The sequence below is a fragment of the Battus philenor genome, unplaced genomic scaffold (genome assembly GCF_028537555.1).
Source record: "Battus philenor isolate CCGP_79_NKW_IND1 unplaced genomic scaffold, ilBatPhil1.0.hap1 SCAF_9, whole genome shotgun sequence".
Taxonomy (NCBI): Eukaryota; Metazoa; Arthropoda; class Insecta; order Lepidoptera; family Papilionidae; genus Battus; species Battus philenor.
In genome coordinates, this window is record NW_027181759.1 from 13,262,111 (window position 1) to 13,406,289 (window position 144,179).

Consider the following 144,179-nt stretch of genomic DNA (forward strand, 5'->3'; position numbering starts at 1 on the left):
GACGCTGTTGATAATTTCTATGTTGTGTTATAAAGAAACCCTTATGAATAGTAAGCACAACTACCACTGCATGTGCGGAAGCGGCTAAATATTGGTCCTTTTCTTACTCAGGATGGACTTCCGCAAGGTAACGCCTGATTCCATTAAATACCTTATAAATAGGCTCTTTTTAATTACCCTTTAATTTCTAATGATGAGTAGCTCCTTTCAGCGGCAGTTTTAAGCTGCGTTTAGGTCCTCAAAAACTTTTTCGCCTATTGTGATGAAGATTTGGACTGTTTACCGTAATAGGTTTATCCTCATAGACTTTCCCTTAGATTTTGCCTGGCACAAAAACTTCTTAAAGGCGTCGTCGTTGTTTCAAACCATGGACGCTCACTACAAGTCATAGGCCTTATCCAAAGATATTTATGGGGGATATACCATAATCGGCGATCGCAGTACACAGAGGTCGCTGCTGCACGTTCCTTTAGTTGTGGGCTGTGATAATCATATATATTAACGTACAAAATGTGAACTATTTCGGCCTATATCGCAAGTCTCACTCCTCTACCGATGTTCAAAGATCTGCTAAAAGTAGCCCCCTCCATCATTAGGTGATCCAGCGATTAGTCGTATAAACATAATATCAGGTTTGCATTTGACAAGTACTGCTAGCGCCATCTTTTCACATCGCACGGCACTACAGCATTCTGAACATGTTCTTCCATGTATTCGTATATAAATGTCTTCATGAATGATCTGGCAGCAGGAACATAAGCCGCCTATAAGAGAAACGGTACGGCATACAGGCCCAGTAACGTCGGGCAAAGCGATTGATCGATGTCACCTATCTGTCTAAAGTGTTATGTTTAAAGTTTAAAACGACGTCTTACATAGCCAAAAGTAATTTTTACATCAAATAGCTATAAGCGGAACTTCAACACGTGCATGTACATGTTTGTTTGTTTTGTACATGTTGGTCAATCAAATGAAATAGTTTTGAAATATTTCCTTTCTTCATTGGTGAGCACTGTCTGTGAGCCAACTTTACCTCCAAGTTTTTCTTCAAGGAATCGAATCCGCGATCAAAATTTGGCAACCACTGCGCTACTTGCTCACTTTAAAATAACACAGATAACAGTGGTGCATAGAAAACTTACCCGTTGATTATTCCAGTGAACTATTGTTTATTGCTACTGCCTCTAATATTATTTTAAACAAACCGATGTGAGATCGTCCGTTACAGCGAGCAGATGCGATTGCAAGGGCTGTCCCATCTTATTACCACTACCACGAGTTCGTATTCTCGACTTAACATCACATCAAGTTCGATGTTTGAATCTTATTTTATACATTCCATTTTGTTAGACAAACTAATAATATAACAGTACCAATTTAATCATAACGTATACTATACAGACTTTAATTTAAAAATAATGTACAGTAAACTTAAAACAATAACGAAAGTAAATTTCTACGTTATTTAGACGAAAAAAAAATAATGAAAGACAAAATGAATTAAAGTAATATCGAACTGTTATATCATCATCGTCATTTCAGCGATAACAAATCCACTGCTAAACATATGGTCGCTCCAATATGTTTCCAATTACTCTGATTTCGATAGAAGCGGCTCACATTACATTGAACATCCTACGCTATGCTTGTCGGTGCGTGGTGTCCACTTCGGTATTTTATAACTTACATAATACTAAAACGAAGTTTTAATGTGAATTATATACAGATCATTGTCACATAGAAGAGGATAAAATATTTTTTCGAAGGTCGCTATCATCATTATATCTAAGTAAGAAAAGTATCAATATTTAGCCACTTCTGCACATGCAGTGGTAGTCGTGCAAAAAAGTGCACCGCTCGCCAGCCCGCTGATAAATGCGCATGCGGCAAAAAATGCTAATTACACAAGTTCCACCGTTAATTCACTCAACTCGTGTTTCACCCCTCCACAGGGCATCTTCAGGAGTTATGTTACACCGAATAGTGCCAAACACAGAGTAGCTCTTTGTTATCGCATTTATCAGCGGGTTGGCGGGCGGTGCACTTTGTTGCACGACTACCACTGCATGTGCGGAAGTAGTTAAATATTGGTCCTTTTCTTACCTAGGATGGACTTCCGCTAGGTAACGCCTGATTCCATTAAATCATCATATATTATCAACAGTAAGTCCATGGATAGACAAAGACCTGCCCCCCTATATAGCCAAAAGAACCGGCAGGAAACGGTCTGTATCCAACGTTTTCCAATGACCTTGTTCTTTGCTGCGTTTGCCGCACGATCCAAGTTCGCTATAATATAATAAATAAAATCGAGAACCGCTAGTAAAGGGTCCTTGGACGATATCCAACCACAAGCCTTTGATCAGATAACGCCTGTTTACATTCAGCCCCCAGGGAATTTAAATGTAGCGATGTTGTCTAACTCAACCCGCGGTATGACCCGGACAGATGCTCGATACCCGGGATGGAGAGATTCAGATATTATTCATACGGAGCACACCGGCTGACAGTTGGCAGCATTGGCTGACAAACTGCTAGATTGCAATCGTGAAAACATGATTCAACGACTAAGGAAACACCCCTAAAGTCAGGAATGCATTACGTCACAGAATTATTGTCTAAATATTAACATAACCTAGTGGAGGATTGGTAATCTTTAGAATTAGACACTCCCTATTATTATTAGTTTGTGCGGTTTATACTATAGTGTAATAGTTCGAGGATTAAACATAGTAAACCATCGTTGACAGTGAGTTTAGCCACGCCTATTGAGTGCACACTGTTTTGTTTTTTTCGTTCGATGTTTAAAAAAGTCAACATCGCCCATAGACAACCAGTTTCGACAAGCTAATAGTTGTAGAGAAAGTAGACACTGAAACACGTGGCCAATCACGCTGGCCTGATAAAGTCAAATCAATAACTGGACTCTCCATTACTATAGTCCTTTGAAAAGCAGAGGAAAAGATAGTATGGAAAGAAGTTTATATTGATTCCGTTAAGGCATTTTATGATGAAAAAGAAATTTAAACATGAACAGACGAGTGTGAAGAAGGTGAAAATTTCAATCAAATCAGAACAGAGAAAATGACCTCTATAAAAAAATAGGTAGTATCTTTCACATCTGGCTTCCGAGATGTATAAACCTCTAGTGAAATGACTACATGGTGACCGAAAAAGAGACAACCTATTATTCGAGTGCGAGGCAATTTCTTTAAGTAAAGAAATCGATTTAAAACTAAATTACCAGAGGAAAGTTCGTGTCTGTCAGACTACGAAAGATAATGTTTATAGCTTTTATGAATTCCTAGTAACTTTGACAGGTTTTGGGAGATTTATTTTTGCGTTCTATTCTGTTCTGCGTCTCTGTTCATCCCACAAATAAGTAACAACTCCTGAATCTTGTTCCGATTTAGTTTTACCAACTGGAGCTAAACATAGGCGTCTTTGATTCAAAAATAGGGTCAAGGTAAAAGAAAATAAGATTCATTTTAATACACGAATCTAATTAAAAATTTAAATTTCCCTAATTCATTAGGAGCTCGGGGCATTGAAAAGCTTTTTAGTATGCGCACATTATAAGCGAGATGGGTGGAGGATAACACTAATTAATTGTATTTAGCTGCTTTGCCATTTTAGACGTTATTTATTGGCCATAAAGCCATAAACGTAACACAAAGCTCTGCTCTGCGTCTACCAAGTAAACAAAGCTTTTATAAGATGTCGTGTCACCATGATCACTTACTTTTTTTCGGGATATGTAACCTTTCATCATCATTGGCACCATCGTCTCCCTAATCGGAAACAAAAAGTGCCACGTCTTTTTGAGGCTATTCCGAAAAATTATAAAGGAGATAATAAATAAAAATTCAACGCAGGTCGTGTAAAAATAAGGACCAGTTAACAAATTGTAATTAGAATAAAGAAAATAGAAATAATAAAACAAAAATGAAAGAGTCCTAAAATTAAACAAAATTGTACAAACTCAAAATGTGATAAGAAAAAATAAATAAATATAAATCAAAATTAGAACTGTACGAAAAGAATGTGACGAAGGAAGAGACGCGAAATATGAATGGAATGTGAATAAATGGCAAGAGAATGAAAGAAGATTAATAGAGATTGTGAAGAACGAAAGAGGAGAGTGATAAGAAAACACACATATGATAGGGAGTACGAGACGTTCACTGCCTGACATTGGTGTTTCCTCATAGATTTCCAATAGGACTGATGTGAAACTAGCTGTCTTCCGGCAATCTAAATAAGGTCATCTGACCACCTTGTGAACAACAAATATATTACTTTCTTTTTATAATAAAATCCAATATTATTATACAAAATGCAGGCAGTATCTAGCCCACAACTTTATCTTGTAAAATAAAATTGTGTTATTGTAATTTGAAATTGCTGAAAAGATGAACTAAAACCTATAAAACTATTTTAGGACATGTCCTTGTTTTACTATGGACATGCTGGTAAGATCCCGGCAACTGTTTCCAATCGATAGAGAGAAGGAAGCACGAATACAGCTGGTCTAATGTCTTTTTATCACCGCGAATATCTCGATTAGCCTACTAGAATACGCTCGCTGCGTATCAACGAAGAGATCTCAAAAACTGTTAATATTTATGCATTCTTAATGCGGACAGGGTTAAATTCTAATGAAAACATTTTTTTAAAACAAATATTTATTTATTATTATAACTAAGCAACAACTGTTTACACTTATTGGATAGTCTATTTTGTAAATAAGCGATATACATTTACATAAGCGAAATATTCTCTTATAGGCTATTTCTACATCTACAGAATATATATTAAAAGCAATAACAGAATAACACTAATTCATAATATTAATAAAAAATAAGTAAAAAAGAAAAAGAAGGCGAATCATGTCGTCGTTTTAGCCCATAGACGCCCACTGCAAGGCAAAAGCCTCCTTCAAAGATACGAGTATCTATGGGCGTCGGCTATATCTATATACCATAATCACCACGCTTGGCAGGCGGGTTGGCAATCACTGTGTGGTATTGTCGTACGCAAGGGACGTTGCTGTCGATCCTTTGGAAATTTGTTTATGAGCAGTGGTAATTCTATGTAGTTAATACACAAAGTATGATTAATATAAGATTAAGAAAAGGACCAATATTTTGCCACTTCCGCACATACAGTGGTAGTCGTGCTGCAAAGTGCACCACCCGCGAGCCCGCTGTTAAATGCGCATGCGGCAAACAATACGAATTACACAACTACTACCGTTAAATCACTCAACACGCATTTCACCTCTCCACGGGGCATCTTCAGGAGTTGTGTTATACCGATTAGTGCCAAACACAGAGTGCCACTCTGTTTGCCGTATGCGCATTTATCAGCGGGCTGGCGGGCGGTGCACTTTGTTCCACGACTACGACTGTTTATGCGGACGTGGCTAAATATTGGTCCTTTTCTTACTTAGGATGGACTTACGCAAAATAACGCCTGATTCCATTTAATTATATAAGATTGTATCCTAAGAATTGAACCAGCGACCTACAATCACAAAATTCAATGCTACCGGCTACCAATGCTCTCAAAATAGCTAATCGTGTAGACTAACTTATTCAATTTAAATCTAAATGATGACAATGCCGTCACAATGAACAGCAACTACCACTGCACCTGCTATACATCGCACTCTACACCGTGTTCGACACAATAGAACCAAACACTACACACCACATCGCACGTTCCAGTTACAGGGGCGGCCTCCCGCCCCCTAATCTCGAACAGCGTTGGCAATCCTAGGAAGGATCCGGATCCTCCCTGGGATTGCCGCGTGGTCAACGCTATCGTCCCAAGCCGCATACTCATCAATCACACTCCAGCTGTTTCCTAGGTTCGTACCTAAAAATCACCCCTAAAGTGAGGAATCCATTACGTCACAGAATTATTGTCTAAACAGTACCATGACCTAGTAGGGGATTGGTAATCTTTAGATTTAGACACTCCCTATTAGTTTGTGTAAATTAACAACTGTTACCTATTTATACTATAGTGCATTCGCGTTTTAAAAATAGTAAACCATCGTTATCAGTCAGTTTAAACTCGCCTATTAAGTACATACTCTAACGACAGCATGCTAATGGAATACAAGTGCCCATTATTTATTTTTTTAAATTCACGTATCCTTCTGTTATGTGAACTCAGTTCCGATGAAGTTGTAAAATCTCCTGACCTAACAGCAACTATACTTCTACGGAATCAATAAATATCATTGTCATACATACAGACATTACAGATAATCATAAACTAATGCTAAGTATAAGTTTATTATTGTATGATTGATACACGTATCATACAATCAATGGTTTCAGAAATAATAAATAATGCAATGATTACATAAGAAAAAGTGTTTTCAAAATTCAAATTACTACAATAAAAAAAATAATTATTGTTTATTATCTGTCATTGCAGACTTTGTAATGACAAAACTTATTGGCCTGTCACATTCGAAAAGAAAAAAAAAATAATGTAATGTTTATCAGATCGATCACTTTATAGCAATACTTAATAGGCCAGTATTCTTATCTAACTTAAGCTGTAAACTACTATGGTAATGAAAAAAAAATTGCTTATGTCCATTTTGATAGACTGAGAATTTTTTCGTACTTTTATAAGTATTTTTTTATCATCAGGGAAAGGTATTTGCCTGTTGGTAGCTTACAGGTTCATCGGGATTGAGGTGTGAGAGCGGTGAAGTCATTTCGACCTTTTCAACCTAAGACAAATTCTCCCGTCGAGAACCCTTGCATCATGTCACTTCATGGAGCTTTCGCCTATGCTAAATATAAAATCAAATATTGCATGTAATATAACAGACCGTACGAAGTTTCCAAGGTTACCTCGAGTTAAGTTACAAGGCTTAAACTAAAAACCTTCCGCGCTCTACCATTCTCGAACAGTAGTAGCTCATGGTCGTGGGTCATGGGTTTAAATCCCGAAATACATTCTTAAATAATTCATTCTTTACAGGATCACCTCTGCTCACAAATAAGTTATCCCAAACATAGCAGCAACATCCTCTGTTTACCATAATACCACATTGCGATCGCCAACCCACCTATCAAGCGTGACGATTATGGTACATCCACACAAAGATTTCTTTAAAAGAGGCATATTCCTTGCAGTAGTGATATAAACTGAAACGATAACAGCGACTTTCTGTAATTTTTTTTTTTATATTGCACCAAAAAGTTTCCTATACTTTCGGGACAAGTCTTAATATTCCAAATAAACATTTTGGTTAAGAACATACGGTTCAATACTATAAAGTAGTATACCATTCGCACCAAGCGATTAACATTTGTAAAGGCAAAGTAACGGCGGCGATTGGTGCATACAAGTCTACGGGGCGCTTGTATCTTCTATTAGCTACACAATGGGGCTGATAACCGTCTCACCCCATTACGCCGCGCACGAAACTGCGTCGCCAGTAATTGTACTATTGCCTTGTAAGGTATTTAATATTGTTTGCATACGTAATTCCATTCAAATATCTATTTCTATCTATTATTAGTCTTTTTAGTATTTTATATTCAATTAGTCATAACACGCATACGAGAATAGAATAAAAATATTTTTTACTAACCACGTATATTCTTTTTTATAAACTTCCTTCAAGAGATAAGTTATGCGACAGCATAACCTTCCTGTCTGATCTTTTCTGTGTTCTTCATACTTCATTCACACAGTATAATCACCTTTTTTCCTTCGAATTTCTTCATCACCATCGTCATTTAAGCCGTAGGGTTTATAGCCAGAGGCTTGGTTGAATTCGACTTGCAGCGTTCTCCGACAGTCTTAACAAGGTCACCTTAAGCGCTTGCCGAACTATGATCTCTAATTCAGAATTTTAAGGCCACTGCATTTATAAGTTCTGACTTCTAGGTGGTCTGCCTGCTGTTACTTCAATTTGCTTTCGTCTGTTTCTGTTAAATTTTATTTTGATCGCAACTTAAACTTATATTAGCTACCTCCGTGCTTTGTTCAGTGACTGTTAACTTGTCAATGAGAATTGAAATGAGAAACTAAGTTGTTTTTTTTTTTTGCATACTCGTTCCTCCTGCCTTGTTTGGAGCAGGGACGTTACAAGGCGGTTATAATTTTATTCTCTTTTTTATATCTTTCGCTCTTTCTCCTTTCTTTCCTTACAAATACTTTATCTCTTCTCCTCACGTCCTTCACAAAATCTTTCATTCTTCAAATTCTTAATTACATTGGTTTTTATTTCGCAGCGAATATACATTAGTTCTCTTTATATACACTTTTTTACTTGTACTTTTTATTTATTTATTCAATAAAGCGGATAATTGATTTACGTTTTGTATTCATATAGTTGGGCTTTACCAGGCATTTTATTTTAATCTTTGCTTTTGTTCCTAGTGGTCTGTTGCACCACTTCTGTGCAAAACCAGAAAGACTGCGTTATAGTTATTAGTTAATATAGGACACTTGATTCTATATACCCTTTTAGCCTTGAAGCTTTTACAATTTCGTCAGTCACAAGGCTCGAAGATCAAAAACTGGCTAGCTAAAAATAAAACTAACTCCACTGACTTTCTTGCGAAACTTGAATGTATTAAAGCGCCTCTATGCGATACACTGTCGTTCCGGATCGCAGTAGATCTCTGTGAGTGGCTTTTGTCGTCGTTCGACCCTTCTTAATAAATGCTATATCTATATCAATGGACTATTCCCCTGCTTGCGTTGTACCCCTCACTACTGAACGTCGTGACCCTTTTTGGAAAAAAAAATAGATCTTTTGTGGCGCATTATGTTACGCCATCGGTGTCGGCCATCGGCGGTATCATTTACTTCGCCTACTATAGTTCGGATCTGATCGAATCATTTGTCATCGTCTTTGCTGTACCTTCTTCCGTCTGCTCTTCCGTCTAGCCTTTCCTTGTGCATATAGTGGAGAGACAAGAGGACTCTATCAGTTCCATCACCATCGATTCGTTGGTTCAACGAGCATTCAACGTATTTTGTAACATTTAATACATCTCAAAGGCATCGACACGTAATCGGTCCATTTTTTCCTAAAGTCCAAGACTCGACACCATATAAGAATATAGAATAGACCAGTGTAGTTACAAACCTTTTTGTTGTCTTGAAGATGTTCCCAGCAATCCATATATCCAAAATTTATACTAGATTCCCATTCGTCCACGAAGACAAAGTCGATAAATGAAAAGAGGAGTTTAATGTACGAACAAGATAAAATTACTAATGTCATCTATCTCGAAGACGTGTTAAAGATTATGTACGACTTTATTCCAATGGTAAATTCATAATATCTATGAAACTAATTAAAACTTCATTCCCAGTGATATTTACAACGTATCACTCGGTGAAGACACCGGTTCGGTACGGCGTATATCATTCAGCGCCTTATCATACACATAACTTGTTAACGACTTTCAACGCTCAATTCTCTAATACAAATTACCGTATGTACGTTAGATTACAATTAAGTACGTACGTCTATCGCATTAACAAACTTTTTAATTTTACCTATTTTCATAAAAATAAAATATATAACATAAATGTATATTTATATTATACACACAAAATAAAAATATAGAGGCTTATTATTCGAGTTACTGTTCTTTACTTTATCTATCACTATGCGCGTAAAGAATGCATGAGTTTACACGCTACGAACTGCATTACCGATACATAGATACAAGGTTTGATACTTAGATATATACATATTATTCTTTCACATATAATCACATATAGCAACGTCCTCCAAAGCGATACAAAAGAACAATGCCCTACTATCATATATAATAAACAGCATATCATTCGACGCCATATATATAAATTATCCAAATAAATATTTTATGGCGAACCTTTTTCACTATAAACGGTTAATATCTGCCTCTTTAAATATTATACTTTTAATTACCAATAAATAAAATTCTTTTATTAAAAACACATGCGATAACTTTAAAGCTCGTCTTAATAATAATCTTTGGTAATGAAATTAATAATTTTATTTTTACATTGTGACTTATTGTCTTTTATCCTTTAGATTCTAAAAAAAAATTAAAATTTGAAAATAATTATATCACCATTCTAATTTTAAAATTTAAATTTGACAGAAGTGAATTACATTCATTTTTCTAATATTTCTTCTCATAAGTGATCTCCGTTTTACTGTTTCTTTCTTCTCTTGCGTTATATATTTCTATTTTCATACCTGTAAACATAAAAATCATCATGTATAAAATCGTCACTCTGAAATATTTTTTTTCTGTCCGAATGCGACAAGCCAATGACTTCTGGCTTTACAAAGTCTGCGGGGACAGGTAGAAAAATTAATTAATTTTAATGTCTAGTAATTTAACTTAACTATCTATATTTATTTTTTTCTTTTTATTTCTGAAAATATTAATTTATTGGATAGAGTTTACTTTTTTAGTGAATGTGCTATATTTTCACTCTTTTAAAGTAACTTCTTTAAAATGAAAATGAAAGCTAATTATTTTTAAAGATTGGTTTTGGGAGTAGCTCTGTAACTCTTTTGCAACTAAGACCTTTTTGATCCATTACCCATTTAAAATATTGTTTTATTGTTAAATATTCAATAACACTGCTTTATAGATATATTAATTCTCTCGGCGGGCAAAGTCAGGGGCAGCGCTAGTATTTAATATAATCACATTAAGACACGGCCCCCATACAGTCACCAATGTAATTGCAAAGTAATAAATGAGAAACAGAAGTATATAATTACACGTTTATCACTGCGTCATAAGAATCAAATTTGCTAGCCATATATGTTACGGAGCCGCAAATGAGAATTGCTAAGATTTAACATGAGGTAACAAGTTTAATAGATATCCAAGCTATAAATCCACCTGCAACAACCGCAGTACGTCTGGTTGTCCATCCATCAAACGCTAAAAGACACCCACTGAGATTACGGGCCGTTTCGAATAATCTTAAACTGAGTATTGAATAAAATATCACTGTAAGTTGCGGGTTCATATTAATTCTATATATGGCAACACCAACAACATTGATTACATTTAATTATCTATAATGTTATTTATTAGAGGAAAATGTACCTAAGGATATATCAATCGTCGAATCCACGGCTGGAGAACGTTCGGAAATCTACGAAACATCGTTTCGTTCAATACCCGTTTGTGTTTTAAAACGAAAGTTTACGACCAATGTCTGATGACATACGGGTCAGAAACATGGCCCCTCACTCTGAGCCTCATTCGCAAGCTCATGGTCGCTTGATGGACCATGGAGAGGATAGTTCCCGAAATTTCTCTACAATCAGGAGATCTAAATAGTTAATAGCTCAAAATTTATGTTATCTATAAGTTTTAAATCCATCGGAAAACTATGAAACCTCTTCTATTCAAATATCCAGTGCCTAAAGATGAGTCTTAAATCAGTGCATGTTTTTTCATATGGCCCCCGTTATTGAAGAACTTTCGTACAATCCTGTCTCGGGTACGCATGGACAAAATTTTTTTCAAATAATTTGTTCTCCTTCTAATTTGATTTGCTCGCTCTTCTTTCGTCTTTCTCAATTTCTTTCATTCGTTCCACCTTTTTCCGTTCACATTATCTTTCATTCCTTTTCATTCTATTACCATACATAATTTCTTTTGATTAACCATATCCTCTTGGACTGATTTTTTACAATCTTTATTTATTTTTTTGTTTATCCGTACTATTTTAATATTTATGGTTTATAATTTTATTTCTTTTTATCATTATAAGTTATATCTACATCACAACTTTCACTGCTTATTCTTTATCAGAGGTATTTCTTTAACTTTTCCGACTATTGTTGCGTTTCGTTGCCTTTTATCACTCTACTTATTATCTTTCTGCAATATTCCAGGAAGGCGTCTGGCGTTCTGGCTTCTTTCCTCTTGTTCCAGGTTTCCGGAGGCAACTTTGACTTCCTTTATTCTCTCCTGCAACTGAAACTGGCATTCAACTCGTGCGCCGTAAGGGGGTCAGCCAATGATCAGGTGCGTGGTTCACTGCCGGGTCACAGATACACGAGAGGTTCTACTTGAGTTTACAACTAGGCTAGCGGTGTTGAGTAAATTCACAATCACTCAACGGCCCATGGAAATGACTAGATTTGGGAATTCTCTAAAAACTCTAATCGGGAATGAGGAGATCCGTAGACAAACGAAAGTAACCCACATAGCTCAGCAGATTGGCTAGTTGAACTGGCAGGAAACAAGTTAGAATAGATAGGCGCTAAGGCTGCGTGCGAAGTAACATACTAACATGCTGGCAGTGAAGCTTACTTCGCGATGCCGGCGCCGTACTGGCTCCTAAAAGTTGATGGGCAAGCATCCCGCGCCTGCGCAAAACCGGCCCGTCACGATACAACCGACCAGCAGATAAGTAGTCAAGGTTCTAGAGTAGTATCCCAACTTTTTTTTGCAATAGCCCGCCTTAGACTTTCTAAATTATTATGCCCCCATATATAACATACAAAATTTTTATATTAAAGCAAAAAGATTAAACTGGTGTTGAGCCCACTTTTAAATTGCTCTTTAACAATCAAATTGCGCCGCCGTGGGGCGTGGACCACACATTAGGAAACGCTGTTCTATGGTGAAGACCGCGGACCTGTAAGCGCAGCATAGGACATCCGCTTACCGGTTTATGGTCTTCACGTCTTGGCGTAGTCAGTAATGGTGGACACAGACCGCTTTCATTCGATCCTATTAGAAATATATTGGTAGACTTAAGTCCAATAGTGGACATCCCATGTCTGCTGCTTACTATAACCATCTGTACCTTTTACTAGTAACAAATGTTAGATTAATAGGGAGTTATATTAATGTCACGACTTCGAGCACCTGGACTTCCGCACCCATGTCATTTCCACAATAATGCATTGCCGCTGCTTTTTTACTTCTAAATTCACTGTATGGAATATTAACCACGTAAATATACTATTACGTATGTAATGATATGTAATAGGGTCATAATAAAAGTGTAGCGTATTCTTTTTTCAAAGATCTCGATTAAAAACTTTATATTAAAAATTATAAACCGGATCTATTTGCTACCAAGCATTGGTCTTAACACACCTGAGCACATACCTCTGTTCCTATTAAAATATACCCGAATACATTCAATGTAATTGTTTATACAGAGATGCAAAAGCTTTAAAGTAGTTGATGTATTGCTCATTTATCGGCAAGAAACTTTCAAGCATTGATATCGATTTCCAATCAGCCTGTATGAAATGATTACTCCGAAATTTGTTACATTATTTTTTTTATTTAAATGTGACAATTCAAAGACTTCTGGCAGTACAAAATGTACAGGAACAGATAATAACAATAATTAATAATTGAAACATGTGGTAATCTGAATTTTGACAACGATTTTTCTGACTATATTATCATTACGTTATTTATTTATTGGGAGTGTTTTATATATTAGTTGACCGCAAATGAGCTATACATTCACCCCTTAACTTATTGGAGTCCATAAAAAGTTAACCACTTTGTAGGTAACAGTTTAGGATTTGACAATAAACACCTTTATAATCGTCCAGGATTTTCCTAGAATTAATTCAAAAAGTTCATTAATTAGGATTTCTTCGATGTAGAGAATCTTTTAATGGTGATAGAAGTTGTGAAAATAAAAAAACATTTTTGGGCGTATTTCAATTCGTCATCCATAAAAACATTTTACAAAGTATTTTCAAACTTAAGATGAATGAAATCAGTAGTTCTATTCAAGTTATTGTGTGAACGATTGAAATATGGAATAAATCTTGTTACATTTTTTTACTTGATGGAAATATAGATAAAAAGATATTGCGTTTCTGAAAAACAAAAGTTTATGATGTGCCATTACATTTAATTATTAACAATATCTTGTTAGGCAGGATAATTATGACTTTAAAATTAAAATAAAAACATTTAAAACAAAAAGGATCTCAGGATTTTATTTTAATTTTTAATTAACTATCAAAACTTCTCAGTTTAACCTTCTTCGGACTATATAACAGTGTCTATCATACAGTGACAGAAATATCATTTCACACGAACTCGTGCATGTATTATGGCGTACAACCTGAAGATGTGGGATGAGGAAGTTGTCGCACGAACTTTAATGTTAAAAATTGGACATTGCTAGGACGCTGTGAAAAAACAAAATACTATTAAATATTACAAAAAATATAAACAAAAATTTCAAAACACAAATAAAATACGATTTTATTAAATAATAAAGAAATATTAACATTTTAGAAACAAAAAGCACAGACGATAATGTCTGTGGCCTATATGCCATTCAATAAATGAAAAAAACAACTAAATGTCACAACTGTCAGCTAATGAAGTTTAGAAATTTCGACGATAAAGCGGCAAATTCAAGAAAAAGAAAAACGACAATGTCTGCAGTGATTTTTATATATTTATAGATGTTTTATCATTATTTTTGTTTAAATAAATTATTCTTTAATTTATCAAGGTCATTACTCCTATATATTTATTTAATTCATGAGGTATATGAAGCAATATTTTAGTCGTTTAAATACAAATTTCCTTCAGTGATGGTATCGTGGTTTAAGTTATATAATAATAATATAAATCGATTACGATTTATTGAAAATATGCTGTCGGCATGAAAGTAAATCATTATTATCCCATGAAATCTGACAACAACGCACCGGCGTGGCTCGGCCCCACAAAAGCCACAATGCACCGCAATCGGTTGTTTGTAATTGGCGCCACAATATCTTAGCGATTTCGAGTCGCTCGATAAGCCGATGATGTATTATTTCAACTTACAATTAGTGCGTGAGATGTAGAAACGTGTGCAATTTGTTGCAGTGTCATTCCGGTCATATATATCCATATAACCTAATCTTTGTAGATATTTAATATTAGATGTACCGGAAAGTAATGTGGTATCTGTCGACATATTGTATAAAAAACCGATTGGTTTTTACCGCTCCGGCATTGAAAATTTGTATAATAGATAGCAAAAGGTTGTTGATAACGAAAGTGAATATATTGTTGATAAGAAATAAAAACTTGTTAAAAATGTAGTCGTGTGAATTTAGCTTACGAAAGCAACATTACTTTCCGGTCTCTCTAATACAGTTATGTATACATATAACTATATGTGTATACGCAGATAACTTATCTTATATACGTGTCTTTAAAAATTCCAGAAAAGACAAATTTGTTTGCAACTAACTTTCACTTAGTTACGAAAATTCCAAAAGCACTCCAGTCTGAAAAGAGCTTTTTGGAAAAGAGTTCTTTTTGTGGCTACTTTTACAATGTATGTTACTTCAAACGGTAGTAAGAGTAATTAATTCCCAAGATCTATTATCGCTAAAAATTAGACTAAAATGGATATATTTATCCTTGTTCAAAGAACTTTTTTAAATTTATTGCACACTAACTCTGATATTACGTGTGAATTTATAATATTACCTTACACAGGTGGAAACAAAAAATGTTACAATTTTATGTAGCCCTGAGAGAAAGATATAACAAGCTCTTATTTCAGGTACTAGTTATTACATTAAGTAGTATATATAATAATACAAATAGTAAAATAATAAGTAGGAAAAGGACCAATATTTAGTCACTTCCGCACATGCAGTGATAGTCGTGCAACAAAGTGCACCACCCACCACCCCGCTGACAAATGCGTATGCGGCAAACAATGCGATTCACACATCTGCCACCGCCAAATCACTCAACACGTGTTTCACCCCTCCTCGGGGCATCTTCAGGAGTTATGTTACACCGATTAGTGCGAAACACTTGTGTGTGTGGTGTCTTGTCTGTCTTTTCTTACTTAGGATGGACTTCTGCAAGGTAACGCCTGATTCCATTAAATAAATAAAATATTTGATTCTAAAGAGAAAGTCTATACATTCAGAACACATATAGGAAATAAATAAAAATTTTGCCCGAATTAGTAAAACTTTTTCCGAGTTTTGACTTTAGCAATACATTTGGCGACAGGTTTTTATTTATTTAGAATTACGAGTAATAAAAAAATATTTCTATTATATCATTTTCATTCTTTTTCCTCTTTTGAGCCGATGCCCACTACATGGTACAGGCCTTCCTCAAAGATCGCCACGAAGACTGGTTTAGCGATGTCTGCATCCGGCTACTTCTTGCGAACCTATGTTGTTAGTTCACCTAGTGGACATCATATTCTTTACTAGAGCTGATACAATCTTTTCGAATTAAAAAATTTAAAAAAAAAATAATGCTGCCAACAATTTCACCATTATGTATTGTTTATAAAAATTGTAATAATTTATAAATATAACCTTAATATACTTATTAAAGAGACAATAAATGAAAGATCAGTTGTGTAGATAGTGTGTAATCTTAAATCAGATTGTGGGGAACATTATGGTATTCGACCAGTTAGTTACGTTGCCTCTGTAGTGCATGATATTTACAGAACTACCACTATTATTAAAAAAAAATACTTGCATTATATTTGTAACATATTGTATCTAAAATTTAAATTATAAATATCGTGCGAAAATTTTGTGTTATAACTTTTTTTTGTATTTTTATTCCTAAACTTCTAAGTCATAGTTACCAAAAAAAAATTTTCGTTTATTTTCGATTCGTTTGACTAATGTTTTTAATAGTGATTTTATAACACATGCTATTAAATATCATAATTTATCTGTGTTGAATTTTTCTATTATATCACAAAACAGAATATAAAATATCTTTAGACAACTACAAATTATTTCTACTATTTTTACACGTAGAGAATACGTACCATGATATCTGTACTGCTATGTTCCAAGTGCTACCGAAACCGCTGTACCGGGCATTAGAAAGAGTGTCGAGGTGAAGGCCGAGGAAATACGAGCGTTGAAGAACTAATGGAATAGAGTGGCCGATACTCCCCTCGTCTCGCCGCGTGCATACCTAAGGCGCAGTACACAGGTTTCGGTAACACTATAGTTATCATAGGCTGTTTCGCGATGGCATCTTTAACTAACCGGGTTTTCAACTTGAAGTCGCTAAATCTGGAACTCGTTTACTATGCCAGAGGAGTCCTTCAAGAATCTTTTGCTTGAATCGTTGCATTATTTGTTTCACCTGGAGGCTGCCAAGTTTTAACTTCACTTACGCTCATTGAAATTCTGGTTTCGACTGTCGATTGAAACATGTTTACTATTCTGATATCAAAGTACCTGTCCTGTCTGAGAATTATTTGACTCTTCAACAAAATCCCTGTCACCATAAAAGGCGCCTCGCCTGATTACTGCTGAAGCGTGAAATGTGCGCACAATGCTTATCTACCGACAACCGGGAGTGGGTCCTAATTAAATGATCCAAGTAGCCCGTAGCGCAGCTGTCAAGTTATGAATCACCCGCGGCGGAATCTCTACAATTGTTTTAAACTATATATTACCTTCTTAGCTAAGTTGCTTTAACTTAGTGTTGACTTTTAGACAGAAGTTAAGTAAAAAAAAAATATTATGACGGTATATAGTCCACATTACATGACACAGACATAGCGATGTACATAAAATTACATACAGAATATAGAAATAAATTTAGACTTGTATTACCTTTCTCTTGGTTTCATAAAATTAGTAAACATTTTATTGGGCAACTTTAAATTATATTGTTATATATATACGAAGTTCATTAAACAAATTATTTTTAAAAAAATCTTTTAGTAGTGATTTTAATAATTAATCTTGTTATTCATAAAATTACTCTACTGTATTAAGAATATTATAAAAGTGATGACATAAAAAACTCCGAATTTGTTTTGAGCTCTTCTCAAATCTGATCGCGTTTCGCCCACAAGGAACACAACCGTGGTCAGTGCAAATGATCCTTTGTAGATTAGATATGGGGTTTTACTATATCTTCTTCTCATTCGTGTACTCTTGTCTGATTGGTCGTGGTCATTTTCCGGTGAGTTATGGTGCTAATGTTTAATGAGTAATTTCATGAATGAGTTTTTGTGCAATACGGTTTGACAAATGGCTGATATTCTTTTTACATATTCCATAAAATTCTTTCCTAAACTATGCGAAATTTATATCTTAATTCACATAGCTTTTATATTTTTAAATAATATCAAGCTATTTTAGTATTTGTGATTTACCACAATAAGGTATATTATAGCTGCTGTAGTATTAATTTAAAAAAAAAAAGTTGTTTTCTCTCTTCCCACCAGCGGTTTTTATTAGAGAGTAATCAAAACGGTGAGAAATACGCTAGAATCATTTTATACCCAATTTATTCACAATTAATTGCGTCGTAAAATTGTGAAACGGCAGTCATTGTTAGTATTTTCATTTCAGTTAAAATCTCACAGAGGTTAACATGAAATTTATGGTTTTGGTGTACGTTTTAATAAAATTACAAAGTCATGTGAATTTAGTTGGAGGTTATTTAGTCGGGGCCGGACGTAAGTTTTTTTTTCACCAGATTTACACTGCTTCCCAAGTGGCGTTTGCATATTCTATCAGTTTCAAGTGGCAGGGCGCAGAGGGCGCGCCCTTCCTTGAAGGTAGCGAAGCTCGATGGCTTCTGGAGTAGCCATAGTTCTTTCCGCCGACCTCCTATTTCCCTTCGTCGAGTGACTAACTTCAAAGGAACCCTTTGAAGAAACCACGGCTTGGAATATCACTCATCTATAATACCCATTTAACATTCCGACACAAGGACGCGTAACGGAACCAAATCTTGACTTGGTCGGTAGCTATTTTTTTTATTTTGTTCCCCCTATCATTGTTAAAATAGAGATTTTGATTTCTTTAATAATTTATTTTATTCTGGTTTTAAACTTTTGCTGAATTTTCTTCACTTTTATAATTTACATTTCATCCCAAACTTTTAAACTTGGTTATTATTACATGACAAAGGATGTGTATTCCGTCTATTGGGTTTTCCGACGAAATAAGTCATAGGTTAAGATCTAGTACGGTCAGCCCAAGACCTGCCATCGTGGCGGTTTTAAAGCCTTTGCCTTGCCATGGGCGTCTAGCGGCCTAAAAGAAAAAGAAAAACCATTAATTGACACCAAATAAACTGATCATCCATTTAAGACTTTTGCACCTATAACCAATCAATCTGTAGATAAATCATAGCTCCGTTTTAGTTTAGTAGTTAAGAACTTATTGTCATCTTGGTTTCTATACCTAAGGCGCAGTTACTTTTAACAATAAATAAATTTTCAATGACAGTAAATGTCCGGTTCGCTCAACTACTCCACACCGACACCAAATATCAAGTGCTGAGGGAGGAGATGATTAAGATCAACACTCGAAACTTAGTGTACCACTGCAGAGCTGATAAGAGCGACTGCGACAGCGCTCTAGCCAAAATGCGCTATAAGGCCAGCAAACACTTTTACGCTCTGTCCAAAGCTGTGGTCGACTACGTGAAGAACAAGAGACAAGCTCGCCCCACTGGATACGTTGGTGAGTGCATACCAAAGACTATATACTATGATATGTATTTATACTTAGTCTGGCCATAAATACTGTTATAATTAAAAATAAACAAAATATTACTTTTGAATTAAGAATCTGTCATTTTTATGTGGTAGTTCACTTTAATTCTGGAAATTATAATTGTATGTGCCACTGACTGGATCGAATTCGAATACATTATAGGAGATACCAAAACATACTAAAGATTTATTAAAACAATATAATTTAAACCGTAAAACAATTATCTCATTTTAAAACTGGTTAGAATTTTTTCAAAAAATTCGCATGCATTTAGAGAATTGGTGTAAAATAAATACAAAAACAACACAGATTGCAGATCTTATTAGAACAATTATAACTGAATCATAGTTGATAGTCACTGTTCGGGAATATTCTAGATGTGAAAACAAAAAACTTCTCTATAAACAACATATAGCAAAAAACCTGACCGTGGGATAATTTGTTACTTCATATTATTTTTGAAAAAAGAACATTTATAGTGGCCATTTGTATGCGTTATTAGAAGATTGCCAGACAAACCCTGGCCACCTTCAACTTCAAGAAAAATTTTATTCGAAACATTATTTTTGTGTGGCCTAGATAATTAATATTAAGGCGCATTTTTCTTTTCTATTTTAATTACAATAATAAGGTATGGAATTATGTAATATTTTTTAGCAATGTTCAAGATTTTTGTGCTCATTTTTATCCTAAAACTAATCAAACAATAATAAATATTTATTAAAGATCATGTTCAATTTTGAGCAAGAAAAACGTAGAAATTAACAACAATAAATAGGCTTTTAATTTGACGAGTCGAAGTTAATGCTTCTGTAACTGTGTGTAAAGATTTTAAATATAGGATGTCTGTATGAATTATTGGAGCCTTTCAAATATTTCATATTTTAACTATATTTACAAACTTACCGTTACCTTTATTTAAAAAATATACAGTTAGTCATAAACATTATATCTAAGAAAAAAATACTGTGTGCATTTGAATTTTTTAGACGTTATAAAGGAAAGTTTTTATTTATATATGTTTAAGCTACATTTTAATACAATGTCACATTGGTTACAGGAGTAAAATCTTTATAATTGTTTTGTATGGTTCATTTGTTAGCAAAATCCTTAAAAACTTTTATATATATATTAAATCATTCTGTGATCACTTTGAAATAAGAAAAAATGTTGCTGTTGGAATTTGATAGGCCAACAACTTCTGGCAATACAAAGTCTGTAGGAACGTTTTTTGTTACTATATAGTCAATGTGTTATGTATTATTTTTGAAATTATTGTTTTTTTGGATAGGGTAACCCTGTATATTAACAGAAAACAAGCCATATATTTAAGCTTTTACATTTATAATTAATCACCCTGTATATAGGTTTAACAAAGACTATGTCACACATGTACAGCTGAATAATACATATTTATGTAGGCACACTTAAAGCCGCACGGGAAAATATTTCATTAATACCGACATGTTCCCAGGCACGGCGACTTTCTGCCAGGACAACATATGCGTGCCTGACACGGACCCGCCTATCGTGTACGGTGGCTGTTTCACACTGATATCCTGCGGCGGCAACCAGACCTGGCACCTCGATCCAGTTGTCTACAAAAAGAAAAAGAGCAGATTCTTTTAATTTAAATCCTTGTTTGTTTATACAATTTAACTACGCATACGTCTTTCATTTAACCTTTTCATAACTGTATTCAAATGCACATGCACTTTTGAATCGTCAATTATTTTAACATTATAAGTGGTAAGCTTACTACGCATGCGCTGGGAATAACCGGTAATAAACTAGACAATTGCTCTTTTAAATGAAATTTGAGTAGCGGTAGAGGACTGAACTTGCAATCGTAGGTCGCGGTTTCGATTCCCATAGTAAAATATTATATAATTTACACTTTTAGCAATAATTATATAAGATTGCCACTGTTCACAAACAAGTTCTAGAGGATGGGCAGCAGTGGGCATTTATGGGCTGGAAAAATAAAGACGAAACGAAATTTTACAATGTTTTATGTGAAGTTTATGTTAAACCAAGTTCCACACATCTCGAACTATCTTCACCGATATAGGAAGTGCTCATTTTGGAGTTCAGGTAAAAAAAATCAGATGACGAGCTGTCAAACCTTTTGTGTATGTGTGTATATATATATATATATACATACAGACACAAAGATCCTACGTAACCGAAGACAATTATGATTCAATACACGACAACTCAACAAAACAGCTTTCAATTATGAGCTGAACAATAATTTTCAGTATAAGCTTTTAATATATTATTTTTAGTTAGAAAAAAATTTTATTATTGACTATTGTATTTAATAAAATCCTGAAAGTACATATTAGCTCACAGAAAACGCAGATATGAATTAACAAATACGTTTCGATTCCTTCGACTACTTAATATGTTTTTGATTATTGACATAACAAAATGAAAATTCAATGATGATAGAATTACCGCTTCATCATAATAATTATTCCAACTGTAAGACGTCATTTGCTGGACAAAGACTTCCCCACGGGTTTACAAAGGTACCGGTTTTATTTTATGACCCTCGTTTCTAGGGACCTCTTGTACCCCTATTATGTTTTGGGACAGGGACTTGATTTCACTTTCACTTTCAGTATAGTTTTATTTATTTTTCTTCTTTCGTTCGTCACAATATCTGGCATTTGATTTCCTTCCTTCCTTCATATTTTGGTTTATTCTTGTGCGTCTTCATCTTCACATTTGATTTTTCTTTTAAAGCATTTATTTACAATTCTAATTATTGAATATGTCTTCCTTCTGTATCATAGTTACTTTTATATACCTGTTACATCTTTGGCCATGTTTTTAACAGTATAATCTTTCATTATAATTTTTTGATATTGCAAGAAAGTCTGGCGGTATTATACATCCCTCATCGGGGAGACGATGCTACCTCTGTCGATTTTGACTCCCAATTTAATTACCAGATCTGTTCTCATGCCACAAATATGGGTCTGTAAGCGATTGCGTGTACCACGGTCTGTCAATAGGACTAGTTGGAAGTGGTCTGCAGCCAGCGACTTGACCGATAAAGTTCATGGAAGGTCTGTACAATTTGTGGATGGACATCCTTCGGCGCGCTTGTAGTCCGTGACAACGAAGACACTGCAAAACTTTCCAATCCCATACGTGTTACTTTACTATAATTTAAAAAATAAATCTGAATCGAGATTAAATTTTAATTCTAAAAATATACCAAGATCGGCTGTTCATTACAGTCGATAAAATAATTAAATTATTTAGGTTTTAATTGCAATTTATTTGGTAAAATATTATATTATTTTGGCAACACAGAAATTAGCATCATCACTGACAGCTGTCACTTCTCTTAATTTTTTAACGCAACACGTGTCTTATTTTAATAAATCTATATTTATTAATAAAAGTTAATGGCAGTTTTATTGAACAGCGATGGTAAAATAAGTGAAACGACTGTCTTTAGGCGAGGGCAGACAACAATCTGCTTCACCGGCTCGTCGTGACGTTTCTCGATCTAAAACAAAAAGATCACGGAGCACCTGTTTCATTGTGCTAATAACAATGAACTTCTCCGGCATTGTTGCCAATCCGGATAAACGTTGATAAGTTCACGAGTTAGCTTTAAAAGATCATTCTCTACCATTACTCCTATTTAGTACGTTGAGATATGTTGAATTGTTTAGAAAAATGAGAGTAATTGTATATTTAGTCAGTTCTTTGCTATATAGATATGTGACTGCTGAGATAAGAGGCAGTGTGATCGTAAACAAGTGAGTGAAATTTATAACACATTTATGGTTGAATTTGTTCTAACATTTAACATAATCTCTATTGAACAATATGTTATACTACATATTGTTATCAATTTCAACGACCATGTTTCAATACCTTAATAGAATACTGAAAAAAAATACGCAACCCCATTCACGGTATTTTTTACAATCTATTTTATATTAATATAACTTACGTATATTACAATTCTAAAAATATCAAGTATAAATAACAAGACGACTTTTATATTACCTTTTTAAATAGCTTAGTTAGTTACTCTTAATAAAAATAAGGTATGTAAATTAAGTACAGTAGTAGTGTTAGTAGCCAGGCGATAGCAACCGACCAAGTCATAAAGCTAAACGGGTGTTATTGGCGAGTGACCGCCCAAGCCGTGGTCCTCTGGGGGGAGCCCTTGAACCTAGTCACCCTTGAGCGTTAGCCGAAGCGATCTTCTTATATTCCCCCAAAAGAGGTCTAACTTAGACTAGAGGATCCTTCTTCGACCTGTGCCTCGAACTAAAGCAAATCCTATTTGGGTAGCAGTGAAAGTCCAGTCCAAAGAAAAAAATTCTCATAAATCAATTTTATTATATCTTTAGAAAGTCTGTAACATTAGGAAACTACAATCAAATTAGGTTAGGGAAACTGATGCTATGTCAAGGTTTGAAATGCGCCATAATTTCTACGGCCAGAAGCAACGAGTACCTAACAAAGTCAATTTTTTTTTTATCACATTTGTACCATTCTTACCGTTTGTATGCATGATATTAAATTACTGTCGCGTTGAATAGACAATTTTTGAAGCTTAGAACTTATAATCTTCTTGTATATACAATCAATCGAGACAATTCCAGTGCTAATCACGAACAAATTATTTCCTATGACAATACCCAACTAGATGGCGAGTTAAAATAGCAGTGTGCAGGTCATATAGCGTGCAGAACAACCACTGGAATTTTAAGGTTCTATAGTTGACACTACGGACCGGCAAGCGTAGCGTAAGATGTCCATACAAAAAGACAGATGACCTTATTAGGGTTGAGGAAGGAGAATGATGTCCAACAGGTGTCGTGTTATAGCGGCAATAATGATAATGATATCTTATTACGTTAAATGATAGTATTTATTTCTCAGGCTAATAAATGTTAAGCCAGTCGGGAGCTATGTGAAGAAGAGTTTCATTCCTCTAACTGAAATACCTCCGCCGCGTATACGAATGCCACACGGACGTAGGCACATGGAGGATGAATGTACTCAGAAACCGCAATGGAAAGAAGTTAATGATGGACCACGTGTTGATATAGTTGGAGATTATTACGATGACGGTCAGGCGAAGACCGTAGCAACGGTCAGAATACCTGACCATATCGATTGTAAGTTACATCTTTAAGTTTGTTTTTATAGTGATACTTACAAGGTCTACAAAGTAGAAGTCTGATGATAAGGACTATCGTCGTTTTATCTACGAGATCGAAATAGTAATGAAGAGATCCGTAGACCAACAAAAATAACAGTCAGCCCAACGGATTGGCTTTTAATGGTAGTTGGAGAGCCATAACGTGCAGAATTGATGACTGCTGGGACTTTGTGGTTCAGAAGTGAAGGCTATAAGACCTACAAAGTATACAGACCACTTTGCTAGGGTTGCCGAAAGACGCTAAATGGAGACCGCATGATGCTTTTGGAAATGTATGAGAAGACTTAGTACAACAATCATCACAAATGTCCCACGGCTGAAATGATAATGATAATAACTGTATTTCCTTTAATACCCTACGTTCGTGATGAGATGATTTGACAACCTCGTTAAAGTCGTCGGAAGGATCGCTGGATCCAAGCCGCCTCCAAGTGTTCCTGTCTAAAACTTTTGGGATAGGCCTTACATCTTTTTAGTCGCTGGTGTTTAGGGTAAGGGCCCTAAATTTCCACTAGCTTCAGTGATTCTAAAGTGGACGATGGGTCGATGTGGTCTTGAACCGTCGTGATAGCACCACGAGTTTTCGGGCGTAGCATGAACCACGCATACCTCGGGACGGACTATCTAAAATAACACTAGGAGAGATCGCGTGTTGTTCCATGACAGGGAGATACCAAGGTCCCCCGCATAGCAGAGGGCGACCACCGGGGTGTCTTAGTTGGTAGTAACCCTACATAACTCTGTCATCCCCCCAGAGGCAGGGTATCTTAAACATCCGGAAGAATTCTATCCCGAAACCAAAAAAAAGCTTTATATCCAATATTGGAGGTCCTACGGTTGAAATGATGATGATACTAAATAATGTTTAATTTCAGATAAACATTTTCAAATAACAACACAAGTTCCATACTTAACGGTTGGACACATTGAGGCGATTGGCTACCACCCAAGCACGATAAAAAGCGAATTTCCAAGTGAATGTGAGAAGATTTATCAAGACCATCTGGAAGACCAGTATTCAGAGGAGTCCACAGACTATTCAGAAGAGTCCCTAGAGATGGCAAGGATACCATTGTTACCGGGAGGGTCGCCCGCCGACGAGAAACGCCTCGAACATATATACAGCGACTTGGAATGATTTCGATGTTTTTGTACTTTTATAAATAGAAGCTTTATTTACTTTTTTAATAAATTCTTAAAGTTAATTCTTAAAGAGTTTTAAAAGTGTCATATTTTCTTTTATTTTCAGGAACATCTTTTCTAAAATTCATCTTAACTAGAAATTTATATGTTAAAGTTTTAGCTGGGAAATTTCTCGGAAGGTTATTTAAAATTTTACATTAAATACTACATTAAAGAACTATTTTCTAAAATGGTACCGTGGGAAGGGAATATCAGCTGTTACATCCAGTCAGTTTGCCGTAAACGCTCGCTTATCCTCTTTTTTTCTGACCCCCTCCTCGCCGCGCATTCCTAAGGCACGGTACAGCAGTTTCGGTAGGTTTCCAAACATTCATTAGATCGGCCAGGGCAATAAAGGATAATAGAACAGACAGTCATCAATTGATAGAAGAGGTTCGAAATGACATACATATTACAGATTCTCTTCTTGTATTCAGCCGATAGACGCCCATTTCAAGGTATACACCTCCCCCACAGATATAGATTACATATCTAAAATTAAGTGACTACATTTTATTATAATACTTTGAGCGCACAAATAAAAAAGTGTGTCTAGTGAAAAGCAGAAGTAAATATCTCCTCTTGACATTATATATCTAATGAATTCAAATTTTGAATTCTTACGAAAAGTTGCCTTATTTTAAAACTAATTCCACAGTATATTTGGACTCCGTTTTAAAAATTACAATTAAAATTAATTAGTTTCAATTAGACATATACGTGTAGTTTTAAAACATTTTATTTTTCATAAATTATATTACGTTAAAACTAGATTCTTGAAATACTAAACAGGACCTTGAAGGTTAAATTTGTTAGGCAATTTAATGTCTTTGTCTTTTTCGTCAAAAGTCTCTTCCGTTTCATCGTCGTCAAAGTCGTCCATATCCAGGGGGGTGCTAAAATATGAAAGTTTATCATAAATGTTTTTTAAAAATCCAACACTAGTGATGTATACTTTAAAAATAATTATAATTAAAATGCTTACTTATTCCAATCCATCTTGTGACGTCTCCTGAAATTAAATCGATATTGAATATTAATTTGGGAGGAAATACAGTACCCGACGATAAATATTGCACATCGACCTTTGGAAATCGGCTAATTTGGGCTTCGTAGAGCACTATCTCTGTCCCACATTACCTATGTAACTTTTGTCAGTCGTATTTCGTGCGACAGATATAACGCGATTGTCTCTTTCCAAAGGTAGATGTGCAATATTCATCACCGGGTACTGAACAAATATGTTTAGGATATAATATTAAAAAAAAATATATATAATAAAAAATATATTATATACACGTTGTACACAACATGATAGGAAATAGGTGCGAAAGCTTCAGTGAATGTATTGGTGAATGTATGTCTTATTTACAGTCGATTAATGTATAGTTCACCCTATCCAAAAACCTATGGTTTCAGAAATAATAGACAATGTAATGATAACATAATAATAGAAACGTTTTTAAAATTCCGGTTCCGGAAAAAATAGACTAATCCATTTCTGAAGAATTTCTACTTTTAGAAACTTTTGACCTGTCACATTCCAATAAAGAAAATGTATTAATGTTACATATTTCAGTGTGCATATTTTTGCTAACAAATGTGCTATACATTCACCCCTTTGAAACTTTTAAGCGTACTTTATTCCAATTACCCTGTATTATATATACAACACAAAGAGAGTCTGGCAGACACAGTTTATTGACTTATCTAACCTAACCTTCCACAAATATTTAACATAAAGGTAAAATTTGTTTAACCAAATATAAAACTTTTGACAGAACTCTTATGGATCGTCAATTTATTATCTATTAATTTTTTTGATCTGTTTTATTTTTGACTCAAAAGAATACCTGTTAGTCGCGATATAATCTTGGTCCATGTACTCTTCCGATATTTCGACGGAGAGCGGCTGTCCTCTGTGATCTTGTAGAATTCCGAAATACCTAGGAGCGCGAGTGACTGTAAAAAGTGGACCTGAAATGCATTTTAAGCATAATTACTTAACTTTCAATATGAGATGACCGCGGACATTTGACGAGATGCGATTGCCGTAGACCCCATTTTTGTTTCTCGCGCTTAAAAAAAAAAAGTTCCTGTCTTCACTATGATAGGGGACATCAGAGGCTAAACAACAAGGCCTTATAAAACAGAAATATTAACGAGGTAGACCTATACCCAACAGTGGAGGTCCTAAAATAATGATAATACGTCGGTCATTAATTATCCCTCACTTACCCCAAGATGGAGGTATCCAAGCAAAATGTTTTACCGGTGAAAACTATCACTTCGGACTTCATTATTGGTTAATGTACCAATGAGGTCCGAAGTGATGAATTGGCAAGTTTGAATGGAAGTAGCCAGGCCTTTAGTTTCTAAAATCGAGACCAGAGACTGGCATAGGCAGCGCAGGTTGTGCATACGATAAGGTGGACAGACAACCTTGTTTTAGTCTGGATGCAGGCCGCTTCGAACCTATTGTAAATCAACGGGGCAGGCCTATGTACGCTGTACGGTTGAAATAATGATAATTGTAAAAAACATCCCATTCATGTGTTAAAGATTTTGAAGTAATAATATATTTTGGGAATTAATATCTCTACTATTGTACTCATATTAAGAATATTGTGTGAATTGTATTATTAATATTTACATTAGATCGCATTTGTACTACATTAACATTTATGTTTTGGTCGTATTTTTCTAAATTAATACGAAGTCTCAATTTTATAAACAACGAAGAAGACATTCTATCGCCTAGCTAAATATTTAATTATTACAAAATTAGATTTATGCAAGTCATGGAAGATTAATATTTTAAAAAATTTACTGTGTAGTTACATCGCTTCCTAAGACAAATCACAAGCACAATTTATGTGCTTTACGCATGAACAAAACATTCGCGTGTTATCGTTACTAGTGGGCCCTTGCTAGCTCCGGGGCAAACACGTTCATTTTCCTGAACTATATGCACGAATGACTTAGTGTAGCCATACCATAAAAAGCCAATAACTACCGTAATATTTATAACCTCCTTATCAAATACCATATACATTTCATTTTTTACACTGAATATTTTTAATTTAAATTTGGAATATTTTTTTCTTGTGGTTTTCAATACTTACATTTATAGAAAAATGATACATTAAACTTTATAACATTCTTTAAGAATCAAAGAATGAAAGCCGTTATTTAAATGTGTAAAATATTTAAAAATAGATGCGTACAGGATTAACGCTAGAAATCAATTGTTATTTCTTTCTCTAGGCTTCATAAAACTCCGTTGTTACGCTATTGTTACCTTATTTAATAAAGTCTCTTGTAATTTTACATCATATAAATCGACTCTCATCAAATTTAAGGAGCGTATTATTATTAATAAAAAAATACTATAGTGAAAATCGGTATTTTCCAACCTTTTTTTGTACCATGCAACATACATAATTTTTTAGGGTTAAACTCGTCTCGAGTCCACTTTCAAATTGCCACCCTTAACAATAAAATTGCCCTTCTGTGGGACGTGAGTCCCACGTTGAGAAACACTGGTGTAAACTATATTTTCATGATAAAAAAGTTAGGAAATAAATAGATCTAACTATATCACATATATAACGACGACATTTGTGACAGCAGTCACAAAAAAACCGAATGCGTTTTTGCAAGCTATTCCCTCGTAAACCCTCGTAGCTTTCAAATTGAGATATTTCATTATAAAAGAGACTAATAAGTTTAATTAATCATACATTCTTCTCACAGTGTACACATCTGTTTTGTTTTAAGTGGAAAATACACCCGACGTCATTACAGAGGACAAAAAAAACTAATGTAACAGCATACTTACTGTCGTCAACTGCTCGAAATCCTTTTAAAGATATACATATTATTATTATCACTACCTGTAGTTTCAATTGATTTTCACACATTGTATAATAGTTAAAAGAGAAGACTGATTAAAAACGTTCTTATATCAATTGTCAATATTTTAATTTTATTATTAATGTTTTTATATATAAATCTATTTTATGTCATAATTGCGGAAGCATTTTTAAGTACAGGCAACCTTTACTGATATTTTGCAATTTAAGAATTAAAACTTCCTTTTCATTTGACGCTCGAAAACTACTGTTATTGTTTTTGAAAGCACACCCATTATTCGTTTAAGAACAATCTTGTTGTGTAACTACGAAACACGTGACTTCAAAATTACAATTTTAATTCAACAACGCATAGATTGTCGAAATTAATTAAGTAATAATGACAGGAAAATATTGAAAATTGAAATAATAATAATTATAACGAATTTTAGGAGAGTTTTAATATTCATAACTTATATACATGATTGGTTATCATTATTGAAATGTACAATAATTTGAATTTGGAAAACGCTTTTTCTTACTATATTATTACTACGTTATTTATTATTTCTGACGCTTCTTATCTTTTTGAATATTGTATACCATACTTGGATTGACAGCAAATGAACGACATTCTCGCCGTTAAAGTTTTAACAAATATAACAAGCACACAACTAAGTACAGCTAACAACTAAGTTATAACTTAGGAGTCTTCAAGACAAAACTGAATAGGTTTCTTCTAGGCAAGCAAGTACCATCGTAGAAGATCTCATGACCGTCTAAGATTAGGCGACAGAGGTCAAATTCTTCGACAAAAAAGATGCAAAAAAGGAACCAAAATTCTAAAAGAATAGTTTTATGGTATTGTAATTAAAACAACATTAATTAAAAAATATTTGTTTGAGCAATGGTAGGTAGCCCAGCGGTAGAGTTCTGAGACTTGCAATCATATATTACGGATTCGATTCCCGGGATCCTATATAATTTACACTTTGTGAAATTTTATAGGATTGCCATTACTCACAAACAAGTTTCCACAGGATGGACAGCAGCGTCCTTTGCGTTCTAAAATATTACACTGCAATCGCCAACCCGCCTGCCAAGCGTGGCGATTATGGTATATCCCCCATAGACGTATTTGGGGGAGGCTTATGCCTTGCAGTGGGCGTCTATCGGCTGAATCGACGAGATTTTTTTTCAATATTTTTCTAGAACGAAAGCTTCCAGTTCGAGCTAATACGTAAAGGTCACTAATTATACTAATAATATACAGAAAGCTGAACCAGATATAATAGAACAAATGAATTTAATGATAATATGCAGATTGAATAATGGTTATAGCTATATAATACGGTGAGTTGCCCATTTGACAGCAAGGAGGTTTTAAGTTTTTTCACCTTTTTAAAATCTCTGTATAAAGTGATCACTGTAAAATATGTCACATTAATTTATTATAACGCACGCGATTGGCCAAAAACTTTTGGCAGTACAAATTCAACAGGAACAGATAAGCAGTAATAATTATTGAATTTAATAAGCGAAATTTTAAAAACATTATATTATAATTACATTATTTATTATTTCTGAAACCATTAATTTTAGGTAGTGTGTACTATACATTAATTGACAGTAAAAACTTTTATACCTATAACTAGTCATCCTGTAATGATTTTCTTCCCAGCTATAGATTATTTCATACAAGTAAGTTTTAAAAAACCGTTCGTGTGTTTTATTCGATTTACGATTATAGACTAATAATAGTTGACTATATATTACAGAATTCGACAGATTGACAAATTTTTATTACTTATGATAATAACCTTCAAAGAAATTCGTAAAAACAAAAAGTTTTATCTAGACAAACGGAGGAGTTTAGACTAAAAGGGCAATGCCTACCAGAAAAGGTTAACGACATGGCAGTTGGCGGGAAATAACATTATGGCCATCAAGCGCACGAGATAATATCTTAAATGAATTAGTTATAAAATATTTGTTTCAAATTTGTTTATTTGCTTGACTATATTGTTAACAGCTTCATTATTAAGAATACTCATAAATTTTTATATGTACTTACTAATTAGTAAGCCGCCATCTTTTTTTAAGACAAATTTTGTATATAACGCCTTCTATGTTCAAATAGCAAAATAGCTTGTGGTGGCAAAAGTTTCAACGCTATCAATAACCAATCTACTGTTGGAAAAATAACGTAATAAATACAGTTTTTCTCAGGTTTAAAAAATTGGTATTTGAATTTTTTTAACATTATCTATAATACACCACTAATTAGTAATGGAAATGTATCTATAGACACAGTTTCGCTCTCATTAAAATAAATAGTGTACAAGTTTTTTATATTCAATATCAGTAACAAGAAAATTCAGTTTATTTTATCTAAAACAACATTTCAAAGCTATAAGTGTGTTATTTTAAAATAGCATTTATGTATTAATGCTATTTCAGACATGTTTTTCACGGATATTCGAAGATATAAAAAAAAGATAAAATAGGCTTTGTAAATTTTATTTTTATCCTTATTAACATGTATTTCGCCGTAATTTATCGTTTATAGAACAAATTCCCTTCTCCTCCCCATAATCGTCGTCCACCATATCCTATAAGCTCCTGTCGCATTGCGTTATATTTTTTGAAGAATAACTTTTTCAGAATCCTCTTGCGTCGTTTGTCTTCTTTTAGGCAAGACTCTAATTTGTCCATGCACACGTCTTCTCTGAAAATAAGTTATTTTATATAGACTAAATAGAATACAAAGATTATGTCTACGTTTTTTACATTTTTGAATAATTTAAATTTTATGTCTCTATGCACCTTATTTATGGTAAACTAAATTTTTTATACTTAAAATTTTTATACATAAAAATTAAAAATAGGTTAAAACATAAACGTAAACGATTATAAACAAAGAAAAACACTTTCAAGACATTATTTATCAATAAAATCACCTGTATTTACAAAAATTTTTATACATGCTAAAAAATTAAAAACAAAAATAACAAAAAACAAAAGAATAACATATATTCTGCTGTTTTTTGACGAAATATTGTAAGCATTGTCGACAACAATAAAAATAACCCTTAAATTGATTTAAGCTATTAATAACAAAATCATACTTATAATTTTGGTCCAACAACAGCTTTATCGGTTCAGTCTTTGTATATTTGTCTGGCAAACGCGCGCCTGGGGGCATTTTCGCTAACTCCTTCATTATACCCATTATTGTGTTCTCAAGCTGTGCTAGTTTCGGAACCATGAGCCTTTTTATAACCTGTTATTTAATAATATTGTTTTATTCAATATAAATCTATTTTACGTTTAACAAAATTTATTATTAGCATTTTTATTTGCAGAATTATAAAATACAGAATACGCATAAAATTTTCTAATGAATTAATTTCACCTTTCCACATTTATTGCCTGTCTTACACGGTGTTCTAAATTTCCGTCCCAATTCCATCGTCGGTAGATTTTGTATCTGTGTTATTACATTCGTAAATGTTCCTATGGCAGTTTTTTCACCTAGAAACATAAATAGGTTATTAAAAAAAATATTTTATATAATTTTAAATTTTTATTTATTTGTTGCCCAAAATATACCATATAAGAAATAATTACGAATTATCTGTATATCATTGAAAAAATATTACAGAATAATGCCTATATTAAATCTAAGAAGACATGTACATTACGTAAGAAAATTACTAAGAAGATATACCCTGAAATATTGAAGTATACAATTGTTTAAAAACGAAACTTGGAAAACACTATTTCTTCTTCTTTTTCAACCAATGAACGCCCACTGTAAGGCATATGGCTCCACCGAATATCGCCACGATGACTGATCCTGCGCTGCATCTAGCGAATACCCACACCCCGTCTACCAAGTCGTGGTCGCCGAGAAGTGCTCACTGCCATTTCAGACGAGCAATTCTTCAAGCTACGTCATTGATGTTGGTTCTACTACGAATTATCTTATTTCTGTTTTGCCCCGCAACGAAACTCCGTGCATAGCCCTCTCCATTGCTCTCTGAGTGATATTGACCCTTTTTATAAGACCCACCGTAAGCGACTACGTCTCGGATCCGTATATCATCACCAGCAATACACATTGATCAAAGACCTCCTTTTTAAACATTGCGGTATTTTGATAACGGCTACCTTACTATATTTACGTTCCGACATTTTTCGTAACGAAATGTGTTAATTTTCATAAGGTTATTATACACGAAAACCATGAATGACACCCATTTAAGAACATGTTTAAATAGAACACTTACCCATTTTTGCTTTTTTGGTTTTTCCAATTCGTGCCACCTCTGGTTTGTATTCATCAGAATTTTTGCCTATTGCCAACATAATAAACACTGTTAAACAATAAAATAGATGAAAGTACTTTGCAGCGATCATATTATAAACGTTAATATTACAATAGAATTCATCTACGACTAGAGGGGACTTGTACAAGTTACATACATCTCTACCAAGTTTACAAAACATTTATATCGCTTAATTATCGCTCGTATTAGTGAACAGTACGGTCACGTTTTCTTATGTTTATAAATTTGGTAAGGCGACTTAGATTTGCAATGGTAACAGTGGCAATGGTTCTCACGGTTGTTTACCATCCGGATATATATATAAAACTATTGTTCAAAAGAACAACTGCACAGTTTCCCACTAACTTTTCTCTCCTATCTTTAAATATTTAACAACAAGAAGAATATTTGAAATTATCTATGCAAAGACGTTCGTTGAAAAATAAGGCATACAATACAAAATCATTAAAGGCATCATACGCGGTATACAACAAGAAAACAAGATAGGAATTTAAAAAAATATTAAAAATGGATGATGAAATTCCCTTTCGTTGATTTTAAATTTAGTGATAACAAGATTTAAATCAACAATGTAAATTTATAGAGTTTAAATTATTAACATATTCTTGTTTATGTGCTAAAATTGCAATAAGGTAGATCGGATGACTTTGACTTACAGTCACTGTAAGGAATTCAAATAGCATCTCCGACATTTACAATGGCGCAACATAAACTATTAAAACTACCGGTAATCACGCAATACGTTGCAATAAACTTTTGAATGAACGATTGACTCGCATAAGAAAGTGATTAATTAATTGAACTTTTAACTTGTAACTTATAATTCGAGCTTCGAATTTTATTATCTAAATATTTTGCTGTAATAGAATTTAAACAAATAACTTTTATACAAAAGCAGTCATTATGTATTTTACTTAACGCTACCAACCATAACAATAGACGGACAGTTCGACAGACAGTCGAACGACACAAACAAGGATATAAATTTTACGACCTTTTAATAAATAATAACGATCAAATTTAGAATTACAATTGTATATGTGAAATGAATCAATTAAGTTGAAATAAAAATCATTCGAACACTTATTGTTGGTATAAAATAAGATTTTGTTTTTTTTTTTAAATTTCATATATCTAGTTATGGTTAACTTCTGTGTTTAATTTATAAAATAAAATAAAACTGACAACACTACTTCTATTTACAACAGCTTATGAATATCTATTCACGCAGCTGTTTGTATTTTGTTTAAGTGTCATGTCAAGTACATTCAAATTTACTTTATTTTAGATTTAATTTAAAGTTTGTAATGTTATATGAATATAGTCTCAAAGAAAAACAATGGACAAAAGTGAAAATGAGACCGATACAAAACTTAATAGCTTAGATATTGGTTTAATAGTAAACAATATTGCATCCCTAGACTTGAGCCGTAGTAATATTAAAACTTTTTCTGAACTATTCAGTCTCCCCGTTAAATTAGAACAATTGAACCTTTCTCATAATAATCTAGAAAGCATTGCGAAAACAATTTTGGAACAGAAATATATCAAAACATTGGACATTTCATTCAATAAAATCAAATATTTCGATGATACACCCAGCTTTTGCCAAAATATAGAGGAGCTAAATATATCTCATAATATACTTCGTGGTCCACCAGCATGGATCTGGTTTGATTCTCCCAAAAAGTTAATGAGACTAAACATAAGTTGCAATAAAGAACTATTAAGTAATCTCAAAAAAGGAGATTTCGAAAATCTGATACAATATAAAAGTAGCGTAACCAACTTAAAAATTCATAACTGTCAATTCCATTATTGTTTGAAACTCCTATCTTCGTTTCCTAAGGTTGAACACTTACAAGTTGGTGATAGTGATATGAACTATTTTTCAGCAAATGCAATCAGAGATTTCCCATGTGAAGGTCTTATGGAATGTTATGACCTAACGACTCTTGACATGAGTTATTTAAATATTTTTAATATTAAACCTAGCATAGATATATACAAAAAGTTAATTAAGATTAATCTTTCACTAAATGAGTTAAGTGCCCTTCCAAATGAATTTTGCAATTTGGAAAATTTAGAAGAATGTATATTGTCATGCAATCGGCTTTGGTATTTGCCAGATGACATCAACAGATTAATAAAATTACATACTCTATGTATAGATAGCAATGAATTGTGTATGCTGCCTCCAGATCTCTTTAGCTTACCTAATCTTAAGAAACTAGATTTGTATCATAATCATCTACGTGAAGTTCCACCAAGCTTGAATAGAATAGAAGCGATAGATTTGGCTCAAAACTATATGGAAGAACCTGATGATAGTGATTACATAAAGAAAAAAGAAATATTGAGAGTCAATTGTGGACAGAGGTGGAATGGCAGGTAATAAACTGATCACCATCATCATCACATCAGTCAATAGTCTGCTATTACTGCTCTCTGCTAAACATTGCTATGATGATGTCTTACGGTGCCCTCTTCCTATGAGTTTCTACAACCTTAACTGTGTTATCTGTACACCTAGTGGGGGGCGTAACCATGCTCCTCTATCAGCTATACTTCCTACTTTATATATAATTTATTGTTATGTTCCTAAAGCTGGGGCACAAACCAAAATGCAAGACGCAAGACTTAGATTGTTATACATTTTGAAGGCTTAGTGCAGATTGCAAAGATTTTTGTTCTTGAGGAATACTGATTTTCTCATTCTCTCTTCACTGGTTAAAAAAGGCCATATAAATTACACATATTCTGCTGAGGATGCCGTATAACAACTTTTACATCTAAGGTTTTTAATAAATAAATTTTGGTATGTAAACTATGCTGGATTCAGACCGTTTTCAAATGATCTTATTACAAATCTGTGGAAGAGAACCATGTCGAACAGTGGACATTCTGTGGATAAAATGATGATATAAAAAATATGTCCACACAGAATATTATTTTAATTGTAATGAACAGTTTCTATCTTTGATCTACATGAAATTATTAATGTGAATGTAAAATTACTCCTTATTATCATATGTGGCTTATTACCGATATTTTTATCACCTTATTACAAATAATTAATCCTTTTGTTTTCACTCTAATGCTCGAAATTTGAAAATGCCAATATATCATTTTCATATGAGAGCTACTAAAAATACTATAAATAATGAGTACTTAGATGAATTAATTCATAACTTTTTTATTAACAAGTGTCAATTACTTCATTTTGTTATGGGTAACCCATTCTTTGATTATTAATATGATTTAAAAGACTTTTATATTTTTAGGAAATATGAGGTACCGAAATCAGAAAGTATCTACAGTGAAATGGTGACAGATGATGAAAGTAACTTCTTGGATAATGAAAATGGTAAGAGGTCCAATGATGTTTGTTATACCTTAGCATAAGTATGCAGTCGCAGTTTAAATAGAGTAGATTAAGTAATCTACTCTTTTTAAACTGCATTGAACTTGCAGAGATGATTCATAATTAAAATTGCTTCATTACTTGAAGTCATTATAATTGTATATAATTGTCAACATAAAATTAAGTTAACTTTAGCACAGTTTGTAATTTTTTGATGATAATATTAACAATTTTTTTATCTTTAATAATTTTATTTCAAACCATGTTTATAGAAGAAAAACTCTAAAATAGAGTAATATGCCTTTTAGCCGAGCCTATGTTTAATAAATTTCTTGTATATGCTAAGAGAAAAATTTACCGCATCATCTGGTAGTTTATTATAAAAAATATACATTCACGTACAAATGAGTACACTTTATAGTAACCAATATCATGTCCTTGTGAGAGCACTGTTCACTTTCTCAAATACAAATTGATGTATGTTAACCAGTCAAATTTTTAATTTAAAATTGATAGAAAAATATTGACAGTAAAAGAAACAATTATTGAAAATAATTGCCCTGTTAGTTCATAAAACACTAATCATTTCAAAGTTTGTGATAAACTAGATAAATAAGATGTTATGAATTAAGTTACTAAGCTAGTACTTTTCTAAGAGGTGTACATAGAAGCTTTAAAGGGTTGAATGGGTTGTTGTCAGCAAAAAGCAACACCTATAACAAATCATCTCAATGTGGTAGACATTAATTTTTTTTAAACCTACAGAATGTGAAAAACTTTGAAGGGCTTTCTTTGAATATTATTTTTGTATCATCATTATTTAAATAATATTAATGATATGAGAAGTAAAACACCTCTTGAAGCTATTTGTGCCTGTACCATTGGACTAACAGCAGTTGTCAAAAACATAAAAACTACAGACTCATTACTTAAATTAAAAATTTTAGTTAATGTTTTTAATATGTTGAAATGTGCAGATGCCTAGACCCTAGAACATTATAAAAATATTAGCCTTATGATAAAAATGCACTTAAAATATTTTATATGTTGGAAATGAATAAAAGTATAACAAATTTCCAATGAATGAAATGATTGATATCGATTCAGCTAAATTGTCTTTGAAAAAAGGGTTCGTCTTTCTCGGAAAACCGAGTTTTAATCAATTGCTTAATACATGCATCTGATCGCGATTTCTGATCAAAAAGGCTAACAGCGTCCAGCACCAATCGAATGTAGCCATAGATCATTGAGAGATATATATATAGATTCCATGCAGTGAACGTTTATCGGCTGTGTGATAAGCATGTGTGTTCTTTAAAGGTATTGTTTTAAAAATTAGAATACTAGTAAATGTCTTTAATTATTTCAGTTATTAAAGAAAATGGGAGCCGCCCACCAAGCTCAATCGAGGATTGGGATTCAGATGAATACTGGGTTCCTCACCAAAACCGTTATTATTCCGCACCTCAAACATTCTGGGTGCATTTTGTGAAGCAGAAAATGGAAGAAGGGAATTTTTGCCCTATGGACTCGCATGCTGTCTCTGTAACTGAACAAGTTAAATATGAAAAATTGTGCAATCCTCGGATCCAATATGAATCTGACGGACAATTTGACGATTACTCTAGTGATGACAGCTAATTGCTTCCACAGACTATAAATCTCACAAGTTTACAGTGACTTACTCCGAGTAAAACATTTTATTTTAAATAACAAATGCAAAGCCGAAAATTTTCTTTTATTTTTGTTACTTCCCGTGTGTATATTAATGTAAAAAAAATTCGCCGAATGAACAACAACAAAAATTATGAGATTTTTATTTACTTAACTCAAAAGTTTGCTGTGTAAAATGTTTCATTTCATAATTTGCCCCATAAGTTTTAGCTTAGAAACGCGGCAATTAAAACCCGTGAAAGCTTTAGCTGCGGTGGTAACGCCAAAAAGTAAATACCCGTATTTAATTCTTGTTTCAACTGCTGTTATAATATTTGTTAAAGCTATTTTATTTATAAAACTAATTTATGCCAAATAAAACAAAAATGTAGTTTAATTAAGTATTGGCTAAAATGTTTTCTAATTGATAATCGACAAATATAGACAGAGGACTAGTTAAAAAAACAATTATTTATATAATATTCTTTATTGTTCTTTATCCTAACGGATTTATGAAATTAGTTTCACAATTATATACAAAAAACAAAGGGCGTTCTCATCACACAAGGCAATCTCTTACAGACAACCATAATATGGAAAAGGTAGAAATACAAATAACTCATTATTTGTATTTCTACCTTTATTTTTATTTTTTTATTTTTACCTAGTTAACGTGTAACGTACATAAACTTACATAGAAATACATACTTAAACATACATATATATTTATAATAAATAGGGTATAATACATGTTATAAATGTAATACAATAATAAATAAAAACATCAAACTTATTTGGATCGCACTTGCTTCAGAAAGAACAAAACAGATGAAGAAAAAGGAATGAACATTTCTTAACTATTTTCTTAAAAATAGGTAGTGAACAGTTCTTATATTCAGCGGTAAATCATCCACAGTTGAACGCACTGTGTGGTAAAAGATTTGACTATAAAGGTAGAAGAATGCGGCGGCGTTTTTAATTCCAGATTCTCTGATGATCTCAAAGACCTTTATATTATACTTATTCCAACTCTCGAATTGAGGCCTCCCTCGAAGACTTTCAATACGACCGTAAAAACTCAGACTTACACTACCTTTCAAAGTTTTCCAACTGGAATAATAATCTAGGTACTTTTATCGTGTAATATTTTGTCCAGTAGTAAAAGTAAGGTAATTAGGTATAACTGTTACCGGCATACTGCAAACAGTTTACCAATTAACCTAAAAAAAAAATCATTCAACTCTTTAATTTGAAACAATGTGGACCATTTTCCTAACGGGTACGTTAAGAAATCATTTGTTATCACTTTTACCTTCAAACTTTTGGAATAAATATACACTTTCTTTCAAATAGGAAATTAAAAATTATTTTATTTAATTAAAACAATATTTTGACTTAAGTATATCCTTTATTGAAAGAAATACATTAATACTCCCTATATTTAGATTGTCCGGTGGTAGAATTCGTATTTCAAATGTAGATTTTTCCCGTAACCGTCAGGCGGGAGTGAAGGGGAGGGGCAGCGTTAACTTCGTTGCCGTGCGGGTTTTTTAGTCATGTCGCATTGGACGGAAGAATATCGCGTGTTTGCAATCGAAGCGTATTTAAAAGCCAATGATTCGTGTGTAATGGCGCGTCGAAGGTTTTGTTCACATTACAATATTCGACGGTTACGTGATGCTCCAAGTGTAAATCTGATTCGTTCGTGGGTGCGGAAGTTCCGAGCAACAGGTTCAACAACAAAAACCCCGCGGTCAGGACCTAGTCGAACATCGAGGACCAATGAAAACATGGAACTTGTCGCGAACAGCGTGAAAGATAATCCTCGTCAGTCAGTGCGTAAGAGAGCAGCTGCTCTTGGTCTCTCTAAGACAATTGTACACGAAATAATGACGAAGGATCTTAAATTTCACCCCTTCAAAATTCAGATCGTGCAAGCACTTAAATCCAATGATTGCGAATAGCGTAAAAATTTCTGTGAGACAATGATACAGAAATTTCGTACAGTAAACACAATTTTTTGGAGCGACGAAGCCCATTTTCATTTAAATGGAAGCGTCAATAAACAAAATTGTCGTTATTGGTCGCCCAAAGAACAGAACCCAGGATTGAAGCGACAGCAACCACTTGACAGTCCAAAATTGACGGTCTGGTGCGCTTTATCCAGCAATGGAATCATAGGGCCATATTTTTTCGAAAATAGACGAGGCCTAGCAGTAAATGTGACCGGGGTTTCTTTTAGACAAATGTTACTCGATTATTTCATGCCATTATTAAGAGAACATCATGCATTTAGTTCGTGTACGTGGTTTCAAAAAGATGGTGCCACACCTCACGAGGCTAGAGAAACCATGGCACTTCTTCGAGAGTGGCAGCGCTTAAAGAAAATATCGTTCGCGAGGTTCGTGCTATCCCACTATCGCTTTTGCAACGAGTGGCGCGAGATACAGAGGCTAGATTCCAAGAATGTGTCCGACGTGATGGTCAGCATTTAGACGACATAATCTCTAAAAAATAAAATCCGCACAATTCGTTTTAATTTTTATTTAAATATATTATAGTAGTATTTTAAACTTAATTTTAAATCCGAATTCTGCCACCGGACACCCGATAAAAATTGTATTTTATTGTATATCAATTAAACAGAGGTTTGGTTCTCTCATATCGTAAACACATGAGGTAACAGCCCAAACCAATGTCGCGTCTCGGTAGTCCTTACATCTAATGTCCTTTGATGTAATGGCTTCCTAATCCTTTTTAATATTTAAAGTAACATTTCAAACTGAAGCACGGCAGATGGCACATAATTAGCAACCTGACATATTCAATTCGGCATACTGGGACTGACAGTGATCTTCCATTACAAAAAGAAAATAAAACACGTCATTATTTATTACATTAACAATGGCCTAGACAAAAAAGAAAAGTATGTTAGTAAAAATTAACGCAATAAATGAGAAACAAAATATTTAACGATATATTTTATTTAATTCGTAAATAGTTTTTGCTTGAAATATATGTATTACATACATCATTCACATGACCACAGAATAATGTTCATCAATCAGTAGACATTTCAGTTTTGTGGCAAATTCCCCAGTATATTATAGCTAATAAGATTTTGTGATTTAAAATCACTTTCAACAATATTATCTAATGACATGGAACAAATATCTTCAAGGCAGAATTATTCTGACATTAAGACAAAATGTGTAAAACATTGTTAAATGTTGCTACAACTTATTGCGTTTTTAAAATATAATGCATTTCATTAATTATTTCCTCATGAATTGTGTTCCTATTCTCCTTAGTTACCTGTAATAAAATATAAAAGTAAAAACAAATTATTACTATATTAAATATGTAAAACATTATCAAATACAACATATATACAACATACATTAAACATTAATGTAAATATTGATTGATTTACGGAGCTGCTACGAAGAGCTCGATGTTGTAGACGACTTACATACAGAAGATAAACCGTCCAGATAGGTAAGTCCAACTTCGAGAAAGAGAGCACTCGTCGAATCTAACTCGGATCGGCATTTCGGGAACCCCCAAAATATCTTTTCATCCAAAATCTGGTATTTTGGATGTCAGAAAACAAAAGTCTTCGACAAATGTGATCCGAGACGTGGTTACTTACGATGGGCTTTATATAAAGTGTAATGGAGGGAGTTACGCTCGGAGTTTCGCTTCGAGATCGAATCAGAAATGAGAAGATCCGCACAACAATCAAAGTCACGGACGTAGCTCGAAAAATTGCTTGTCTGAAGTGGCAGTTAGAAACGTAAGGTTTTCGAGTGGCGACCACGAGCCGGTACACTGTGCGTCGGTAACCCCCCACTGGGGGGAGCAAAAACATAGTTAAGGTTGCGGGAAGTCGCTGGATGCGAGCTGCGCAAAACCGGTCATCCTGGTGGTTTTTTGGATAGGCCTATGCCTTGCAGTAGGCATTTAACGGTCATACTTAACAATTAAAAAAGTAAATTTATTTTAAATAAATTATGATTTACGTTTACTGGCCGTGTTTCACTTGGATCAGCTGCATTATTTATTTCAATACAAATATTAGTTATAAGGCATGTAAAAATAATAAATTGCAAACAATATATTGATTCACTATACCACATTTTTGTATTGTTCTTGTGAGTCGATTCAAGATGCGTGATCATTTGCTGTCAATTAATGTATAGTACAGCTTATCCAATAATCAATGATTTTAAAAATAATAAATAACATAATGATAATATAGAAAAACAATTTTCAAAATTGGAATACTACATATTAAATTTAATTACTGCTCACTATTTATCTCTGCTGACTGTACTGCCAAAGTAATTGGAGTGTCACATTCCAATAGAGAAATTAATATAATGTAATATATTTCAAAGTGATCACTTTTTACATTGGTATTGACAATAGACATAAAAGTTTTAGAGGTTAATGAAGGTGGAGTTGTTTTTCAGCAAAAAGCTTAACTATAAATAATCATTCTGTATATATCAATGGTTTATAATATATATACTTACCAACCATACTTTTGAATTTTTATCATGCCTAATGGATTCTATGAGTGGATCACTTTTCCTAAGAGGTATTGTAGCTAAAACTACATTTTTAGAATTAGAGTTGAATATTTCCTTTATTTTTGATTTGAAAGTTTCACTATAAAATTCCATTTTACCAATTTCATCTATCATTATACAAGCTGGACTATTGTTTATTGATGGCTGCAATATAAAAGTGTATGTAAAAGTTTTAATAGCACCAAAAATGTAAACCAGGTAGACATTGCTTAGCTATTTATAATACAATGTAACAGGTGTCACTTTCTAGTGCCTAATATAAGTTTGGTGTAAGTTAATAGCTAGCAGATTCCAGATACATTAGCCTCTCAGTTCAAAGGCACTATAAATTCCATATAGACGAAGGGAATACAATCAATAACTATGGTGTTCCTCCATCTTCTGTGCTCTATTATGTAATTTACTTAACTAAAGCATTAATTATGTTTTGGGTTAAGATTTCTTTATAGAGACTTCTGGACTTTAAGATGCTTAAGTCAGAAAAAGGCATTGACTAAGAAATTTAAGATGCTCAAAGCTTATATGAAAACGACATCGAAAACTAAACAATGAAAATGACAATAAATGGATCCTAGGTTAGTGTGAATGTATAGAAGACTTTCTGCTACTGAACAATATGCAAGCATTAATCATTGTAATTTCGGAAATCATGTTCAGGAGAATAAATGATTTTGTCAAGGTTGAATTTATTAGGTAATGGTGCCAAGTTGTACAGCATTAAACACCAGTCTTAATGAATATGCTTTTTAACCACTTCCATCATCTTTGTGTATATGTAGCTCCCACACTTGAAGCTATGTTTTCACTCAATCGCTAATCCGCAGTAGCTACTGACACTTGACATCAAGCAGAGAAAATAATTGTCTTGTTAACAGATGCCCGACTTCTAGTAGCGCCTAAAGTGAAACAGGTCACAGCATTAATAAATGTCGTCGCAAATTCAGCTGTGATTTCTCAAATGAGAGATGCCTCGGGCCATTACATGCTCTGATGAGTGCATTCAGTAGCAGTATATGTAGTATATGTCGATCAATTGTTGACTCTGCCTTATTAGCAACATGTGATTCACATGTAGCTTCTAGTGTGGCAACTGCATAAATAGCAAACAAGCTGAACAGATTATTACCTCTGTTAAAGATGGCATGGCCACTTTTTCGAATTCTTGGACAAGAACACCATATTTACCAACTTTAAACTTTATTGGCGTATTTAATAAACTCTGATCTCTAGCCAGTCTGCCTCTTGTTCCTTCTACAGTAACCACATCAAAGCCCTCCCTGACCCGGTTATTTCTAACCTCCTCTGTATAAAAACCTACAACTTTGATTCCTTTATTAGAAAGTACTGAACATATTTTTTTCGTCAACGTAGTTTTGCCTACACCTACAACAAATTGAAATATGTAAATATAAACCAACTTTTCTCACAATTTTTCGTCAATAAAAATATACCTAACCGGGTTCCCCTGTCAGTATGAAATATCTTATACTATTTTGATTCATAACTGAATTAAAAGCAGTTTTATAATTACTTATAACTGTCATTTAACAAAAGCGATATAAATATAAATTAAATTCTACCATTAAACGAATAGAAACCAATTTATTTCACAATATTTGACAGCTAAGAATAGGACACTTCAATAATAATAAAAAAAAACAACTCCATTTATTAAATAAAATATTTATTTTTCAAAACATGTTTTTGCTTATCAAGTTTTAATGAACCATCAATATTTTATATTATTTCATCTAACTGAATTTATTAATATTTTCTCAAATATGTTGATTTATACTCTGTAGTCGTTTCAATTTGCTTGCACGGAATTCATTGTACTTATTTAAAAGATATATATACTTATTTATCATATGTTACTGTCTTTTAATGCACAATTCGGTTAACTTGAATTAGAAAAATAATAACTATAGGGGTACCCTAATTTTACACCTAAGGATATTCGGGCAACAGACAATTGAAAGACAGATATCATTTAGCACCTTATCTAAGTTTTAATAATGTTTGTTTTATCTAATTTTTTGCAACACATTACCTTCGTTTTAATTATTTAAATGAGTGATAATAATTAAAATGTAATCCAAAGTCTCGCATAGCACATTAAGTATTTTTAGATATTATAGCTGGTGTTCATAATAGCCAAACATCACTTCAGTGATAAGACTGTCGACCTAATGACGTCGGCCAAATATCTTTACGATGTCCATGTACGATAGGAATATCTTTTGAGTTACTACTGTCACCTACAGTTATCAGTGTGAACGCGTACAAAGTTCACAAGAACTTTTCTAATTTTATTTATACTGTTTCACCTTTTGGTTTTAGATTTTATTACATTTAAAACAATTTAAAATGGCATCGGTAGGCTTATTTACACGAGTCTTATTAAGTAAAAATGTTATTAACACTGGCCGAGTGGCTACATTCTCGAATACCGGTTTGATTAAATTCTATAGCACGGGTAAGTTCATGCTATTACTATGCAAAAACAACATTCATTTTAAGATATTAGTGTGTTTAATAAAAATTGTATGTAATAAAAATAGTTTATCAACAGTTTTATTTATATAAATATCGTAACAATATGTAAAAGCACTCTCTCACTTTAAATTCTGTAAATAAGAAAATTAAACTCTGTGTTAAATTAATGTTATAAAAAAAAATGGTTGCTAGAATCAATTTAAGAATAAAAAAAATATGCATTTTTCAGGAAATTCTGAAACTTATTTTATCTTAACAGATTTAAAAATATTTTGATTTATTATATAACACATTTAATTATAAGTCTACCTAAAAGTTAATTTGTATTTTATTTAAGTCACACAACTTCATTATGTTCTATATTTGAGGACAGTATGGTAGGTTTTTTGTTAAAAATTGTTGATGGTGAAGATAATGCAACTTTATTACATACAATATAATGTTAATTACATATTTCAACACGATATGTATAACATAGGTCATATGTATTTACATTTACACATTCACAAATATTATTCACATATTCACAATTAAACTAATGATGAATTACACACCTAATATAGCCTATCACCTCACACCTCCTTGGCATACTTACAGTCGCTTAACAGGCCATGGAGGGGGCAATGTTTATCATTGCTCTGCTTTTCTCTTGAATCAGGAATAACAAGATCAGTAGACAAACAAAGGTCTGGTTACTTTCATTCCTTATATTCACATAGAACATTAATTCTATTGTCTTGATATTGAACCATTCTCTCTCTTTACAATAACCAGACTTAAAAACTTCTCTGGGAGTCATATACATCATTTATTTTACAAGATTGAAGTATCTATAGATGTTACAATAATAAGTAATAATGTAATCATTAATTTAACAATTCTCATATTAAAATGAACACTTTAATTACACAATGTTAATCTGTATATATATTAATTAATGTGTCTGTCTGTCTATAATCAATCAATTAAAAGACCACATATCCAAATGCCAAGAAAGTTTAGTAAATTGTTAGATATTCCAGAGAGGTTTTTGGTAAAAATCTTTTTTTTTATTAGTTTATGTCTGCAGTTTTCAAACTGCCTTTTTGTTCAGATTTTTAATCAGATGCATAGCACATTGTGTAGGGGTACAACTAGTCTTTTATAAAAATTTAATCAAATCATGCTCTTTTAGGAACAGATACCTAAAAAAATGTAATTAAATAATGGGCAAATTTTGTGCTGTATCTTAATAAATAAACATATTCCGTATCAACCTTGACTTGTGTAAATAAGACCAATTTACATCTCTTATCTTGCAAGGGGCACTAACATCACATTTATTCCCTTATCTATAAAAAGATAAAAACTTTATAAGACTATGAGTTATATTACACTAAAATTTCATCAAATATTGTATAACACCCTTTTTTGTATTTATTCATGGTGAATTTTATTTTATTTTTTCAAAATGGGACATTAATATTTTAATAGCAAAATTTAACTATCATGTTTTATTTTAAAAACAATCTAGTATGTGGTTTATAATTAATAAAATTAATTAATTTTGTATGGACTGCTCTATCTATTAGTATGTTTATTTAGTGCAATATATATAATTGATACACGGAATTATACTCAGTCAATTTATTCATTATATATTTATAACATAATTTTTGCCATATGATACACTGCAGGACATAATATTCTCGATAGATTTCCAATAAGACCAGTAGAAAGAAGCCTTCATTAAACATTTTCCGACAACCTTAAGTTTGTCTGTCCACCATGTGGTATAAAAACAGTAAAATAAATTTTTCACTATGCAATTTTTTTCAATCAGCTAATTTATTCGAAAAACACACTATTCTTTGAAATAAATATGTTGTATGTCTTCAGCAGTTCAAATAATTCTGGCAGTATAAATTCTGCTGGCACAGATATTAAACAATAATTAATTTGAACATGTAGTAATCCATATTTTAAAATAATTTTTACTTACAATGTTATCACTACATTATATTTTTAAAACCATTGATTTTTAGACAGGCCATACATTGACCAGCACATAAGCTATACATTTGCCACCTTAAAGGTTTTGCATCTATAACCAATCATTCTGTATGTAGATAAAAATATATATTTAATCTGTAAACAATTTTACACAGGACCTCAATATGAAAACATCAAGGTGGAAGTAGTGGGTACAAAGAAGAATGTAGGATTGATCCAATTGAACCGACCGAAGGCACTTAATGCATTGTGCAAACCACTTTTTGTGGAACTTGGCAAGGCTGTTAAAGACTTTGATGCTGATAAAAGCATCGCCGCCATTATCATCACAGGTTAGTTATGTTAATTCCCTCTTAAATCTTTATGTCACTGTCCTCAATGTTATAAACATGTTGGTCAAAGGACGGGAGGTCCTTTGTATATTTACTTAGTGTTTGTTATTGCTGTATAACAATATTAGTACTGAAACAGCTGTACGGCGCCTTAGGAAAGAGCGATGAAGTGAGAGGAACAGTCCGACACAAATAACAAGTACCGCCGTGAGCATTGACACGGAATGAAGCAGCAGATTCATTTCCCCGCGTTTACCTATGGCGCGGTACAGCAGTTTCGGTAGCTCTACCACAAAAATAGACTGACAGCAAGTCTTTGTAGGCCAATGCAAAACTTACAAGAAAAAAGCAATCGCGTTACATTATGTATTAATGATTTGTAAAAAGTTTTATTAAGAAGTCACCTAAACATCGTTTAATCTATGATTAAACATTTCGGCCTTATTTGACGAACTTAGTCTTTGACCTTTATATAGTTAAGGCTCAATATTTTTAATGCATAAACAACGTCACTGCCATATCAAAATTCTGCCGGCCTCGGAAACGAGGTCAGCTCAACAAGGGATGACAACCCCCATCATATTACATCTTCTCCCAGCGCTAACGTCTTCCTAAATGGTAGTAATGATGCCTAAGTAATAGCAACGGACCAACTCAAAGTTTAACGTTCTCGAGCCCTTAGGTCAGAAAGCATAACGAGTAATGAGTGTCAACACAAGCCAACCTCGTTCTGAGGTCCTTCGTCGGATCACACTATGGAGCGTCCGCCTAAAAGCGACGGTGAAAGGTGCTGCTGCTGCAGCTTCGCTATAAAAGTGGCTTACGCTAAGCGCCAGCTTTATTACATGAGATTATCACAAACAGCTTAAAATAAAATTGACGTCAGTTCGTAGAGCGCCATCTAGTGAGAACTAACAAAAACTTTGGGGAGTTATTTTTTTTAAATATAAAGAAGAGTTGACATAGCCGAGACTTGTCTTGTATTCAATGTCAACATGTTTTTTCTGTCTCGCGCGTTTCTCTACCATTGTTGTCGAGGCAACAATAATTAAATAGTTATTATTTTTAACATTTTTTCCCTTTTACATACACATTGATTAATGTCTAATCTTTACTGTTTATTATTGCATTTTTACTTCTTATTGTCTATTTATTTTTTATCTATATTCATATGTGTAATGCTTAATATTCTATTTTATAGACTATGGGTTTAAGTATGTATTATTATCAACTTTGTTAGGACAAATATAAGGCCGGGGTTTTTTAAGTGCTATTTTCAATTAAAAATTGTAGCTGGTTTTTTTTTTGGTCCGGACTGCCATTGCAGCCCAAATAGCATTTGCAGATTCCGCGGGTTTGAGGTAGCAGGTCCCGGTGTGCACCTAGCCTAAGACCCCTGTTATCTGTTGACAGGAAATGAAAAGGCTTTTGCCGCCGGCGCAGACATCAAGGAGATGCAAAACAACACTTACAGCTCTAACGTTAATCAAGGATTCCTCCAGGAGTGGGAGGACGTCTCGAACTGCGGGAAGCCAATCATCGCAGCCGTTAATGGATTTGCCGTTAGTAGATTTAAATTTTTTTTTTGTCTTAAAAAAATAGTTTTTATTACGCATTATAATCCTACCTATACACCATTCAAATTAAACTATGATACACGCACGCACGTCTACTACATTATACTTGATCTGGGTCGAAAGCCATATAGGTGTTGTCGGTAACGAGGCAGCCGACTTGGCAGTTTAAATCTCTGACGAAATTTATTCTGTACAGTCGTTGGCTTTTTTCCGGTTGAGTTCTGCGAAGAACTGAATTCGCGCCGAACAAAATTGCTTTTGGCAGGCTAGATACAAGAGCAGCAGTATCTATACCGTTTTATAATAATCGACGATTCCTACCTATGTGACGTCAAGGCAACATTTACTCAGACGCTGTTCTAAATTCGAATCCAAAAGACGTAATTGCGTGAGCCTTTGCGAAAATCTTCATATACCTCCACAAAAAATCTACTGCAATATCTGTTAGAAACCTCAAGACATGTAACGGTCTGTAGCGCTAGTGCAGGGACTTCAAATCAAATAATATAAAAATGAATGCATAATTTAGTAAGTCATAATTTTTTTTATATATACACTAGCTGACCCGGCCACGCGTTGCTGTGAAAATTTAAAAAGTGGAAATAATTGAATTATACCTTATTTCGTTTACTACAAAATAAATTTAATTAATTTTATAGCGTCAACAACACGTGGTAATTATGCTGTTAAAATGTAGCTTATATGACACGTTCGTAGATTTACCATAGCAGCGCCATCTATTGATTACTTACTCAACCCAGTCGAAAGGTATCGACATCTGTTAGGAACATTTGGAGTTAACAGATAATTGTGACTGTCAAATAATAACAGACAATAATTAGCAATAAATTAAAATTGCGACTATAATTTGAGATTTAAGCTATCTTATCTCTCAAGTTAGATCGAACTGCACATGGTGTGCGAATTTTATTATAATCGGTTAAGTGGTTTAGAAGTCCATTGAGTATAAACATTGTGACACGAGATTTATATATATTAAGATATGTATATTTTACTGTATTTATCAATAAAAAAATTGTATATAATAAAACTCTGTCGTGTCTCGCAGTTGGGAAAAGAAAGATCCGTATCAAATAGTGACAAACCCTCTCCCAACAGTCTGCGCTCAGTAAACACGAAAAAAAAATTGTAAGCAAAACACCTTACATATACAAGTTACAATTTAAAAAAAATATATCACACAATATGTATCTTTACTTAAAATTTATGACTTCAAAATAATGATACTGTTTATCCTTAATAACTAATAGCATTTTATTTTCTATACTAGGGGTGGCCAAGCTCTAAAAGTGCGAGCCATTTTCCGAATTTTAAAATGTTTTGCGAGCTGCAATTGCATACGAATTGAAAACACGCCAAAGAATGTTTTTTTTTTTATTATTATATTTATTGAAATTATTTAAACAAAAGTACAAATGTGTGTATTGAAATTAGATATAATGGCACATGTATATGACAGCACTCCTAATAATACTTGAGATGCTGGGTAATTAACTATGATCGGTATTTGGATTTCGCTAATTTTATGGTGGAATAATAATAACAATTGTTTACCGGTAATTTGTTTCGGTATCCCAGGAGCTGATATAGGTAATAAAAATTGAAATATTGAAATAATTCGACAGTCAAAGTCAAATAATAATCGTTCAAAGAGCCGCAGTTTGGCCACCCCTGGATCGCAAACCTTATCTCAAAACGATGGTACTTTCCCAATAATGTTACTATGAAAACGTTCATTTCTATTATATTTAGTATTCATTTCAAAATTTAAAAAAATAACTAATGATATAAAAAATGTATAGTTATGAAAATAAATTTGGCTTTTACTAATGACAAACAACGCGCTTAATCATTTAGTGTTGCGAACGCCACGAAGATTTAAATGTTTAAAAGTACTCATTATTAATATAAAAATGAATATGAAATACATAAAAGGATTTTGATGCTTAACAGAAATCCTCGAGTGTTCAAGATGAGCAAAAACGAGATGGCAAAAAAACTTGTAATCAATTATTGCTATGAAGTTTCATCATTATCGTATCAGATGATAGACGCTCGCTGCAAGGAATAGGCATCCCCCAAAGATCATCACGTGAACGGAGCATGGACGGATCTAGCTACTTCTCACGAACTTAACTATGTTGTTAGTCCACTTAGTGGGGGACTTGCCCACGCCATTTCTACCGCCATCTGCAATCCACTCCTAAACATTTCGACCCCTCGGCAATTGACGGTTTCCGAAGGCTTTCACTATACAAATTTTTTTTTACTTAGCCAATCGGTGGATACTTTTGACGAAACATTGGTTCATGTGTCATGGCCACATGAAAACCTATCTGCCCCAAAAGCTATCGGTTGCATTGCGAGCTATGTGCCCCATAGCCACTTCAGACGAGCAATTCTTCGAGCTACGTCGATGACCTTATTTCTACTACGAATCGTAATGAATTTTAAAAATGGTTAAATTTATTTTAGCTAGGGGGCGGTTGCGAGCTAGCGATGCTCTGTGATATTATCTACGCAGGGGAGAAGGCGAAGTTTGGACAGCCGGAAATCAACATTGGCACGATCCCAGGCGCAGGGGGCACTCAGCGCCTGCCCCGCTATGTCGGCAAGTCCAAGGCAATGGAGATAGTTCTCACTGGCAACTTCATTGACGCACAGGAGGCTGAGAAAATGGGTAAATTTATATCTATTCTTCTTCCGTTTTAATCCCGTGTACAGGTGATGGTTGTGACTCCAACTGACCTGTCTTTTCATTTGAGTTGTCTCCAAATACATGACTCGATAGAAACATTGTCAATTCAAAAAAAAACATTTGGGATTAATCAACTTTAATCCTTCATCATCCACAAGATGGAAAGACGATTTTAAGGTCGTCGGAAGAATCTGAATACATTCCTACCGAACCTATTAGAATTCTAGGAGGGCCTATATCCAGTAGTCTACTTCCTGTGGCTGAAATGATGATATATATACCAACATGTACCATAACGGTAATAAACTTACCAGAAATAAAGATAACAAAGGATACATAAATGTACTTGTAAACATTGTTTTAAATGTGTTTTAAATAACAAGTAACAAAATTCAAATATAGAATAACTATGAAACCTAGAATTGGCCGGTTGCCATTGGCTAAGAGTAACAATAATTAATCCACAAAAATTGGTAGGAAAGTCTGGCATTGGAGTCCATGCACAAAGACGAAGAGAACACCCTTCTTTTAAATTGGACCTAAGACTCCACAAAAGTTATTTAGATTGAGTAATTTGTGGAGGCCTATTTATAGCAGTAGTAACTTTCTCGTCTAAGCCCATTACTGCACCAAAATTGGGAAATGTTTAATATTTTTGTCTGCCTAAAAGATATGTGTAATAAAATGATAACTCATTACATGATAATGTTCAAGGTCTGGTCAGCAAAGTGTTCCCTGTTGAAAAACTCTTGGAAGAGACTATCAAACTAGCGGAGAGGATTGGAACCCACTCGCCACTGATTGTGAAGCTGGCCAAGCAATCTGTGAACCAGGCGTATGAGACCACACTTAAAGCCGGCCTCACTTATGAGAAGTCCATATTCTACGGCACATTTGCAACGGTGAGATTTATTTTAATTTAATATTAACATACCACAGGTCACAGACTAACAAAATAACTCACATACCATTACTTATGTTTGTAATGATTGGCATTTATTAATACAATTGGTTAGTGCACCATACTTATAAGACATTTATTAATACACCAATTCCTCGCTTTGTGTTTTTTTCGAAGTTGCGTCGCTGCTTAATGAGTACTAGTTTTCATTGTTCGTCGTTAGATTTTCGAGGTTGCGTTGTTTTGGGTTCGAGTCTTTAATTTTTTTTTTTGAAATTTTCTTTTTTTTTCTAAAAGATTGCAACACTTTTGTTTCTAATTGCGCCATGGCATAAAAACTCGGGGATTCCCTTTCTAACTAAAAATCAACGCAATTTGAATACAGTTTTATTTTCACTTTGTTTTGCTAATTCTAAGAGTTCAGTTTTAATTACGTAGTGTGTTGTGCTTTTTTTAAAAGAGAATAATAAAATTTTACATGTTGTATCTGGTTACAAAAAAAGTAAATATTATTCCAATTTATTTATTGGCCGAGTTATATTATTTTTGTTATTTAAATGTTTACTTTGTTAAATTTTCTTTTTAAAAAGTAGTTTTTTCGTGATCCTGGAATCTATCTTCGATCTTTACAAATAGTTAAAAATAATTAATTTCCATATATAGTAATCGGAATCTTAAAAACAAATTTAAGCATTATGTTATTTATTATTTTGTACCATACATTAATTGACGGCATGATACATTAAAGAAATAAAGCTTTCATACCTGTAATCAATCACCCTGTGTAACAGTTGAACAGACATCAAATTCCAATTTTTTAGTTATGCTTTTCTAATATTTTATATTTTACCTTGCAGGAGGACCGCAAAGAAGGTATGTCTGCATTTATCGAGAAAAGAGCGCCAAACTTCAAGAATGAGTAATGATTATTTGCATTAAGGATGGTGAATCATATTATAAAATAAGTGAAAATGTAATTTGTTATACATATTTTGAAACATTTTATGGAGTTTAACTGCCAATATACATTCTAATATACAATAACTTTTTTATTTATTAGTTACTAAAATTCCCGCTGTTTTTTGACCACGGTAAGTTTTTTTTTTAAATATTAGGCTTTCATAGTTGACATTACCATAGAATACAAACAACATATTGTTAAAAAATTAAAAGTAAAATGTTAGTAAGATTGTAAGGCATTGTGAACTTTAATTTATAATTAAAAAAAAATTGAATCGACAATTATTTTTAACATCATTGGCTCTAAACTATTTGGGAACAAATTAATTTCTAACTACAGTAGAATTCATCATTAGCTATCTGCGAAAAAGATGAGTAAAATTTAAAAAAATTGGCAGTGTAATTGACGATTTGGTAAAACTTTGCTGTTGTACTGGTAAGGTACGATATCAGTACTTTAATAGATTTTAATGTATCTTATGAAGTGAATTTCTCTATAATTGTTAAATAACATCCTTCAATCTGATTTCCTGTTTGGTACCATCTGAATTATCTTCCTGAACAAAGAATGTGTGGTGAATTTAGCAACATTATTAAATTCAATTCTGGTAGTTGCACCTTAAACATTCAATTTAGGTAAATTGACTTTATTTTATGGTAATAATATCGATTTGTTTAAATTTGGTTTAGTCAGTCTGGGTTGTATTGGACACGACGTCAATTTAGATCAGCTTGGCGAGACTGGATTTAACCCGAGACACTAGGACCTCCTATAGTAATTAATCACATACAGTAAGTTGTTGGAAATATTTAAGTGTCACGAATTAACGCTTCTCCTTGATAGTTTTTTTTTCAACTTGGTTTTGAGTTATCCGAACGCTTATTGTAACAACTACGCTCAAGAGTTCCGTCGGATGCCTTAAATTAGACCAATACATTTATATTTATATAGAACTGAGAGGCAGCTAAGAATAAGAATCATCGCTCTGGATCTCAATCGTTACGCGTTTAGCACTCCGAGTTTCCACGAGAAAGCTGACAAACAACTCGACGAATTGTGATAATAATATGAATGATTTTAAATTTACTATGATTAATAATATTCAGTTATATTAATTTAATAGAATCAATTATTGTTATTACAAAACGATTAATTACCATGTTGTTGTTGTTTTACTATAAAACTAATTTTATTTATCATATTATAGAATTATGGCAAATGTTCAACGACTTTATATCTATAATTTGTACTGGCAGCATTCGGTCGATAGCAGAATTGTAAATCTTCTTATCTAGTCATTAATTGTCTTTGGTATCTTTGCTTTGTGTTTATTGACGTATCTAATGTTTTTCTCTTTGAACCAATCTGTCAAATGGAATATGGATGGAAGTTATCAACACGAGACTATAAATATATGATTTTGTAATGAATTTTGTAACAAAAGATAATGATTAAATGAAATATGTTTAAATAATGAATTTATAACGAATAACGATATTTAAATGAAATATAAATAAGTGCTGTTTATTATTTGTTTTTTTAGTAGTACGGCGCCTAGTTTTGTTAATGTTTGAAGTTAATACGTTTATTTATAACAATGTGTTAGTGCAGCCAGTAATGATTGGGGTGGAATAATAAAACATTGCATATTTGAAGCATAATAGAAACATAATAACGGTGCTCATGTTTTGGGATCATGTATACCGTAACAAACACATCATGCAGGAGTTTGAGGATATAGAGGTTCACAAAACCAGCGTATCAGTGTTTGTGGCACTATTTTATCTAGAAATGTTATATATTTTGATCATGACATTGTCGATCTTGAACCGATTAAATCAGAATACATCAGTTTAAACTCCATACTGAAACACAGTAAGTATTTAACACTTTTGTCGCTATCGTTTAAATAAATATTGCGTCAATACTATATATTTTCCATTGCTTCCTTTTAAAAAAATGATCAGTGCACCATAACTTGGGTTATTACCAATTTTTTAAATAAACTTTCCTTACCATTGTTCCACAAACACTTTTTGAAATTCATAATATTGTTTACTCCACCACTTAAACTAAGCATATGTTACAACTAGGACTTTCTTTATAGGACTCTTAGAGACATGCAGTCCCTCCAAAAGATACTTTGACAGTATGACTTTACAAAGATTAGGAGGTTCTTTAAATGGTTAAAACTATTTAATCTTATTTTATAATATTACCTAATATAATGTATTTATTTGTAAAAATTAACTCACAACTTTCGAGATTTAGTGTTTTCCCTAAAAATAGTGTCAAGAAAAGTATAGTAATATGTATATATATTCTTCAAGCAGGTAACTCAGTGGTCCACCATGAGCATGACAAACAAGCAACGCTCGGAAAGGTTATACCTTGACAGGGAAGGACAAGATGTTTTTGTGGATATTAGTCCCTTACATCAGCACCAGATTGATGGTGTTAGATACCTGTACAAACAATTTAAAAAGGTATTTATTGTTATACATATGAATCATTTTTTTATTATAGGATTGTTTAGCAAGTATACTTAAAGACCATATCATTCAAATAGAACTGATCAAATTGACAAGTTGATTAGGAATAAATTCATTGTGAATTTGCAAGCAGTGGAGGTAGGAGCGTGAGGTATAACAGTGCAATCTCTCTATAACATTGTATGTTTTTGGCCTGTCAGGAATAAACACTTACTTCTAAAATAGGCTTCTTATCAGCATTGGCAGGGTTGATTGAAATTTGGTTAGTAATGGAGAGGTGGTCTGTGAAGGTGAACACTGTTGCACGAAGACCTTCCTGAACCTGCTATATTAAATAATATGAACTGTGATAAAATGTAAAAACTGGAAAAAGACAAACTGAGAAATAGAATAAAATTAAAGAAATTGTAAAAATTAAGTAATGAGATGAAGAAAGAATGGTATGGAATGAAAGGGAAAATTTATGCAAGAAGAAGAATGAAAGATCCTAAAAGAATTTTAAATGACAGAAGAGCACAAACATAAAAAGTGTAATAAAAAATTTATTAAAAGAAAACAAAGATCCGGTTCCTAAAACTAGATATGAGTACAAGAAGTCCTCAATAGCAGAGGACATAAAAAAATTACCTGATATATTAGTCATGAGCTTTATTTGTACCGTACACAACTTGTTTTGCCTCAACAGACTGGTTTCCGCAACCATGTGGCACAGCATTCCTTTTGCATCAACCATACATTCTCCATACCCTTCTTCATACAATATGATAGACTTGCAACCAATTTATCCAAGCAATGATATTTTTTGTTCCATATTAAGAAAGCAATTATAAACAGTCAGTCTAAACTACAATCACTGATTATAAGATTATTTATAGTTAAATTTGTGTTTCTTGTAGGGTTTTGTTCATTTAGAAAATTAACCCTAAATTTTATCAACAGTACATCATAATTCATTAAGCTGTTTTAAATACCAATAGCAGACTATATCATTGAAATACACACTATGATAATTACAGAAAAGACCAGGTGTAATATTAAATAATCCTGAAGGATATGGTAAAACTTTACAAGTGTCATTGTTCCTGAATGCTGTTAATAATATTTTGGAGGATCCTGTGTTAATATTGTGTGAGAATGATAAGGCTGTGGAAAATTGGATGGAAACCTTGAAGATGTCAACAAAATTTACAGATGGTAAGTTATCTTACTGTATAAACTACAAGAGTTTACATTGAATTATTATGAAAACGTGTTTTCTCTCTTACATAAAATTAAAAACATCAAATTAGATTTTTGTCAAAACCATATTTTTTAATGTTATATATGTACATGGACAAGAAGACATACATGTGACATAAATATTTTTGTTGTGATATCAATGTGTGGTTCTCACTGCTGAGTCACAAGATTATCAATGAAGCATTCTGTTATCAATCTTAAAGCTGTTAGTTAATCATTGTAATGGACTGTGCCAAAGCTCCTGTGGTAACCTATGAGCTTAGTTCCTTAAACAGGTGTTAGGGTACCCGCCTTATGTATCAAACCCCTTGTGCATGCAGAATCCATTAATGTCAATTAGGTGTCAACAATCCTCCATTAAATAATAGAGTATGTGCCATAATTTATTCTTTTCATTTTCATTTCCATTTTCTTTTCATCTTTGATGAACAACCCTTGTAATTATTAAAATAAAATTTATTAATGAAGACAGCATTCACTCATTTTTGCAACGTATATGACAATCCGTATTAAAATATGATACATGACTTTCTCTATATGTAGTTAAACCAAGTAAAATCATTACAAATATGCACTATTGTCTTTCTAACCCTTTGACTATTTAATTTTTTGTTGAAAAACTTTCTGTCTACTTATTTTACAGCGAAGACAAGTATACTCAACATATTGAGTAAAATATTTCTGCTAATAGAAGTAGGCAATTACGATTAAAAATCAAATGTTGCATATTGTTGTGCAAGTTGTTAAAAAAACAAAATTTATTTCATTTATGAAAAAATAATACATATAGATGAAATTAGATATTATTACATATAGATAGAATTTCAAGAAATCTGAGTAACAGAACTAAAAATTTAAATTAAGGGCAATGATAGTTTTATAAGCAAGGTGCAGCACATAAAGCTTTGGACAACCTTTAAACCTTGCATTTTGGACATCAATATCTGTATTGTCTTCTAATATTATTTTTCGAAGGGAGCCAGTATAAGGAATAATGAAAAATGTACATTTTATAAAAGATCTTTATTCAGGGCAAAAAAAAATACAGTTGATTCCTTTAATTATAAAACGAATGCAATTTTTTTTCACGACAAGTATACTCGACATGCGGAAAAATTTAGTTTCGCTCTGACGAGTATACTCGACATACACACTAAAAAGGTTAAATAATAATAAATTAATTTATATAAAGAATGTTACGTCCATTTACAGAAGACATAATCATAGATTCACCCCAAGTTTATTTGAGAAAATCCATATTTCTGAAGAGAGGAACAAATATTATTCCACCATACGCTAGACGCGACTGGGGCGTTGTGGTTGTGAAAAATGATTTTATGCCCAGAGACCTCTTGAAAATACAATTTAAAGCCACGTACAAGATATGGATGACTACGATAGATATGCGGGTAAGAATATATGTATATATTATTACATAATTAACAGTTATGGAAATATTATCAAATATGGTAGCTTTGGTAGGATTTACAATTGCATGTGAACCACTCGCCTCTGTTCATTAGGGGGCCTCTCCGAGGTCTCATCAAGGCGACATCGAGGGTTTGCTGGTAATCCTTTATGAGTTTGGTGGACTAGACTAAAAGCTACCTATGTGGTGTCATGTACTTATATAACTTTAATAGTGATGATTACTATTATAAATATTAACCGGTGGCCGTTGGGTACGAAAGGTTTTCGAGTGGTGATGAGCAGGTAGACCGGGCGTGGGTATATGCCCCCCACTAGGTAGACCGAAGACATAGGGTCGCGGGAAGTCACTGGATGCTGACAGCGGGGAGGCCTATGCCTTACAGTGGGCCTCTATCGGCTGAAAATTAAAAGAAGATTGTGTACTAAAACTGGGCATCAGATTTGAAAATTGTCATCATTTCAGTCATTGGATATCTTCTGTTGGACCTGGATTCATCGTCTTCCGACTATCTTAAGAAGGTTGCATTTCACATGATGCAAAATCCATCTCCTATATATGCACTTACCAGTCCACAACGGTGCTCACTCCACAATCTTAACACCCCCAGCGGCCATCAGCTGAGCGCTTTGTGATTTGTATATGAGTTCTCCAATTTCTGTTGGAAGCTTTATCATTTCAGATACTAACACAAAAAAAAACTCATACACACATGCTAATATTGCTTTTTATATTATGTACCTTTTGAAACAAATATTTTTGTTAAGAATACACTACTGCAGTTAGCAATTATCTTTAATGCCTTTTCATTTGTTTTTGCACTTTCAAATATTCTTTATATTATATTATTGTCTTCAGTTGCATGTTTATAATTTAATTAAAATTATAGCAATAACTGTTTGATATAAATGTATTTTTTAAATTGTGTTAGACTACTGTAGAACTAAAAACAAATGTATAATATTCCATGCCGGGGTGAATACCACCCCCGCAGTACTTTCCGTTCAGGCCATTTGCATATCTCATTGAAAAACAAAGGATTCTTAAAAATTAATTGTAGAGTCCAATATAGATAACTTCACATCACATATGCGCGTACGCAATGCATATTTAAATTGATAAGTTTTTCGTCCTAATCATAGCTTTGCAGTGTTGAAAAAGTGTGAGGCATACGTCTTAATCGACTTTTGTTTAATTTTTATAGTTTGGGTCGTATACGCCCCACGAGGATTGAATGGAAAATCTTGAAAAATGGCAGTGGCTCGGAAAGTATTAAATAGCTATGAAGCAAGTAGTGAGTTAATATTATTTTTATTTGCAGAAAGACATTCTTATGTTCAATACGCTCTACACCTGGCTGTATTCAGAGAAGAAAAGGTTCAACGTTGACAGTTTCATTGATGCGATGCCAAGTTCAAGACAGCCATTGAACAAAATTAAATTGTTAGATGCGTTTATGGAAGATGTTGTCACTGTGTGGAATGATTTCACTCCTGCAAAGAAATCAGAGGTACATAGTTGTGGCGATTTAAATTTTTTTATTCACTAGCTGCACTGACAGATTTCAAGCTGTCAAAAATAATCGGATTTTTGCATTACAATAAAAAAATTAACAAAACACTTTTAATAGTAACGACAACTTTATTGGTTGTTGATTAATTGTCCTAATAATAGATAATGACTAATATGTCAAAAAATAAATTTTCTGTTCTGTTCTTTTGTAATAATTTAATTATTTTTTATTGTAAACACTAGAAAACATATAAATAGTTTCATAATTATAAACAAAAATGTACTATAGGCCCTTATCACATGAGGCAATTTCTTTCAGACAACTATATTATGGGAACCATAGAAATATAAATAATGGGTAGTTAATGTGTACAAAACATACATATATACAAACATACATAAATAAACATGTATACATATGTATATAACATATATACTTATAACACATATTACACTATAATACATAAATAAAAACTTCAAACTGACTTGAATTGCACTTGCCTCCCAAAAAATAAAGAGACAGAGAAAGAAAAAGGAATAATTTAAAATAATGTGGTTAACCAAATATAATTGTAACAAACCTTTTTTTTAGGGGTATCAAATGTTTGACACCTAGTTATTAACAAAGCAGATGGCTTATTACAGCAAATTAACCAAGAGATAACATATATATTTCTTAGACTTCTCTTTGGCGAGTAAGCTGTCTGGAAGATGGTGTAAACATCTGAAGTGTTGTCCTGGATGATGAGAGAGTCAGTTCTAACTTAGGCTCCAGAGGAGTCGCAGTTCACCAAAGTTCCCAAAATCGTCCCAGGAGGAATCGCTTTCTACCAGAAATATAAAAATCGCCCCAAAATCGGGTCATACTAAGTTAACACATATAGTGTTTAATTTAGTTTTCCAAAAGAAGTCCGCTTAATGAAACTAGACTAGTTAGTGATGGGATGTTATTTACTTTATGCGTGTTTGTGTGGGAAGTGAAGTTTTCACAACTTTCTTTGTCCTTTTTCCATTTTTAAATTCCATAAGAATCTTTAAATAAAATGCCATTCTCCAGTCTTGCGCGTTTTGCAACATACTTAGTAACTATTTTTAATTTATACTTATTAAATCAGGATGATAAAAAATACTTTTAAATTACAGGCAATACAAGATGAAATAATGAATACAGTGAAAAGAGTGACAAGAAAAAATAAAGATGCTTCTGGCACAAAGATAAAACGCTCAAAAAAGAAAGTTGTAGAAGACATCTATCCAGTCAATGTAACAGACAACATAAGCGTTAATGCAAATTCCAATTGCACAGTAACAAGTATGGATATTAACACATTGGAGGTGGGGAATATCAAGACAGATAATGGTGTTCATGACCTTAAAAGAGATGAAATGGATGTAGATAGTTCCATAAATGATAGGCAACCAATAGAGTGTAAAGAATATGAAATAATGAATTCTGAAACCTGTAGTCAAGGGATAAGTTTCGTGGAAGCTGCAATAGATATTGTTAAAAATGAAAATGTGTGTGAAAATAATGTTAAAAATGTTGAAAGTGCGGTCGGTGACATAAATAAAGTTGAAATTAAAACTGAGCAACCCAGTGATGATAAAAAAGTTTCTAATGATGTTAATTTAAATATTATTAGCTCTGACAATAAGGAAGCAAAATCTGATAGTCCAATAATACCAATGTCAATAGACGATGCAGTAAATAAAATTAATAATCACTTCAAGGACAAAGATCATATCAAAACGAGTCCTGTGGACAAAGAGAAAAATAAAAGAGACTTAGATTATAAGATCTCCGAAATGGAAGAGAAAACCTTGAAAAAGTTTAAAGGTTCCTTACTAGACAGTTTCTTTTAAGATTTAAGCTTATGAATTTTTAATAAATGTTTTAAATTAATTATGTACAATTAGTTAGGGATATTCAATGAAAATGTAACGTCTTTTTGGTGTTATAGTCGTGCTGTAGTCTGATTAATTGGTGTTGCTTCATGTTAGAAGTTTACGATATTTTTATTTTGATTTATTTAAATATTTCAGTGTATTTAAGGATTTTATAATTTTAAATCGGATGAAATGACGGATATAATGATTTAATATATGTTTTATGTATCATGACAATTATTATGCTTTTATCATCCAGAATGATTAAATAATTTTAAAAATGATTTATATTTCAAAACATCAAATTATATTATTTTGTCTGCCATAATCAGAGATAGAATATTCAGATGATTGGTTAATTTATTCAATATAAAATTATTAATTCGCCTTTTAATCCTTGCTGGTAATAGATGACAGCAACGAAGAGTTTTGGTGATTATCTGTGCACCGGCAAATATTTTGTCAATTAATTTATCATTTTCTTTTTCACGAGATCCAAATTTGAAAAAAATTGAAGATATGTTATTTAATTGAGAATTCCGGGTTCATATTTATAATAAAATAAAAAACGAATTATTTTAGGGTTGCCTGTACACCATAAAAATGTATTTAATAATAGCCAACACTTAAATCTTATAAAATATATTCTATTAGATTATTGCAACTTTAAATTTAACAACCTCAGAGTTTTTTTTTGATACAGAAAAGCTTTTCATAATAAGCTAGTTTTATTTTAGGTAAATAATAATCAGAATATTCAATCTATGATTATATAATGAAATAAAAGTCAAAAATTGTTCAGCATTTACATTTTTATTAACATGTATATTTTTTAAACAACGTTACATAATGTACGGGAATGTTTTACAGATCACTTATACTAACTATGTATAAAGTGGACTATTATGTATAATGAAATTTTATTTTGACGACTTATGGACTGCAATATAATTTCTCCTTATGCGAAAGCATTACGTATAATTGAATTATGTTTACATTATTTTATATTACAAATTGTGTTTTTAATAAAATAATAAATAATACCAGTGTTTTATTTTATTAATTTTTATATAACGGATTTATTTGCATTATTAACTTCTATACACTCAAATTTGTTTTTGTGCGGTTAATAGGGTTTGCATAAAAGTGTAATTTAGAACATAAGACCTTATAAAATAGCTAGGAATTGCTATTCTTCAGTCTGATAATATGCAAACTTGTGGTAAACTGGTTCAAAACGCTTTCGTCACAAATACTACCACACACTGGTTTTAGTTGACTTTTTTCAAAATCCATGTAAATGATTAACATTATTTGTGACAACTTTTTTTGTTTCAAAAGACGATTGTTTTTGTCTGATTACTAGATATACAAAAAACATCATTTATACTGCAATTTGATTTGCCGTATACCGCAATAAATTGTGTGTGTAATATGAAGAAATTTATTTTATTATATAGTTCCATCACGGAACACCACCATATATATGGTGGTGTTTCGTGATGGAACTATATATATATATATATATATATATATATATATATATATATACATATATATAATTATATAATACATTAGATGGTGCATCTATTTGTAAAAAAAATACTAGTTGTATAATATATAGAGATTTGATATTAATATGCATATTTATCTAAAATTGCATCGTTTGATAATTATAGACAGTGCTTTTGTGCTGAAAAAGTGTTACGGCTCGACTTCCATAATTTTTTAACCTAAATTACTAGAGAAATATGCTTTACAATATCAAATTTCTGGTTATATATGTAGGGTTATATATCAAGGGTCAAGTATCTTGACATGTAAGCTTCATTTGGTCAATGTACATTAATTGGCCCACACTTTATGCCCCATATTAACATTTAGTTCAATAGTTTCGATTTAATACAAAACCTTTTTTTTTCAGTATTTTTCCCATCTAATTATACAACATGATGGAACAAATATATTTAACAATATATAGATAATTTTTAAATATACATCAACAATATTCTTAGGCCTCAATTTAAGCATTTTATATTTATATTTTGTAGAATATAGTTTGTAAAATAATTTCAAAATGTAACATCATAAATTATTTTGGTAATTTAGTTTGAATATATTACTAATTTCAATACAGTATAAGTATAGTTTTGAAATCACAAATATTGTTCTCATCTTCAAACACTTATTAATATATAATTTACATATAATGAAATTACACATACACACACATATATAGCATAATTTTACATTTACTAAAACCTTCACAGCCAAACTGGTCCAGGTGGACCCCCACATGTGCATGGGAGACTCAACAAAAGTCTACATTGGCATAAATAAAAATGGAGGTGCACAAAAATTTATCTGTTTCTTATTAAAATGTTGGCTTGACTTCACCAATCAATGTAGGCAAATAATATTTTCAGTATCTCAGCAGAGTCAAAATAAACCATGATCCTGTGAGTTGACCAGAGTGAAAGATATATTCTTTATAAAACTATATAGTACATATCACATAACAATATATACAACATATTTCATTGTAAATAAAAGTAAACTTATATGAAAGGTACATACCATAAGTACTGTTTCTAAGTACGTGCAGATTGCATAAATTGCATTTATGTACGTATTAAGTATTTTCTTATATATAATGAAAGCTTAAAGCTTATAATATTTAAAAAAATTGGAAAAATAAAGCTCACAATATACTATTTAATTTTTATCAATTCTTTATTTGCTGGACTGAGTTAATACGCAGAGCTTTATCGATTGTTTCTGATCAAGTTAATGCTTTTATACATAAGGCTTTTACAGCTTTATCTGACATGAGTTCACAAAACTGAAGGGTCCATGAACTATACTAAATTTAAATGAAGTCACCGTAGTACAGTTTCCACAATGACACTCGCACGAAGATGATAGGGAAGCTTATCTCGTTGTGTCAGTATGTAATAGGAAAGTATATTCAATCAGTATTTATAAGAAAGTAAAAAAATAGACGACTGTAACAGACTTTAACATTTGGATTATTTTTGAAATAGGCAAGTAATAATTCAATGATTTACCTTGATCATACAAATATTTATTTTCATTCGAATTTATTTAGATTTATACTAAAATTTTCAGTGTTTGGACTAATATCATGTTCTTTCGGATAATTTTTCAAGTTCAAAAATAGACTAAGTAGGCAAAATCAAAACAACACGTTTACAACGTGCAAACTACAAATGTAGACTGAAAATTTGCTTCCATGTAAACCAATCTTTACGTCGTTCATCAATGATATAAACTGTGCATGGTCTGGCATTAACTCCGTCCTACGAATACAGTATACATGTACTATATTTTTGTACAGTGCTACCAAAACTGTTGTACCGCGCCTTAGGAAATACTCCTATTCGAGAGTATCAAGTCTATTCACTCATATCTAATGCACTGTACAAGTTTCGTTAGCACTATAACTTTGCTAAGCGATATTAAAATTTAATAACAGTTATAAATACACTTAAAATAACAGGAATAAAGCACCTCGGCTCCTTTTTCTTGTGCTTATCACTTTTATGTTGCGTCGGTTGAACACAGCGAATGTTTGCAGCGGCCATCTTGTAACTGTCAAAGGGCGTCGGTACCGCTAGGGATGTATGTGCAAATACTCGGCGACAAAAACGCGTAAGATTTTATTTAAATTGTCGATCGTGTTGAAGTCGAGAGCAGACATGTCATCGTCCGCCGTGTGCCACACGTGTGGGAATGGATTCGGGATCAAGTGCACTACGTCAACGTCTGAAAATAAAAAAAAGAGATGTCATGACATTAAAAAATAAAAATTAATTTTGGCGGGAAATTGAATTTGTATCGTGGCTTTTGAAGAAATGTTATTTTGGTAATTATGTAATAAATTATCACTAATATTTGTAAATATTGATAAGGTGTTCTGATTTATTCGTAAAAATCGCGACCAAAACAAGAAAGTGCTCGAAAAATGTGAAAATTAAACAAGGTTATTAAGTATAGGTGTAAAAAATTTAAATAGGTGAATGCTTTTAATTGCATTGATATCTAAAAATCTATGGTTTCGAAAATAATAATTATACATAAATAGAAAGCATTTTCAAAATTCGAATTACTACATATGAAAATTAAGTATCGTTTATTATCTGTCCCTGCAGACTGTACTGTCAAAGTTTTTAGCCAGTCGCATTTCAATAGAAAAAATAAATTAATGAACAATTTTAAATTGAATTCTATCTTTATGCAGGTGATCCGAATATATGCGTAAAAACTTTATAGCTATAACTAACCAATATACCGGACATTAAAGTTTTTTTTTAAAAAATAAACATGCATTGTCAAGTACTGGCTGCATATTTGTTTCCGTCACAAACCATCAATTAATTTTTTTTTAGCAGAAAAATGTAGATTTACTCATTTATTTATTTAGAATTTTTACAATGTTCTTTGCGACGTGTTCTTTAACAGTATTCAAACCTAAATACAAAGACCAGAAAAGAAAAGTAATCAGACTAATTCACTGTTGAAATTAGAGAATTAAAGAGATTTTAAATAATATTATAAGTACACAGTAAATTTAAATTATTTTTTTATTTAGATACGTCCGTGAAATAATGCGTTTTTATGTATTTTATATTTTTACATTTCATAATCACGTATAAAACTCGTATATTTAATTAAAACAAATTAAATATATATTCATAGTTGAGATGTGGAATTTGGATGAAGGCCAATGAGGTGTGTAGTTAAGAAAACAATTCAAATACCAAAGTTTATTCGAATCAAACACACAATACTCGAGGGAATTCATTTTATTACGAATGGCAATATTTTCCACTCATATCGTATATTACTTTGGCAGTAAAATTTAAGTTTCCTTTTCGTTTATTTCACAATGAGAAAATATTTTTTTTTAGTGTATGCCTTTATAAATATATTTTTTTAATTTTGTCATTATGGTTTTTTAACTCATTAACATGATTGACATTTTGATGTACACTTAAAAAAAATTGTTGAATTTCATATAAAAAGAACAACTGTTGAGTTTCTGGTCGGCTCTTCTCAATATATCAGCGTTCCAAGCCAGTGGTAGCTTACTAATAAAGTTAAAATAAGCGCGTAATAAAGTTAAAATAAGTTATAATAAACGCATATATGTAAAGGCCTACTTAAATAAAGATATTTTGAATTTGAATCAAAGCAGTAATTTTATATCGCAGAAATTAGGTTAATAAAACATTACTACTACTACAAAATATTGCTTATTTACTTGTTTATTTTTAAATAAGAATGACTCTAATTTTGAATAATAGTTAAAACATAAAATATTTCAATGTAAACAAGCGACATATCGGGACATTAACTTGGCTCCGCGGATTTTTTTTGTTTGTTTTTTTATCTAGCAAAGCTAAAGATAAGAGTGATAGAGATATTCAATAGATATTCCATATATTATCATAAGACACGTAAATTTGGTTTTAGATAAACGTCAGCTAAAATTTCCGCGTCACCTTAATTTTTTTCATTTGCAGATTCCGCAGGTTTGAGGAATCAAAGCGTAACTCGGGTTACATCAAATTCAATATTATTTTTTTTTTTATTACTTTGATGTCACAATGAATTTTGCAGATTCCTCAAGTGCGGGGGCGCATGGCGCTTAGCCAAAAACCTCACGTACGATAGCGAAAGACAAGGGAATCCGTGGAATCATACCAGGAACGTTGATATATACCTTATTAAGCAGTTCCGGAAAATAGCACAATCAAGATCTCATGCAAAACGTCAATCAGTTTACAATATTGTTATTCGTATGCTATAGAAATAGCTAAAATATATCCCTGACAAGAAAAGGGTAATTTATGTTTTCGATCTTTGGATTTATCTCTCTTTTATATCTTCGTCTCTTTTAGGTCAGACTTAGAACTCAGTAAGGCGGAATAAAACGTGTAAAATTTAAGTGACGGAATCTTGAAAAAAATAGCGAATTGGTGAGCTTTTTGGTTGCATTTTCTTTCAATTAAGCATTTTGTCTTTGTCATAAAGCACAAAAAAGCTAAGCGCCCGCGCATAATGTTGTCGTTCCGAAAATCCCTAGTGTACATTTTTAATATAAACATGCAATAGCTATCCGTCTCTGCTTTCTACGTGTAATTATTGCTATATATTATTGCTACATAAGCCCAACTTTTTCTCTCTAACTCTGAACGAGCCGTATAAAGACATAGAGATATAATTGAAATACACGCGCTACAGTGATTATATCTTTTGCAAAGATATATATCTTTCTTGTCTTTAGCTCGCGAGCTACCCATCACAAATATGTATATCGGTACTTACTTCTTTTCAAGAACGGTATATGGTCATCCTCTATGAAGGCGCCAGAGCTCCTGAGCCTGAAGTACTTCTGCTCTTCCTTGCCGACGGAGTACGCGCTCAGCTGACCCAGCTCTGCCAGCCTTTGCTCGGCGCTGGCGAGCCGAACGTACCACTTCTCGGTGGCTCGGAAGTAACTGTAGAACACCGGGTCGGGGCAGCCCAGAAGGTCTAGCAACACTAAGACATCCTGAAAAACATTCACATGATATATATTTTTTAATTTATTTAAAATTAATTTTTTAAAAGTCACAGTAACATTTTTGTTAGTTGTTTTCATTTGCTGTCTACAATTAAAAATATCAGTTTATATATATATATATATATATAAATATATATATATATATATATATATATATATATATATATAGGTGGCAGGAGATGTTGGTGACCATATAGCGATGCATAGATGGAACTTTAAGACCCCGATGTCAAGACTTTAGATCGGCAAGCGTCATCCGTTCTTCGTCCAATTGTAAAGGAGCACACCTATAGATGCAAGGCCGGTTTAAAACGAATTAAACTATTCGGTTTAAAACGAAAAAAACCGTTTAAAACCGAAAAGACCAATTTTTTTCGATTTTAAACGTTTAGTGTTGACGCCTATGTTTTTCTTAAATATAAACACATTATCTATTCCAAGCGTAGACATTACCTAGCTAAGTTGAAAAACTATTACCTAGTTAACTATATTGGTTATTTTGAAAAGATTTATCAATCAGTTTCATTCGGTTTAAAACCAAACTCACACACTTGCACTTCTCACGCGGAGAGACGTCAAGAGACCTTTGAGTAGACCTTAACTACTTGGAAATAAAGGTCAAAACTCCTATCCACAATTTCTTTATGATTTAGGTACATATTTTAATCTATTGTATGTAATATTATTTCTTTATAATTATAGTACTTTATATGTAATATACTTACCTACATAGGTATAAACTGCATAGGTAACTAACACAAGACCAAGTATTGTCGATAATGGTGTGTAAAAACACCGTTCTTATATTTTAATAGGCGAGTTTTAAACCGTTTAAAAAGATTTATTTGGGGTTTTAAACCGCCACTTTTGGTTTTAAACGTTTTAAATCGGCTTTTTTACATCTATAAGCACACCCATAAGGTAGACAGACGACCTGATAAAAGTCGACAGAAAGTGCTAGATGCAGGCCGCTTCCAACGAAGTCTATCAGTGGACGTCGTGCAGCTGCATGGTGTTATTTGCACATTTATTAAAAAAAGCTATGTGAACACATCTTTACATTTCATTAAAGTTTTTACACCTACTATTCTTATCTGCCCCATTAGCTTGTTTACAAAAATGCTGTCAAATGTGCAGTATCACAAGTATAAATCTATTTGGCGAATAAACTGATAATGACAGCGCATTTTAAAACGAAAATATAAATCAATGAATTTATGCATTACATATGATTGGCTGAGTACACATATATAATAACTACATAGACGTTTTCTAGAAAAAAAAATCTGTAGGCATTTGATTAGTAGATCATTATGCGAATCGTAAATCGATCGGAAATCATTTTCGTGATATGTCACGTATAGCCGTGCACAACTATTAACAGAAAAAAAAGATTTTTTTCACATTAATTTATCCTATTTGACTTATTTTGATCACTTTTGTATGTCGTAAGAAAGGCAGCTTCTATATAACGGGGCGTTTTAAATACGTCCTGATCGCACAAAAACTCACAACAAAGTAGAGTTTTTTTTAATTTGTTTAGATTTACGAAACTGATGATACGAACTGATGACTGTACAGTAAAAAAAAATTAGTTGATATATCTCAAGGTATTTTCAAAATCTTTGTCATTTACTTGACCTAAATACAGTTTGCGTATTATATGTTTTTTTCCTTTACAATAATCATCCGTAATTATAATGTTATTTACTTCTCTATTTGAATTATCGAGGAAACCTAAAAACTAATTACACTATAGTAGGGGGCTTATAAAACATCATCCCAAGTTTACACCTTTAGCATCATTTAAATTGTGTGAACGCGCAAAAGGATCATAAACCTACATAGAAGAAAGTTACTTAATAAACTTTATAGCATTTACAGATACAGGATGTGGAACAAAGTCTTAAAAGATATATGTGAGATGCTCAATTTAAAAACACTCGAATTTACTTCTAATACTTTAATTAATACAACTACTTATAAGTCCTTCTCCTAACCACGCAACAACCGTCATCTGACAATTTCAATCTTTCCATCTTCCTATCCTAATGTTACCATTTTCTCCCACATGTATGTAAATATATACATATAATAAAAATTGTGTTTATCATTCATGAACCAAAGAAATAGTTTATGTATTTGCGCTTTTATGCACATGGATTGACACCAAAAAAGTCAAATTGTAATTTCATGACTAATTCATTCAACCTACGCGAAGCACGCAACAAAAATTAGTTATTTCGACAATTACTGCGACCAGAGAGTAGCTTAGGAATTCTCTAGTGAAATTATGAGGCATATATAAAGATAGAACTAAAATGTATATGTAATATCAACATTTATATGCCTATTCGCATAGGCATTGTTCAACTATGAATAACCATTATTGTGTCTATGTGATCACACATTGAACAAATTTTAAACCCGCCTTTAAACAGAATGCTTCACTTAACAAACTCGCTAAGTAAACGTATTGACTTATTTTCATAGTTCGGTGGCGTCGATGAATAAAAAACAAATCAAGTTATATATAGCTTATAGTAGTTTTGAAATTTCTTTGAGCAAATGCCTTTGACTCCGAGACATAGCTGATTACGATGACAATGTTCAAGGTGGCCCGTAAAACAATGGAGAGGGCTATGTTTGGATCTTAGATGCAAGAATGCGGTAGTCCGAAGAAGAAATAAATCTCTAACATAGAATTGCTCATATAAAGTGTCAGTAAACGGTGCAAATGCTTGTGCAAATGACATCCGTTACGACCAGAAGCTTCTGCGCGACACGAGCCAGAAGACGCGACGGCGGGAGCTCCCATTGCATTGACAGAGTCGGTCAATCGCTGAATGCATGAAGCGCAAACCATATTTGGAGGAGGCATGGACATTTCTCAGTAATAATTTTATACAGGATGATTGAAAATAGGTATAGCTTTAAAACCTTTAAAAACCGGACATCTCAAAGTATAACCTAAAACTTTTTGCGGCTATTTTTGTGCACGTCATTCATTTTTAAATCAATCAATTCTCAGCGCGTTCCACCAGAATACGGAACGCGGTAATTATAGCCTGCTTGTTATGCGAAACTCGATTTATAAAATGTTTTAACAAATGAATACACGATTTTAAATATTCATCGATAACGATTTACGTATTGCGTTATTTTAATGGAATTTCCCGAACGAAAATAAACAATACTACTTTAGGATTGTTTTTAAAAAATGTGGATCAATCTGTCGGCCGATACACGCACATTACTGCAAGGTATGGACCCCCCCCCCCCCTTCAAAGATCGTCACAGTGACCTTCTGCACTTCTTCTGTACTTGATTATAATGTCGGTTCATCTGGTGGAACGCTTACCCACACTACGTCCACCGGCACCTATTTTCCACTTGCATGTGCGCTGCTCATTGCCACTTCATATGAGCAATTCTTCGAGCTATTTCGGTTACCTCGGTTCCTTAATTTACGCAATTACCATTTATTAAATAAATCTGTCGATATTTCTAATGGAACGCTGTTTAATTACAAAAGAGAGGTTTTAAAACAATTCTGCAATAATTACTTTTCCGAAAACCCTTAAAGCTTATCAATCTGATAATTATAATCATTTTTATGTTTTTTGTGTTTTTTGTGTATAATCATTTATTTCGTTTAATAACAGATCACTATAAACTAATATTTTTAAACAAATCATATAAGACGTAGTATTCTGATAAAACTTAATAAATTAGGTTATAGGTTAAATGTCGCTATAAATATTAAAATATTATGACATTATTAAAATGCGATAATGCTATTAATTTTGTTTTTGTATTTTAAAATCACCGGAATTGTGGTTGGAGATATCTATTTATATACAATCACCTATAATAAGGTTATTGAAAAACGTAGTCTTGTATTATTATCCTCATGGGCTGAAGACGCCCACTGAAAGAAACGGGTATTCCCCAAAGATCACTACGAGAACCGGCCTAGCGCTGCCAGCATCCAGCTGTGTTCCGCCAAACTAAACTATGTCGTCGGTCCAGCTGGTGGGCATTAGCGGCTCTAACTCGTGTAGCGCCTGTGTGCAATGAAAACCTCCCCCCCTCCGCCTCGGCTAAAACTTAACTTTGCCATCGTAACAAGAAAGTTTTTTCATATTCCAACAAGCTATTTTATAAGTAGGTATAGCTTACAGTACGGTATTAGTTACGGCCTTTCTTCTTATGACGGCAGAATAACACTCATTGTTTTTATGCCTGTAGCAAATTTCTGTTGACTAAGCGGCGAACCGCGATAGATTACAAGACGATCCCCTTAGCTGTCTCAGGGAGCGCCCGTGTGCATTGCACACCATGCACTATAGGTTAAGCCGCCCCTGCTAGTGGGGGTGGTCTGCCCACTCCGCGTCTACCGGCTTTGTGATCACTACTCAAGAACTTTTACCTTTTATTTGTTTTTTTAATACAGAGTGATTATTTAGATATACTGTACCCGGCGATGAATATTGTAAATCGACCTTTGGAAAGAGACAATCGGTCAGTGGCGTAGCTATGGTATTTGAGGCCTGGGGCAGATTGGGGCTTGGTGCCCCCCCCCCCCCCTCTAAAGAGTCTAAATAATTTCAAAATTCAGAACAGAATGTAGTTAATATATATATTTTTTGGTTCAAAATAATAATAAATATATATAAAATAACATTAAATCTTAATAAAATTAATTGGGAAAATTTAAAAACGAACATTCCTCGCTTTTTGGCCTGCAAAGTCATTAATCACATTTTCAAAATCAATAGTGTCAACTAGTTTGAAACACAGATATGTTTTTTTGTGATTTAGGGCCCTTTTAAAAAACACTTTATGTGTTTTGCGAATGAAAGGCTTAAAACACTGTGTATATTATAAATTGTAACCGTTTACTTGTTTTAATGTTCATATTATTTAACAACTTTTTTAGCACAAAAATAGTAAAATTCGATATTCTTTTTATGTTATTTAATTTAAATTATGGTTTTCATTTTTCTTTTAACATTTCATTATTCATCATTCAAAAAAAAATAGTTCAAAAAAATTATTTTCAAATTTGGTGTCCCCACCCTGCTTGTGGTGCCTGGTGCGGCCGCCCCTCTCGCCACCCCCTAGCTACGCCACTGCAATCGGTTAATTTCGGCTTCGTAGAACACTATCCCTATCCCACACTACCTATGTGACGTTTTCTCAGTTGTATTTCGTGTGACTAAGAACGCTCTACGAAGCCGAAATTACCCGATTGTTTCTTTCCAAACGTCGATTTGCAACATTTATCGTCGGGAACTGTATATCTAAATAATCACTATATTAAAAATATATTATTTTATATCTCTCTTGCTATTATCAAAAAAATAAACATAATATATTACGTAGACATTGTGTAAGCGAAAGTTTATTAAAAATTATATCATAAAAAATCCAATGTGGTTTTCTTTGTCAAAAGTATAAAGGGAAAGCCGAGCGACGCATAAAACCCAACGAGGATTTTCCGATTACCTTTCAAACTGGAACTAATCCAGCCCTATATGTATTCAAGGTAAGGTACATTGTAACGACGCATTAAGGCTGTATGAGAAAATATTGACGTATTAAACCGAAGAGAGATTCCTTAATTACAATTTGATTACTATATTATATGAAAAAGTATTATCTATTTTGTAATTAATAATAAATTTTTGACGGTTTTTTTAATGTTTAATTTTTTACCACAGATAATAAATTCGTAGGGAGTCAGGTCAAATTAAACAATATATATCTTCAGACTACATCAATGTATTTAGGACTTCGACATGAGAAATAAATATAGATGAACATACACAGATTATTTCTTCCTTTTTAAGTCCATAGACATCCACCCAAAACATAGGCTACCCCCAAAGATATATACATATATACATACATATATATATATATATAGACACATATATATATATATATATATATATATATATATATATATATATATATATATATATATATATATATATATAGACGTCCGCTACAAGGCATAGACCTTTCTCAAAGATGTCTATGTGGAATATAGGAAAAAAAACTGATACAACATGAATAGACTCTCTCTCCCTAACACTCTCTCTCTTTTAGCAGATAGACGCCCACTGCATGGCTTAGATCTTCCGTAAAGATATCTATGAGTGGATATATCATAATCACCATGTTTGGTAGGATGGTGATCGCAGCGTGGTATTATGGTATGCAGAGAACGTTGCTGTCCATCCTTTCGGATAATTGTTTGTGAACAGTGGTATTTCTACACGCTCAAAGTGTAAATTATATAAGAATGTATTCCGAGAATCGAACCCGAGTTTGTTTCCAATATCTTAATGTTTCTTTGCGGAATTTGCATAGCGATGCACTAAAGACGTCGCGACTAACCTAATTGTCTTGAGGTCATTGTTCATACTGTAAATTCGATGATATTTATTTTCTTTTATCTCATGTAATTATATATCACATGTATTTTATTTATTTTAATAACCTGTTTATTTATTCTATTTACATTATTTATAACGACAAACTTAATACCTTATATATATAAATATATATATATATTTTTTTTTTCAGGCAGTCAACCTAAAGTGGGGCAGAGATATATAGTAGGCCGTGTGTTTTAATGTTATAGAAATATTATTTAATAATACTATATGATATATATATATATATATATACACACACATATATAAATATATTTAAATATATATAATTTGAAATTAGAGAACTTAAGATTCTTCAGCGAAAGGGCGAACGCAAAACAGGTTCGACCTTCTTTTTAATCATAATATTTTTACCGGCTCTAATTTCGAAGGGTAGTTTATTCTAAGCCGGTTAGTCGTTTAGTCATATTTTTTTTGTATTATATTATATAAGGTATATTATATAAGTATCTCAAATGTGAAATGTTCTGACTGCCCTAACAAATCGTATTATAATATTTGTTCACAATTCAAAATAATGTGTACATGCTAGCAGGCTATATTGCACGGAGGTCAGAAAATCGACAATGTATAAGGTAAAAGGCCTAGAGGACAGTCACGTACTCACTGGACTTACGTAATTACACAAGCGTACAACACTACCGCTTTAAATTATTATTATCTTTTTTTCATCGCAGATATAATAAGAGATATATTTTTTAATCAAGTTTCATTAATGTTGTGTTTTTTTATAGAGATTTACTGTACTTGCAACACTAAGGACCTAAATTTCTAACCTTTGTCTTTATATTTAGCGTTGATATAAAATTAAACATATTTACTGCTTGATTTTCCTTAACGAAACTTTTCTCTAACGATCTTCTGAAGTACATAAATTATATCGACATCAGCCACAAAACCCACAAACCACAAAAGGAAAACGTAAAACATGCTGTGAAAATATCTAAAATATACTAATAGTGATGTGCTGACATCTGTCAATTGACGGTTTTTTTTAAATGCATTTGTTACGGAAGTACGTTTGTTCGTTAAATGAGGTCCCCATTGTTGTTTTGCATCAAGGTTAGCGCGAGAAAAAACTATAGTATGGACTACGTTTATGATCTCATTATCGAGTGTGACCAAATTTTATATCTGTACAGGTAATAATTTGGTCACAATATTTTCTTTGGCACGTTAAAAATGACCGAAGGATTTTATGAAATTACATTCGCAAAAGGCAGTGCAGGTACATGAGACACTCACCATTCTCTGCAAATGATTGGCACCATCCTTGTACGGTGTCCCCTGCCACTGTTGAGCCAGGTGACGAGCTCCATATATGGAGTCTTTTGGACCCCACTTTCTAAAGGCCTCCTCACCGTCGAAGAATATGAACATGAGACTGAGATGGTTTGTCTTTAGAGTCTCTAACTGTCTGGACATCACCTTGGCCAGGTTGATCATCATGGCGCAGGGCACCGCCGAATCGGTTGCACCTAAAAATTGTGTTGCAATGTTATTTAATTTTATACACATTGTATAGTGGCTGACTTATTGCCTCATTCCCTACCAGTCAAACCCAAGTAACAGGAAGATAGAAAAACTTATTATCTAATAAATAATATATCAAATAGAATATTTGACTCTCTTATTAGCATCTCACAATTTTTTCATAATATAGCTTCTTTCTGACAAGCCAATACTTTAACTTTTGACATATTTGTTTAAATCCAAAGATTAAAACACGGCTTATGATCTCAAACCACATTTAATATACAGGGTGATTGGTTACAGATGTAAAAGCATTAAAAGGGCGTATTCATTAATAGCAAGTGATTATAGATGATTTACTTTTAATCAATTAAAAATGATCTATAATGATTTGCTATTAGTGTATAGTACATACTATACAGAAATCAATGATTTCAGAAATAAAATAACAATGATATTACAGTAAGAAAAACTGTTTTCAAAATTTGAATTATTACACATTAAAGCTGTCAATTGTTACTTATAATTGTACTATATTTTCCTGTATAATTTTTACTACTAGAAGTCATTGCCCAGTCACATTCCTATAAAAAAAAATTTAATGCAACTTAGTTCATAGTGATTATTTTATACAGGGCAATACAAAATAATTGTGTAAATTTCAAACCTGACAAATAAACGTTTACCTGTTTAAAAATATTAAAATCTGTAACCAATCAACATGTATGTCGCTGGTTTCTTGGAGATTGAAATACAATATATTTGCCCAATAAATCTAGGCAAACCTCAACAGCTACAGTACAAAAGTACAAGTAATTAAACAAAGATATGACAACTTAAAAAAACTCACCAACAAATACATGCTCTCTTGTATATTTACTATCATAATGGCACGCAAGTACTAAGTACCTATCAGCGTCAGGATTCAACTTTGCAATAATATTTCTGAAGTCCAATGTTCCAAACACAGGAGTATGGTCTGGAAACACGTCCTCAGTGACATCCCAACCCAACTCCCTCATCTCTTTAGCTATGTAGTTTCCAACCTTTTCATGGTTCGGAGTACCCACCACCCTAGGTATGAGTATTTCATTCAATACATCCTTAAAATGTACTGGGTCTGACATTTTCGCAATGTTTTTAACATCATTGTCAGTCAAATCATATGCTTCATGAAAATCCTGAAAAATATAAATACTTAGAATACTTATGTATGAGTCACTAAACACAAACTAAACACTAAAAATAAAATTGGTATATTTTGATACAACCCCATGGGGTTGATTATACTATACCACCAGAACAATCTCTAGTGGTCTAGTCTCAAAAAGACAAACACTAATTGATGTGTCTTAAAATGAACACACAAACCACTAACACAAGTTTTTGTTTGAAAGTTTAAAAATATTTTATAAGTTGTTGTAAAAAATAACAAATATAATAATAACTTTTAGTCCTATTTATTTATCCTTTTTACAACTAGTGTAAATGTAGACTATGCCAAGGAATGATTAGAGGAAAATGTTTTTGTAACATTTTTAAAAAAAAAATTGAGAATATGGTTCATTTTGGGAATAGTGACTGTGCTTAGGATAGTAGGAGCATAAATTTTGCATAGTTTTGGCAGCAAAAATAGTGAATTAATTGTTATTTAAATATGTATTGTATTAATTTGAGTAACTAGAGATTATTCAGAAATGTATTGATTAGATAAAATTAGAAAACTTAAGTTATGACACATAGCTTTGTATAATTATTTTAATAACAACACGGTTCTAAGGCAAGGCTATATCCTTGTAGTTGCACAGAGTTTGCATTTTTATTTACATTATGCATATATAGTAACAATAAACTAGTTATTATCATGTACACAACTAGTGAAAATAATGGTTTCGGACAGCAATATACAAATAATATTTAAACAATGTTTATCATTTTTATAATTTTTGTTATATTAGAATTTGTTACTTTTATTCTAAATACAAAAAAAAATCATTTTGCCTGGCCTTGCTAAATTAGAAAGCAAGCAAATAACTCCTTATTGTGACCTTTACTAAGCACAATCTAATAAAATCAGATAAATCATAATACAACTTGAGAAGTTATTTAAAATAATAAATCGTAAAACTTTGATATCATAAATAATATTTTCGTTTAAAAAGATATATGAAACTTTAATAACTTTTGTAAGCACTTACTTTCTCTTCAAAAAACTTTAAAGTTGCCTTGTCGGTGTTTACAAACGCAAAACTTAACGTAACGATTACAATATATCCAATAATTTTAACCATGTTTAAAATTAATTATTGATATTATATTAATAAAAATGAACACTGTTTTAAGGTAACATAAGTTAGTAAACCACGCACCAGTACGCTCATGCGTATATTCACCACACAGACTCAAGATCCATTCATTATCTACTTATGCCAAGCTCGCTGGCGACTCCCCTCGCCCTCTTGACCCTCCTCTGAATTTTGACAGCTTTTTTTATGTTACCATGCTTTAATCCACAAATACCCTCAGAAGTTAAACTATTAAATAGCGGAGTATATAAATTTGGAATAAAAAATATATTACTAATGTAATATTGTAAAATTTATTATGCACACGCAATATTTCAGGAAATTAAATCTTTTATCTTTCAATAGTAAAATATAATGAACAACACACTAGCATAGCACATGTAGTTTTCACTTATGCATGTATTGTTGCTTTTAGTATTTACCTCCAGAAAGTGTTTATAATTTGTAGTATGTATAATCAACTAGTTTTAATATTAACAAAAGGCCTAAAGTTACTGTTCCATAATTGTTGTATTTTTAAGAAATATCTAATCCATTTGCTTGGGTCTATTAAGAATAAAATATTCTTAATTTACGTAATACCTTATTGAGTTTCTTCAAAACATTTGACGAAAGTTTTCCTAGAAATAATTAGCAAGCTTATCCATAAAAATAAATTTGCAAAAGATTTCTTGTGATTATTTCCTACGTTATTATTTAAATAATTTGGTAATATGGATAGAATGGAAACTAATTTTACTTTTTAATATTACCCCAAATTTAGGTTAAAATCAATAAAACTTCATCCAATTTACTTCATAGATTATATTGTAATAGAATGACCTATCTTTTATTATTTCAATAATCAGTACATAGGTATTAATAGGCTTTAAAACAATCATTTTAAATAAAATATTACCTTATTATATATAGTTGTTATGGGAAAATCATAAATATCTCTATAACTATACTGACCAGTAGATAAATAAATTATGTAAAACTCTCAAAAATATATGTATACATAAAACTCCATATGTTTTTGTTTTTATCTTCAATATTTACAAAGATATGGTTTTAATTAATAAAAACTTACAAGTCTGTTTAATTTCACCTCTTTGATAACTCGTGACGTCTTTTGGTTTTACGACACGTAGCGGAAAATTTTATTACATACAAACGAAAATAGTTCATGACAGAAAGGAGTAAAGTTGAAAGTTGTATAATAATGCGAATAAACGTCATAGAGCCAAAAATTACATTACAACTTGTATAATATTCTTTTTTATACGTTTTAAGCTTACGCAGACAGTTGCACGTAGGCGACCGCTTTTCTTAATGTATACTTATGACTCCTTACATATATTCATGAGTTTATCCCTTTTGCTATATTTAAATACCTATATATAGCAATATGAGTAATGAATAAATGTAGATTTAATATTATCATAATTATACCGCCTTAGAAATTATCTTAGGGACCCAAGCTTTTAAGTACATGGTCTTCTAATTATAAATAGAATTTGCGTAAACTAAACATTCTTACAATGCCTATCGACTTTTGTTTGTTTTTCAGAAAAAGAAACATGAATAAAATATTTAAGAATTTTTCAATATTTTACCAATAATGTTTTTACCCTGTTTAACATTTATTATTATAGAATTTTAAAATTCAAAAAATTATAAGTTTTTTTAATATAGAATTAAGATAATATTTTGAATGTAGTATGGCATTGACAAATTGACTAAAGAATTTCGATGTTTTTAATTTTTTTAAGACTTAATTTAGGGTGTTAGCGCTAATTAATGTCCGTTCAAGTATTATTAAACCCGAAATCTTTGGATTGTCAGTTGCTAGATAAAATTACAAGACCGAAATGACACTGGTTGATTTTAATAATAAGTTGAGAAAAATAATTTCAACTATACTGACTTCTAATAAATATACAGGGTGATTGGCTATACGTGTAAAAGCTTTAAAAATGTATGTAACTTAAGGAGTTCTAAAGTAAAATAATCGAATATTGACGACTGAAAAACTGACTAATCTGACTTGCAGCACACCAAAGGATATGTCCGCTCGTTGCGAAGATATTTCACACTGGTTAAATAAAAATGAGCCATTATTCGTTTTATTTTAGATAAAAAATAATATTAGTGCATGCCATAATGAAGAGAAGTATAACCTAAAACGAATTCACAAGACCAGGAACACAAAAATAATGAGGAGAACCCAACTCGCCGATGCTTTACAACACTTCCTAAGTCTCAAATGGAAATGGGCAAGTCATGTTGCAAGGCTCTGCAACAGAAATTGGGCAAAACTACTCAATGATCGAGGCCACTAGGCAACCGAAATAGAGGAAGACCACAAAAAAGGTGAGCGGACGTTGTGTCTGCACTGGGTGGTTTTGAATGGATGAAAAAGGCCCAGGACAGAGAGGCTTGGCACAGGTTGGAGGGCGCTTTTGCCCAAATAGGATTCATACCAGTAAATAAGGGCTAAAATAATTGAACGTAATTAGATTAATTCTAATTTAATAGTGTTCAAATATGTAAAATATGGCAATTTGTTGCATGCAAACAATAAAAGTTAATTTTCAAGTTAAATTTGTTCACTTTAAGAATGCATATCTAATGTTTTAAAATATAATACCTTTTTCGAACGAATGAATTTTTTTGACGTTTTCATTAAAAAAAAACCTAAATAAATAGAATGCGGAAATTACGTTTTACTAAAAGTTATTTATATAAGTTAATTGATCTTAGAAAACTTAGTCTTGGATGTTTATCGTTTGGAACTGATAAATATGAGTCATCGGGACTTATCAAGCGGTTTTTCCGACATCTTCGACGAACGGAGCGGGAATCCCGGGAACCATTTTCCCGTGAGATTGGAGTTACGTATGACATTTTTAAATTTAATTTAACATTTTACTTTATCGATTTTTTTTCTAAAAATCACATTTAGAATCACTTACAAGAATACCCTAACTACCACATAACTTTGATGATTTATTATTTAATGATTATGTTCCATGATAAAATTGATCAAAATTGAAAATCAAAAAAACGAAACTGACGAAAAACAACTAATTTTATATTCATTTATATGTAAATTTTTTCTTATTAAAATTATAAACTGTAATACGTAATCAAGAAATTTATTGATTCATACTAAACTTTACTGCCTACTATATTTAATTGAACACATGCTTATTTAAAAATGCTTATTTTTATCAGATTAATCTTTCATTGTTATCATTATTTTAGATGGAAGACGTCCAATGTCCAATATCTTTAGATATAGATGTCCGCAGAGAATTTCAAAAGGACCGGTTGTAAGTGACCACGATTCAGCGTTTTCCGAAGATCTTAACAAGGGCGTCTGTTCTTAGTGGGAGGATGTCCTAGACCACGCTTGCCGGTGCGTCGTTTCTACTCCAAAATATTAAAGCACCAGCGGCTATTTGTTCTCCACGCTACGTGGCCAACACATTTCAACTTAAACTCGGCAATCTGCTGAGCTATTTCGGTTACTTTCGTTAGTGTAATGATCTGTAATTCGAACTCGAATTAAAAATTTAAATTAAGTGAATTGAAATAAACAGTTGGAATTAAATCAAAGGTTTAATTGAAATTTTAAATTCATATTGTTGTATGAATTTAGATGTGTGTCGTATCAAATTCTATGGTACAATTGACTTTTCCTATTACTTTATTTTTAAAGCCCGAATTCAGAAGCTTTGACAAATAGTGCAACAATTATTGTATCGGTATCATTTCAGCCGTAGGAATTTTCCTGTTGTACATAGGTCTCCTGCAAAGAAGTCAACGGGGGGATATATCATAATTCCCACGTCTGGCACGTTTGGCGTGTTGGCGATCGCATTTTTGTATTATGGTACGCAGAGGTCGCTGCTGCCCATCCTTTGGAAACTTGTTTGTGAACAGGGGCAATCCTATATAATTAGTGTATAAATTTTAAATGATATTATATTTGATATTAGACTATATCCCTAGAATGGAACCGGCAACCCATAATCGCACCGTTTTTTTAATGGCAACCGTTTTAGGGGATCTCTCGTTCCACCCCTATTTACGTGGGAACAGGAATTTTTTTTTAAATTAAATTTTCTTTTTTTTATTATTTTTATTCTTTTCTCCATTCCTCACAATATCTATTTTTCTGTCTATTTCATTCCATAATTCATTCTATATTCGATTGCACCGTTGGGCTACAATTGCTTCAACCAATATAAATTAATAAATAATTAAATATATAAACAAAATAGTTTCTGAAATTTATTAGATAGGCATAATGCGTGTGGAACGTGGTTCCATAAACTTTTAAAAAAATATTACGAGTAAAAAAGTATCTTGACGTATAACGTTTAAAAAAAGAAGTACAATGTTTCATTTTTTTTCTATCCATATTGTAACAAATAATTTCAATAACAATCTCAAAGTTATTCGAGCTATCTAGTCATATATGTGGTCTGGGAAAATCTAAAAACATTGCGGTTGCGTTTTTTTAACTCGTTTAGAGCTGTTAACTCAATAGATTATAATTAACGTTTACATTTTCCTCCATTGCTATGGATATCGTATTTTTTCTTTTTAATGATTAGCTTCTGTTGTTTATCATTAACATAAAATGTGAAATGTGTTCCACATAAGTAATAGCTTGGTCACATTTAAAATGTTAAATTCAAATCCGTTATATACATAAATATCTATTATTTTGATTAATTTAATGTAATATTTACCAGCCAATGTTCTATAACTGACACAAAAAAAAGCCTGCACGAGATTGTTACAGCTGAATTACATAATATATAAAATCATTTAATAAAATGCGTTTTGATCAAATCGAAAAAAAAAATTGTAAATGACAACTCATCCTAACTTTTTTATCATAATTCTTTAGAGACAACACACCAAAGAGATTAGTAAATTTTTCCATGGAGGTTGCTACAGTTATACACGGATATATTAATATACTCCTCAAAAGTGGATAATCATATAAGGATTTATATATTTTATAAGAACTAAATTAAAAAAATTAACGAACATGTGAAAAAAAAACACATATAATATATAAACAAAATGATTTCTTTATTGTTCAAATGTTTAATGGTTTCTTAAATATTCTGCGATATCTTTAATCCGCATTAAAGTGCCTTAACGGTTATAATCAGGCTTACTTAGATCCTCCCAACCCTCTTGTCAGATTTTATCACCAATAAGCGATTCCAACACCCTTCCCAATCAGACCGAACGCATTCTTTTTTTACGTTTTGAACGTATTTTTAATCGTTTGTCCATCTATTTTTTAAATAATAATAATTCTACAAAGCCTAATGGATTGGTAATTTGAAGTAGCAGTGGCCTGGCCTCATAGCGCGCGTTATAGATGGCTGCTAGAGCTTTAAGATTCTTAAATGGAGATCACAGATCAGGCGCAACAATTTTTTGTTGTTGGCTTTTATTATATCTCTGGGTTAGAGGTGACAGCGCGGCAAAGGCGTTCTTTCCTATTATTGGCCAGTCGGTTTCCTCGGAAGCCTGAAAATGGGCCTTTACATGGTATATTTCACAAGATTGGAAAGTTTTTTTTAATTGTTTTCATCAGAATATATTAAGAGTGACTAATATCAGATGGATCGAAAAGTAATGTCGTTTCTGTCGACATATTTGACAGAAAAACCGATAGATTTTTACCGCTCCGGCATTGAAAATTTGTATACTAGATGGCAAATGGTTGCTGATAACGAAGGTGAATGAAAATATTGTTGATTATAAATAAAAACTTGTTAAAAATGCAGTCGTGTGAATTTAACTTAAGATAGCGACATTACTTTCCGGTCCTATGATACTAATTTATATGTACTACTACTAATAAAAACAAAGCAATAAAGAGCCTCAAATGACTAGATTCTGGAGTGGAGACCACGGCCCCTAAGACAAGCATATGACGCCCACTCACGAGGTGGACAGACAACCCTGTTAAAACGGAAAACTTCGGAAAACGCTGTAGACCGCTTTCAACCAGTTTTATAGGAAATCTCTGGGGGAGGTCTTTAACCAGCAGTGGATCTCTTAAGGCTGAAGTGATGATCATGAAATAAAGAAATTTGGAATATTCTGGAAGTTTTCTAACACTAAAGATTCTTAGTTCTTTAAACGTAATAACGCGAATTTGCAATTTTATTAAAATTATAATATTATAAAGCAAATTTTTCTCAAGAACTTTACTTTGGTTATGAATTTTAGAATTTTTTTAAATTGAATACACCAGGTAGAAGATATTATATAAATATCTTGTATATTGATCATCTAAGTTTCATATAACCTTAAAATTTCATGTTTACAGAAATAATTATTAAAGTAGGGTTAATCTACAAAAAAATTACAAAGGCGTCGACGAGTTTCTAAAACTTTTATTTTATTCAAACATAACCATTCTTTATGTTCATCAAACAAAACATCAAAAATAATTTCTATTTCATTATGTTTTTAAAATATTTTTTATCATTACTTTTGCTGTCTGTTTAAAAAAAAGAGTTCTAACGGCAATATGGCGCCGATGGCTTTTAAACAATTATTAAAAATTTATCATTGACATTAGATTCTGAATTGTGAATTCTTACTGCCTTTTCCATATGTTGTAAATAATTACGAAAATTTGAATGTAGGCAAATGTCAAACTCTGTTCTTATGTTTCGTGTGCGTTTTGTCAATAGTTTTTTTTTCACATCTCACTGCTAATATTATACATAATTTGAAAACATGTGAAAACCTTTAACTTTTTATATCATTAAAACAAATTCAATAATTATTATGAGAGAATAACTATTTGTGAGATATATACTCATGATATCGAAGTGTATAAACTTCTATTTAAATTAACAATATTTTATAAGAGCGTGAGAATTTTGAACAAAACATGCATACATTACCATACATCGTATTTATATTTGTTAGTTTCATCACTTTGCCCTTTGTTAAAACATTCTTCAACCATTATTATATTACAGTAAAACTTAAATTATAATTCTGTTACACAATCATTCCATTTACGTCTTAATGTTATGTACTTAGTTACTTACATATTAAGGTATTTTTTTTATATAAATATCAGTAACTATGGCAAAGAAAAACTGAAATATGTATGTCTGTCATACTTATATGCTATCAAAATGATAAATAACATATTGATTATAAATTTACATTTATATATAAATCATTAAGGTATTTTACAAGTTTGGGAGGTTTTTTTAAAAAAATATTAAATGTGTAAAAATAAATTTCTTTTATGATTAATTCATCGTCACGACCAATTTAGTTTATCGATAATTGACTTAAATAGTTGTTTCGGAATCAACTTTAAACTTATCTAATAGTTTCATTCTCTTCTTTGTATGTTTGGTCGGTTTCTTATTGTTGTGGCCAATGCTCCGTCGAAGCCTATACTGTAGGACATGCAGCTGAGTATCACCGGATACTCTGACGCGAATGTCCTTTTTTGGGTATATACGACTCGTGAATACCACTTCGCCTTCGCCACAGAACACTTCCACGGAGCTACCGTCTACGAAAATCCTCCAGTGAATGTAACCATTGGGCGACCACTCGGCTATCCTCACACCGTCAGTACCGCCCCGGTCTACGCTGACGTGAGCATGATCCGCGTGATAACCGATCGAGTACCTAGTATCGATACCCCACTCAAGAGTCAGACCGACGAACGAAACGATCGCACTCGAATTCACTATCAACTCGAATGACTTTGTACCAGCGTAGAACATTTCACCTGGACTGTACCACGCGTCTTCTAAAATCTCTGCCCGTAAGTCCACAATTTCTCTAACAGGCGTCATAATTAGACGACTTGACTCCGATAAACGGAGCTCCCGTACCATTGTCAACATACTCGCCCAACCGTCTTTGGACTCTGGAAACTCACTCCCCCACATACCCAACCATGCAATGAGCAATCTTCGACCGTCTTTAGCCAGCATGGTTTTTGCTGCGTAAAAATCATGTCCGTAATCCAATTCTGTGAAAGTCGCCGTGGATATTTCTAGATCCTCAAATTGGCCGAGCACGTAATCAAAATTTCCAACAACATATCCCGTCTGGTAAAGATTTCTAAACCTGTAACCCTCACTTTTAATGCCTTGAGCGGAGAAAATAAGAATGTGTTGGCCATCCATTGAGAACATATCCGGGTTCTCCCACATAGTCCCCATGTCGCCCATAGACTCCGCTATGGTGCCGTCCAATTTCCAATTAAACATGTCACCTGATGTATAAAGTATCAATTTTCCATTTCTTTCTCTTGACGTAGTTCCTATCATCATGTACCAGGTATTGCGAAATTTCCACACTCGAGGGTTCCTGAATTCGCCCACACCGTGTGGCGCTTCTCTTAAAATGGGGTTGTAGATATATTTTTGGAACACGACACCGTCTCCACTCAATGCCAAGTTTTGGGTTTGAAATGTTTCGTTATCAGCAAGAACAGTTCCAGTGTAAAACAGTGTGAGGTAATCATTGTGGACAAGAGCTGTTCCGGATTGACATCCGTGCATCTCGTAATATTCCTTTGGAACTATGGCTGGTGGAAAGTGGGTCCAATCGATAAGGTTCATGCTGACCGCGTGTCCCCAATGTATGTGGCCCCATTTGCCGTCATGGGGGTGGTATTGGAAGAACATATGGTACTGCCGCTTGAAGAACGTGAATCCGGTTGGATCGCTGACCCAACCTTTCGGTGATGATATGTGGTAAATAGGCCGGTACTTTTTCTTCACTACATTTTTGTTTTGTTTCACGTAGGCCTCGACGTTTGCGACGCTGCCGGCCAGTTCTAAGAGCACTACGCACAGCCACGGAAACCGCGAGAGTTCCATCCGGACTGGAGTTCGAACCGGTACTAACTCTCATCCCCGTGACGAAATGTTTTGACTAAGAAAAGAAAATAATAAAGACAATAGCCTGTTTATACATCAGTAGTTAACAGATAGAATGTTACCTAGACGCCAGTTGCGGATGCCTAAGGAAAACAATTACGCAATTTTTAGAACAATATATATTGTAAGAATGTTACATGCAACGCGGTAGTGCAACCCATAACAAATATTTGCATCTGACAAACTTTAATAAACAAAGTTTATATAACGATATAAATTGTCTTCACTAACCGGTGTAACAGACATTAAAGGTATATTACAATTTTGATAAAATTGTTAGTTTATAACAGAAAGGACTTCTGTGTCGAAATCATCATTTTTCTAATTTCTCGGAATCTCTAGGACAGTGATTCCCAAAGTGGTCTATATCGACCCCTAGGGGTCTATGACAACCTGCAAGGGGTCTACGTCAGCGAAAAAAAATTGGGGGTCCATGAAATGAATATGGGGGTCCACGATAGTGCATCTCAACACATACACTGATAGTATCTATTTACTTACATCATACTATCTTATAATATGAAAACATTTACATTACTTATAAATAATAATATAAAGAAACAGACTGGACATCATTAGCCGAGGAGATTTAAGATTAACCCTTACAAAATTGACGCCTAATGTTGATAATTTATTATTAAAGCATCAGGTTCATCCTTCTCACTAAAAATATTGACTTATTGCTTATGTTATTTTATTTATAGTTTATTTTATGTTTATTTAATATTACATATATTTTATAAAACAGAAAAAAATAATTATTTTGAGTAGTTTTAATTTAAATTCAATTAATAAATGTATAAATTAACATGTGTTTTTACTTTAAGTTTTTAACACTAAATTTCATTACAGTTAGAAATTTACAGGAAATCAGTACCAGGTAAGTAGGGGATCTACCCAACACGGAAAAACATGGCATAGACCCCTTGCACCCCGACACCCCGACACAAAAAAGTTTGGGGAACTCTGCTCTAAAATGTCCAATAAATAGATGATCTATATTTCCAATTGGACAGATTGGCCGCGATCTGCTTCTAGCGTTTTATAACGATCGTAACAAGGTTTTAATCATCCGTTTTCCTCACTGCACTTGCCTATCTGTGGTCTCCACTCCAGAAACTGAGAGCCCGAGAGGCTATATTTTCTATCTGCTATGTGGTCTGCTCATTGTCACTTCAACTTGCTAATCCGTTAGTCTATGTCGATTGTTTTTATTCATTTAGGGATATTCTCATTCCTGTTTCAATTTCGTTAAGGAATTCCGGCCATAGTCCACTCTATGGACCGCTGAGCAACTGTGAGCTCGCTTATGTGGTGGAATGAAGCCACATTATGTGCTGTAAATCATGACCATAAATCCTGATTATTTGATTTTATAATTTTATACCATTGAATATATTTTTTTTAATTTTATAAGACTGAATACATTTTTGTATCGAAAATATTGGATGCAGTAACAAAAATAATACGTAATGGCAGCGCCGAGGCGCCCGAATGAATCCTCCACAACCTCGCTTAGGTACAAGCTTAGCGCGGAATCTGTGACCTTTCATAAAAAAATCAAAAATATTTTAATAAGATTTTTTCCTAGAACAACTAACGGTTGCCCAAATGTATGCGAGCAGGTTTAAATTTTCTTGCAGTCCGCTAAGTTTTTTTATATAACATAAATTCTCTTGCTATTATGTGTTTGTAATCTGATATTTATAAAATTCTAAATAGTTGTATGATTTCGTTCCGCGAAAAAGTTTCCTCTTTATAAAAGGTTGAAAATCATATCATAATGGGCGAATAAGCCGGATAGCTGCATATCCATTTGCCAGTGAAAATAGAAACTATTTTTCCTATATCAATTTATTTATTAATAAAAATGTCTTTAAAATCACTCAACAAAAACAGATTTAATCAAACAAGAGACGTTTTAAGATGCCATCAGGTTAAACAAAAGATAGATAAAGAAAACCCACTTCTGTGATATTCTTCGGTAATTTCGTCTATTATCACAGCAAACATGCAACAATTTATTAAATGTAAATCATAATATAATTGGAAAAGATTAATTGTTTATTTCTGTTTACATTCCAGGAAAACGTTTCGCGAACGTGTCTGGCTTGAAAGTGTTTTCTAAAAACAAATGACGTCAAATAAGGTAAGAAATTTAACAGGCGATAGTTTATATGGCATGATGTTATTAGCTGTTTAAAATATAAAATCGCTACAAAATAAATCGTAATCCGATAGTTCTATTAAATAAAAATAAACTCTTAATATTATAACCATGATAGTATTGTCTTTATTAAGAATGTAAATAGTTGAAGAATTTCTTATTCATTCAAAAGAAAACCGTGGCGTTAGCGACGTCTTTTTTAATCAAAACTATTAAGATTAATATAACTCAACAATCGGCTTCTTAACCAACAGAGATTCATTAAAAATATTGTAGAAAGTCAATATATAATAATAATTAACCTTGTAGGAGCAATTATATTATTTGTATACCAATTTAAAATAACAGACTTAATGATCGTGCCAAATAGTCTGAGAGCCCGCGACGTCCAGACCTTCGTTATATTATAAAAGCTGAGAATTCTTCTATATACGTCCCTTACACATGTATAAGCAAACCCAGCCTATACAACCTGGGTCGCGGTGGCTTTAGCAGGTAACAGGTAGTAAAGGTGAGTAAAATTGTGTTTCAAATTTGTGATAGTATAAAACTTAGTTTTCATTTATTTTAACTTACAATAATGTAGAAACCCTCGTCTATTGGCGGACACTTAGAACGGTAACAACCCCTTTCCAGACCCCCTAACAGTGTAATTATTTATAAATCTACTTTCATCATAGTATAAAATCTGACTTTTATATATGTTATTCAGAAAACTATACGAATAATGTTTCCACAATCACCAGTCACTTTCGATGGTTCCCCTATCTTCCCAGACACATTGAAGTCCACCTGTTATCTGCCAAAGCCACCGCGAACCAGGTTGTATAGGCTGGGCTTGCTTATACCTGTATAGGGGACATATATACAAGAATTTTTAGCTTTTATAATATAACGAGGGTCTGGGCGTCGCGGGCTCTCACTCTAAAAGAGAAATATTGTACCTGAGACGCTGTTGTCAATTGTCTAAATAGATGTCTGAGTAAAGATTTCTATAAAGCTGTATACTGAAGGAAAGCTGACAGCTGGCGACGATCTACCAGCGCTTATCGGAATCAGCCAGCGCGAGTAATCTGCGCTGGTAACATACCGAGGTAGCCAGGATATCTACGCACATTTCATTATCGAATGGTTTTCTGTTCTATGTGATCGAAGTACTTGAGGATTTTACACAATCAAACTGTGGGTAGTCGTGTATTTATTCTGAAGTCTTTGAAGATAGATAAATTGATGTAACGCGCTCGTTAGGAGATTCTAAACATTTGGATCACATTTCAAATGCGTCTATCAAATAATACATATATATAAAATTAGATATTTCTTCTGAAAATTGTTGTTTTACCCACTGTGATGTTCCACAAACATTGAATTGAAATAAAACACATAAAATCGTTACATTTGTTTATTTATAATTATGCTTATACAATCTATGCTATAAACTCGACATATAATTGACATAGTAACATATTATTACGCTTTATATGAAATTCTGGTATATCACAGATGTCATATCATTTGGTTATATTATTCATGAAATTAATAAAATATATATCTGAACGTAACCGCTGCCAAACTTCGTTTATAATACCTATGTAAAACGATACATTAGTTCCGTGTTATAGAAAACGAAAAAATAATTAAAAAGAAAAAATATATTTAGTTTTAGTAGAAAACAATTGGCACAATGAACAGAAGTACACAACATATAAATTGTACAAATTGCTATAAATTTCAAAGTATAGAAATCGTTTTTTTCTTTTTAGCCCATATACGCCCCACTGCAAGGCAAAAGCCTCCTTCAAAGATATCTATGGGCGAAGCCTATCTATATACCATAATCGCCACGCCTGGCAGGCGGGTTGGCGATTGCAATGTGATATTATGGTACGCAGATGACGCTGCTTTGAGCAGTGGAAATTTCATATAATTAATACTTTGTGTGTAAATGTGAATTATATAAGATTACATCCCGGAAATCGAACCGACGATCGCAAATCTCAGTCTTCTACCTTTGGGTAATATCATTGCTCGGTGTACAGAAATATAATGAGGGAATTCGCGGTATAGGAGGGAACGCTTGTTAAAGAACCGTGTTATGGGGGGTTGCGGTGAATATATACACTGGCTTGATTGCACTGTGAAATCGTGTAATTCTTTAAATTTGATTCTTGTAGGGTAGACATATATTTTGTAAATATTGATTATCAAAAGTAAAAAGTAATTGTTGTGGGTAGTCGAATATTTAGAAGTTTTATTGCTGACGGAACAAAGACGAGTGTTGTTGCTTGAATCGCCGGGGCGTTCGGAACCAAAGACATTACGCGTAGAAAATAAGATTTTTTTTGTTGTTTTGTTTTTGTTTGTGGTGATGTTATTTATTTATCATAACATATAAACATATAAAATTGGTATAAAACATACAATATCGAAAAAAATATATTTTCTTTCATGAAATAACAAATTCTAAAATAATTAAAATAACATTAATACAATCAATTTTATTCATACTCCTTTAAAGTTAATATCTATTTGTTTTAATTAAAATAATGACATTTGCATAAAAAATTGGTCCTTGTCAAATCTTTGAATAGATAATTACTTATATTACTATTAATTATAATTCCAACTGTCTTTGTATGAGTATGTATAAACCAACTTAAAGATCTAAAATTATATTACGTATATTTTATATTCCATTACCATCTTAAAATAAAACTTGAATAAATGGCATGCTAAATACGATATAATTCTCCTTAACCTAACTAGGTAACCTTTAGATATAATTAGAAATACGTAAAAGCACCAGTTATGTACTAAATGAGTTTATATATAAGGAGAACCGGAAAGTAATGTCGCTTTCTTAAGTTAAATTCACACGGCTACATTATTAACAAGTTTTTATTTCTAATCAACAATATATTCACCTTTTGCCACCTAGTGTACAAATTTTCAATGCCGGAGTTGTAACCAATCACGTTTTTCTGTAAAATATATTGACATAAACAACTTTACTTTTCGGTCCCTTTAATAATATATATTTACGTTTATATTCAAATTATTATTTATTACAATATTAACCCATAAAACATATATTCTCAAATTGTCAACGTCTAGTTTTAATTTAATTTAAAAAATGTCAGTCTTAATAAATATAACTATAGATAATAAATATAGCGGTTTCGCTAGCATTAGTCAAATATACGTGTTACTAAGCTTTATCTTATTGAATGTTAATTTGGACGTAAGAGCACAAATATAGTACAATACGAACTCCCCATGCATATGCTATGACATATCTAATACGAATGAGCGGTTTTCTTATATAATTATTGAGTGTGTGCGTTTTATAATCAAACTTTGCAATCGTGATTTACGAACGCAGCAGTTCTTAACCACTTAATTAACACTTATTATCAGTTAATAATAAAAAATATTAAATTTAAAATTCGACAAATATACATATAATAAACTTTTCATATATTTTTAGTAGTTTAACATTGCTGCCAAGAGATGTCGCTGCACGGTGTTATACTCTACTGAATGTAATATGAACCTCAGAGGCCCGATGTTACCTCACTGGATTAGGTTTGGCATATGTTTGAATGCCATGTGACACTTGGATGTAGTGTTTGCGAGCTACATCGTGACGTCACCGAGTACGAAGTTACTTTAGTGTGTGCGTCGTGACGTCACAGGGTGCGATGGCCGTGCGAGCGCCGCGTGCAGGCCCGCCCACATGGCGGCCACGCGCGAATGTGCAGCTCCACGCGTGCGTAGCAACTCGTGCAGTGATTCCAGGGCTGCTAGAGCATACGCACGCGCCACGCGACTCTCCTAGAAGAAAATCACAAAATACTAGGAAGACCAGTTGATTTACACAAAATAAAACTGAGATTAGATTAGGTTAGCTGTATGTGTGGCGATCCCTGACCGAGAGATACCACAGACCCCCGCATAACGCAGGGGGCGATCCCCGGGGGGTTTTAGTGGGTAGAAATCCCACATAACGGTATTCTCCCCTCAGAGGCAGGGTATGTCGAACATCCGGAAAATTTGTCCCCGTGAAACCAAATGTGACATGTTTTTCCTATACCGTACGATTTATCCCAGAAAAATTCAAATTTCAGAAAATTCAAAATAGTCATAACTCCAACTTTCTTCCCCATTTTTTTAACCCTTTCAGGACCATAAGGTTACGGTACCTTATTTAATTAATTTAGCTAGATGTAATGAATTAATAGGCATCCTAAAAACATAATTTATACTAAAATATCAAAAAAGTTTTACATTTTTGTTGGAAATTTATGGGACAAATATGTCCCTATGGTCGCTAAGGGTTACTTTCTACTTAAACTCTAAATTTTGGTTTACTTGTTGGTAAGTCTGTTTTGTTGTAAATAATGTACATTTGTTACTTAGTGTACTTTTTTTTACTTGTTTATGAATAATATAAATATAATAGAGCAAGTTATTTGTGGTAAACGGCGAAACAATTCCTGTTGTTAGATGATTGGTTAGTGATTAGATGGATTGTTTTTTTGAGACGTTGAAGGTTCAGGTGATTCTTGCCGTTGAAGAGTCGTCGTCTCTTCAACCTCGACATCAAATACCCCTTGGTCATCATCCTGTACTAGAAGTCTTTGGTCTTCGTCATCAAGCACTAAGTCATCTTCCTCATCGCTATTGTCGCCCACAAAAATTTGAAGATAATTATTTTTTCGAAGGTCAAAAACTCCATGTCCCTTACGAAACATATTCTGAGAAAAATATGAGTAAGAAAATGATAGCATTTTGGTATATCACCAGGCCAAAAGTTAAGAAATTCCGTATAAAAAGTATCCCTTTACGCCGACAGGGACATCCGTGTCCCATAATCTTTATAACGATTTATCACAGAATACAACATAAATACATTACTACTGAATATTTAGAATAACAATTTATTTACCAGGTAATGATAATTTGACACTGTAAAAACTTGAAAAGCACTTTTACAATATCAATTATTTATTCCAAACAGCAGATCATTCGCGCTAAAAGAACTCTAACGTTCCGATGACGATAAACAACAAACGGTGTTAGTTATCCTATATTGCCAGTAAAAAATAATAAAAAGGTACTTTCCGAAATATTAAAACAAAAAAATAATTTACAATGGTTACGTAAATATTTAATTAATCCATGATTTTTGCTTGGGACACCGGCGTCCCCGTGGTCGTGAAAGGGTTAAACATCATAACTTAAATGTGTACCCTCTAAACATACACACTCCACGAATTTAGTCCGCAAATTTATCAAAACTTATTCATTCATCGTAAATGTAGTAATTGAGCTGGGCAATTGCCGTCGATTTATTGATGAAAAACATGTCTCTATATGATTCCAGAGAAAAACAATCTTGTGGCTTTATATATGAATTTCAGGAGCACCATGGAATATTCGTTGTCTCGATATTCACTAAATATTTCAAGCAAGTTGAAGTAACAGTGGGTAAGCCATATATCATGTAGAACAGATAGCTTTTGAAGACTTGAGATTATTATTCTTTCAAGAATCCATGAGGATGTTCAGCTCATGTTTTCGATGTTTTTGCCAGCGACCTGGAAAAGCTGTGAATGCTACGTACCTGGGCACAACAGGCAAGCGCGTAGCGGTGCCGGCGACGAAGTAGGCTCGCGGCCGCCGAGTGTGTCTGAGCCGCCGCGGCTGCTGCGCGCTCCCCGTGCAGGCCACGGGTTAGACGCGCACACAGTTCCCTGCAAACAAGCCCATCCTGTATTATATATTTTAACTTAAAATAAATTAACCCTTTCGTTACCAGCGCCGGAGTTAGCCGGCATCCACCTTGTATTGTGGATTTATATGTAGATCCCTGTTTTAAGATTTATCACAGTCAAGTAAATTACTAAGTATTATCCTAACTTCAATTTTTAATTAATATACCAATAAAATCTTTAAATATGTTACACAAATGAGAAAATTCGAACATCAGATTACTGCCATGCAATGTGCACACAGGCCCGGTTCAGTAATGTCACTTCGGCGGAACGGATTGCGGTAAGGAAAGAGTTGATACTCACACCAATCGATGTGATAAGTAGTAGTAGTAGAAGTGAAGAGAGACCGTTATACTATAATATGCGAAAGAATGCAGTCATATAAACACACTCTCACACGTTTAATTTGAGTAATTTTTCGTTAGCCGGACGCAAATTTCTAATAAGTTTTTTGTTTCAGAGAAAATTATCTTTTCGTTCAGGGCTGACCTACCCTCCCTTTTTATTTCGAAAGGATAATCTCTCTCATATATGCTTGGTTTCGGTTGAAGTTGATATTGTTAGCCCGGGGGCTTTTACAACTTCATCGAAACTGAGTTCACGGAGCAAAAGGATCCGTGAATTTAAAAAACAGAAGCTAGACAAACGCATTCCAGTTGTACGATGACGTTCGCAAATGGTAAACCGCTCTACCCGAGTAGAGCTGTGTAGTGTTGATGTTGTATATATGCGGCTTGGGATATCTCATGTGCGGTTTCTATCCACTTGACGATTGCCCACTGCGAGGAAATATTAAGGGACTTTGGAAACATTCAGTGACTTTTTTATTCTTACCACAGGTCCATGCACTATGTAATTATAGATAACCCGTCCTTGGGTATGGGTTGTTTATGCTACCCTCGTGGTGCGATGAAAACTGTGTGCTCGTGGTGTTCGAGACTCCAACTCGCTAATAATAAGGGGAGGGGGAGCAATGTCCCCTCTTAAAGATAAGCGGTTTAAAGATGGGCGGATGTTCATGACTAACCTAACTTGTGATTTTTCCTTACGAGAGAATCCTGTAGATGTTAAAGAAATCCATGTAGTAATTACGAATTGAAATTGTAAAAAAATTGTTCCTGTTTGGTGGGCAAGTATCTGAGAACGTTACTCTTGGTGAAATAATATAAACTTCATACTGTATATAATTAGTGTTCGACATTGTTGGATGACCATCTGTTATTTCTCCTTCCTTCCGGTTGCCACATCCTGTTCCTAATTTAAATAAATGCAGCCGCTATAAATATTAGATAATATTTATATGAGAATATTGCTACTCACCACCTAAAGAATACCCGGGACACTAATAAATTACAGCATATACCACAGATTATAAATCAGAAATGCATACCTGTACGCTCCAAGCGCGTCCAAGGCGAGAAGCACTTTGCTGCCTGATCCATCTTCATAGTCGACCTCTTCTATTGGCGACTCGCACATCGTTGTAGCTAAACTGTCAATTTTTATTATAAGAGTAAACCATAGACAAAAGCAATGTCACTTAAGAAGACACTTGACGTTTGACTGACAGAAACGAACGAAGTTACTCGTATATTATTACGTTTTATATAAAGGTCCACATAACCTAAAGTAAATATATTATTTTTAAGTAGACACATATGTAAACATCTAATTATTAAAAAGTTATTATTGAGATTGAATGAACGTAAATTGTTTGTGGATATATAAATAACGACCCTTGAACTCGACAAGAGAATTGTCGTTACGATGATTTCTTAACACTTTGTTACGATGTCAGTTCAATGTAAGAAGATCGCCTGAAATTGTGTCGTATAGTCTAATCTAGTCATTACGCTCTTAAAATACACTATTGTGGCAACACTACGCACGAGCGCTGACGGCGGAATGAAAGAAAAAAGCGGCCGATACTCCGCCCCTACCGCCCCGCGCATACCTAAGGCGCGGAACAGCGGTTTCGGTAACATAACAGTAATCAGTTGTTCATGTCTTTGTTTCTGTTACGAAATCTTTGTGTAATACGAGGGTCAAACTGAAAGTTCTTAGAAAATCAAAAACTAAGCATTCTAGCAAGTTATTAGTTTTATTATAACTTTTCAAAATAGCGTCCATTTACATCAATACATCGCTGCATTCGATGGAACCATTGAGAAAAGCACCTTGCCCACTCGGCCTTAGGGGTCTCTTCGACGGCGTTTTGAAACGCAGCCACTGCTTCTTCGGCGTCCATAAATTGTTTTCCTCGAAGTTTTTCTTTTATTTTCGGGAATAAATAAAAATCGCAGGGTGCGAGGTCGGGGCTATACGGCGGGTGACCCAGTAATTCCACGTCTGAGGTCGCCAAATAGTCGATCGTTTGCCTGGCGGTGTGCGACGAGGCATTGTCGTGATGAAGGAGGATCCTGCTGCGAGGTCGTTTCTCTCGAACTTTTTCCAAGACAAGTGGCAAACAGTTGTTAGTGTACCACTCTGCATTAACCGTTTTCTGATCCTCTAAGACAACTGTCGCGTAATGACCTGTCTTTCCGAAGAACGAGGCCACCATCTTTTTTCCAACACTTCGACCTCTCTTCACTTTAGTTGGCAACTCTTCGGAAGGAAACACCCACTGAGCAGACTGTCTTTTGGTTTCCGGATCATAACAGTAAATCCAGCTTTCGTCACCCGTTAGTATGTCGAACACAGCATTTGAGTCACCTCCGTTAAATTTTTGGATCATTTCTCGGCACCAATCAACACGGCGGAGTTTTTGAGCCTCGGTCAAATTATGCGGTATCCAGCGGGCACAAAGCTTCCTGACCGCTAAATGATCATGGAGGATTTTGTGCACTTGACTCATACCTATGCCTAGACTTGTCCGAATCTGCTGATAGGTCACTCTTTTGTCAGTCTCTATTATACGCCGCACAACACTGATATTGTCTTCAGTCGTCGCTGTAGAAGGCCGTCCCTCACGCAAATCATCGGTGAGATTAGTTCGACCACGTTTGAATTCATTAAACCAGTTGTAAACTGTGGCACGAGATGGGGCTTCATCGTGAAAAGCCAATCGAAGTCTATCATAACTTTCTTGTTGACTTATATGACATCGAAAGTCATCAAAAATCATTGCACGAAAATTTTCTCGGCTTAAATTCATTCTGACGTGTACAGACAATTTTCAATTTGTCGCCAAATCGTAAAACAAATGACAAATGAATGAAATGTATACTCAATATTATTGGTAAAGAGTTCTATTTTCAAAATTTAAACTTATTTTTTTAATATAATGCTTTTAAGTTGCCAGTTCTAAAAACTTTCAGTTTGGCCCTCGTAGTGAAAGATGAAAGACTTACTCGGCGGCGGACTTAATGGCGTTACGGACCGTGAGCCAGCGTGAGCAGTCAGCTGGTGCAGGACTTGCCAACGCACCCAGCGCTGCGCCCAGCTCACGAACATCTGCACGTTCCGCCTCACATCGCCCCTCCACTGCCGATAAAATACAACTATAAACATACCTTCGTTCTCTCTGCTAGTTTCCTTTGCAGCTGGAAATCGTAGCTCTTGTCTTCTTCGATCAGCTGTTTCTGTCGCTTGCAGCAATTATTGGTAACTCCAACTTCTACAATATCTGATCTGACCACACTGGACTTCGCTCTTTTGATTTCTTTTCTTCAACATACCCAATCTCTACATATGTAGGCTTTCGAATTTATGTTGATAAGACGAAATTACGACTTTTAATTTTTTAGAGACGCTACGCTTTAGTATTCGACAATATTTATATCTGGGACAAACCGTTTGGATTAAATACCACTTCGAGAAAAAGATCACTCCAACTTGGACGGGAAAGCTCCGAAACTTTCGTTTAGAATACCGTAATATCTGACGACAAATGTCATTGACCGATGTGTTTTGCCGGTAAAGTATTATGAAATGTACGATGGGCCATATAAGAAGGCACAATGTTACTCAGAGAGCAATGGAGAGGTCATTGCACGAAGTTTCGCTGCTCGATCTAATCAGAACTGGTGAGATCCGCAGAAGAACGAACGTCACCTAGGTAGCTCGAAATGTTATTCGTTTAAAGTGGTAGGGTGCGAAGCATATCGCTCTTGCAGCCGACCGTCATAGACTGGAAGGATCTCAAATTGCGAACACGAGCTTTTAAACGCGAATATTTCCCGATTTTGTACTAGTTATGTAGGCTGCCCCGACATACTACTGCCAGAAGTGATTGGCCTGTCCTATATCAACAAGTAAAATAAATTAATATAATATGTTTCCGAGTGATTACTTTAACAGAACGTGAAAATATTGTATATTTTTTTTGGAAATAAACCGATGCAGCAAATAAACGTCAATATCAATTTGTACCGTGAACAGTCAAACGCGCGAAGTTCAAAGCTAACTGTCATACGTGCGAAGTTCAAAGCGAACTGTCAAACGCATGAAGTTCAAAGCGAACTGTCAAACGCATGAAGTTCAAAGTGAACTGTCAAACTCACGAATTTTAAAGCGAGCTGTCAAAAGCGCGAAGTTCAAAGCGAACTGTCAAACGCATGAAGTTTGAATAGCCATCGTATTTTCTTTATTTCTACAAGTTAATGCGGATTATCCTTTTTTTTCATTTATTCAAGTCGTTTTTAAGTTAGTATAGGACCAAAAGAAACAGTAATTGGTTTAACTAATTGATATATGTAGAGAATAGTAAACTGTATATTAACAGACCTCTTTCGAAGATTTTGAACAATCTGTTCAGTCCCAACTGCACCAAACGCAACTGTTCTTGCTCCGACACAAAGGCAGCTTGCATCTCGTCTATTGTCATTTGACCCTACAAGAAAAAACACCATTAAACTTATTGACTTTACACTAAACACGAGAATAGTATATTAACTAAATTTAACATACAAGTCTAAGAAATATGTCGAACATTAAAATTCCATTGGATAAGACATGCAAAGAGCAGAACGCCGGGAGTAAGGATAGAATATATACTTACTGCAAAATTTAGTTATTGCGACTAAGGCATGGTTGCACAGACTTATTAAGACTAAGGGCTACTCGGGCAAATCATGAACTGATAGCGGGCCGGCCGCCAGAAGTATAGGGAATTAATTTTTTTTAGTTTTATTCTGTAATAGAATTCAATATTTTTCGAATGTACGAGAGTATTATTTTTGCTGTCGGCGGGCCACTAGTAATCGACCGGCGGGCCGCGGTCTGTGCATCCATTCAACGTTAAACATGCGTTCTGTGTTCATGCTTATTATAAAATAACTAATCGATTTTTTTTATCCGCTGAACTTAATATCTCTCCCTGTATATTGCTCTATGTTACAGTTGCCTTTTAACTGAACAGTAACTTAACGCGAAGGCTGCTCAGGAACTACGGCTTGAGCCATTATATTATACATTTCACTGTATTGATATGCCATCAAGCTTAGGTCGAGTTGAACATTCCACGCTATTGATAATATATTTTTATTGTCAAATGATTTAAAAGAATATCATTTCAAAAAGTTTAAACAACGACCGAAAAGAAAAGGATACGATGCGAAATAACAAAACGTTGCTAGATGAATTAACATAAAAGATGAAGACAGGATTCATATTTAATAGTACATGTTGTCATAAAGTGTCAAACCAGTTGGCATACGTAGTTAGCGGTAGTTATGGAGTTAAATTTGCCGTATAAAAGCCAACAACGATTGCCTCTCTTGTATGGACCTATTTATTATGTACTTAAACAAACTTAACCCCTTGGTCTACACGATATCTGCCAATTGCGCGAGCTATAGTAAACAAGATAATCGCGCGTCGTGCCATTCATCTGTTCAGCCGTACCTGAACCGGCGCAAAATGTGTACCTTTCATGACACATGTTTTTCAGAGCAATGAAAATAATTGTGAAATAATAAACAATGTTTAGATACGAATAGTAATTTTTAGACGTCTATGGTGCGTTCATAATCAATTAATCAGTTGACAAAAATAATACGCGGCATCTTATGCACCGATTCCGCACCAAGTGCCCGACTCGTGGCTTTTATGGCACAAATTCTTAACCACGAGTCTGACTCTTGGCATTAGTTTATGGCACAAATTCTTTACCACGAGTTAGAACCGTGGTTTTCGCTTATGGCACAAATTTTTCACCATGAGTCAAACTCGTGATTATAGGCCAAAGGGTTAATAGTTATATTTTACATTGGTTTTCTTCTGAAGTATAAATTACTTCTACTAAATAGATTTTATATTGTAACTCCATTACGTCATCGTTAGCGGCGCATCGAAAAAGGGAATTCCACTAAAATATAATTATTATTATATATGCATCGAAAGAGAGCGCTCTACAATAATTCTCGAATTGTAATTGGCTGACGATTTTCATTGGTTGAACATTGTTTTCATAGTTTAAGATCGGTATAAATATGGGCTAAACTTGATGAATATACAAATGATGAAGCTGTAAAAGCCAAAACGGCTAACAGCGCGCATCAACATTAGAATATAGCCATAGCCAGAATATACACATATCTAGTTCACGGACCCTTCCGCTCCGTGAACTCAGTACGGGATAAGCTGTAAAAGCCTTAGGGCTAACAGCATTAACATCATCAGAAACAATTCATGAATATACACACTTCAACTTCGGGTTTTGTGTTGTTTTTACCTCCAAGATCAAATATTATAATATTTCCTAATATTGTCCCAAAGAAAAAAAAGTAGAATTCTAATTTTTCACATTGCAAACATGTCTAGAAGATAAAACGAAGAATACTTACAGGAGGGTCGTCCTGTGTGCCTGCTAGTATGAATTCATCATGCTTCGGTTTGTCCAGACGTAAAGACGACTCGCACAGGAAAATCCTCAAGTCGGCGTCGTGCGCCAACACCGGATGCCGTGCGACTAGGGTTAGCCATCGCTGAAGCGCTGCCCGACGCCGCTGCAAGAACAACGGACTGCCGCCGCCTACAACGACACGTTTTGGCGGCAAACGGCATACAGCTCTAGAATACATCGAATGCAATAACATTTTAAAAAAAGAACAAAAATTATGACTTCTCCATATAATCGGGTAATCATAAAAAAACCTTATTTTATTTTTGCCGTTCCCTATACATTTACTTCTATTATTTAATTTATACAACGTTTACCTTTTATTCAAATTCATCGCCATGAAACCTTTTTGCTTTTTTTTTCTAAAGTCGCTGCAAGCACAACGACCTGCCATTGTCTACAATGATACGTTTTGGCGGCAAATGTCACACAGCTCATACATGAAATACAACATCACTAAAATACCTTAACAATTATTTCGTATTTAAGAAAAGCTTTCTATCTTCTTTTTTGCTGTACCCTGCAACTTGATTAATTTATACAAGGTTTTGCTTCTACACAAAAAATATTTTTTGACATGAAACCTTTTTAAGTTTCTTTTTTTTTCTAAGGTTGTATTTGTGACATCGCTAAGATGAACTACCGCCACTTACGACACGTTTTGGCGCCAAAAGGTACACAGCTTTAAAATACATCAATAGCGATCCCTTGAAAAAAAAATAACCGAAATTATAACTACTCTTAATTATAATTTTGTAAACATAAAAGATCTTCCTATATTTTTTTTGTCACGCCCTATATATTGATTGATAGATTTATACATTTTGCTTTGATACAAGTTTATAGACATAAAACCATTTTGCTCGTTTTGTGTTATTTTGTTTTGGCGACTAAAGCACACACTTCTAAAATACATCGAAACAGATTGTTAAGAAAAAATAAACAAATATTTTGACCTTTAATAGCCTGATTTAAGAAAGTGATTTTTTTAATATTACTGTGTTTGCTTGAGGGTCTAGATGAAGGGAAAAATAGATTTTTTTTTTAATTTCGTTGAGAAGAATATTATACAACAGTAAAATATGTACGGCCAACCTATAAAAAACTAATAGTAATGTGAACATTCGATTTAAAAGATTGGCATCAAAATTGAAACTCTAGGCTATTAAGAGGTAACTACTATACATAAATTTGTAGTTCTCATCTTCATTTCTTTTTAGGGCAGATAATAAACAATAATAAATCCATTTATTTTTGGATAGGCTGTGCCATATATTAACTGATAACAAATGAGCCATTCATTCACATCTTTAAAACTTTTACACTTATTTTAAATCAACCTTTATACAAATTTTATTTAAATTTTACATCATATTTAATCGACAATTTTTTTTCTCATTATCATTCCTATCCACACTATCGAGAAACATTTGAAAATGGAAGTGGATTTATTTTAATAAGAATTCCTACAATTCATTTATAACTTATTATATTAAAATTAAATTATTAATTGATTTTAGTAAAGTTTAAAATTTAGTTATAATTAATTAAAAAATTATTAATAATAAAATTTAAAATTCAAAAGAATTGCTATTAAAAGATTAATTCATAATATTGTAACTACTCTGATATCAATTAATATCTATAACAAAAATATCTTTAACATACTATAATGGGTGTATATTCATATACAGGCTAACAGATGTTGGGCAAACATTTTTTATCAACATTCAAGGTCAAAACAAATGATAGCAACAATGTAAAGACCACAAAAATGTTTTTTCTTACATTAGCTTTTAATATTCAGAATAAATTATATGCTAATAAGAGATATTTGAATGCATGTTTACCTAAAGTTGAAGTGTTGACTTATTAGGCTCATGTAACTTGACATATTTAATATTAAAAAAAAATAAGGTTCAAACAATTTACCAATGTTAACCAATTGTTGGAAAATGGGTAGATAAACATGCAGCTATAGATATATATATTTCCACTGATAATCATGTATGGAAAGTATATTATAGAGATTCTTTAAAATTTAATTCCAAAATGCAATGGCGCTTTTCATAGTTGTGGTTAGGGAGGAATTTATTTATATTTCCATTTTTGGCATATCTTAAAAAATATCCCTATTTTCCCTAAAAAATATTTTCTGTGACCATCTAAAATTGGTATATTTAATTATTTTATAATAAGAAGTGTTTGAATTTTCAAGTGCTTTTTGGTGGCCATAAATCATATCATAAAATCCTTAAAAAGATATTTATCTAAAATTATTTACCGATATGGATATTTCACACAAAACACATCACACAGCTGAACAAATTCATTGTATCTTCTTGTAACAGTTGTACCATGTCTTCTCGAGCTGACATAATATTCACAATGTTTCAATATCAATCCCTTCCGTTCTGGAACAAGTTCTACACTTATGACATCAGTTGCCTCCAAGTCTTCAAAAGTCACTATTTCTGTATCATTTGTCATAGCCACTGTTTTTAGCTGAAATAAAAAGCAAACTAGCAAAACATACTTTCATTTTAAATATATATTTATAGAATAATTATAGTATATAGGTTAACAGTAATAACATACATAAGTTTACTATATACAAATGTGCATTCTATTCCATGTACAACAGAAAATTTAAAAAGATTTATATCATTTCAAATCAACAAAAAGGCAAATAAAGTAGAGCAAATATTTAATTAACAATTAATTATTTACAAAAGCTAAGGAAGTTATTGATATTCACAACTATGTTACAGAAATTTCATAATGTAAAGAGGGCTAAGGTTTTCCATAAAAAAAAACAAATATTTAATAAAACAATATGAAAAACAATAAGAAACAATAAAATCATAACTTTAAAAGTTTATGCTGAGGTAGAATAAATAGAGTAATAATTAACATAAAATTGCTATAAGACGTAAATAAAATATTGTATAATTAGGTGAAATGATTAATACAACTTTAAAAAAGAATAAAATTATATAATTTTTGTTATTGGCATTGTGATAAAATTAATAAACAAAATTAAAAAAAACTTCATATTTAAAGTGTAGTAAAAGAAATAATTCTAAAGAACGAATAATTCTAAAAAAGACATTACATTTAGTGTTATATGTATAATTCTTTATATTACATCTGAGTCCAAATAAAAAAGAAATACTTACACCAAGTTTTTGTTAAGTCAGTTTTTAATCAATTGGAACTAAGTTATAACTAAGTAATGAATTTGCAACTTGCAGATCGTGGTATGAATCAATTTCTAAGCTTTGTCGGGCACTCACTTCGAAGACGGTACAACTGTACATGAATAGCAACAAATATATTATTTTTTGAAACGCTCTCAACACTATAACTAAAATAAAGTTAAATAAAAGTATCTCAAAAGTAAAATCCGCCAGCGCGGAAAAGTTCTGTCGCGTTCGGAAACTCTGTTCCGGAAATAGATATAAAATGAAAATCCAAATGTCAAAATCAAAAAGCTTGAAAGTTATATGAAACCTAAATAATTATCCCTTATTGTTACATCAAACTATGTACATACTTATTGTTTTGTAGTAAACCCTTCTGAATCAAATTTACTCTTGATATGTAAAAAGCACCAGTTTCTATTAACTCGCCACTCCAATCTTGTCTACGCGGTCTTCTGTTATAGTCAAAATTTAAAGGAATGATATTTCCGTTTTCAGATTTCCACCGAAGCTTGTAACTTCTACAATATGAACTAAATTATAGACAATTATCATATTATTTAACATTGTAACACGAAAGCAACTTACCTTGATGCTGAAAACACACAATCATAAGGTTTTGGATAGTTCAGTTTTTTTATAGCCCTTTGTAAATCTGAATGCCAAATAAACGGAGAAGTAGCCTGTAACAAAACCACTACCTTGACCAGTGGCTTAGACGTAATAAATTCCTGTACACCCCAAATAGACGGCGCAAAATCAGAAGCCGATAAAGAGCTGCGACGAAATACTAAAGCATCATCTAAAAAAATATTAATTTCAAAATATGTATAACCCAGTTAAATAAATTTTACTATATGCAGTACGATATCAAAATTGTAATATTTATAACTAACATTTCAAAGCTTCTAGTGCAATTAATAGATGATCCGTGGATACTGTAACGTTTATGAATCCGGCTTTTTTCGCTGTTAATATGGAACGAGCTATTAAGCTTAAACCACCTACAGTCTGTAGATTCTTTAATGGAATGCCTACGGATCCACCTCTTGCTAATATGAGTACCTCAACGTTATCACTACACAAAACTGTACACCTGTGAAACCATTTAATTAATATTGTAAAATACTTTAGCTTTTATATACAGCTATCAATACTATTGCCTTTACGTTTACAATACGCACAGAATCATCAATAATATAAAACGTAGCATTTTATTTCAGACAATTTTTTCTAATTCCCATGCCATCACTGCTCTCACTAACTTGCCTAATAGATAACTTCCGTTGTTGTAATAGGATTAGACGTTCTTGAACATTACCTTGTGATTATTTTATTTGTTTATATTTGTAATTTCGTCAAAATTGGTTTTCTTAAAAAATAAAGTGATAAAATTTTCATTTTAACAGTAAACATTTTGATTATTGATCACATAACTTACGATTGTGTTTACATAAAGGAGTTATTAAATGTTATTTAATTTGCATCATTTATAATATTATAACAATTGTAAAATGATAAATAAATTTGTGACCATATAATAAAGCAAAACATCGCAAAAACTTAATTTGTAATTTCCTCTTTTAGTTCGTAGAATGCCATTACATATATTTCAATGTGAAATGGAAGCAAAAATAAAATTAATGAATGTTAAATAGTCAACTCATATCAAAGTTTATACGTTAATAACAATTATTTTTAAAAAATCATTTTAACAAGAGCGCCAACTAATTTTGTGCTAATAGATGTATTGTTTTAGACAAGTACATTTTACTTGAAAATTAATTTTAATGTAGCTACCATATACTTATATATTTTCCTCATTACCTACCAATTTCGTCTGACTGGTATCGTATTTTGGAAGTTGTCTCAGTGACATTGTCAAAATTTTCTTTGACATTTGATGTAAACAGTTGTTTAATTGAAATGAAGAAATTGGTAACGTTGTAAAGTATTTAATTTGTGAATAAATAAAGTATATATTATAACTTCTCTGTAATTGTTTAGAGAAGAAGGTTATATTTATACATATAATACATCCAAAAATTGTAAAAACTTTTTACATATAAAAATGAGTAATATAGAAGATATAGAGAAAGAAATAAAAAATGTTGACCGAGAATTAAGTAAAGTTGATGCCGAAATAGCAAAATGGAAAAACCGACAGCGAGAGTTACAAGAAAAAAAAACGACATTAAAGAAGAAAATTAATAAAATAAAATCCGAATCATTAGCGAGTGTCGATTGGGCCGGTACAAGTTATGAGTGGTCGCAAGATGTGATTAGGGTATTACGTGATATTTTTAAAATCAATTCATTTAGACCTAAGCAGCTAAGTGCAATTAACGCCACATTGTCAGGACAGCATGCTTTGGTAGTAATGCCAACAGGCGCGGGCAAAAGCTTGTGTTACCAACTCCCTGCTCTAGTTAAGCCGGGTATTACTATTGTTATTTCCCCCCTCATTTCATTAATGGAAGATCAAGTTAGATCATTGAGTATCAAAAACATTCCTGCAAAACTTATGACAAGTACAAGTCCTAAAGAAGAAACCACAGCTATTCTAAATTTACTTAAAGATAAAAATACACCTGTTAAACTATTATATGTCACACCAGAGAGACTTGCTAAGAGTAAAAGGTTTATGGCCAATTTACAGAAATGTTATGCTGATGGCCGATTGCAAAGAATTGCTATAGATGAGGTGCATTGCTGCTCTCAGTGGGGTCATGACTTTAGGCCTGATTATAAATTTCTAGGAATATTAAAAAATATGTTTCCGAATGTTCCAATTTTAGGGCTCACTGCCACTGCAACTGCCCATGTATTAACAGATGTACAAAAAATACTAAACATACAGGGTTGTCTAGTTATTAAATCCACTTTTAATAGACCAAACTTATTTTATAACATATTAGAAAAACCAACATCTCAAGAAGAATGCATTAAAATACTGGAAAAACTTTTGAAATACAGATATAAAGGAGAGAGTGGTATTATATATACAAACAGTATAAAGGATTCTGAGGACATTGCTGAAGAGTTAAGGAAAAGAGGACTAAGAGTTGGTTGTTATCATGCAAATATGGAAGCGGACTCTAGAAGTAAGGTTCACAGTAAGTGGCATGAGAAATACTATCAAGCTATAGTAGCTACTGTGGCATTTGGAATGGGTATTGATAAACCTGATGTCAGGTTTATAATACATCATACAATTAGTAAATCAATGGAGAATTACTACCAAGAAAGTGGTAGGGCTGGCAGAGATGGTAAAAGAGCAGAATGTATAACTTTATATAGAATGCAGGACATTTTCAAAGTTAGTACCATGGTATTTTCCTCTGTGGGAAGTCTGGATCATTTATATGGTATGATTAAATACTGTCTAAATGCAAGCTTGTGTCGAAGGCAGCTAATAGCTGAACATTTTGATGAAGACTGGGGTGACTCAGATTGTAACAAAATGTGTGATATTTGTTGTAACACTAACTTAGTTTTAAAAGAAATAAACTTAGAAAACCATTGTAAAATATTATCAGATGTTATAGACAATGCAGAAAAAAATGACACAAAACTTACAGCGCAAAAATTACTTGATGCATGGTTTTTAAAAGGACCTGTTAACTTAAGACACAAATTTAAAGAACCTAATTTCTCTCGTTCTATAGGCGAAGATGTTGTTGCATTTTTATTGATTCAAGGATATCTCGTTGAAGATTTTCATTTCACAGCTTACTCTACAATTTCATACATTAAAAAAGGGCCTAATATGGATGCAGTTAATGATGATAATTTTTCATTAAAGATGCCTGTTAGACGATATTCTGAATTTCAACTTGATAGACCAGCACCTTCAGATTACAAAGCTAATGCTACTAATGGCGATGAAATAAATAAAAAACCAGAAAAGTCTAAAAGATCACCTTTAGCAGAACCAAAGGCTAAAAAATCTAAAATGATAATTATTGATAGTGATGAAGACTAAATTATTAAAACGGACACCATCTTACAGGGCTGGTTTCTGCAACCATGCAGCACGGTGCTCATTTTGCGTTGAGAAAATTTACACCCAATTACTACAAATATGGGATAATCAGCTGCACATTTACCTAAGGCATGTTTACCTGAATAAAACTTCATGGTCTGCTTTTGTTTATACTTGAATCAAGTAAATACAGTAAACTGTGAAAGTAATTGTACAAATATTTGTTACAGCTAAAACAAAATAATTCAGAACTGCAACTGTCCTACCATAAAATATTTATTAATCCATCTATAATTAACTGAAAAAAATCACTACTTAAATTTTTAACCTGTGTGGCTCATTATAAAGAAATACATTATGAAAAGTAATTAGAACTGTAATGCATGAGTATTTCTTATTGCTAAAGTAATATTTACTGAAACATTTATAAAAACAGTTCAGAAATTGATGGTTGTAAAAATTCACTTTTTGCAATACCAAATGCAAATGTTGAATTGAATTGTGTATTTGCGTATTGATTTCCTAATATAGGCATTGTTGTGTAGGTGACTTCTTAAATATTTAATTTTTATTTATTGAATTAATTGAATTGTCAATGTCATTTAATTTTGTAGTAAATTGCTCCCATATTGCAAATGGAATTTATTACTATTGAACTCAGTTCACTAATGAATACATCAACAGACCCACATAATATCAACATTATTTATGTGAAAGTGAGATATTTTCAATAAATTACAATTTTTATACCTACATGAAATAAACGTTTTGCCAACATGTTATATTTTATTTCTAAATGTCATTTTACTATAATTTTGGAACGAAAATTAAACAAGTATTTCATTAATTACACATTGACATTTAAATTTAGAACAGTAGATTGGTAGATTAGTTAATTATAACATTCAACACGAAATAATAGAATTTAAACTCTTCGTCGTGGTGTATACTGTAAAGGCGTTAGGCGACTGTAGTCTAGTACATTTTCCTCTGTTTCTTTATTCTTCTTAGGCACACCTTTCTTCCCTTTTATATTTTCTTTAGATGTTGTTGACCGCTTGGACGATGCTGAAATTGTAAAATAAAAAGCTAATATCATCCTGTGAGTCAAAAATGACTAAGTTTTATATAGGATCACATACTATAATATATTGTCTTTATCTAAAAGTTGTATGGACATATTTAATATCGGTCACTAAAATTTTTAATTCGCAATGTACATCGATGGTAACAAAATAAATACGATAATTTATGGTATAGCGAGAATAATTTTTTTTTACAAAAGCTAACCTAAATCAACCTAATCTATAATTTTACATTAAAATGATTACACGTTTTGAAATATAGACGACTTGTCCTTTTTTATTTTATAAAAACAAACCTACTACATATCGAAAATCAATAAAATCATTATAAAAGCCTTTTTTAATGCACAGAAAATTCCATGGAAATCGGTCTGTAGAATTCATAAAACGACCGATGATTCCTTAATGAGTTTTCCCAAAAAACTGTTACTTTATACAAGTGTTCCTTGACATTGCTGCCATGAAAATAAAAAAAAAACGCTTTGCATATTAAATGAAAAATATGGTATGCGTTTAATTACGTTGATGAAATAATAATGAGCCTGTAGCTGCCACTTGAATCTTCATATTTTATCGGCTGCATGCTAACCCTCGAGTCCCGACCGACGTGAAAATAATTGTCATATTGAAAAATGACGGACTTCGATCAGCGACTGGAGCGCAACAGGACTAAAACTTAGCTCTGTGCGACTGTGGGAATTTTTCTTAAACGTTAGTTATCAAATACAATCCAATCAGGTAAAATAGTAGTATGTAGCGGCTCGAGCCGAGTCTTCCCCGGGACCCGCGAGTTTCACTACTTTAGAAAAAGTCTTTGGCAAGGCGCAAGACCACAGACCCGCGGAATTTGCCTTTCCCTTTTGGGTTGCAGTGAGAGATCGGTAAAAAAAATCAAACAGAAGCTTTCCGTATGGAATAGTAAGGAGGCTTACTTCACACAATTATCTCTTATTTTATTTAGGATAGACTCTTTGTACTTCTAAAAACCTGTCAACTGAAAGCCCGTCAAAAATATAAAAATTATCAAGAGCCTGTATATACCTGTGTTGCGTTCACTCGCGTTACTTCTGACACTTCTCCTGGCAGTATCAATCACACTGAAGCCAGATCGTCTCGATCTTGCAGAAGAACATTCGCTGTCAATGCCCAAAGCGTCCAAGGCTCGCATACGCTCCGCTATCTGATCCTGTATAATTTCACGGTGGCCATCAGCTTCACCAAGTACCTCCATCTCCGCCAACCAATCGGCACGCTCGCGAATTTGGGACACCACTACAATATTTTAAATACTTTCATTACATAACCTAAATATTCTATTATTATTCCAATGTATACCCTATTAATACTCGCGGTACGGGCACGTATTGAGTTTTCCCTTATTTAATATAAAACCGTTAATAGACGCATTGGCCAGGCCAAAAAAAACATTACTGGAGTTGGAAAGCTTTACATGGTGGTTGGTAATAAGTGTAAAAGCTATACTTTTATAGGGGTAAATGTATATGCACATTTGTTAGCCAAAAGCACGAACTCTCACTCTTAAATATTTTTTTCTTTAAAATTCTCGTATATTCTCTATAGAAATGTGTCAGGCCAATGATTTCTGCTGTACAAAGTCTGCAAAGGCAGATAGTAAACAATAATTCACTTTAATATGTAATAACACGATATTTTTTCAATAAAAACTTACTATTTTATACATAACATTATTTATTATTTGTGAAAATATTTATTTTTGGATGGGATGTATCATATAGAAATTGAAAACAAACGAACTATACATTCACTTTTTTAAAGGACGGAAATAGATACTGAACTCATCATAAATTATACTAAAACTATTTTTATAACTTTTAGTTATAAAATTTTAACATATGTTTTTAAATTAATTAACTGGAGTTTTAAGTCCTTACGATCGTTCCATTTTTCTTTGTTTGACGGAAGCTTTGGCGCCATTTTAACAGGACGCGGCGGCGGAGGCGGTTGTTGAACTTTGTCCCCGTAAGCCATATAATTCGCTAGTGTTTCCTTCAACTTTTCACGATCTTCACCTCGCTTTATCGGCTTATATCTATACATATAATATTGTTATTTTACACAAACATATCAACATCTAATTTAAACATAACACGTCAACTTGATTATTTAACAATTATAGAAATGCAAGCTTATTCTAAGTCTGTCATATTATAATGACACCCAACTAAATTTTAAATGTTTCAAACAATGCTGCTTTTGCAGTCTAAACTAAGAAAGAGCTGATGTACGCTCTTGACAGGCTTACAAAAATATATTCGTCGAATTTAGGCAGCAATGAAATTTTAAATTTAGAATAAACATACACGTCTTTTTTATCTAAGTATTGGTCTACTTGCACTGCACTTCAGTGCACTATTCAAACTGTTATATAATTCTATAACTATCTATCAGGCCGACATGCAGCTACCATGTGCATCATTAAACTAAACTCATCACCAGTGGTAAACCAAGCCGATGCGCCACCAATTACTCCATGAAACATTTGCCTTACCTCACAGCTTGAGGACCTGGTATTATGCTAGAGTATATAATATAACCAAGGCGGAACCGTTAGCACTTACGGTTTGTATAAACTGTAGCTGCTAAAGTATAACTGATAACAACCATATTGAGATGCAACTCGCTTACAAGGATGTCGCTGTACCCGTGTCTAGGCTCCTCCTGGAGCCCTCGTGCTTCGCTATTTATAAAAGAGGTCTTAGACTAGGCGCACTCTTTCTTCGCCCTGATTCCTCAAACCAGTGCAATATGCTAATGCCACTCAGGTAGCAATTACAGTCCAATAAAAAAAAACCGTATTGTCAGATAATGTGTCTTTCTCAAATACAAGCATATAATAGCGTTCGATATTTAACATTAATACGGTTTACTTTTAATGGAATCAGGCGTTACCTCGCATCTTCATGTTAATGCCCCGTGGAGGGCTTGAAGACGTGTTGAGTGATTTGACGGTGGCGGTTGTGTAATTCGCATTGTTTGCCGCATACGCATTTATCAGCGGGCTGGCGGGCGGTGCACTTTGTTGCACGACTACCACTGCATGTGCGGAAGTGGCTAAACATAGGTCCTTTTCTTACTTAATATGGACTTCCGCAAGGTAACGCCTGATTCCTTTAAATATTTAAGATCAGCATGCCTAGCTGAACAGGCGCGTTTATATATCAAATTCGTGTAACATAACTCCTGAAGATGCCCCGTGGAGGGGTGAAACACGTGTTGAGTGATTTGACGGTGGCAGTTGTGTAATTCGCATTGTTTTCCGCACACGCTTTTATCGACTACCACTGCATGTGCGGAAGTGGCTAAATATTGGTCCTTTTCTTACCTACGGTTTACTTCACCCAACATTTTTTTTTATTTTAATTTTAGAATCTATCTGTACTCCTAAATTGTCTATGTTATCTACATAATTATATATATTTTATAATAAACTTACAATTCCGTTTCGTAAACGCCAGAAGCACGTATAGCGGAGAGAGAGCGCCGACGGGACGTCCGTGGTCGCACTGTTACCACGTTTTCTCTTCTTGTAGGCGATTCCTTAAATCTGTTTATTTCATTTTGTCGCAACGTATATTCGGACTTGCGAGGCTGGGCAGTAAACTTTGACTCCTCTAACAACACTGAAAAATTTCTTTAGATTATACATACATTATGATTTGTTATAGACGTAAAAGTCCTAAAGAGATAGCAAAAGCTATACATACATCCTTTCAAAAAGCAATGCTTTCCCGAAATAATAACGTAATAATATATTAAGAAAATTTGTTAGCAAAATTCAGATTAATATTTATTTTTAGAATTAACAAATGTAGTGTTAAAATTAATTATTGTTCACTATCCCTTTCAGAATTTGTACTCCCAGAAGTTATTGACCCGTAGCATTCCAATAGAAAAAATTGTTAATGTAACATGTTTCGAGATTGATAAATTAATACAAGATGATTGTAAATAGGTACACCAAAATTAAATAAAGTTTTTTGCTGAGAAATGAGTTATACATCCACCCCTTTAAATCTTTTAAACCTATAATCAATCACTGGTACATTTATCAATGGATACATAAATATAGCAATCGTCTTTTTCAAGCCAATATTTACTATATACCTTAGCTATTGCAATTAGTTAGTTATACTTCATAAATTTAGGTACGTAATAAAATGTTAACAAAATTCAAATTTTAAATTTCAAATTAAGGTGTACTAAACATTTTATTTTATAATCAATTATAATGCACAAGATCTAGCTATATAGAACTATAAGGCTGGTTTCATCTTTAAGTTCATATTTATTTAAGTATAAGGGAGTATACATAGGAAGAAACGAGAAGTATGAAAAAATAATATGTCTGATGTAATTTAAAACTAAAGAAATTAACAAGGAACAGAATAAAATTCGTGAAAAAGGCGCAACAGATAACAATTCGTAATAAGTCTAGTCAGTCGGCGAAATGAAAAAGTAGTTGCCGACCTGAATTTTCTACTATAGTATCGTTGATTTTGTTAAAGGTTTGTGATACATGTCAATTTAGATTGTTTTTGGATATCAAGTTTGTCGAACTGTTTATTAGAATCTTGTTTACATTTAGTTAATACCTAAACCTATTGTATAACAAATTTTTCACATATAAAGACTACGGTTGCTATAAATATTATATATGCAACGATTATAGTATTTTCACATAGCAGATGCTATTTTGAAAACAGCGAAATGCTATATATTTTAATACAAATGTTTATACTGTTTTGTAAATCTTTAAATATACGGTTAACAAGAAAGAAAAATCCGAATTGCTTTTAAGACATAAATAAAGTTTTTAAGTCTATAAAAATATACTGTAAAATATAGTATATTTTTTTATTCAATAAGCTAACGAAATATGTAATATACATAACAATCGTGTAATATATGAAGAAATAAGTATAAAAGATTTATTTCTAACAAATGCGGATTACCATTTGATCGTAGTTTTAAAGACTAAAATAAAGCACAAAACTGAAATTATAATTATATGTTCTAATTAAGACGCCAAAATATTTATAAATTCATTTAGTAAAGCATTGCAAATCCGTAGAAATAATCATACATGTCCTTAATAATATAATAAAATGTACATTACATTTTAGAAATGATTGCTGATTGGTCGAAAATTCTTTTGCTCTTGTGTGAAAGATGCCACCGTGAGGAATGTTTTTGCTAGGCCAATTGACATTAACATAACCATTAGCATCAGGTGTCTCCATAACAATAAACAAAAAATGTAATATTTACGATGTGTAAAGCTAATAAACACTCTACAAAGATTTTTATTTATTGGTTTCCCCGGCAACAATTAAAGATTTTTTCCATTATACGCAAAATTTTTCCCCACAAACTTTCCTACGCCATTAACATTAAAAAAAATAAAACACTTATGGCGGGCTTTTGCAGAACTGGCATTGTTGTACAATTATTTAAAATAAATTAAAATTGTAAACATAACAATAAAATGGAAGAATCTGTCGGATCAACTATTGAAAAAATTAAGCTCCAAGAACAAAGCAACGAAGAAAAATTAAAAGAAAAACGAGAATGTAAGATTCATTTTGTAATAATAATTTAAAATTGCACAAAAGAAAAATTAAAAAAAATACGTATGTTATAAATAAAATATCTTAAATTTAAACAATCTTTTAAATCATATTTCCACATGTTTGTTAATTGAAAATTAATGGAATTTTATCTATGTATGTAATAATTAAAAAAAATTTCTAATAATTACATTAATTTTTTATAAATTTTTTTCGAGGTGTAAAGCAATATCGTTCATTAAATAAGGTTTAATTAACATAAAATATGAATCGGAGTAATTTTTATTTATTCAAGCTTTCAATTCTATTATGAAGTTGGCATTAATTATAAACTGTTATAACCGTCAGCATCCTTCTAAAATATCGAAATAATTAAATGATACATTCTTCAGGTCTTAAATAAAAAATTTAAACTTTATTAATTTTAACTTAGATTAAACATTGGTTTATCATATACGCGACTATAATTTTTTATCCCTTTCTGTGTTAAAATACATGAAGTTTATTTGTGTTTGCGTGTGTATCAATGATTGAATGCCTTTCTTGCAGTGGAATCTACAGTAGCAGCACTTAATAGAAATATTCAAGAGGCCTTATCATTTATAGAGATATCTGAACGAAATCAAATAGAATTGGCCAGGAAAAACGGCAAACTTCGTTGTCAGCTGGAGTTATACAAAATACGCCGTGACGCTTTAATGGCGCAAATTGAAGTTAGTAAGAAAGATATAGAAGAACTGAAACGAAAAACGGTGATTATTTTTCTTGTGTAGGCAAAAGTCAGATTAAGTGGCTAAAAAATATAGATTAAAAATAAAAATAATGATCTATCGGATAAACAATTGCAGATATACAATTTTAATATCATTTTTTTTTATATTTTATTGAATATAAAATTTTCAAGAGCCGGTAGATATATAGGTGTGTCGGAAGGCCATCACTGGCTAAGCCGAATCATATTACTATGTCACCGGCAGCGCTAGACCGATCATCGTGACTATGTTTGGGGGAGGCTTACATGATGATGATTATAAATCCTTTACTGTGTTATGTTTTGTTTTGTTAAAAGTTCTTGAATTTTTTGAGTTGTATGTTATATCTTCATTTTACTTACTGTAAAAGATAAACTTCCTACGTCTGCGATTCCATATTAGTCTACAGACTAAATTATTTATAATTTTAAATTTCATCAAAAAAATTAGCGTTGTTTATCTAACCATCGACCGAGTCGATGTTTTTTTCTTTGATTTAGAATAAATAACTGAAAAAATCTATTTATTAATAGGATGAAGCAATTTCAAATGTTTGGGCATTACGCTCATCTATATGCAGCGCGATACAAGACGCATCTGACAATTACGACATCAGGGCACTTCTCACGAAACCATTAGCCACAGTACCCATACCTAAAGCGATAAACACTCCAGTTAGGGCAGATAGCGTAATTGAACAAAAGCTAAAAGAAGCATTAAAAAGAAGAGAGGATGCTATAGCAGAAAGAGAACGTTTATTACGTGAACCAGACACTAGCGAAGAGTTTGTTCGGTACGTATTTTATAAACGAAGTTTTGCCTATAAGCTTGGATCGTACCTTGTCATGGCGAGGGCTGTAAGACCGTGACCTTTGCACTCACAACACTATCAACTTTAAGCGTAAGATTGAAGCCGAGGTAAATACTTATGAATAGATTTAAAAGGGCTACGGTGGTAAAATTATTCAAAATATTTTCACCACTTACTTGTTCGTTTCATATTGATAAACATTTATAAAAGTGTAAATGAAAGATAACATAACACTATAAAGTTTAATGGGTTAAACCAATGCTATCCAGACATATATAACAGATATACATAATATATAACAGGTATATATAACAGGGCCAGATATATATAACAGGTTGGCGATTTGGCCATTTTGCCATTAGTTTACTCCAGCATGTTCTTCTCCATTTCCAAACTTGAGCGACGAGAAACATTTCAATGAATTTTAGAAAATAACACCTTTTTCAATAAAACCTTAATGTTATTTTTTGATTCACAAATTTTCAACATTTAATATTAACTTTACGCAGACTTACTTAATTTTTTTTCAGAATACAAAATGCTTTGAAATATTCTTTGGAGAAAATAGCCTTTCTACGTAATAATAAAAAATTCTAAGTTTTCCTGTGTTTCATTCAAACCCCTTAAAAAGGTGGCCCTGATCTGCGTTGCTGAAATAGATGTTGAGTCTTCTCAAAATAATTTGATGAATTTAATATTTTATCAAAATACGCTTATATCAATACCGGTTAATGAAAGGAAATAAAATATATAAATAATAAAGCTACATATTATCACATACGCTATTTTTTTTGGTTATGTCAAAGTCACCTTTTCCGATATTGTCAAATGTCAATTATGTAAAATATTTGTAAATATATTTTATAATATACAAAGTTAAACTATTCACACAACTTTGTGAATTTAGAAAAATGAATAGGAGTATGTTCTTAGTCAGGTAATAACATTTTCATTTCTTGATTATACTTTCACGTGCCTCTTTTATTGTCTATATTATCACGACTTTATTAATACTTCCTCTTTTAAATACACTTGCCTAAGCTGCTATTTAAAGGATGCTCCTAGGGTCTAAGGAATAATTTTTTATTATATTCATCTTAACGATTATTGCTTTTATAGTAGAGAAACTGGTTTATTGTCAAATATACCTATAATAAACCTAACACTATTCACTTGTTGGCGGTTGAACGTTTCTTTTTGTAATTTGGCGTGTTTGCATAGATTCCGGTTAAATCTATGACTTGCTGTGTTTTTCGGACAATATCGGCGAGCACATTAGAAAACACAGTCGCAAAAACATTGAAATGGGAATTTCATTTACCAAAACGACAATGAGAATAATTACTAATTTTATAATAACTTGCTAATGTTTTTAGTAGATGGAACAACCTTATAGCCTGCTCCATTATTTCAACTTAAAATTGTGTACATATAATAATACATTAAAATATTAGAAGCATATTTCCTTATAAGACCCTGTTATTTATTGCCATTTTGTCATCTTATAAATGTAGATGAAGGCAATCTATTGTAAATTAACATATAGATAGAATCATTTGGTTCTTCGCATCATCATAAACAAAGATGTTGCAGTTATTTTATGCTGTGTGGGCCCAGCATAGAATAGTCTGACCCCATTTTCTCTTGTGGGTGTCATATTGAAGGTTTAGTTTCCAGAGGATGGGCAGCAGCATCCTCTGGGTACCCTAACACTACACTGCAAATGCCAACTTGCCTGCCAAACATGGCGGCTATCGGCTGAAATAAAAGTAGTAATATGTAATACTAAACAATTGGAGTCAAATATGATACAACTTATTGTAGCAATAATAATAAAACATACATTTTGATATAAATATAGCCCATTTATTTAAGTAGTAACTTATAAAGTGTAGAATGGTTACAGAAGTAATAATAAAGTTAAGAACACTCACTTCCTAATTAACCTGTTATAAAATCCTTTCTTTTAGACTAAGTAATATGTGTTCAACTTGTTATACCACAACTTGAACTATGAAAATTTAACATTGATTAATTTTCTGCGCTTGTGGCCTGAACCTTATATGATTAAAAAATATATTACTGTAATCACTAAAATTTTTATTCAGTTAGTAATATTACTGGCCTAGAGAGAAATATCTTTCATGTTTTAAAAAATGAATAAATTTGATACTTTTACATTAATAATGTTAAACTACTAGGTATTGTCATAATCATGTCACAGGAGAACCTTATGTAGTTTTTTTAGAAAATAAAGTATATATATTCTTTTTGTAATATTTTTTTAATTTGTGGAATATTATTAATATTCATTTAAAAAAAAAACATTTTAGGCATTAGTTATAAAAGATATTTTAATTGTTTAGGAAAATCAATAGTTTATGATTGCACAATTTATGAGTCATACTTAAAGTCTTCACCGTTTGCGTGACCTACATAAGTTAGCCCATACAAATTTCCATTCTACAAGAAATGTGACACATAAGAAAATTGATGATTAATTAAACTGTTCTTTGTCTAAATATTTGTCTTTGAAAAACATTTAGTAAACACTTATTCATTTTTACAGAAGCTGCTTCAGACGTAATCTTAGAAGCTTTTCAAGTCGTAATGTCGAAATAAATGAAAATGAACCTATTAAATTCTCCACAAGTGGTGCTGCAGCAAAAAAACCTATACGACCCGTTAAAAATGTCAAAACAAACATGCCTTGGTACCAACCATACTGTGTGATAGGCAGTGTTACTGTATTCCTCATTTACTTCTGCATTTTGAGAGAAGAAAATGATGTAGACCTAGAATTTGATAAGACACTATATGAACGAGTAAAAGGTATGGAGAAAACACAACTGCTCTTATCTTATAAATACAATAAAGAGAATGGTAAAAGTGTAGAAGATATAGAGAAGAGACTCAAAGAAATAGAGGAGGAAGAAGCTAAAGCTCTGTCGCAATAGAATAAGATATTAACCGGTAGTTTGCTATAAGAAAATAAATTATTAAAAATTATTGTATTGAAATATTATTTTATTACTCAATACTACTTAACAAATATGTTTGATATTCTTGTTGTATGTAAACAATTTTGAGTAGCGTAACAGTAATTTTTTACTTAATTTTTGTTTTCTAGACAAATTAATTTCAGAAAGGAAATATTCTTTTCTTGAATAGTATGAAAAAGAGAATTTATTTTCTGATACCTTCACTACCTTAATTTTTACCTCCTAACTAAATAAAAGTTACAGTCCAAAAAAGACCTAGTTGTTGGTGTCAACCAAGTTTAATAAGTTTTAATAGACATTGAGGAGGTCTATGTTCAGCAGTGGATGTCCAAGGCTTGAAATTGTGGCAAACATCTTAAGACTGGTGTAGTATAGAATGTTATATATAGGTAAGTAATTAAAACTATTTGAAACAGTAAGATATAAAACAAAACCTTAGATTTAGAAAAAATAAAACTTGAGAGTATAATTACTTGTGTGTTTAAGACAGATAGATTAGTCTATTATTTTGTGATTGTGTTTTTAAATTTTTAACTGCAGTGAATTAAAGGTATCATTATAAATACTGTAGTGCAAAGAGAAGCTGCGCTAGCATAACAATTGTATGCTATAATATCTCAATGTTTAAAATGAAGGCAAAAGAAACAAAGCTTATAGATTCTAATTGTATTTATTAACACCAAATTCTCAATACACATTTACATTAGACAAAGTTACCTGAAAGTACAGAACTATCGAACATGTAGTAATCATTACCTATTACACTACTTACTCATACCATGTGTTACTAAAAATATATCCAAGCAATTTATGCTGTCCCATGTGGCATTGTGTGATAGAAGCTTGTGCCGACCAGCAAATCGCAAGGATATGAAACTTATAAAATACGAACATATTTATAAAAAATTCAGTTCTGCTGCCTCCTTACAATTACGTTACTTAAATGAAATAAATGTGAGACATAGAAAAATGTTATAGAATTTATGTCTAATCGAATTACAAATAATTTATAAGATAAACTACAACTAAAGGTTTAAGCGCGCTCGCCGCGGATTCGTCGGGCCAGCTGGATGTCCTTAGGCATAATGGTTACACGCTTGGCGTGGATGGCGCACAAGTTTGTGTCTTCAAACAGACCTACAAGGTAAGCCTCACTGGCTTCCTGAAATTAAAATAATCATTTACTTACTTATCTTCAAAATTCCACACACAATCAAATTTAGCTACCAGAGAGACCTACTTGCAAAGCTCCGATGGCGGCAGACTGGAAACGCAAATCAGTCTTAAAATCTTGGGCAATTTCTCTCACAAGTCGCTGGAACGGCAGTTTACGGATCAACAATTCAGTAGATTTCTGGTAGCGACGGATTTCTCGGAGGGCAACAGTTCCCGGGCGGTAACGATGGGGCTTCTTAACACCTCCAGTACTAGGAGCTGATTTTCGCGCGGCTTTGGTTGCCAATTGTTTACGAGGTGCTTTACCTCCTGTGGATTTACGCGCAGTTTGCTTGGTACGTGCCATTGTTTACTGGAAAACAATTATAATATGTTTCAAATACACTTCAAAACAATTTGTAACATTGCACCGATTACAAATATTTTGATGATTCTACTTCAATGAAATAGTGTGATGAACCACTAAATTTTATTGTTACAAATGTAGAATGCAGAATAATTACACTTTTTACCGCACCTTTGAATTGAAAAACTTCAAATATATAACAATTATTCTAAATTTTAAACGAGGGTCACAACAACGATCATATGCTCAAGATGGCGACGAGAGAATGGCGGGCGAATAGTGACGCCAATAATATAAACGGTGATTGGATAGACCTCGCTCGTTTCCGTTGACGTCATTGGTCAAAAAAGCCCGATTTTCAATTGGAGGAAATTTTCAACGGATACTGTAAACTATCTTACTATTGGCTCAAGCATATTGAAGGTGTTGATAGGAAAAATAAGACCACAACTTTAAAAAATATATAAATTTAATTTTTAAACAAAATGTGCACGCAAAAATTCGAATTAATGTAAAAAGAATTTTAGTATTAAACATTATAAATATTTTATATATTTTGATTACAAAAATTCACACATTAAAATTAAACAGATATGCTCTGCTTCCATTATTATAATTTATATTTCATTGTTATGTTAAACGCAAGTTATAATATTTTTTAAAAATATTAACAACAATTTAAATAGTCAAATGGGTAATCGAATATTGCGTATAATTTCACTGTTTGTATTTCGTGTTTCTTTGTTACAATAGATACTTTCATTGAAAAAATTAATGGATCGACCTATTTTTCGTCTCTGTTTACTACAGGCAAATTATCATAAGAAAGAGAGAGATAAATAGAAAACATAAGACGTGACGTTTCTGTCAACGTTGATTACATTTGTAGGTATTTTTTCTACCTTCTGCTTGTGATTTGTTTGCGATAACAAAATGCTTTAAGTTCAAGGTCGTTACATATTAAAATGTTTCGTTGCTCTCGAGAAAATCTCATCAAATTTAGTTCATTATTTACGTTTAATGGCTTTCTAAAATATTGAGCATCACGTGATCGTATATATTGAATTTTAATTGGTCATCGGCAAGCGTGCCCTGCGCGACGCGAGAGGCGCAATACATAATAGTTCTCCAAAATGCCGTCGGAATCTAAGCCTTTGTTGACAGCTCAAACAGAAAAACCAAATCATTATAAGTAAATAGTTATTTCTATTGTGGTTTTTGTCGAAAGTGATAGCGCGCGAACTATAGTTTGTTACGGTATAACATTTATTGAGCTCAGTGATGTCGTGTTGCAGATATTTGAAGGAATTCCGAGTGGAGCAGTGTCCATCGTTCCTACAACATAAATGTACACAACATAGGCCTTTCACATGTTTTCACTGGCATTTTAATAATCAGAGAAGAAGGAGACCCGTCCGAAAAAGAGATGGATCTTTTAATTATAGCGCCGATAACTACTGTGCCAAATATAACGAGACCACTGGTATTTGCGAAGACGGCGACGAGTGAGTACAGCTTCGCTTTGTTGTGTTGCGTCTGCGTTATCCATGTCGATGCATCGACGCATCGTTTTTTTATGTGCATTCACTTGACAAGGCGTCTGAAATATACAATATCGGTATTTAACGAAGTGAATCCGTATTCTTTATACAAGTTCAGACTTAGAGACAAACCTATTTTCGTAGCTGAAGTAATTGTCGTAGAGGACAAAGACATCCTTCTTAAGAGTGTTTTTCTATTGGATGGAACACACTTCACCAGATATTTATTTTACTTATTAGAAAGATCTTAATAAAAAAAATTTAATTTAAAATAATATAATTATTAAAACACCTTTCAACTTTCTACCTTTACAAATGATTGAATTTTCAATTTACTTTTTCTAATTAGCTTTTTATATTATATGCCTAAGCCACATTACATTATTAAATGATACTTAAATAATTATATATGTTTATTATTTGACATTGAATAATAATTTTTCCAATTTGAAGAAGATTAATTGATTTTGAATTAATAAAGTTCAATCAATGATTTAATTATTTCATCAAATATAATTAGTCATTCATCAAATATAATTAATAGGCTTATTACAATGATTCACTACTATATATGGTTAGGTAGAGAAGGTACATTTTCCTTAAGTCAACTATATTTGTTGTTTAAACATAATTTTATGACTTATTTTAATGACTAATAAAAATTCCTAATAAAAACATGACCAATTTGGTTCTTTGTTAATTAATATTACAGGAGTTGTAATATTAATTAACAAAGAAGTTTAGTTTATTTATTGTTGTAAAGTCAATATTTCTTGCTATTTAGAATTTAGTTTAAATAGTGTTATTACACGACATTATTACAATTATTTATGATTGTCAGCTTATAATTAATTTTATGTTAATTTGGACCTCACCACCTCCTATGAACTAACAAAAAACTGCTTGGTTTTGTAATTTTTATGGAGTAATATGTCTCATGACGAAGCTTGGTTAGCCAAATTTCTTGAATTATCTAAAACATACATTTACCCTATTGTTTGGTAGTTTATTTTAAAATATATATTTTTTTTTCTACCTACAAATGGGTATAGACACTATGAAGCTTATATGTTGATAGTTATTACCATGTTTTTTAAATTTACTAGGATTTTTATGTACAGACAAATGATTACATATATATATCATAAATATACTGTGAGTGTAGTGTGGGTATGTCAGTGTCTTTGAATTTATATCTAGACAAAAACCTTTGGATACATTATGTAAATGTTTGAAATATCCTGTTTTCAGAGCAAAAATATGTATGTAATATAGTTAAACTAATATCTCTTTATGCTTTTGACACACTAGCATGTATTTAACAGATTTAGCTGTCATGCTAGTACATAAAACTTATTAAGTCTATTTTTGAATACATTCAGTGTAGGTAAAATTAGACACAAACTTAAGCATTGCAATTTACATAAAGTAATGAATGGACTTAAATGTATGTACTACTAAACTCCTAGTGCCACTTCAAACGGAGCATTGTCTATTATGACACATTCATGACAACTTGAAGGTGACTTATTCAGATGGTGGAGGCTTAGAACAGCTTTCTGCCACAACCAGTTTACTACATAGCGTCGGAGTCCCCTTTAAGTAAAGTTAAATACAAAAACTTATGTATTACTAATTAATTAATTTAATGTGTGAACTTAAATGCAAACACTCTTACTCTCAGTGCCATTCCAAATAGAGCATTGTCCATTACGATATGTATATAACAACTTGAAGGAAACTTATTTAGATGGCAGAGGCTTAGAGAGGCTTTCCGCTACATCTACATAACATTTGAACCCCTATAGGTAAATTTATACATAAACTTGATATATTTAATAACTGACAAAGTTAACCTGCCAACTGCCTATGGTCATATCTGTCCAAGCACCCTGGGTGCGTACAGGACAGATCTGCTCAAAAAAAAATTGGCTGCTTCACATAGAATCACCTTAAACATACAGTTTAAAGTAGTTTGCTCTGGTGTACTACAGACCACAGGATCATAAACAATAATATTTCATTTATCATTTAAAAAAATTCATTCCCAACACTGATAGTTAAGGCAAACAAAGGGTTAAATGGTTTCAACTTGTCATGTATGGGTCATAATAAAATAGAATAAATAATACACAATTATTTATTACAGAACATTGTCCCTTTTAGTTGTTGCTATAGTTTATTTTAATATTGACTCACTTTATGATTAATTTTTTTAATGAATGTCTCAAAGTTGTTAGCATTAATTTAAACTTTGGTGGTTCCTGGTGCCTATATCAAAAATGTAAAAATGTAATGTATATAATGCATATTTATAATCATAGATGTTTAAAAAAATATGTGACTGCAGATTCCTCTTCAAGTAGGTGACAATACTGTTTACTATAAATTGGGTTTCTTTTAGAAGACACCCGAGATAAGTTTAGGGGATGTCAAGATGGATATTCTCAATTTCTCAAAGAAAAATTGGCTCAATGTGATAGCCAGAGATATTTCTATGTCTGAATCAAGTTAAGGATATAAGAAAGCACTATAAGCAAAGGCGCTTTCAACTGATCTTAATGCAAATCTATAGAGAAGGCTTATATATAGCAAACCAGATACATCACGATAACCAGAGATAATTTTGTCTAAATCAAGTTCCAATGACCTTAGGAAGATGCTGGATGCAGGCTTCTTCCAACTGGACCTAATGGAAATCTGTGGGAGATTTGATGTCCACCAGTAGATGTCTGTATGTGTTTAATAGCTGAAATGATGATGATTCAAGTTTTCTCTGTTTTTGAAAATTCCAGTGTCATGGTTGGTCTTGTCAAATTTATTAATTTTAAACATCTTTATGCATTGTTTGAAAATTTTTTCTTATAAACTTTGCATGCTTTTCTAAAGATTTTTATATACCATATATTAACTTGACATATATATTTCTAGTTCTTCTGAGCATTATATTTTTTTTTATAAAAATACTTATACTGTACATATAGTTACTTTGTTATACTCTGTGAGGTCTATATACTACTACTATAACCTTTGCACTTTTGATTTTTGTGATGATCTACATGATATATCTCCAAGACTGAATTTTTGACTCTTCTATAATAAGCTTACCAATAACATTAATGATTGATTATGTAATATTTGTATTACCACAGATGCCCGTTCCTGCATAGAACAGCCGGTGATACAGAAAGGCGTTACCATTTACGATATTACAAAACATGCATGTGTGTCCATGATACGGACGCTCGTGGGCTCTGCACTAAAAATGGGGCTCATTGTGCATTCGCTCATGGTGCACCAGACTTGCGTCCACCTGTGCTCGATGTCCGAGAACTGCAAGCTATTGAAAATCCAGATGGTGCGGATGGTGATGCCGCAGCACCAAACGCACTTGATAGAGAACGAAATTTAATGAATGAAGACCCTAAATGGCAAGGTCAGTAATACTATAACAAGATAACATGTAAAAATATTCATGATGTTACATAATTCATTGTAAACACAACATTTTACTTGAATAAAAGATTTTTTTGTGAATTATATTAAATTGTGGCCGAATAAGGCATGAGACGAATTTAAATTTATCTGGAATCTCCTGTATAATTTAATAGAGTTGATATATAAAAAACTAATTTTTTTTTTGTAAATTATAGCAGTTAAAAATTAAACTTACTATTTCATCAAAATACATGCTTTTAATGTAACTGCATAATAATCAAGTCATGAGGTATTTGAGTGAACATTTACCTAAAAGCACCTTAGTTAATAGTCTCATTCTTAAAAGCAGTTAAAGTTATCCATCTTTCTTGTCCATACAGAAGTGCTTTCTATAAAAAGCCAACAATTTTACTTTGAGTATACTTATATTAGGATATCAGATTTCTGGCAATCAATTTTCTGAATCATTCGCAGCACATTGTTTTCTTGAAGCTAAATGATAAAAGTTTATGTTCATGATAAATTTGTCTTTTATGATATTTAACTATTTCAATTACCTTCATTAATTTATCTCTGCACTGCCTAAATAGTTAACTGCCATTATACGTAGCTTGTATAAGAAGTGTTAAAATAAATAAATAAATTTCTCATTTTAATTTGGTGTTAATTGTAAAATTAAATCATCATTTGAATTATCTACTTTATGAGAAAAGTTTGTAATGTTATTCTTAACATAAAGGTACATTTTTTAAATAAAGTGATATAGTACCTGGCACTTCATTTGGCACGCCATATATATTAATCTTATATTTACAACTAGTTTTACCTGATCTAAACACTAAGCTGGTTAGACCATTCCGCCATAGCCTCCTTCAACAGATTCCAGACAAATAATATATTTGTACCAAATAATATAGTGCTATAGATTCTCAACATTCTAAGAAATATTAGAATAATTTTCATGCACAATAAAATACTTCTAAGATAACTTGAAATTTTGTAAAGAAAAATTATTTGAAAAATGTCTACATTAAAAATGCATGCTACACCACACACTTGCTATTGATAATTTGATAAAAAATGTATAAATAATAAGTATCTATTTCAAACACTAAAAATATTTCATATCAAAATTACACATAATATTTTATAACATTGTGTTAAATCTTTTTTTATTTAAGTAATTTTTTATAAATATATATATATGTGCACCAACTGTTACAGTAAGCTAAAAAAATGTGTATGGTATAAAAAAAGGAAAATAATATGTAGAATCTCATATGTTAAGCATAAATTTGTTTTAGAATCTTTGCTAGCAAGTAATTGCTTTTTGCTATATACATTTCTTCATGAGATGGGTACCCTATATGTATTGTTACTTTAATGCATAATTAATATCATTCGACATATATTCACATGTAATTCTCTCATTTCAGATACAAATTATGTGTTGTCATCATATAAAACAGAGCCATGTAAAAGACCACCTAGATTATGTAGACAAGGGTATGCTTGCCCGCAGTATCACAATAGTAAAGTGAGTTTTATTTTTATTCTGTAGTTCAATGCTTTGAGAAATGCCATACAATTGTTATATTAGTCCTTGACGGTAAACTTTATATAACATCTCTTACCTGCACTTTTGCAAGGAAATGATAAGGGCAGATGATGGTAGTGGCTGTCAACAATTGAAACGAAGTTTTAAGATGCGTTTACAAGTGGGAACTTTTATTAACATGTTCCGTGCAGGCTGCGTGGGGCGTATACGACCCCAACTTCAAAAGTTTTAAAAAGTCGTTTGTATGGTTTACACTTTTTCAATACTGCAAAGCTATAATTCGCGGGAAAAAGTAACAAATGTTAATATGGATTTCGTACGCGCATACTTGATGTGAAGTATATTTATATTCGACCCTATGATTCATTTTTAAGATCTTTTGTGTTTCAATGAGAATTGCAATGGCTTGAACGGAAAGTGCAGTGGGGGTCGTATATGCTTCATATGGCAGGGAATGTGTTAATTAAGCGTTCAAATAACGATTTACAACATATAAATTAAAAGTTCTTTTTTCATTACCACCCTTGTTATGAACGAAAAATACCATCCAAGTAATTGTTATTTGTTAGTTGGATTTTTCATTGTTCTTGCCATCTTTGTCCGAGAAACACTCTCTGTATAATAAGTAACAATTTATATTATTATAATTATTCTTTTTTTATTTTATCATCAATTTGATGGAAAAATATACCATCACAGTAATTATAATACTGTTGCTGAGTTGAATAAGCACTTTTTTATTCTATCTTTGTAACCCTTATGGATGAAAAAAAGGGTTTCCGTTGAAGTACATGCCATCATTGTCCATGGAAAAATGATGTCACAATATATGGGGGAATAACGAGAGTCCAAAAACACAATATGACAAAGACAAAAAGAATCATCAATAACATAAGTGCAAATGTTATGTGCATGTGAATGCTTCCTAATGTCATAATGATTTATCAATGGGGCAACTTTTACATTTTGTGATAATAACTCTGTCTAATATATAGAGCACATTGTTTTATAATTAAAAATTTATTCTATTAAGTGTTTGTATCATTTTAAAAATGACTTTTCTAATAGGTTCTAATTCATTTCAGCAAATACTTTCACATGCGGGAACTTTTTGTTTGGAGTCTCTTAGTTTTGGAGTTTATTAGCCATGGTTTTTAGCATATGTAGTTAGGAGTAATGTTGGTTTTCTTATTTTTGTATTATTATATCATATTTGCCGCACTTGATGTGGAATTGAAAATGATGTCTCCTTATTAATGTCTTGTGTTGATAACTGAAATTTTAAATTTAGGCTACAGGGCCTTAGAGATTGAAGTCAGTGCAGTGGAGAATTTGTTAGATTGACACTTTATGTGTCTTCTGTATGAAACTATTATCATAGTCAATCTAGAATGAGTAAATATAGATTTTTTTTTGGTAATTTTGAAGAAAATTTTATATTTAGTATTTACCATTTTAGGATAAAAGAAGATCTCCAAGGAAGTATAAATATCGCAGTACGCCGTGCCCCAACGTGAAGCACGGTGAGGAGTGGGGCGAGCCCAGCAACTGCGAGGCAGGCGATGCCTGCGGCTACTGCCACACGCGCACCGAGCAGCAGTTCCACCCGGAGATCTACAAGTCCACCAAGTGCAACGACGTGCAACAGGCCGGCTACTGTCCCCGGGGACTCTTCTGTGCTTTTGCGCACGTCGAACGTGAGTCTTGTCTGTGACTGTCAAGGAAACATCCATTAAAATAGATACATCCAACAGATTTGGGTGACTGAAAGGTTGAAATTTTATTTTTATTACTAAGCTCTTCCGACCTCGCACGGTGACGAGCGCAAGCCTGGTGGTAATCATGGGGATTTTTGCCGGAGTCCTATGCTTTGTAGCGGGTGTCTGTGGACTGAAATTCATGATTTTTTTCTGAGATTATTTTTATATACATTTTTTAGCTCAGTTGGTAGAGCGGTAGAATGTACTTGAATACATTTACTTATGTAATCATTCATTATACTATGCACTCAGGGTCATTTATGGTGATTAATAACTTAGAAGCACTTAACTTGATAGAAACTAGATTTAAATTGAGCTCCCGATTTAAAATTTTCCTGATTTGAGGAGAACTCACTATAAACAACGTTTTTTTGTGATCCTTTTCACAAACACACTTAAAACAACTCATTCTCGAGCTTTCATATCACTTAAAAGTCATTTACATAGTACTAGGATTTTAAATTTATTGCGTGATTATTTAGAGTCATTATGTAGTAGTTGACTGTGAACAATAGGCAATTGTAACAAAAAAAGCTACATAGTAATAGTTAAAATTATTAGCTATAAAAGTCTTGTTGACTTCTTTTGTTCTAGCTTCTTGTGGTTTAAGACAGTATGCATTTAAGAATGGGGTAGGTTTTTGTACTAACATATGGGAACATTAGAAATAGAAACTATACTGAATGATATCATAATTAAATCTTTATTAAAGTCTCTCATGTCATAAAATTAATATCAATCTATTGTTCACAGCGGAAGATCTTGGTGTAGGTCGGGAGCTCACTGCACCGTTAGAATGTGGCACCAACTTGGCGGAACTGCTTTCGTCCGCGCTGCCCGACAAGCGCGTGCCGTCGCCCGGGCTGCCGCACGCCAACGGCGACGAGTGCGCCTCCACATCCAGCGGCGGCTCCGCGGCCCCGCGCCCCTACGACGACAAGTTCACCTGGCACCCGCGGAATACGTTCGACGCCACCGTCGTAGAGGTGGTCGGCAACGCGCTCGATGACCTGCACCGCGACGACCCGCTCAACCTCGTCGCCTCGCTGGACCGGGACCTCTCCGACAGCGAGTGCCTGCTCGGCGGCTCCGCGCCCGTCAACATCCCGCGCCCGGCGCTGCGCGGCTTCAGCCCTCCCGCGGGCGGCTCGCCATTGCCTCCGTTCCTGCGCTACGCATCGAACGACGACCGTCTATTCAACTCCCACATCAAGGCGGGCAGCTTCGGTGCGGCCGGCACCGGGCCCTTCGAGTTCGCGTCCGCGTCGCCGTCGGCGCCTGCGGAGCTGTCGCGGCTGCGCGACGAGCTGCTGGCCGCGCGCTCAGCAGCCGCGCGTTGGGACGAGCGCATCGCGCAGGCGCGCTCAGCTTGTGAGGCCTGGCAGCGCGAGTCGGAGGACGCACAGCGCAAGACGGCGCTGGCCGAGAGGCAACGCGACGACGCGCTCGCGCACGTGCTTTCGCTACGCCGTGAGCTGGACGCGGCCCGAGCTGCCGCCGCGCGTCGTGACCTGCGCGGCCTGCCGCTCACCACGCTCAAGGCCATGCAGACACAGGCGCGCGCCGACCTCGAGGAGATCGAGAAGGTGCTCTACCTGGAGACGGCCACCAAGTGCATGGTGTGCGAGGAGCAGCCGCGCAGCGTCACGCTCGCGCCCTGCAACCACTACGTGCTCTGCGACGCCTGCGCCGCCACCGCCAAGGAGTGCCCCTACTGCCAGACGCCCGTGCAGCAGATGCCCTAACCGAGCACGTGCCCGCCTGCGGGCCGCCGTGCGTGCGATGGTCGCTCTCTACTCATATCTTCTCTAACCTAAGAGCGTCACGCGCGGGGTGACATCTATACACATGCAGAAGATACTTTAACGCATTCTCATTGATATTTTTATATACAGACAAAAGATATCAGATATATATAATGCGATAATAATTATAAGATATTTTAATTTAAGCGCGAAGAGCAAGACTTATTCTGATAAATATATTGAATGAAATTAAGGAGTGGTTGATTAGGATTTTCAAATTTACTGCCACTGTTTGTATTTATATGTAGGATGTTCCGCTAACCGAAAGCAATAAATTAACTACGCGAAGAGATAGAGCTCTTTATGTAAAGCTACCTGATTACATATTAAAGATGATATATAGACTTGTATAGTGTTATGAGAGTATTCAACACTTTTTGATACAGAATAAATTGTATTTGCAGATGCTATATGGATTATATGACAGTTATATAACCTCTGCAGGGCTTTGTTTAGATGACAAAATAAATTCTAGTGAGGTGAAATAATTTATTACCGCGGTATGCAAAGTGGGTGTTGATTGAACCAACATGCTTTAGTGGTCATTACCAATGCTAGTGAATCTGTATTGCTGATAATATCTGGGACATTGGTAATTAATACCGACCTAGCATGCTGCGGTAATAAGTACTTTCACCTTAGTTGTATTATTCAAAGTTTTATGAGCAGATGCGTAATTTTTTTAAATCTATCTATTTCTAACATGTAATGAATATTTTTCATAAATCAAGTATTGTATATTTAGTGCGTGGATACACTTTGTAGTGGTTTATAAAGTTCATGCTTTTGATGTTAATGAATATTTTGTTTACATAGAAATCTTGTTGCTTTGTAAGTGAAGATTTGTAGGTTTTTGAGATCATAAACTTAGAGACTTTGGATATGCTTTCATATATCTATTACAAACGTAATACTTTTAAAATTTTTGACATTACTTAATACATAATCTATTAAAAATAATTACCACAATGTGACTGGAAATGAATATATTTTGAAATAAAAGAAACTAAGGTAGTTTTTAGTTTTGTATTTGCAGACTTGGCGATTTGAGCCCGAAGATCTATTTTATGAATGTAACAATGACGTTTGTGAGATTTTTGAACACAATATTTTGTAATTTTTGAATCGTATAGATTCCGTTTTAAAATCCGTTTTACAATTCAAAGTTGTTATTTGTTATTTTTTTACAATTTCTTATAGATAAGCAACTGTCAATTTTAGGTTTGTTTTCAATCGTCTACCTAAGCACAACTGTACATGCATGCAATTAGTAAACTAAGGACCAATAACAAATCGAATTTTATACGTCGCGTTTCTACACTTTGTTTATCTTCTCTCCGGTGTTGCTGTCTTACATTGTTTACCTACTTTTTTTAAGAATTTAGTGTATTTTATGTGTAACATTCCCAGTTTTATTAGAATCAAATTAATAATAATCAATGTAGATGCATTTAGCCGCTGAATCAATAATCTGTTTATAATATTTCCACACATTTCGTACAATGTTATATGCGCACTGTTTTATATTTTTCTCCCATATATACCTAGCATTTACTAACATATACAATCGATAGTAAACTTGTGGAGTAGCGTTGTTCAAACATACTATATGAGATTGTTTTATAAACTCTATTTTCCATTTTAACACAATATAACCTATTTATATATGAAGAAAATTAATAAAATAATGGTTTTGTATCCGCATATTATATTAGTAATAACCAAGGGTCAGATATTCCAATCCATGTATATCTAAAGTTATTGTTAGTTGAAGAAATTATGAAGAGAGTTTCAGTGAACAAAAGGAATTAAATTGATCACATTGCGGCATCTTAGGTAGTTTTAGATACGAAAGCACTCTCGATGATAAACAAATCCTGTAACTTTAGATAGATATGTATCTGAATATCTGATTTTTGGTGATAACAAATTAAACTTAGATTTACGTATAGATGTAAGTAGCGTTTTCAAATTGTAATGGACTTTATATTTTAAGCGAGTAGAGGTTGCATCTTATATTTTAATCGGAAAGCAATATGACCACAGCCGCCTTCAATGATAGATATGAATACGTTATATATAGACTCACTTCTGGGAGCGAATTGTCTGTCGCCATGTGATATTATATATATATTTAATATCTTTCAGTATTGTATGTCATTGGCAAATGAAGAAAAAAAATCATAATGGTATTTATACAAACAGGTACCTAAAACAGGTTTTTATACAAATAAATGCATTAATAAAAGAAAATTTATGTGAATAAAAAATAAATATTTTTTATTTTTGACACTAAAAGGTATAGATTATTTTCTCCCAGAACGTGTGGTCACCGTGTCGACACAGCACATTTTGTGTGCTGTTTACATTTATAAAGGAAAGTTAATACAAATACGGTGCGATAATCCGAGTCCAATCCTTGCGTTGTTAATGTCTTTCAATGTACAGTATTTATACATGTTGAAGTGATGTATTTTATTACATTTTACTAATGTGTGTACATTATTTTATTACTATTTAAATGTGTTGCAATACCTTTTACGTTTTACATGTGTTCGGTCTGCATATTTAGTTACTTTTACAATTTTTATAGCATAAGCATTTTATAGCATATTAGTATTACTATTTATTTATTTGTAAATCTAATATACGAATCTATTTTATTATTTCCAGGTAATTTTGATAACAAAATATTTAATATCTAATATTGTTGTTTGAAAGTAATTACAACGCTTGTTTGACAAGGTTATCGTACCGTTCGAATGCGACTCCTGGGTGTGTGTGTTTATTGAATAGTTTGGAGTTAATCTAAGTATTTTGAGGAATTGTCGGCGCGCCTGCGCTCGACCGACGGTCGGCCTAACTGACGCAGTGTGTTCGGAGTCTCTGTGTTTGAGCGCCATGTTTGCAGTGAAAAACAAAATGTACTGTGTGGTCGTCGCCTATAGTAGCTTGCTAGTGTTTTGTATTTTCTAATTATTTAAAATTTAGATGTGTATTTAGAATTCACTTTATTTTTATATAGAATCTTTATCACATGGAGAGTAAATTCATGGATAAATTTATTGAGAAATCATTATTTATTCGACATATATTGGATTTAGAGTTGAGTGTTAGGTATTTATGATGTGCAATTTCACACGAAAAGTTATTATATTGCTATATGGACTTTCTTTATTTTATTGACATTTAAATTTTAAATTTGACGGATAGTTTTTTTAAACCAATATCAGGTATGTGCAATTTTGATTGGTCTTTTAATTTGTTAAGAGTACTTTTTAACTGAGAAGCGGACTACGGTCATTGAAACATGTATGCATGAGCCAGAATATAAATTTTGTTGTCTGTCCATGAGATTGCTATAGAAAAAGTAAATGAATATAAAATATTTCAAATGATCATTAGATTGTCTGATTACACGAGTAATAAATAAATTAAAATTGACAGAGTACCAATTGTCGAACGCCTAGTTTCAACAGACTTCATATTTTCTATTTTTTTTTTCTATCAGAACCTTCTCGTAGAACTATTAGTTAAATTATCTAAAAGATAGATAAAATTAAAAGTTTTTATATTAAGACGTGATCAGCGGATATAGATAATTTTTTTAATAAATTGATCACAAAGTTAGTTTTCGCAAATGTCGGACATTGGTTTATCAGCAAAATATAATTTGATTAGTTTTTTTTTAATGACTTGCATTTATTTACTTAAGGTAGTTTTCTAATTATTTAAAAGGATTCCTATGAGGTTACTGTTGACCATATAAAAACTTTTCGAGTGATATTGCGTGACACATCAGTGATTGGATTTGAAGAATATGAACGCGAGGAGGGGCTGTCAGCGCCGGCCGGAGGGCGGAGGCGTATTCCTTGTTGTTGTTTTACGATGTTTATTGTTTAAGCAATTATTTTCATTTACATATTCAATTGACATTTACAGTTTGCATTTGGATTTAGTTTATTTTTTTGTTTAGGACCAATTTTTGTTCTATAAAGTTTGTTTTGCGTAAGCATAATAACGGAACTATATATTTTAATATAATTTTTTTAATTATTTAATCTTAGGTAGGTAGGTCCAACAAATTCTTTCAAATTATAATTGTTAAATTAGAAATAGTTAATGTTATAGTAGGAAACCAATTTTTGCATTCACTCTCGCGAAAGATCAAATAAGTTATCGTTTTTCATTTTTATATTTAACATTTGGCGTTTGATGCTTTCAATACTGTCGTAGATGATTTAAAAATCTAAAAATGCATACTTTTCAAATCCATGTGATACAAACGCGTAACGGAGATGTGAAGATTATAATTATACTAGGTAGGTAGGTTTAATAAATTTTAAATTCCATTCAATAACACGTGTTTTATTTATAATTCCCAAAAGCAATGGACAAGTACTGAGATTTGTGATTTACACTTAAGGTCGTGCGAGTCACGGGAAGGCAGGTTGATATTTGTCTACCTCCGCGCAGTTCCTCCCGTATCTCTCTCTCCAAGTGCGTAGCATTTGTAAGCACAGCACTTTAAGCTTGGAGATTATACCAAATAGTCCTAGCGGTTTTGGATATTAAAATAATATTTTTGTTCTTTTATATAACGATGGATGATGTTATTTGACATATAAAATGTACGTAATGGTCGATGAGACCAAAAATGTTTTAAATGCATGAACCGGCGTTTAGTTATAATTAAAGTTACTATACAGATTTGTCTTGCTTGCCACCTAGACTTGTATTTCTATTAATTGAATCAAATGAATTATTAACCATATAGCGCTCAGAACAGGTGAACCCACCAGGTTGACGTTGGTCGTCGGAATACGCCGGATGCAAGCTCTTCAACAAGTTCCATTGGGAATCTATAGGCCTATGTTCAGCAGTGGATTACGACTGCAATTATGATTTACCTCTTAATATAAAATGCCTATCACATCTGCAACATGAATAATTAGTATCTCAAGCAATGACTGGCAGTTTTGCGCACAATATCGTGTGAAAATAAAACCTTGGCCAAAAAGTCCGACAAGAGGGAAAATTTACTCAACTTACCTTTAATTAGTTACAACGTACAACAATCCAATATCATTATATTCCAAAGGCGTTGGTCATAAATAAAACAAACCGTAGATTTTTCAAATTCTTTAATAAATATGGTGTTATATTGCATAATTTTCAATTCATTAAAATATACAATCAAACGACGAACATAATTTTCAAAGAAACAAAGTGCGCGCATGAAATCAGTTTTGCGACGCGTTCAGAAATGCGGGGACAGAATCATTTTATTTAATAACAAATCAGCGTTCGCCAATAAAAAAATATAAATCGAATTCTGCGTATGGTTTAAGGGACGGACGTTTAAATGGATCGGTCCAACAGAATTGCCAAATATATAAAAAAAATATTTTCCCGCCAAATGCTTTGGTATAAAAAAGGTAGTTGATAATCTATGCAACTAAACGTACAGACAACGATACAAACCCGACTGAATCAAATAAATATTCAATTCACTATTTAATGAAAACATAAATAAAAGGTATTTAGGTATTTAAAACTAAAGTTTTATTAGCAGTTGTATTTATATCGCAATTTTGGTACATGGACATTTGGCCCATAGATACAAAATCGATATTTTGCATTGATAAATAATTACTTTGTGTAACATTAATGCTATTTTTAAATTTCAGTGTTTTATTAAATTAGCCTATCAAATTAATATTATGTGAGAAAAAAAACCGAGGCCTTTTAGTTGCTGTATTTTTGGCAGCACATTCATTTTCGAAAGATATTAATCTAAAAATTTTCTGTACCCCCTTGTTACTGTGTAGAACAAAGCAAATTCAATTGATTTTTATTTTTTTTTGACATAAAGTCTTAGGAAATTTAATAAAATAGAATAATTTTCACATATTATAAATTTTCGATTAAAATAAATTTTTTGATATTTCAAAAATCCACTCATGTATCAGCACAATACGTGCTTCCCGGTGTAAGTTTCCCAAAAGAGCATTTGAATGTTATCCCTCGTCAAAATATCCCTTCGTTGATGTGTCATTCGGCCAAATGTCTTTCGTATGTACAACACGGATACGTCGGTTCAACACCGTGTATTTCTTGTACTAATATATACAAAACCAAATGACCTCTATTAAATTGTTTTCGGTTAAAACTGAAATATATTTAGTGTTAAAAGATTAATGATATAAGAATGTATTGTGCATCGAATCTTATATGATAAAGTTGTCACTCGTTCAATGCTTATGTCTAGGAGTTGAAATTTGTGAGCAAACTTACTGAAACAGATATGCGACATAGTTTTGTGACTTTTTTACACCAAAGTTATATAAAAAAAATCTAATTTTTTTACAGTTTTAAATAAAAAATATATATGAATTATTAGTAACTAGCAACCCATGAAGAGAACATTGCTTTCTTAGTGGGTTGCTAGCCGTGAAAATTATTATTTTGTGACTAAAAAAATCATTTATTTAATAAATTACCTTAACAGATATGATATAGATATATAAATATTATAATTTCTCTTTTTTGGCTTGAAACAGCGAATTATTTGCATTCGCAGATCATTTTCAATATCGATATTATGTCATTAAAATTGAAATAATCTCATTTCATAGCTATATAGCAATGTATATAAATTATTTGATTACACTTGGCTTTGATAACTCTATACTTTTATATTTCATTCTATACATAACTCTAATGTGATGTTGATAGATAATAAACAAAAGTTTACGTAGCGACAAAAAAAATTGTCCATACCATGGTTACAAAAGTATAAAAAATAAACAAAAAAATCACAGAGCTTGTTTTTATTTGCGTCTATAAAAATTGTTTGAGATTCTTGTCATTTTGCCAATATTTAATATTCGACCAAAAGCCTACAATGACATTAAAAAGTACGTCAAAAATGAATCGAATTATTTTCTCACAGTGATCTATGGGTGAAAGATCTTCAATTTTTTATTGAAAATGTTGAATATTGGAATATACAAAAAGCTTCCAACCATAATAAACGACATAGTGCAATTGAAACCGCTATACGCGCGGCGAAGTGTTGGCCGGGAAAAGTATAACAAATAAATTTTTTGAAATGCTAACCCTTAAATGCAATTACATAGTGTTTACGTACAATAATAACGGTTTTTAAAAAAATTAAACTCAGGTATTCAGGTAAAAGTTATAGATATTGTGGCGGCAAAAATATATATTGTTACAGACCCTAGACGCACGGTCAACAATTATATATTTTTTAAATATTATTTTCGGCCAGTTATAGTAATAAAATAAATAGAAGGCGCGTAAACACAGAAAAAAAAACAATGACCAAGGTCCAAGTTTTTTTAACAAAAAATTAAGTTTAGCTAAATGTAGATCATTGCTAAAGAGCATTTAGGTGTAAAAGTAATAACTTAAACAAATGTTTAAATGTTATATGGATTTCATAAATGTTTTGTTTTGGTTGCAAAAAAATACGTAAAAAAGATTGTAAAAGAAAGGTTGTCTGTAAAATAAAAAGAGAGACTCCATCGACTAGATCTTACGTTGTTTGACTGATTTTTGTCCGACCGTTGTCTCTGAGCAGAGAAAAACTTTTAAAACTTTCTGATTACGCAAACTCTGTGACAAAACTCATAGGAAAAGATACTGTAAACAAGATTCAAATGTCGAACTTGTTGTATTAAGGGACATTAACACGTTGAACGCCATGGCGGACACCATGTGTCCGACAGCATACTGTCCCCTGGGGCCACACCATTAAATCGAAAATCGTCAAAAAATCGCAAAGGTGTTTTTTTGCAAAAATTGTCAGTAAAACCCTTAAAAATAATGGGCGACTTACGAAACAGCGATTTACCCATTATTTTTCTGCGGGGCCGCGCGGGTCACATGCCTTGGTAAAAACAGTCGAAACACTGTCCGTTGGCTCCCTAGAGGCTTCTGAAGTGATCGAGGGCATGCGGACACATGGAGTCCGACGCGGCCTCTTGGACTCAACATGGTGGCAGTCACATGGTGTCCGTCGCGGCCCACTGAACTAAACATGGTTTTTAGTCTGGCGTTCAACGTGTTAAGTATGCATTTCTGTGATAAAATTCATCGTGAAAGGTTAAATTGAGTGATTGGAAAAATGTGTAGCATTAGTTGAATGCACAGTTCATTTGCAGTACTCCGCTACCGGTGTGCCGAAGGTTGGATACAAGTATGTCGCGGTCAGAGTTTTTAAATTGAAATTTTACAATTTTTTATTATAAATATTTTGTATTTGAACACAGAGGCACGTAACGTTCAATGGTCTCCCGAATTTAGCTTTCGCTGCGCCGAGAAATTCTAAGAAAGGTTTTAGTGTGCCGTAGACGAGAAAAGGTTGCGGAGCACTAAGTTAGTGTATGGTACATCCTTTTCAAAAATAAATAGTCTCAGAATTAATAAAACGTAATGATAATGTTGTAATATTAAAATAATTATTGTTTACTATCTATCCCGATAGACTGTACTGTGAAAAGTTATCGGTTGGTTGCATTCGAGTACAACAACTAAATTAATGTAACATATTTCAGATTCTTCACTTTATATAGGGTGATGAAATCTTTAAACCTATGAATATATAGTTAATTTGTTAACAAATTTTACAAAATTACAGCTTAGATTATGACGAGGCTATAAATAGCAAAACATAAAGACTGAATATAATTAGAAACTTGTAAATTTTACGGAAACTTTCAAATAATTATAACATCATAGTATTCCATTTTTTTAATTTTTAGTACCAACTAACGCTGCAAGGCACATATATATCTTTCTCATTTATATATCTATGAGAGATATACTATAATCGCCACGCTTGACAGGCAGGTTAATGATCACAGTGTGGTATTATGGTACGCAGAGTAACGCTGCTGCCCATATTCTTGAAACTTGTTTTTAAGCTGTGGCAATCTTATATAATAAATGCACAGTGTTAATTAAGACTGTATTTCAGAAATCGAATCTGCGATTTACGATCGCGAGTCCCACTTATGTGAAGTCCTTTACCACTGGGATACCATTGCTCTGGTCAAAGTATTATATCAAAATATTCACTATACGAGATAGATAGTGCCAAATGTAGTGTTTTGTTAAACATTGGAATTTTATTGTAAATTCGGATATTGTGGAAAAATGTATTGTTTCAACCTGACATTTGAATCTTGTTTTCATTTCGTTACGTATGTAATACAATTAACTACACTTTTGATTAAATAGTATTTTTTTTCAGCAAAAAAATTAAATAAAACATAGCTGCCATTAACATTGTAGGTGGGTTTAAACGTAAATGCCGAAAATACTGTTAAAAATATAGCAAAAGCAATAAATAAATGACTACGTATAGTATTTAGAAGAAATTTTAAAGCTTTTTGAAATAATTACTTACTAAATCGCAATATTCGCCTCAATTTTTTTAATATTTGTGTGACATGCAGGCGACTCGAAACCCGTTTAGGCCGTGTTCACATTAAAAAAAAAATCATTCTTCACTCGCGTGTCATGGCGTTATATTATAATGTTAAGCTTAACCTAATTGTCAAACAAATCTCAACCTTATGGCAAATAGAAAAACACGCAATCGTTGCTCGGTAGAAGTGCACTTGTTTCGCGGTATACTAAATATTCCACTCATTCATCACATTCCAATGCAATTACAACCATCGCCACTGAATCATAAGGTACACATTCCATTGACAAACAAACATTGAGCCGGTATAAGCCTATACTGTATTCGACAGACCTAATTAATACAAAAAAAACAATGTCAAGTTTCATTGGTCACTTATACCATGATAAGGATGCGTTTACATTGACATACTATATATTACTGATCCTATTTACCGAACGAATAGGCTTGTACATATACTAATTTTTTTTTCTTGTCATCAGGCGTGTTCTTGCTTTCATTGATGTTTTTACATTAACATTTCAGTTACAGGATAGGATGTTCACTGTTGGACATAGGCCTTCCCCCTAAATTTCCAAAATGCGGTTGGATGTGGTATACACCCAGTGGCTTCTGACAACCTTAATAAGGTCGTCTTATGAGCGGAAGTCCAACGCATTGCTTTTTAGTAAGTGGTTTCCGTTCCAGAGCCTTAAAGTCCCAGCGGCATCTTTTCTGCGCGCTATGTGGCCTTTTTCCTGTTTAATCTGTGACATTCTACATAAACGACGTTGTCATCGTAGATATCGGAAAACTCCTGTCTTTTATAT

General features: G+C 32.8%; 16 protein-coding genes across 18 annotated transcripts; 8 read left to right on the forward strand and 8 right to left on the reverse strand.

The window, feature by feature from the left end:
• Positions 1–18,376: 18,376 nt before the first annotated feature.
• LOC137932453 (uncharacterized) lies at positions 18,377–21,189 on the forward strand. Its single transcript, XM_068776070.1, has 3 exons — positions 18,377–18,477; positions 19,256–19,492; positions 21,000–21,189. Exons 1-3 carry the CDS (start codon positions 18,393–18,395, stop codon positions 21,152–21,154), a joined length of 477 nt encoding a protein of 158 aa, XP_068632171.1. The 5' UTR covers positions 18,377–18,392; the 3' UTR covers positions 21,155–21,189.
• A 2,775-nt stretch (positions 21,190–23,964) lies between these two features.
• Positions 23,965–25,866, forward strand: LOC137932339 (uncharacterized). Its single transcript, XM_068775941.1, has 3 exons — positions 23,965–23,972; positions 24,446–24,684; positions 25,604–25,866. The coding sequence occupies exons 1-3, from the start codon at positions 23,965–23,967 to the stop codon at positions 25,864–25,866; spliced, it is 510 nt and encodes a 169-aa protein (XP_068632042.1).
• An 828-nt stretch (positions 25,867–26,694) lies between these two features.
• LOC137932478 (uncharacterized) lies at positions 26,695–29,866 on the reverse strand. The gene is made up of 4 exons (XM_068776105.1): positions 29,752–29,866; positions 27,764–27,887; positions 26,896–26,922; positions 26,695–26,806 (listed from the first exon to the last, which is right to left on the reverse strand). Exons 1-4 carry the CDS (start codon positions 29,831–29,833, stop codon positions 26,695–26,697), a joined length of 345 nt encoding a protein of 114 aa, XP_068632206.1. The 5' UTR covers positions 29,834–29,866.
• Positions 29,867–32,275: 2,409 nt separating this feature from the next.
• Positions 32,276–34,391, reverse strand: LOC137932443 (uncharacterized). The gene is made up of 4 exons (XM_068776060.1): positions 34,057–34,391; positions 33,180–33,298; positions 32,893–33,047; positions 32,276–32,492 (listed from the first exon to the last, which is right to left on the reverse strand). Exons 1-4 carry the CDS (start codon positions 34,274–34,276, stop codon positions 32,321–32,323), a joined length of 666 nt encoding a protein of 221 aa, XP_068632161.1. The 5' UTR covers positions 34,277–34,391; the 3' UTR covers positions 32,276–32,320.
• A 971-nt stretch (positions 34,392–35,362) lies between these two features.
• On the forward strand, positions 35,363–39,189 carry LOC137932256 (uncharacterized). The gene is made up of 4 exons (XM_068775860.1): positions 35,363–35,378; positions 36,318–36,507; positions 37,401–37,483; positions 38,850–39,189. Exons 1-4 carry the CDS (start codon positions 35,372–35,374, stop codon positions 39,119–39,121), a joined length of 552 nt encoding a protein of 183 aa, XP_068631961.1. The 5' UTR covers positions 35,363–35,371; the 3' UTR covers positions 39,122–39,189.
• A 3,044-nt stretch (positions 39,190–42,233) lies between these two features.
• On the reverse strand, positions 42,234–45,230 carry LOC137932341 (cancer-related nucleoside-triphosphatase homolog). The gene is made up of 4 exons (XM_068775944.1): positions 45,185–45,230; positions 44,855–45,111; positions 43,672–43,872; positions 42,234–42,448 (listed from the first exon to the last, which is right to left on the reverse strand). The coding sequence occupies exons 1-4, from the start codon at positions 45,228–45,230 to the stop codon at positions 42,374–42,376; spliced, it is 579 nt and encodes a 192-aa protein (XP_068632045.1). The 3' UTR covers positions 42,234–42,373.
• Positions 45,231–45,955: 725 nt separating this feature from the next.
• On the forward strand, positions 45,956–54,780 carry Echs1 (Enoyl-CoA hydratase, short chain 1). Its single transcript, XM_068775766.1, has 6 exons — positions 45,956–46,204; positions 48,372–48,548; positions 49,962–50,110; positions 52,622–52,826; positions 53,559–53,746; positions 54,603–54,780. Exons 1-6 carry the CDS (start codon positions 46,096–46,098, stop codon positions 54,666–54,668), a joined length of 894 nt encoding a protein of 297 aa, XP_068631867.1. The 5' UTR covers positions 45,956–46,095; the 3' UTR covers positions 54,669–54,780.
• Positions 54,781–56,108: 1,328 nt separating this feature from the next.
• Positions 56,109–63,936, forward strand: LOC137932075 (DNA ligase 1-like). 2 transcript variants are annotated; one of them, XM_068775636.1, is made up of 6 exons: positions 56,109–56,581; positions 57,040–57,192; positions 58,215–58,392; positions 59,650–59,846; positions 61,188–61,376; positions 62,522–63,936. In XM_068775636.1, exons 2-6 carry the CDS (start codon positions 57,058–57,060, stop codon positions 63,239–63,241), a joined length of 1,419 nt encoding a protein of 472 aa, XP_068631737.1. In that variant the 5' UTR covers positions 56,109–56,581; positions 57,040–57,057; the 3' UTR covers positions 63,242–63,936. The 2 variants fall into 2 exon arrangements, with proteins under 2 accessions (XP_068631737.1, XP_068631736.1); XM_068775635.1 differs by having other exon boundaries at positions 56,110–56,581; positions 57,037–57,192.
• A 2,131-nt stretch (positions 63,937–66,067) lies between these two features.
• LOC137932088 (glutaminyl-peptide cyclotransferase-like) lies at positions 66,068–80,200 on the reverse strand. Its single transcript, XM_068775655.1, has 5 exons — positions 79,993–80,200; positions 78,645–78,975; positions 77,567–77,799; positions 69,617–69,842; positions 66,068–67,051 (listed from the first exon to the last, which is right to left on the reverse strand). Exons 1-5 carry the CDS (start codon positions 80,083–80,085, stop codon positions 66,900–66,902), a joined length of 1,035 nt encoding a protein of 344 aa, XP_068631756.1. The 5' UTR covers positions 80,086–80,200; the 3' UTR covers positions 66,068–66,899.
• Positions 80,201–87,440: 7,240 nt separating this feature from the next.
• LOC137932342 (raffinose invertase-like) lies at positions 87,441–88,994 on the reverse strand. Its single transcript, XM_068775945.1, has one exon. It carries the CDS (start codon positions 88,992–88,994, stop codon positions 87,441–87,443), a length of 1,554 nt encoding a protein of 517 aa, XP_068632046.1.
• Positions 88,995–92,951: 3,957 nt separating this feature from the next.
• Positions 92,952–107,111, reverse strand: LOC137932007 (sorting nexin-8-like). Its single transcript, XM_068775548.1, has 8 exons — positions 107,022–107,111; positions 106,127–106,347; positions 103,787–104,012; positions 101,727–101,832; positions 100,352–100,484; positions 98,389–98,490; positions 96,848–96,977; positions 92,952–95,055 (listed from the first exon to the last, which is right to left on the reverse strand). The coding sequence occupies exons 2-8, from the start codon at positions 106,330–106,332 to the stop codon at positions 94,891–94,893; spliced, it is 1,068 nt and encodes a 355-aa protein (XP_068631649.1). The 5' UTR covers positions 106,333–106,347; positions 107,022–107,111; the 3' UTR covers positions 92,952–94,890.
• Positions 107,112–109,091: 1,980 nt separating this feature from the next.
• LOC137932209 (ATP-dependent DNA helicase Q1-like) lies at positions 109,092–111,502 on the forward strand. The gene is made up of 2 exons (XM_068775809.1): positions 109,092–110,364; positions 111,058–111,502. The coding sequence occupies exons 1-2, from the start codon at positions 109,117–109,119 to the stop codon at positions 111,100–111,102; spliced, it is 1,293 nt and encodes a 430-aa protein (XP_068631910.1). The 5' UTR covers positions 109,092–109,116; the 3' UTR covers positions 111,103–111,502.
• A 417-nt stretch (positions 111,503–111,919) lies between these two features.
• Positions 111,920–117,397, reverse strand: LOC137932006 (UPF0193 protein EVG1 homolog). Its single transcript, XM_068775547.1, has 6 exons — positions 117,274–117,397; positions 115,591–115,777; positions 114,029–114,186; positions 113,157–113,387; positions 113,093–113,094; positions 111,920–112,087 (listed from the first exon to the last, which is right to left on the reverse strand). The coding sequence occupies exons 1-6, from the start codon at positions 117,395–117,397 to the stop codon at positions 111,956–111,958; spliced, it is 834 nt and encodes a 277-aa protein (XP_068631648.1). The 3' UTR covers positions 111,920–111,955.
• Positions 117,398–117,642: 245 nt separating this feature from the next.
• On the forward strand, positions 117,643–119,884 carry LOC137932343 (uncharacterized). Its single transcript, XM_068775946.1, has 4 exons — positions 117,643–117,727; positions 118,274–118,476; positions 119,010–119,269; positions 119,818–119,884. The coding sequence occupies exons 1-4, from the start codon at positions 117,643–117,645 to the stop codon at positions 119,882–119,884; spliced, it is 615 nt and encodes a 204-aa protein (XP_068632047.1).
• A 3,056-nt stretch (positions 119,885–122,940) lies between these two features.
• Positions 122,941–124,097, reverse strand: LOC137931968 (histone H3.3A). The gene is made up of 3 exons (XM_068775483.1): positions 123,983–124,097; positions 123,530–123,817; positions 122,941–123,451 (listed from the first exon to the last, which is right to left on the reverse strand). Exons 2-3 carry the CDS (start codon positions 123,809–123,811, stop codon positions 123,323–123,325), a joined length of 411 nt encoding a protein of 136 aa, XP_068631584.1. The 5' UTR covers positions 123,812–123,817; positions 123,983–124,097; the 3' UTR covers positions 122,941–123,322.
• Positions 124,098–124,739: 642 nt separating this feature from the next.
• unk (RING finger protein unk) lies at positions 124,740–136,117 on the forward strand. 2 transcript variants are annotated; one of them, XM_068775676.1, is made up of 6 exons: positions 124,740–125,003; positions 125,107–125,316; positions 128,505–128,788; positions 130,227–130,327; positions 131,808–132,045; positions 132,862–136,117. In XM_068775676.1, exons 1-6 carry the CDS (start codon positions 124,945–124,947, stop codon positions 133,851–133,853), a joined length of 1,884 nt encoding a protein of 627 aa, XP_068631777.1. In that variant the 5' UTR covers positions 124,740–124,944; the 3' UTR covers positions 133,854–136,117. The 2 variants fall into 2 exon arrangements, with proteins under 2 accessions (XP_068631777.1, XP_068631778.1); XM_068775677.1 differs by having other exon boundaries at positions 124,930–125,003; positions 125,091–125,316.
• Positions 136,118–144,179: the final 8,062 nt, after the last annotated feature.

Excerpts from the sequence above, each read along its gene's own strand:
- Echs1 (XM_068775766.1), top strand. The coding sequence starts at position 46,096 with ATGGCATCGGTAGGCTTATTTACACGAGTCTTATTAAGTAAAAATGTT. Across the intron at positions 48,549-49,961 it reads CGCCGCCATTATCATCACAG|GAAATGAAAAGGCTTTTGCC; the intron begins GTTAGTTATGTT and ends ATCTGTTGACAG. Across the intron at positions 53,747-54,602 it reads TCTACGGCACATTTGCAACG|GAGGACCGCAAAGAAGGTAT; the intron begins GTGAGATTTATT and ends TTTACCTTGCAG.
- LOC137932007 (XM_068775548.1), bottom strand. The coding sequence starts at position 106,332 with ATGACAAATGATACAGAAATAGTGACTTTTGAAGACTTGGAGGCAACT. Across the intron at positions 101,833-103,786 it reads GCACACAGGACGACCCTCCT|GGTCAAATGACAATAGACGA; the intron begins GTAAGTATTCTT and ends TTTTTCTTGTAG. Across the intron at positions 100,485-101,726 it reads GTTCAAAATCTTCGAAAGAG|TGGAGGGGCGATGTGAGGCG; the intron begins GTCTGTTAATAT and ends TTTTATCGGCAG.
- LOC137932006 (XM_068775547.1), bottom strand. The coding sequence starts at position 117,397 with ATGGAGACACCTGATGCTAATGGTTATGTTAATGTCAATTGGCCTAGC. Across the intron at positions 114,187-115,590 it reads GGCGTTTACGAAACGGAATT|ATATAAGCCGATAAAGCGAG; the intron begins GTAAGTTTATTA and ends TTATATGTATAG. Across the intron at positions 113,388-114,028 it reads CAAAGAAAAATGGAACGATC|TGGTGTCCCAAATTCGCGAG; the intron begins GTAAGGACTTAA and ends AAAATATTGTAG.
- LOC137932478 (XM_068776105.1), bottom strand. The coding sequence starts at position 29,833 with ATGTGTGAAAATCAATTGAAACTACAGGTAGTGATAATAATAATATGT. Across the intron at positions 27,888-29,751 it reads ATTTCGAGCAGTTGACGACA|GTCCACTTTTTACAGTCACT; the intron begins GTAAGTATGCTG and ends AATGCATTTCAG. Across the intron at positions 26,807-26,895 it reads CACAAGATGGATTGGAATAA|CACCCCCCTGGATATGGACG; the intron begins GTAAGCATTTTA and ends TTCATATTTTAG.
- LOC137932343 (XM_068775946.1), top strand. The coding sequence starts at position 117,643 with ATGGAAGAATCTGTCGGATCAACTATTGAAAAAATTAAGCTCCAAGAA. Across the intron at positions 117,728-118,273 it reads ATTAAAAGAAAAACGAGAAT|TGGAATCTACAGTAGCAGCA; the intron begins GTAAGATTCATT and ends CCTTTCTTGCAG. Across the intron at positions 119,270-119,817 it reads ACTAGCGAAGAGTTTGTTCG|AATACAAAATGCTTTGAAAT; the intron begins GTACGTATTTTA and ends ATTTTTTTTCAG.
- LOC137932341 (XM_068775944.1), bottom strand. The coding sequence starts at position 45,230 with ATGAATCAAAATAGTATAAGATATTTCATACTGACAGGGGAACCCG. Across the intron at positions 43,873-44,854 it reads CCATGCCATCTTTAACAGAG|CCATCAATAAACAATAGTCC; the intron begins GTAATAATCTGT and ends TTTATATTGCAG. Across the intron at positions 42,449-43,671 it reads AAAATTCAAAAGTATGGTTG|GTAACTAAGGAGAATAGGAA; the intron begins GTAAGTATATAT and ends ATTTTATTACAG.
- unk (XM_068775676.1), top strand. The coding sequence starts at position 124,945 with ATGCCGTCGGAATCTAAGCCTTTGTTGACAGCTCAAACAGAAAAACCA. Across the intron at positions 125,317-128,504 it reads ATTTGCGAAGACGGCGACGA|ATGCCCGTTCCTGCATAGAA; the intron begins GTGAGTACAGCT and ends GTATTACCACAG. Across the intron at positions 128,789-130,226 it reads TGAAGACCCTAAATGGCAAG|ATACAAATTATGTGTTGTCA; the intron begins GTCAGTAATACT and ends CTCTCATTTCAG.
- LOC137931968 (XM_068775483.1), bottom strand. The coding sequence starts at position 123,811 with ATGGCACGTACCAAGCAAACTGCGCGTAAATCCACAGGAGGTAAAGCA. Across the intron at positions 123,452-123,529 it reads CCGCCATCGGAGCTTTGCAA|GAAGCCAGTGAGGCTTACCT; the intron begins GTAGGTCTCTCT and ends TTTTAATTTCAG.
- LOC137932443 (XM_068776060.1), bottom strand. The coding sequence starts at position 34,276 with ATGTTTTGTAAACTTGGTAGAGATGTATGTAACTTGTACAAGTCCCCT. Across the intron at positions 33,048-33,179 it reads CAGGCAATAAATGTGGAAAG|GTTATAAAAAGGCTCATGGT; the intron begins GTGAAATTAATT and ends ATTAAATAACAG. Across the intron at positions 32,493-32,892 it reads TTGTTGGACCAAAATTATAA|AGAAGACGTGTGCATGGACA; the intron begins GTATGATTTTGT and ends ACTTATTTTCAG.
- LOC137932088 (XM_068775655.1), bottom strand. The coding sequence starts at position 80,085 with ATGGTTAAAATTATTGGATATATTGTAATCGTTACGTTAAGTTTTGCG. Across the intron at positions 78,976-79,992 it reads TAAAGTTTTTTGAAGAGAAA|GATTTTCATGAAGCATATGA; the intron begins GTAAGTGCTTAC and ends TATATTTTTCAG. Across the intron at positions 67,052-69,616 it reads TATACCGTTCTTGAAAAGAA|ACGTTGACGTAGTGCACTTG; the intron begins GTAAGTACCGAT and ends TTTTATTTTCAG.
- LOC137932342 (XM_068775945.1), bottom strand. The coding sequence starts at position 88,994 with ATGGAACTCTCGCGGTTTCCGTGGCTGTGCGTAGTGCTCTTAGAACTG.
- LOC137932339 (XM_068775941.1), top strand. Across the intron at positions 24,685-25,603 it reads AATACCTGACCATATCGATT|ATAAACATTTTCAAATAACA; the intron begins GTAAGTTACATC and ends GTTTAATTTCAG.
- LOC137932256 (XM_068775860.1), top strand. Across the intron at positions 36,508-37,400 it reads GGACAGAGGTGGAATGGCAG|GAAATATGAGGTACCGAAAT; the intron begins GTAATAAACTGA and ends TTATATTTTTAG. Across the intron at positions 37,484-38,849 it reads CTTCTTGGATAATGAAAATG|TTATTAAAGAAAATGGGAGC; the intron begins GTAAGAGGTCCA and ends TAATTATTTCAG.
- LOC137932209 (XM_068775809.1), top strand. The coding sequence starts at position 109,117 with ATGAGTAATATAGAAGATATAGAGAAAGAAATAAAAAATGTTGACCGA. Across the intron at positions 110,365-111,057 it reads GAATGCAGGACATTTTCAAA|GGCTGGTTTCTGCAACCATG; the intron begins GTTAGTACCATG and ends ACCATCTTACAG.
- LOC137932075 (XM_068775636.1), top strand. The coding sequence starts at position 57,058 with ATGAGCATGACAAACAAGCAACGCTCGGAAAGGTTATACCTTGACAGG. Across the intron at positions 58,393-59,649 it reads GTCAACAAAATTTACAGATG|AAGACATAATCATAGATTCA; the intron begins GTAAGTTATCTT and ends GTCCATTTACAG. Across the intron at positions 59,847-61,187 it reads TGACTACGATAGATATGCGG|AAAGACATTCTTATGTTCAA; the intron begins GTAAGAATATAT and ends TTTTATTTGCAG.
- LOC137932453 (XM_068776070.1), top strand. The coding sequence starts at position 18,393 with ATGAAATTTATGGTTTTGGTGTACGTTTTAATAAAATTACAAAGTCAT. Across the intron at positions 18,478-19,255 it reads TTATTTAGTCGGGGCCGGAC|TAAATGTCCGGTTCGCTCAA; the intron begins GTAAGTTTTTTT and ends TTTCAATGACAG. Across the intron at positions 19,493-20,999 it reads TCGCCCCACTGGATACGTTG|GCACGGCGACTTTCTGCCAG; the intron begins GTGAGTGCATAC and ends ACATGTTCCCAG.